The following is a 143,672-nucleotide window of genomic DNA, read 5'->3' on the forward strand; positions in this document are numbered from 1 at the left end:
GTCAGGAGGACCTGAGTTCAAATCCAGCCTCAGACACCAATTACCTAGCTGTGTGACCTTGAACAAGTCACTTAACCCCATATGCCTTGCAAAAACTAAAAAAAAAAGGAATCTGAGAGCAAAATTCTATATTCAGTTCATATAAATAAAGCAATTTGCTTTCGTTTTTAAATCTTTGTAACAAGGGATGGTTGGATATAAGCTTAGAGCTAGAGATAGACTGCTATATAGACATATACAGATGTGTGTTGTAATATACCATATATGTTATATGATTACAAAACTTAATTATAATGATGATATTTGCCCTTCAGTTCTCAAAGAAGACCATGACATCAGGGAGGGGATGCTATGACAAGCACATGAATTGAATTTGAGTGAGGGGAGGCTGTGCTATGTCCACAGCCTCACTTTCTTTTCCACAGCCATATGGGTCTAGTGGTCAGATAGGAATCAGGACAGCCAGAGCTGTCAGGGTTAAGTGACTCGTCCAAGGTCACACAGAAAAAGTAAAGTGTCTGAAGCTGAATTCAAACTCCTATCCTGATTCCAAGGTCAGTGCTCTACCCATTGTGCCACCTAGCTGTTATCTCATTTTATCTTCATAACAATCTTGAGGAGTAGGTGCTATTATTAATAATCCCCATTTAATAGATGTGGAAACTGAGACTGAAGGTAGTCATATATGAGATGCAACATAGTTATATTATATATATATATGTTATGTGATAGATATTATATATGCATATGTGCAAATATATTCCACTCCCATAATCTCCTGCAATTGCAAAGAAAGGAGGAAAGTGAATCTTCTTTAACTCTCCTTCTTGTCAAAACTTGCTCATTATAATAACACGACCTTCATTTTCATTATTCTATATTTTCAGTGAAATGTGGTAGAGCATACAGTTAATTGTTTTCCTGATCACTCTGAATCAGTTCACATGAGCCTCCCCGTGCTTCTCTGAATTTTTTAGAGTGATCAATTCTTACAGCATGACATTCATGTACCACAATTTGTTTAGCTTCTTTTCCAAATGATGGTCTCCTTCTTTATTAAGAGTTCTACCCTAGAAAAATGTGAAACTCTATAAACTTGTAAATGTATGAATGTTGAAAACTACCATTGCATGTAATTGGAAAAATAAAATAAAATTTCAATAAAGAGGAGGGGAAAGAGTTCTACCTTATCACAAAAAAGTTTTGTATGAATGAAGGACCTTTTGGTTTTTTTATGTCTATTTGATTGATGCCTAGCATTGAAATTTCTGGGTCAAAAGGCATAGACAGTCTAGTAACTTTATTTGCAAAATTCCATATTGCTTTCCAGAATGGAAAACCTTGAATTAGTGTAATTGGCTTTCTTTTGATCCCCAGCTCTTATGCCTAGAAAATGCTTGATGAAAACTTGACTCCTTCGTAACTCCTCCATCACTGATTATTCCTATCATCTATCATATTTGCCACTTTGCAGGATGGGAGACAAATTGGCAGGGTAGTTTTTCTTATTAATGATCTGGAGCATTCTTTCATGTGGTTGTTAATAGTTTGCAAGGGAAGTGGTAATGTTTTATAAATTTTAATGTGATTGTTAAAACATGCTAACTTCTATGATGACTGTAGAAGAAACACCAGAATCATAACTAGAGTTTCTGTGCCTGGGATAAAATTCCTAATCTAAGCACCGTGAAATAAGGAGATCTCACGACTTTTTAAGACAAAATCAGGTTTGGAAGTGGAGAGAACTTCAGGCCCTGGACACCAGGCACTGTTTGGGAAAAAGGACCCTGGGCAGTTTTCCCAGAGAGATCTAGGACACAGAGAAGTTGCAGCCCTGGAGGCAGCTGACCAGGGAGTACAGGGTGGGGTTGGGCTGGGAGGAAGCTCCCTTTCTTGTAGCTTCCTTTTTAACTCATTATTCTTGCTTCCCAGACACTTAAACCTTGTTATTCCTATCTACAGAAGAAATACAAGTGCTGGCAGTGTCCTCTAAATTTTGGTGTGCTCGGACATAGTTTTAGCCACTCTATCCTTGTTAAAGTTCTAACAAACCCCCAAGAGACAAATCTCCTCCCATAAAACTATAACCATTTGAGAAAAGTCCTTGAACAAGCAGAAAGACATTTGATGTGCAGAGAAACAGTGCTGAGACAGTGAAGGCTTTGGTTTGCATAATAACCTATAGTTAACCTATTTTTCTTCATACTCTCTGCTTAAGCATTCTCTGGACTCTCCAGGCTCCAGGAGTCAAGGATATAGCTCTTGTAATTCCTAAGGGGAAACCCAGGTTTAGTGGTTCATTTTAAATATTTAAGTTCCATTAGCCTGTGCCCTAGTTACACTCTGCCACTAATCTAATAACTATTTTCCTATTTCCTGATGTAACTTCCTCCGAACAAGGATTTGTTGACAGAATAATTCACTAGCTAGTCTGGAGAAGGACAAAGGAGAATGTTTCTGGAAGGGTTTTTTGCAATGGAAAGAACACTTTGTTTTGAAGGTAGAAGAACTGGCTTTCCCATTTTTTATGTGGCCTTGTGCAAGTCATTTAACTTTACTGGACCTCAGTTTCCTCATGAATCAATCAATCAATAAACATTTATTAAGTATCAGTAGCTTAAAAGAAACATGAAATACAAGACACCCTTAGAGACATCTCCAGTCAGCCAGTACCTTGACTCTAAGACAGACCATTTTGGTCCTCTTTGAGAACAAGAACAACTAACCAAGTGTCAGGAACTTTCCTGAGCACTGATAAGTCAGTAAACATTGAGCCCCTACTGTGTGTCAGCACTGTACCAAGCTCTGAAGATACAAAGAAGTCAACAGACACGAAGTACCTCCTGCATCAGACACTATGCTAAGCACCGGATACAAAGAAAGGCAAAAGCCAGTTCCTGTCCTCAAGGAGCTCACAGTCTAATGGGGGAGACAACATGTAAACAGCTAGAAGTTAGCCAGAGGATAAACGAACTAACAGAGAAAAGGGACTTGAATAAGGTGGCTCCAGTAAGATTTTTTTTTGTCTTTTTTTTTTTTTTTAGGTTTTTGCAAGGCAAATGGGGTTAAGTGGCTTGCCCAAGGCCACACAGCTAGGTCATTATTAAGTGTCTGAGACTGGATTTGAACCCAGGTACTCCTGACTCCAGGGCCGGTGCTTTATCCACTACGCCACCTAGCTGCCCCAAGATTTCTTTTTAAAAAAGAATTTATTATTATTATTTTTTAAGTTTTTGCAAGGCAATGTGGTTAAGTGACTTGCCCAAGGTCACACAGCTAGGTAATTAGTAAGTATCTGAGGCCCATTGAACTCAGGACCTCCTGACCCCAGGGCTGGTGCTCTGTTCACTGCACCACCTAGCTGCCCCCTCCAGCAAGATTTCTTAAAGATAATGCAGTTTTCACTGGGATTTGGAGGAGGTTATAGGAAAACAGGAGACTGAGATGAGGAGGAAGAGAATGTCATGCCTGGGATCAGCCATGGAGGGTCTTGTACAAGATAAAGAGCAAGTTTTCCAGAATCTTTACCAGAGGACTGGAAAAGACTGGGGGTGGAGCAGCTTACGAGGGTTTGGAGACCGAACAGACCATTTTGTATTTGCTCCTGGAGATGATGAGACACTGAAGTTCATTTAGTAGGGGTGGCATGATCAGACCAGCGCTTTAGGAAAATCCCTTTGATGACTGAATGGAGGATAGACTGTGACTGGAAGGGACTTGAAGCAGGCCGACCTACCTGGAGGTATTGCAGTCATCCAAGAGTAAGCTGATGATAGCAGCAGAGGGAGGTGCTAGAGAGGGAAGTCAAGAGGGATGGAAGAGGCCACATGGACCAGGGAAAAAGGCGAAATCGACCAGGGAAAGAGGTGAAATCGACCAGGGAAAAAGGCGAAATCGACCAGGGAAAGAGGTGAAATCGACCAGGGAAAGAGGGGAAATCAGCCAGGGAAAGAAGTGAAATCAGCCAGGGATGCCGCAGAGGTGAAATGGACAAGAGATGTTGGGAGGTGAAAGTGAGAGGCTTTGGCACCAGTTTGGCTGTAGGAGCTGAGAGATTGGCAAGGTGCAAAGCTCTGAGACAGGGACTAAAGGCAGTGTTTTTTTTCCTTAACCAAATAATTTTTTTGATGCCTTGACATCTAGGGGTGCCATAGTACATAGAACCCTGGACTTAGAACCAGACCAATTCATCTTCCTAAGTTTACATCTGATCCTTACCAGCTATGTGACCCCAGACAATGCACTTAATATGAGCTGGAGAAGGAAATGGCAAACCACTCCAATCAATATCTCTGCTAAGAAAACTCCAAATGGGATCACAAAGAGTTGGATACATCTAAAATAACTGAATATCAAAAATTTGTTTTCACATCATAGTAATTTCCAAATATATAGCTTTCTTCTATGTCCTTCTTCCTGATTCTTAGGGATCTCCCTTTGTAATAAAGGCAAACAGTTAAAAAAAACCCCAAGAAATAGTATATGCCATGGTGCTGTGGATAAAGTGTCAGATGTGGAATCAGGAAGACTTGAATACAAATCTTACCTTGCACATTTTCTACCTGTGTAATCAGCACAAGTCATTGTGCCTTGGTTTCCTCATATGTAAAATGGTGATAATATCTATCCCTTAGAATGGGCATGAAGATCAAATGATAAAATGTGCTAATGGGCAAGGCTCAGATATCACTCAGGGTGACAGTATTGAGTCAAAAGAAGGACAGCTCTTTACATTATTTTTTGATGATTTTATTTTTTCACATAACTACAATAGTTTTGGGGCAGCCAGGTGGTGTGGTGGATAGAACACTGGCCCTGGAGTCAGGAGGACCTGAGTTCAAATTTGACCTCAGACACTTAATAATTACCTAGCTGTATGGCCTTGGGCAAGCCACTTAACCCCATTGCCTTGCAAAAAATAAAAAATAAACCTAAAAAAATAACAATAGTTTTGTTGTAAAAGTATACATAATACCCTGCCCTCCACACACACAAAGAATGAGAACCCTCAAGAAAAATAAAGTGAAAGGAACAAAAGTGTGCTTCACTCTGTCTTCAGATACCATCAGCTCTGTCTTTGGGATGGATTGCATTCTTTATCATAAGTCCATCAGAGAAGTTGCTTCAATATTTTTTCCCATAGTTGCTATTGCTAGCTGTATTTCCCTCCATCCAATTCCTCCTCACTCCAATTTATTCTATTATCTCTTCTTTCACCCTGTCCCTTCTCAAAAGTGTGCTGTATCTGACTAAGCTCTCCCATGATCTTCCTTTTATCAGTTTCAACCCCCTTGTCTCTCCTCCCCTGCTCCCTTTCTCCCATCCCTTTCCTCTCCCTTTTCCCTCAAGGGTAAGATAGATTTCTATACCCTATTGAGTGTGTATCTTATTTCCTCTCTGAACCACTTCCAATGAGCATGAACGCCCACTCATTCTCCCTCACCTCCCCCTGCCCTTATACTCCATTGCAAAAGCCTTTTCTTGCCTCTTTTATGTGAAATATCTTAGCCCATTCTACTTCTCCTTTCCCTTTCTCCCAGTATATTCCTTTCTCACCCATTAATTCCATTTTTATAATAATATATTCCTTCATATTCAACTCCCTCTTGTGCCTTGTCTAAATATACTCCTTTTAACTGCCCTAAGGAGAAGGTTATATGAGTTATCAATATCATCTTCCCAAGCAGGAATACATGCAGTTCACCATCATTAAATTTGCCCTTTCCTTCCTTTCCTTCTTTATGCTTCATCTGAGTCCTGTACTTGAAGATCAAACTTTCTGTTCAGCTCTGATCGTTTCAATAGGAAAGTCTGGAAGTCCTCTATTTCACTGAATATTCATCTTTTAATCTGAAAGAGTATGTTCAATTTTGCTGGGGAGTTGATTCTTGGTTGTAATCTGCCTAACAATATCACATTCCAAACCCTACAAGCCCTTAATGTAGATGCTGCTAAATCATGTATAATCCTATCAGCTTCACTATATTTGAATTGTTTCTTCCTGGCTACTTGTAATATTTTCTCCTTGACTTGGGAGTTCTGGAATTTGGTTATAATATTCCTGAGAATTTTTATTTTGGAATCACATGAGGTGATTTGGAGATTTCCTTAATTTCTATTTTACCCTCTGCTTCTAGGATATCAGAGCAATTTTCCTAGAGAATTTCTTGAAAAATGAGGTTGAGGCTCTTTCCTGTTCATGACTTTCAGGTAGCCCAATAATTTTAAAATTATCTCTCCTGGTTCTGTTTTCCAGGTCAGTTGTTTTTCCAATGAGTTATTTCACATTTTCTTCCAGTTCTTCAATCTTTTGGGTTTTTTTTTATTGTTTCTTGATTTCTCACAAAGTCATCAGCTTCCCTTAGTTCCATTCTACATTTGAAGGAATTATTTTCTTCAAAGAGCTTATTTGTCTCTGTTTCCATCTGGTCAATTCTAGTTTTTAAGGCATTCTTCTTCTCATTAACTTTTTGGACTGCTTTTTCTGTTTGACCTAAACTGATATTTTTTTTTAGTTTTTGCAAGGCAATGGGGTTAAGTGGCTTGCCCAAGGCCACACAGCTAGGTAATTAGTAAGTGTCTGAGGCCGGATTTGAATTCAGGTAATCCTGACTCCAGGGCCAGTATTCTATCCACTGTGCCACCTAGCTGCCCCTAAACTGATTTTTAAGATGTTATTTTCTTCAATATTTTTTGGATCTCCTTCACCAAGTGTTGACTTGGTTTTCATGATTTTCCTACATCACTCTCATTTCTCTTCACAATTTTTCCTCTACCTCCCTCACTTGATTTTCAAAATCTTTGCTGAGATCTTCCAAAACCTGGGACCAATTCATATTTTTCTTGGAGGCTTTGGATACAGAAGTTTTGATTTTGTCATCTTCTGAATGTGTATCCTCCATGGGACCAAAGTAATTGTCTATGGTCAGATTCTTTTTTTCTGTTGTTTATTTCTCCAGCCTGTGACTTGATTTTTAACTCTTTGTTGAGGTGGGGCTCTGCTTCCAAGGTGTTTGATGGCACTTTCCCAAGCTTTTGAGGGTTTTTGCAGCTGTTTTCAGTTCTGTCAGGGTCCTCAGTTCCTTTAAGGTCTTATGAGAGGCTCTGATTGTTTGTCTCACCTGTGGATAAACACAAGCATTCCCTCTGCCCTGAAATTTTAAGGAGGGTCCCTGCTTCTCTATAGCAGTATGGAGCTCCAGACTGTGACCTGGGTCTGAATATGTCCCAGGGATAGCAGAGAGGCCTCTGCAATCTCCTGCGACCCTTTTACCTTCTGTGGGTTGAGCACTCTGGAAGCAACTGTTGGGTGGCTCCGCAGGCTTGCTTCTGGTTCCTGGGCTCCAGTCTGCACCAAGACCTGTGCTGGCCTGGGCTCTGCACTCATTCTGATACAGCAGAGTCTTCCTGCTGAGCTTCCAAGTTGTCTCTGGCACTTCCTGGGCTGAGAGGTCTGGAAACTGCCACTACTGCTACAGACAATACTGCCCACTGGTTGATCCTGGATGGCTGGAGCTACTTTGGTGACCAGGGCAGCCTGAGCTGAACTGTGGCCCTTTCCAACCATGGTGGAACAGATACTTCCTGAAGATCTTTCAAGTTGTCTTGGGTTGGAAAATTGTTTCACTCAGTCTTTCTGTGGATTTCACTACTAGAATTTGGGTAGTCATAATTTAAAGGTATTTGAAATGGTCTGGAAGAGAGCTGGGATTTCCTGCCTTCACTTCACCATCTTGGCTCTGCCTCTTAATAGACTATTTTTATGAATTGCTATGGCTGAAAGAAAGTCACCCAGCTCTTTACATTATTGAGGTCATCAGAGGTAGTGTACTAGGAGTCAAAGAGCCAGGTGGACCTGAGTTCAAGTTCTATTTCTAAACAAGTCACAGACTTTCACTGCTCTAGGTAATTCTAAAATTATAAAGTGCAAAAAAAAGGTGCCAACCTACATTGGTAGAAGTCTCCTCCACCTCTGATATCACCATCCCTGTTTTACTGAAGTCATCTCCAGGTAGGACTGTCCCCATTTCATTAGGGAGGCTCATGCCTTGCCCAGGGTCACACCACTAGTATCAGAGATGGGATTTGAACTCAGCTCCTCCTATCTCCAAGCACTGCAATTTCCATAATGCTACATTACTGTTGGGAGGGAACAGAAAAGGACATCTTGTCCTATTTCTATATTTTGTCAAATGTAAATTTTATTTCTTGTATCCACTGAAATTGAGAAAAAATGAGTTTGGGAGCTGACTAAACTCTGTGTGTGTGTGTGTGTCTGTCCCTTCTACCACATAGCTATTGTCCATTTCACTTCACCCCAGGGTACATAAGATAATCCTGTTCATCCCTGCATCATTCTTGGTTCCTTATTCCTTTTTGGCCTTTGTATCTGGATGGAACCCATGAACTTTTGGCTGTTCATGCCATCTTTTCATGGTTTTAGGGCACACCAATATTTCTTTAGTTATCTTCTTCCCTTGAGTATCACTTCATGTAGGGCTTCCCATGTTACTTGGAATTGTCATGCTCGGCCTTTCAGACACTTGGTCTATCAATAAGCAGTTATTAAGTGCCTACAATATAATAAAGAAGTCTGCAAGCATTTATTAAGCATCTACTATGTTCCAGGTGCTGGGGATGCAAAGAAGTGAGCAAGTATTTATTAAGTGCCTACTGTGTGCTAAGAGCTGTGCTTGATAAAGGCTGGGGATATTTCTTCATCTGAGAACAGATAGTAATCGCTTTACAAACGTCTTGTTTAATCCTCTTAACAACCTTAAGGGGTAGGTATTCTTATGATCCCCATTTTATAGATAAGGAAACTTGAACAAACAGAGGTTAAGTGATTTGCCAAGGGTCACATGGCTACAAAGATTCTGAGACTGAACTGGAACTCAAGTCTTTCTGAGTATAAGTTCCATCCATTGTATCATCTAACTGCCTCAAATGAGGCAGGAAAAATTTAGGGCACTAATGAATGGGGAAATCCATCTCAAGTCTCCCACAGAGTCCTCTCAGGGAATCTTCCCTTGTGTTTTTCAAATTTATTTTATTTTTTCTATTTTTCTTTTTAGTTTTTGCAAGGCAATGGGGTTAAGTGGCTTGCCCAAGGCCACGCAGCTAGGGAATTACGAAGTGTCTGAGGCTGGATTTGAACTCCCTCTTGACTCCAGGGCCAGTGCTCTATCCACTGCACCAGCTAGCTGCCCCTGCAGATTTGTTTTTAAAAATATTTTGATAATTGTATTTCTTTGTAATTTTACATGTTTTATACATTTAAAAATATTTTGGAAAGGAACCCAAACACAAAAAAGGTGAAAAATCTCTGCTTCAGATACCTCCCACAAGATCCCCAAAAGAGAAGGCAAGCTCTGGAAGGGCAAAGATGGTTTCCTTTGTTTGTCCTTCCAACTTTAGAGATACACAGTAGTTGCTTAATAAATGCATATTGCTTGCTCACTCTTGTTTTTGATTAATCATTGCCTTTATTATTATCATTAACCATTATTAGTTTTTTGTTTTAGTCATTAGATCCATTGATTCTAAGAGATTGTAAACTCCTTGAGAGGAGACAGTTTCCTTTCTTGTTCTTGCAGGCCCAAAGCCTAGAGAGTAGTTAGGATATTGTAAACACTTAGTAATGCATATTGATTATAAGGGGGAAAGGCCTGTTATTCACTTTTTTTGGAGGGGAAATAGATCCCTCTGCCAATTTGAGGAGACCTGTGTATCTTTTCTCAGAATCATATAATTAATTAAATGCATAAAACAAAATAGGGATTACAAGAGACATCGACTAAAATGAAATGCAGATATTCAGAAAGCCAAAAACTGAAACAAGGTTACAGACCCTAGATTAGGAACCCCTTTTGTAAGAAGATACTCAGAAAGAAGAGAAATTGAGAGAGCTTTTCAGGGGCTGGAGTTGATTAAATAGCAAGAGGAAGAAATTTGGGTAACTGTGAGAGGGTCTGAAGAAATGTAGAACCTAGAAAATGGGGTTTGACAGTGAGAGAGGCCGTGGGCTCTGAGAAAGAAAGATGCAAGAGCTATTGCAAAGAAGAGAGAAGTTACATATAGTGAGAAGGGCAGAAAGTCATGAGACTTAGAGGAAAGCATTTGGGAACAATCTGTCAGCAAGAATTTATTAAGAAACTACCATGTGCCGACACTATGTTAATCACTGGGAACACAAGGAAAGGCAAAATCAATTCTTGCCCTCAGGGAGCCTACATGCTAATGGAGGAGACAACATTATTATATTATATTATATTATATTATATTATATTATATTATATTATATTATATTATATCATATTTTATTAGATTAGATTATTAGGTTAGATTATATTAGATTATATAAATTTATTGTATATTATAATAGTTGATATAATAGTTGATCTAACACACACATATATTTAGAACAGTGTTTGTTCTTCATTCTTGAAGAAGACCAGGACATCAGGGAGGGGATGCCATGAGAGGCACAAGAATTAGACTTGAGTGAGGGGGACTGTGCTGAGTCACTAGCCTCACTTTCTCCTCCCGAGCCATTTGGGTCAGTGGCCAGATATAGATCAGGATGACCAGAGATGATTCCGGATATGAAGCAATCAGGGTTACATGACTTGCCCAAGTCACATAGCTAGTAGGGGTCTAAGCCCACATTTGAACTCAGGTCCTCCAAACTTTAGGGCTGGTACTCTTAACTACTGCACCATGTAGCTGCTATGAACTAGATTAGCCTTAGAGGGAAAGAGATTAGCAGCTACGGAGACTAGGAAAGGCCTCCAAGAGAAAGTGATGCTTAAGTTGAGTCTTAAAGCCAGAATTCTAAGTAATATGGTGGACATGGGGCACAGCCAATCCAAAGGTGCAGAGATGGGAGATGGAACTTTATGCACAAAGAATAATCCAGTATGGCTGGATCATGGAATAGAGAGGGTAGAGGGGAGCAATGTAGTAAAAATAGAGATGGGAAGGGGCCAGGTTGTGAAGTGCATTAATTTCCAACATGAGGAGTTTGCTTTGGAGGTTAGAGTTCATCATTAGTTTATTGAGTCAGACGTCACTTTTTTTGAATGGAGTGTGGATTGCTGTGGACAAAGAGAGGAGGAAGAGAATCCAATTTGGAGACCATTGGAATAATCTAGGTGAGAGGTCACAAGGTTTTTGAGCAAAAAGGGACTCTGAAAAGCCTTAAAGAGACAAAGGAAATGACAATCATGGGTTAAGAGAGAGGAGCCAAGAACTGAGACCAGGGTTTAGTACACTACACGACTAGAAGGATGGTAGCACCCTGGACTATTAGTGACAGGAAAATTTGGAAGAAGGGCAGGATATGTTCCATTTGGGACATGTTGAGTTTGAGATGTCTATGGAATATCTAGTTGAAAATATCCAAAAGGCAGTTGGCGACTGTAACTCAGGAAAGATGGGACAAATAGATCTGGGAATCACAGGATTGTAGATTTTGAGCTATAATGAACCTTAGAGATTGTCTAATCTAACCCCTTCATTTCATAGGTGAGAAAACCAAGACCACATAAGTAGTAGAATCAGAGGTGCATTTGAACACATTCTTCTCTCTTTACAATCTCATTTCTCTGGACCATCTCCCTTAACCATCTTTTTCCTGACCATGGCTTCCTTTTGTATGCAGATATCTCCCAAGTCTCTAATTTTGGTTTTGAACTCTCTTCAGTCCCTCATCTTCAGGATGCCCACTGCACATCCTACCCAGCATCTATAACAATAAATCCCAAGGAGTTTCTTTCCCTCTAAATCTGCTCCTCATGATTTAACATTTAACAACAGAATTGAAAGGGACCTTATTGGTCCTCTAATCTAGCTCCCTTATTTTAGAAACGAGGTCCATAGCAATTGACTTGCCCAGAGCTTCTCACACAGGTGGTGTCAAAGCCAGGATATAATCCAGTTCTCTGACCCTCATTCACTCAAACTCTCCTTTTTCTAAATACAAGGCTGAAGTTGATTCTTCCCTTTTATCCTTACCACTGATCAAGTACCAAGTTCTGCTAGTTCCATTTCCATTTGCCTTCTTGTACCTGTTGGCACCTTATATCTTCTGTGCAACTCCTCACTTCTGTGAGGCACCATCTTTGTTCTTTGTAATCTGTAATCTCCAACATTCAGTGGGCACAGTGCTGCATGGGAAAATTGTTCTTGGGGCAGCTAGATGGCGTAGTGGCTAAAGCATTGGCCCTGGAATCAAGAGGATCCGAGTTCAAATCCAGCCTGACACTTAATAATTACCTGTGACCTTGGGCAAGTCACTTAACCCCATTGCCTTGCAAAAAAACAAAATTTTAAAACTTTAAAAAGAGAAAAGTTTCTTTCCCTCCTTCTAGCCATATTGCTTTCCCTAGTTTTCTATCTTCCCAGCATCCATCAGGGCAATGATTGCTTCCTGCTACAAATTCCAATGCTTGACCTCTTCCTCACCCATACTTTTTCCCTAGTTCCTATGGATCTAACTTCATTATATCACAGAGCCTTCAGAGTTACCCCTAATTTTAGAAGGCAGTTGCATGTCTAAGTGAGGGAACTAACAAGAGGCAACTTATTTTGCCTGATTGACATTAATCTGATAGATGAAAATCCATCCTTGCCTTCATGATTATTCACATAGGATGATAGAGAACTGAAAGGATAGAAGGCATCTAATCAAGGCCCCAAGATGTAAACGGATTTTTTCCAAGGTCACACAGGTAAAATAAAAGAACTAGAGGCAGCTAGGTGGATAAAGCGGATAAAGCACCAGCCTTGGAGTCAGGAGTACCTGGGTTCAAATTCGGTCTCAGACACTTAATAATGACCTAGCTGTGTGGCCTTGGGCAAGCCGCTTAACCCCATTGCCTTGCAAAAAAAAAAAAGTTACCACTAGGATAATACATTATGATCAAGTAGGATTTATCCCAGGAATGCAGGGTTGGTTCAATATTAGGAAAACTGCTGGTATAATCAATTACATCAACAACAAACCTATCAGAAATTAGATGATCATATCAATAGATGCTGAAAAAGCTTTTGACAAAATACAGCATCCATTCTTACTAAAAACACTAGAGAGTGTAGGAATAAATGGACTGTTCCTTAGAATAATTAGCAGTATCTGTCTGAAACCATCAACAAGCATTATATTCAATGGGGAGAGGCTAGAGGCATTCCCAATAAGATCAGGGGTGAAACAAGGATGGCCATTATCACCACTACTCTTCAATATTGTATTAGAAATGCTAGCTTAGCAACTAGAGAAGAAAAAGAAATTGAGAGAATTAGAATTGAGAAGGAGACACAACTCTCACTCTCTGCTGATGACATGATGGTATGTATACCTAGAGAATCCCAAGAAATCATCCAAAAAACTACTGGAAACAATTAGCAATTTTGGCAAAGTTTCAGGATATTAACTAAACCCTCATAAATCTTCAACTTATATATATATGACTAGCAAGATACAGCAGGAAGAGCTAGAAAGAGACATCCCATTCAAAGTAACTTCAGACAATATGAAATACCTGGGAGTCTATTTGCCAAGGCAGACTCTGAACTTTTTGAAAAAAATAAAACACTTCTCACACAAATTAAATCAGATTTAAATAACTGGGCAAACATCAATTGCTCATGGATAGGTAGAGCTAATATAATAAAAATGACAATTCTACCAAAACTAAACTACCTGTTTAGTGCCCTACCAGTCAAAATTCCAAAAAAAAAAATACTTTAATGAGTTAGAAAAAGTTGTAAGTAAATTCATATGGAGAAATAAAAAGTCAAGAATTTCCAGGGATTTAATGAAAAAAAAAGTGCAAAAGAAGGGAGCTTAGCCTACCTGATCTAAAATTATAAAGCATCAGTCATCAAAACTGTGTGGTATTGGCTAAGAAATAGAGTGGTGGACCAGTGGAATAGACTAGGTGCAATAGCAGGAAATGATTATAGTAATCTGCTGTTTGATAAACCCAGAGTTCAGGTATTGGGATAAAAACTCTCTTTGATAAAAACTGTTGGGAAAATTGGAAGTTAGTATAGAAGACACTTGGACTAGACCAGCATCTCATACCCCATACCAAGATAAGCTCCAAATGGATACAGGATTTAGACATAAAAAAAAGAACAATAGTATAAGTAAATTAGAAGATCAAGGACTAGTCTACCTGTCAGATCTATGGAAAGGGGAGCAGTTTATGACTAAGGAAGAGATAGAAAACAAATAAAAAAAACAAACAAGGAAGAGATAGAGAACATCATCAAAAACAAACTAGATGATTTTGATTACATTAAATTTAAAAGCTTTTGCACAGATAAAACCACTGTAACCAAGATCAAAAGAAATGTAGTAAACTGGGAAACAATCTTTACAACTAATGTTTCTGACAAAGGACTCATTTCTAAAATATACTGAGAACTGAGTCTTATTAAAAAAAAAGGCATTTCCCAATTGACAAATTGTCAAAGGATATGCAAAGACAATTTACAGATGAGATCAAAGCAATCTAGTCATATGAAAAATTGCTCTAAATTATTATTAGAGAAATGTAAATTAAAGCTTCTCGGAGGTACCACCTCACACCTCTCAGACTGGCCAATATGACTAGAAAGGATAATGATCGTTGTTGGAAGGGTTGTGGGAAATCTGGGACACTATTACATTGTGGGTGGAGCTGTGAACTCATCCAACCTTTCTGGAGAGAAATTTGGAACTACGCCCAAAGGGCAACAAAAATGAGCATACTCTTTGATCCAGCAATACCACTACTGGGTCTATACCTGAAGAGATGATGGAAAAGGGTAAAAATATCACTTGTACAAAAATATTCATAGCAGCCCTGTTTGTGGTGGCAAAGAATTGGAAATCAGATAAATGTCCTTCAATTGGGGAATGGCTTAGCAAACTGGTATATGTATGTCATGGAACACTACTGTTCTATTAGAAATTAGGAGGGACAGGATTTCAGGGAAGCATGGAGGGATCTGCATGAACTGATGCTGAGTGAGATGAGTAGAACAAGAAAAACATCGTACACCCTAACTGCAACATGGGGGTGATCATCAAGCTTGATGGACTTGCTCATTCCATCAGTGCAACAATCAGGGACAATTTTGGGCTGTCTGCAATGAAGAATACCATCTGTATCCAGATAAAGAATCATGGAGTTTGAACAAAGTACAAAGACTATTCCCTTTAATTTAGAGAAAAAAAAACTGATATCTTGTCTGATTTTGCTATCTCTTATACTTTATGTTTCTTCCTTAAGGATATGATTTCCCTCTCATCACAATCAATTTAGATCAATGTATACCATGGAAACAATGTAAATACTGATAAATTGCTTTCTTTTTTACTTATTTATTTTTTGGTTTTTGCAAGGCAAATGGGGTTAAGTGAATTGCCCAAGGCCACACAGCTAGATAATTATTGTCTGAGGCCGCATTTGAACTCAGGTACTCCTGACTCTAGGGCCAGTGCTCTATCTACTATGCCAACTAGCCTCCCTGATAAATTGCTTTCTGTGGGGGGTGGGGGGAGGGAAGTAAGATTGATGGGAAAATTGTAAAACTCAAAATAAAATCTTTAATAACAATTTTTTTTTTTTGCTTTTTGCCATTGTACCTTGCAAAATGTAGGCATTTGATAAATGTCAGATATCAAATTTGAAGTGATTTACCTACCCAAGGTCACACAGCCAGTTAGTGGTCAAGTTTTAAGTCAGGCTCTCTCAAATCCCCTCTTCATTTTCTGTCATTCCACCATGCTCATCATGACGAGGCCAGATTCATTATCCCAGCAGCAAATGGATGGACAGAAGGGTAGAAGGGTGGATGAGTGAGTGGATATATGATGGCTGGAGGAATGGCATGAATGATGTGTGGGTGGAGTACTTTGAATCTCTTTGGATTTAGAACCAAGGGGGAATGTCAGATTTATATAGAAAAGTCCATTCCTTGGTTGAGGAGAACACTGAGACCGGCCAGACACATTTGAAAAGCCTGTTTATTGCATAACTAGCAGGCACATTAATGCAGAACAATTTTACAACACTTAAAAGGTTGTACAATAATGACAATAATAGAATGTACAACAAAAGCGAAATCCTAAGGACAGAATGATGGGTGACACTGATAAATACAATTTTCAATAAAAAAAGGCATTTTTTGTTTTTCCTATGCAGCATTTTTGAAGAGAAAAGGATTTCACTTCACCCAGGACAAGGAAAGAAACATGAGATGAACTTGCTGGAAGCTCACTGATGTACCTGCAGAAAGAATGAAGGGTTTCTCCTCTGAGTTCCTGCAATCCAAGTCACATCAGCAATTGTGTCCCAGATCCTGAGCTGGACCCCAAGGGCCCAATTTCCCCTTTTTGGCAACTCGACAGGCAGGACAGGATCGTCAGCTGAGGGGCCTTGAGGGGAAAAGCCTTTGTAATGTCTGCTTCTAAAGTGCCGCTGTTCATAAAGTGCACCTCTGTCCTCTTGTCTTCTGAGAAGAAAAACAGACATCACAAAGAGGGCTCTTTGGTGCCCTCTGACCCCGACACATGTGCAAAAGGGGACCAAAAACAACCACCTGGGTGAGGGGTCCTTGGCCAACAGAACAGAAAGCCTCTAGAATGGACCACTGGCGACCATTTCCATTCCTGCAAGTTGTGCTATTTAAGGATTTCTCTGTGTGGTCTGGCTCTGCCCAGGTACAGAGAGCATGCTCACACCGCAATGTCTTGCCTCCAGGGCATCACAATGCCTTTCTGAGGCATCATCACAATGTCTTGGGACATTATTTACCATGTAGGAATAAAGTGGTCACTTGAGATGAGCTCATCCATATACTGAAAATAGCTTAGCTTTCCACATACTTGAGACATTCTCTCTTCTATCGGTCAATTCATCAATGGCACCAATTCAGAATTGTCTTCTGCATTTCCATAGGACTGACAAAGCTAAGGTCTAGGGGCTAAACCAAACAGGAGGAGTAAATATTTACAGATGAGAAGGTCAAAGAGAGGGCACCAAATACAAAGAGAGTTACCGAGTATTTTTTTTAAACAAAAATACAGTGACCCTTCCACTCCCAGCTGCTCTGTCTAAGGCAGTGACAGCGATGGCTCCACATGAGCATCCAACAAGGTCATGGCACTTGGTGGTGATGCAAACGAGGGGATGAGAGTGACAAGGGGTGAGTCTTCTCCCCAACACACACCCACACACATCCACGCACACTTTTTCTTCAAGACAGCAAATCTGGGGAGAAAACCCAATCTGCAATGCAGTGGAAATGCTACCATTGAGCTGATTCCACGACAGGTAGTCAAAGCTACAAACACATTTCTGCATCAAACAATTTTGTGAAAAGAGAAATCCATTTAGCCCACGGACAAGCTTAGACAAAATGTGAAGTGGCAGACCACATTTTACTATAATTTTTCCAATGGGTTCATCTGCAAAATTACAGGCTGCTTATTACAGACGTAATTTTTAAAAAAAGAGAACCCACTAATACCTAACAAAGGGCACTGATGGGTCTGTCCTATGGGTCCACAGTCCTGGGAGCCCTGGTGTCTGAACCACACCCATACATAGACTTCTACAATCTGGGGAAATGGACCATTTTTCTATGAAGGAAGAAAATCCCCAGGGCCCGGAAGTCCTGGCCCACAGTCTGTCAAGCTTTGGGACATTTGGCAGTCAAGTAAGGAGTCTTTTCTAAGCAGTGGCTCCTTTTCAGGAAGGGCAAACTCCAGCTTGGGCAGTGTGAAAACTCATTCCACAGGGAATTGTTGAAGGACAAAGACGACCTGCCTGGAGGCTGACCGAGGCTGAAGGAATACTGAGTTCTGGGGCAGAGGTGACTTGGCAGCAGCATCTGAGCAGGCTTGAGAGACCCAGTCCTGCCTTTCTCTTGAGCCTGGCTTCTCTGTCAGTTCTCATAAAAAACTTCTGCTCTACAATCCCCAGGCAAAATGCCTTCACCAGACAGAAAGCCTCCAGCTGGTGGTCCTGGCCCAACATAACCAACGACGAAGACAGACCCCAGTGGCTCCTTCCATGGGTGCTTCAGGGTGACAGGGAAGGCCCAGCCGGTAGATAAGTCTCCCCTCCCCCCCCCCCCCCCCCCCGTTTCCTTCCAAGGCAGGCGATCAGAAAAGGGCCAGAACTTCTCCCTGCATGGGCTCGGACACTCAAATTTCCTGGGAGTTGCAGGACCCTGGTGAGATTCTAGGAATTGCACAACACATATATGGGACAGAGACTGAGGAGTTTGAATCCAATTGTCTTGAGGATGCTTTTTCCTATAGCTCTTTTCATAGCTTTAACCAGAGACGAAGGGCAATTGCTGGAGATGACAAACATCAAGATATTTTTTGCATGTAATGACAAATCAATCCAAGAGTTGTTTACAACATACTAGGATCAGTAATGAAACTGGCAAAACAGGCACAAAATAAGGCAAGTGGGTTAAATTAATAGTGGAAAATTTGTTAGAAAACATGCAAAAATAATACTGAGTTTTATTTTAAAAAGTTTACTCTGCCACTAAATTTTTCTTTTGTAAAAATCTGTAAAGTTCCATGTGTAACATTGAAATCGGATCTTACAAAGACTAAAAAAACCGAAGAGGCGTCTCAGTGGTTGTTCTCTTTGGTGGTGATGGTCACCAGCTGCTTTGCTGCCTTGGCGATGTCATATGCACACTGAATGACCTGCTGGGTGACCAGTTGGATGTCTGTGGGACAACTGGTCTCCCCTGGCAGGGTTTTCTTGCACTCCGACTGGAGTCTGTAGGCACTGGATGTCAAAAGACGCAGGGAAGTCCTCACCATATCAGATTTGGGTTTCTAAACAAAAAAAAACACAGAGAAAATTCAACACCACCATTTCCTTGAATAGACAGAGACACTAAACACACTCAAAAGTTGGCTTATCTGATATGTTATCAACTGGAATACTCTATTAACTAACAGTTTCATGATTGGGCCAGGACCAACTCCTGGGAATCATTAATCCCACTTCCAAGATCCAGAAGTTGCTTTCTCTGAGTTCTTATCATGGGTCACAGAATCTTTGTGAGATCAGGGATTTATAATGGACCTCTGAGATCATCCAAGATGACCCTTTCGATTTACAGATTGGGGGGGGGGGAGTCTAATCTAAGGTCACAAAGCAAACAGGTCTCAGATTCCAGTTCCCAGGTTCTGAGGATCTCTTTGCACTGACCCTTCAATAGGACTCCAGACTCATGACTTACTTTGGGGAAGAGGGCTGCCATTTCAGTCACGGCCACGTGTATCCTCTCTGAGCACGGAATATAACTGTAAGATGAAGCAATGGATTACTCAAAAGCAACAACCTTATTCAGAGCGTGTGATGGGTTGGCCACCACTGGCCTTCCTGTCAACCTTCCCCTTTGCCGGAGGGCTGGGGGCTCTCAGGGGCCTTGGGCCCTTAGGAGGGTACTGGCTTCACATAGAGCCAGGAAATGAGTGACAAGGGTCCACAGCCCACTGCTGGCAGGGATGCCAGGCTCCCTGAGGGCCCGGTGAGTTTTGGTATCTGTCTGTCTTTGCATGCTCAGCAAAGGGCCAGCCTGCCTGCAGCAGCTACTTCAACCCAGTCCAGCTGGACAGTTCCTCCTCCCAGGTCAAGTCCCTTGGTTCCTGATGCAGAAGAAAGATTTCTTAGCAAAAGGCCTCAGAAGTCATAGGATGAAAAATGGGAACCTGAGAACCATGTATGGCCAAATTTTATTTTCCACAATGTTCAGTGAATTAAACTGCCTATAAAGGTAGATGAATATGTACAGGAACATCAATGCAGGCTCACTTCCCCGAAAGAATTTCATTAAAAATAAACAAAGGACCTCGAGACCTCCCCATGCTCCTTTTACCAACACAACTGTTTCAGGATTATTTGACATCTCAGTCCAGCAGCCAGTGAATTCAACATTGCCCCCCACCTTGTGCCCCCCTCACTCCCCTGGTCAAAGTCTCAGCCCCCTCATATGTGGACCCCCAGGGGGGCTGCTGGGGGGCTGCCTACCTCCAGGACATCAGCTGACTGATTTTCTTAAAGCACAAATGGGAGCCCCCCTGCCCCATTCAATCATTTCTATGGCCTTTCTTTTGCCTCCAGGATTAAAGAGAAAACCCTCTGGCTTTTAAAGCTCCTCACAACTTGGCACCCTCCCCACCTCCCATAGACATGGTGACCTGTTCTGCCTCCAGCCTCCAGGCCTTTGCCCTGGCCATCCTTCTTGTCTGGAATGCTCTCCCTCTTTTGGTCTCAGTCGGAGCTGCCCCTCCTCTGACCCCGCTTCTGCGGGGGCCTTCACTCAGCTGGCTTCTCTGCCTATCACAGCTCACTGGCTCCTTTCTATCATCTGTGCTCTGCAGGTCCCCTGATGTATGTTCAATAAGTGATAGACAAAAACGGTATGAGGAAAGGATCGCTCAGAGAGGAGGCTTGAAAAAGGCCTCTCAGAGAAGGAGGGATCCTGGCTAGACCTGGAGAGGCCAGGGAGGGCAGCCCAGGGACAGCAGGGTCTCATGAAGGGATAGCAAGGGACCAGCAATCACTGGACCTCTGTGGACATGGAAAGGCGGAAGGAGGCCAGATAGTCAACTCCTTAAATAGCTTAAACATTTGTTTTCCCACATTTTTTCTTTGTAAAGTACAAAAGTTGTCTTCCTTGTTTATTCTGTAAGTCACTTGTTCACTTCAGTACTTGGAGAGGTCACATGAAATGCTGGGACTTGGGAGGATCCGGGTCAGAATCCACCTCAGGCATGTCCTAGCTCTAACCCTAAACTTCTGCCTGTTTCAGTTTCCTCATCTGTAAAGTAAGGGTTGAATTTCTTGACCCCTAAGGTCTCTGCCAGCTCTAAGCCCATGATTCTACTGGTTCCCTATACCAAGAAGAAGAAGAGTTAGCCCCCCACCTATGATAAGCCCTGGAAGGGGCATGCACAGAGGAAGCACAGAGAAGCAGAGAGGGAAGTAGAGACAGAGAAATGAGGGTAGAGATAGAAGAGAGACTTGAAGGGAAAGTGAGACAGAGATGAGATGAGACACAAAGACATGGGAGAGAAGAGAGAACTGAAGGGGAAGAGAGAGACAGAGATGACATCAGAGACAGAGATGTGATACATAGACATGAGAGAAAAAGAAGAGATACTTGAAGGGAAAGAGAGAGATGTGATGAAAGAAGATGAGATGAGAAATAAAGACATGGGAGAGGAAGAAGAAATCTGAAGGGGAAGAGAGATGAGATGAGAAACTTGGAGAAGAGAGAAGACAGAGCCCACCACTGCAGTCTATGGCTTTGGAGGACAGTAAGAGTGAGCAGGAAGGGAGGAAACACGCTGGGGACAGGGCATGTGCTGACTGCCCCCATGCAGGCGGGGAGGGCTGGCGGTGATGGAGGTCACCTCACAGCTTCTGGCCCCTCCTCCCCAGGGGACCCTGCCATGAGTGACCCAAAGCTGAGGCATGGGTCCTGAACCTCAGGGAATTGTTTCTTTAGAGGAGCCACAATCCTGGAGCTGGCCCCTGTGGTTTTTCTGCGTCCTCCTCCATTTTCCTTTGCCTCAAGCTTACAAAGACAGAGGACAGACCACCAGACAAGTGCTGCCCCACCCCATCTGGAAGCAGGACGGGCACCAGTAGGACGCATCAGCTTTGAACAAGTGCAGGAGAAAACAAAAAAAGCAGATTTCTGGTGCATGTGAACCAGGAGGGACAAGGTCAAAGAAAGGAGAGTGTTCCTGAGAAGAGGCTTGGCTGCGTCACTTTGCATCAGCAAAGGAGGCCAAAAGCCTAGACCGGGCAGAGTGGAGGATGGCAGCCATGGAGCCAATAGGGTGAACCTTTAGCGTGGCACTGGGGCAGTGAAGCAGAGGAAACCAGGGAGAACCTGAGGCCCAGTGGAGCTGAGGCAGCCACTTATGGACCTGGCCCTGATGAGACACAAAGGCACACAAGCCCCCACAGAGAGAAGTGGGTGTATGTGTGGGGAGTGTGTGCAAGTCAGGTGCACGAGAATGGCCTTTAGCTGCTGGAGCTGCACTAGTGAATGAGCCTCTCGATCACCATCCACCACCACATCCAACCTCTCCTCCTCCTCCTCACTAATGCTACCAACAGCTTTATCCAGTGCTCTGAGATGACAACACTTAACAAAGATCATCATGTTATCTCAGAGCCCTGAGAGATAAGTGTTTTTCTTATCCCCATTTTATAGATGATGAACCAAGAGACAGGTCCAGGGTCACATATCTTTTAACTGTCAGGGGTCAAATTTGAACTCAGGTCTTCCTGACTTCAGGTGGGAGGATATTTATGATATACCACAGTATGTATTGCCACCTTCTTTTCTTTTTAACCTTTTTGAAAGATTTTAAAAAACAAACATTTCTAAAATCTCAATAAATAATACAACTTCATAGATTCTGAGAATCTCAAAATAGGACGGGCCCAGAGACGACCTAGTTCAGCCACGCCCTCCCGAGCCATCCAAGGAGGGGAGGCTCACTCCCTTCAGGTCACCTGCTGAGATCTACCGTCACTCAGCATTCTTAGTGTCCCCCTTCCACCCTGGATTGAATCCAAACAAACATGTCACCAACATCCTTTTTTCACAGAATAGGACTTCAAGTCACTGGCACAGAGAAGTAAACATCACTTTTTAATTCACAAATTGCCTGTAGCCCCTGAACTGCTGCTGACACAAACTGTCACCTCTCCTCCAATTCCCACTGCTCCCCCAGAAGGTCCTGGATCCCAATGCCCTGTCTTACCTGTCATGCTTATTTTCTTGGGCCGCTCGCAAGAGCTCCTGGATATTCTTGGTTATTTGTTCTGTTTTTCGAATGACGTCTTCTGTGCTTGGAAGGGTGGAACTTGACATGCTGTGAGGGTCTCCCAGCTCGGGGATGGCCCCCTCCCCAGGCCAGATGACACTCCGCTGTCTTGTCTTTCTGCTTGACCTAGGAAAGGAGGGGAAGAAATACGGGGCTGCTGATAGGCTGCGTCTCACTGTCCCATGGCATGCAAAGTGGGATTCTGGCTTGTCTGGGGGGGGATCCGTGGGTATGCAATCTTTCTGTGCCCAGTGGGATGTGACTAAGGAGGTCCCATGGTGCCAGGCATTGGAAGTCAAAGGACCTCGAGGCAAAGTTGGGCAAGCATTTTTGGCCTCAATGACCCTTATGGTCCTCTCCACCTCTAAAGCCTTAGATTTTAGATTTCTTTCTGCAGAAACAGTAGAATGAAGAAGACTAACAACGGGATAAGGGAGGGGATCCTGGTGTCCCCCCACCAGAAAAGGCAGTTCCATAAGCATAAATGGAGTGCTAGAAGAGAAACTGCAGGTCCTTTTTATAGTGAACAAGATCCTTGAGGAAATTCATGTAGAAATATTGTGGCAAGAGACAGGAAGACTTAAGATAGAGAAAAGAAGGAAAGAGCAGGGACAGAGGGAGAAAGAAGAAAAAGGCGGAAGGGTCTCTCCAGCCCTGACCTTGGAATCCGAGGCAGTTGATTTGTGAGTGGGCTATCAACGGCTGTCTAAGACAGGGCCCGCTGACAGGGAGGCCGCCCACCAGCCCCCACCCCCATGTTCCCCACCTACCCTGTGTCGTCCAGCTCAGAGTCAGGGGTGGTATTATCATAGTCGCTCTCAGGAACACTGTTCTGCTTCTCTAACTTGGATGCCTAAAACAAACAGCAGAAGCACCAGTTACAAAAGCCAGGACACTCTCTACGGTGTCCTCCCTCGGGCATCTGGGTGAGACTTGGCTTTGCTTCCATATGTGTCTGAGGCTTGGCACCAACCTTCTATTGGAAACACAAGCTGCAGGATGAGGGGGGTGGTCCACAATTCTCCCCCCGATCCCAAAAGTTAACTCCAGTCAGGCAAGAAGCCAAGAGGCTGCTCCCCAGTGGCTGAAAGGCCCTGTAAGCCTCCCTAAAAAAGACGCTGGGTAACCAGGAAAACATATCCCAATTTAGACATCTGTGGAAGGAGGTGGAACGGACCTCAGGGGGCATCTTGTATGCCTGCTCATTTTAATGGAGAGTTAACAGAGGTCCCCAGAGCTTACGGGGCTTGCCCAAGATCACCTGGCTAATAGGTAGCTCCCCCTTCAGAACTCCCGAAGTTCCTGGGCCTAACAGTGAGAACTGGAACTGAAGCAGGAGACGCTGAAATCTTTGTCAGCCTCGGGTCACTTCCAGATGAGGGTGAGAACTCACATCCTACTCCTCTGGGTGCTGTTAGGACCATATCCACTGAACCTGTGAACTATTCTGGGACAAAACCAAAAGGCTTCTCCTTGCTCAAGACATTTTAAGATAAGAGTTCTCCTCTGGAGTTGCTAAGCCACAGAAAAGAACCTTCAACACAGCTCTGGGGCAGGGGACTTGAAAGGCCAGAACAGGCAGTTCCCAAAAGGATCTGAGCAGGAGAGATGGTAGATGCCTGCTTTGGAAGGGACTACATTTACCTGGCTAGACAGATTCTGCTAAGTCACAAGCTCAAGTGTCTGAGACCACAATCGAACTCAGGTCCTCCTGACCCCAGGGCCGGTGCTCTGTCCACTGCACCACCCAGCTGTCCTGCCATGTCAATTCTTAAGAAGGAATGAAATGTACTGGTCTTCTACTTACACCCTGTCTGGAGCGCTAAAGGCTAAGGGTCATTTGATGTTTGTTGTCCATTTTAGAAGACTATGACATCAGGCAGGTGATGCCATGACAAAAACATGAATTAGATTTGTGTGAGGGGCTGTCCTAAGTCCCCAGCCTCCCTTTCTCCTCCAGAGCCATCTGATTCCAGTGAAATCAGGACAAATGGAGGTGTGAGGCAAACAGGGTGAAGTGACTAGCCCAAGGTCACACAGCTAGGTAATTATTAAATGTCTGAGTCTGGATTCAAACTCCTGTCCTCCTGACTGCAGGGCCAGTGCTCTATCTACTGCACCACCTAGCTGCCCTGCCATAATGATTTTTTTTAACTTTTTTTAGGTTTTGTGCAAGGTGAAGTGACTAGCCCAAGGCTACAGAGCTAGGTAATTATTAAGTGTCTGAGGCCGGATTTGAACTCAGGCACTCCTGACTCCAAGGCCGGTGCTTTATCCACTGCACCACCTAGCTGCCCCTCCCCATGTTGATTCTTAAAGATTCTTAAAGAAACGAAATGTTCTGGTCTTCTTCTTACATATTGTCCGTAGTGATATAGGCTAATGGTCATACAATAGAAATCAATATCTAGGGATTTTTCTGGGAATCCCAACTTGAAATTAAGCAGAGATATCCAAGCTTTTATTAGGAAAAACAGGTGGCCAGGCACTGTCAATGATGTAGAGAGAAAGTCCTGCCCCTGTAGGGACACCTAGGGGGCCATATTTCTTATTAATCAGAGCTGCTCAGCATTTTAAACAGACAGGCTGCTGATTACTATGGGAGGGGGTCGAGTGACCCATCCCTCCAACCCACCTGTTCTGTCCAATTCTCTGGGATCCCTTTTCTTCTCTCCTCTACTCTGGCTGCTGCTCCAAACCCAGGATCCCCAAACCAGCCTATTCAACCAATCTCTTCAAATGCAACTCAAAAATGATTCCTTAAGAGGGAATGGCTTATTTAGATTAAATATAATGTTCTGAAAAATCTAACATGACTGTCAAAATAAACTTCAGTGAGAATTATCACAGGGCCAAACTCTTACTTTTGGGAAGATTTGAAGGAGTGAGTGAATGGGCTATTAGAAATTTAGTTTTAAGAGCAAATAGTAAACCATTGTGATCAGTGCAATATGGGAGCCCAACCCAATGTGTTTCCCTTAAAGAATTCAGATTTTTTTCAAAAAAGTAACAACACTTTTTTGCCTACTTCTCCAAAATTCCAATGGCCTTCCGCTAATTTCCAGTCTCCCCTCCAAACCATAAATGGAATGCAAACAAAAAGAATTTAAATTCTATTCCTGGGTTTGCTGCAGTGATCTATTTCTATTCAAATAACACTGGGAAATAGGATTACATAAAAAAAATTATAGGATCAGTTCCATCTCCTTCTTTTCTATGAATTTTACAATGAACCAAATAAATGATTACCCCAGTGAGCTCAAAGGAGGGTAAACCCTCCACCCAGATGCATCAATATTCCAAACACAATGAAAGGTGCCCCTCCCCTAGGACCCCAGATCCTCACGCACTCAGGAGGTCAGATTCCTTTATCTCCCTCAGTGGGAAGGACAATATGCAAACAGGGGCTTAAATTATTCAGCATTGAATTTTATGAACAATTATTACAAGCATGCAGAGCCAAGATCTATTGGTTAAAAGTGTTGCTTTTCCAAAGCTGTTAATAGAAAAGTTACCTGGAAGCTGGTGCTGGTTTGGTTATGAAGGAGCCTCAGTTTTCCATTAAACTAACCCCACAAGGTCACAGAACACTCAGGGATATCGGGGTGCTTTAGGGACCTAGAGACTAACTGTAGCATTGCCTGGGTGAGTGGCTCCTCTCCTTAGGCTGGGCACCCCCTGCAGTCTCCAGGAGCTGCTGGGGCTAAACGTGTGCATGCCCAGTAGACAAGCTCCTGGCAAAGAGCACCTGAAGGCAGGTGGGGGAACACTGTAAACAAGCAGCCTGCCATAGGTCCCCAAGGGCTTCATCACTAATGAAGCTGCACCTCTCTACCAGGGTTTGGGGAAAGGGTACAAACTAGATTTCTCTTGACAAGTCCCATTCCTCCCCCATCCCCTCTTGAACCAATCACAGAGCAACTCGCATCTTTTCTAGTGTCATGACACTTCACCCACAGTCATCATTAACATGTGGAGACCACCCAAGAGAAGCTGGGCCTCTGTTTCCAAGTCTCTGTAAGGTTGCCAAATGAAGGACAGGGAGATGATCCTGTCAGACTAGGCGGACCCCTCTGGTGGCTCTCTGAGGAGCTCGCTATCTGGGCCCTGGCCCCTGGGCCCAGACGGGCTTTCATCAATGTCGCAGCGACTTGAGGCCCGTCATGCTTCTATCATTCTCTGCTCTTGGTGTGTGTGTGACTGCCCCGACAGTCCCCGAGGGCACAGCTGCGTCAAATGTCCTCCCTGGTGACTGGTCATTCCAAGGCGCTCTTGTCTGGAATCCTTTATGGACTGACTGCTCTTAACAAGTTGGAACCCAAGTAAAGCTGCAATCGGTCTAATGACTGACCCCAGACCTGCAAGTAGCTCCTATGCCACCGGGGGGCCCTGAGACCCACTTGGGAATATAGAATGTGTGGCTCTGCCACCCAAAAGGGAGGTGCCATCTCTCCTCAAAGCTCATCCAGAATCAACTCTTTTCTATTTCCTTGGAATCCCAAGACTTGGGCTCTTCTAAGAAGAGAATTAACCAGCAGCCAGCTAATTTCTTTGTGATTATTTTGAAAAGACAGTGATGCTGCAGAATCAGTGATCCGAGGATGATTTTTGCATGTTGGTTAAGTACCAAATGGAATTCAGCCACGTGAAGTTAGAGAAGTGAGGCAGGGTCTCTGTCTGTCGGCCGGCGTAGGTGCACTGTGAGAAGTCAGAAGGGTAGGGCTGGGACATGCAAGAGGGAAGGTGGTTAGCAGAGGGAGAGGAGGGGCCCGTAGCACCAAGCCCCCGGCCCGGCCAGTGCAGCGTCCTCCAGAGAACAGACCAAGTCAGAAGGTACTTAACCCTTCGGGCGCTTTCATCCCTTGACCAGGAAAGTGTGGAGGGGAAGGAAGGCAGAGACGAAGAGGAGGTCACAAACGCACTCCTCCCGATCTAAAAAAGGGGAGAGAGAAACACACTCGGGAAAACAACAAACAAACAAACACGGGATACAAATCACCCACAAAACCAGACCCCCTGAGCTCCAGCCTCTAGGGGGTTACTGGACAGAGGAAGACGACCTGCCCCATACGGTCTGGGACATGACACCAGATGGGACCTCTGGTAACATATAATTGGTTGCTATGGACAATCCAAGGATCCAAATCCATGTTAAATCCCATAGTGAAATGCCAGCTTTTATCAAAACAATCCACAGAAGAGTCTTTTAAGTAGGGAAAAATGTGGAATGGATGTATTTTGAGATTCAGTAATTCCAAACAGGAACAACAAAAAAGTCCATTTCAGATTAAGAACTGAAAATGCAATCATTACACCAAGACATTAAAATGAGAAATTATAGGAATTTTAAAAATTCCTACCTAAGTGTATTCTCTCTTTTTACAAAGACATCACGCGGTAACACAAAAGTCTAATTTTGGTCTAGTCTCTTATTAGTGATCACCAAATTCCAAAGTTGACAGATAAAAAAAGAAATGGTTAAGTACCTACTTATTAGTTAATAAAATCTGGTCTCTCAAAGTCTTTTCCTACCTGAGCCTAATCAATAGCTGGGCTGAAAGAAAGTGGCTCCAAATTCATAATCACATGCTTTTCTCCCATGGAATTAAATTCCTAAAATTAAATACAAACTCAGTGGGAGATTTTAAAAAACAACTGGCTCAGTTTAACTTCCTAGCAACAGACACACCTTAAGTCACTGGATGTGTGATCACTTTGTTTTGGTTTCATAGCCACTCTACGGTGTGGTATGGCATTTATCACGGGAGGCCCGGCTGAATTTGTAACCCACAACTCAAGAGACAACAAGGGAGACAATGGAAACCACTTCCCATGATAGTTACTGATGAGAGGTCATCTCCAAGTCTCCACATATCAGAGGTCATGGATCAGGAACCAGAAAGGATTACAAAGGTTGAGTGTAACACTCGTGACACAAGGTTTGTTATGGGATAATCCCCAAGAAATACCATGTAGCCGGATCCTTAGGCCATCTTACATGAGGGTGGCAGACATGGTGCCAGAGGCACACAGTTTGCTTTGACCCAGTCACCTTTAAGCTATGTGCAGACTGTTTTTCATGCTTATTGTGTCCAATATGACAAAATACACCTTCGCCAAAACCAAAAGGAGTCTGGAAGCCAGTTGGGTAGGCTCCCACCACAGCTCCTTGGACTGGGCCTCCTGAGTCTATTGGGCCAAGCCTCAGCAGTTGGATGAATACTTACCGGTCTGATTCCAGGTATCTGTCTGTACCCTGGCTAGTTCAACAAATATGGGTGAAAGAGGGGGAAAAGAAAGGCTTGTGCACAAGCTAGAAGCCTCAATGGGCCTTGATAAGCTCCCCCAGCAGACCAGGTGACCAGCAATCCACTGACCGAGAGAGCTTGGTGGGCAAAGAAGCACAGAATGAGGTTAGAGAATCAGCTGGGCCGTGCCGGGCAATGGCAGGCAAGTCCGAGGACACGGAGGGAGCGTCTGTGGTCAGGTCTACTTACGTGAGGGGGGAAGGGCTGCAGTCTGGCCACGCTCTCTTCTGGGTAGGCGACTTCCCCCAGGGGGAGGTAAGGTTTCTGGCCAGATCCAGTCTCGTACATGGACATGGGTCTACTGCCCCGGGCAGATGGACGCCGTTTTAAGGAGGAAGGGCTGGAGGGGTCTGGGTACTCAGAGCCAGGTGGCCCCTGACAGAGATGGGTGGTGGCCTGCCTCCTGAGGGTCGAATTCTCGCTCTGGAGGCTCAGAAGCTGAAAGAGAGTGGAGCAGTGGGACTCTGTTTGTCCACGGCAAGCAGGTAGGCAAACACAGAACAGACAAAGACAAAGGACCACCAGCTCTGGCCACCAGCAACGGGCAACCACACCAGGTCCTCCACAATCATGGCAACCTCATTAAGCGGTGCAGTGTAGAGCTGTGTGTGATCAAGTCAGCTGAGCCTGCAGATGGGCAGTAGGCCTAGGGGTCAGGGGCCTGGCCTTCGGGGACGGCCTCCAGGGCAGCTGGACCTATGTCAGACAGGCAGGTCCTGCGACACTTCCATTCACACTACTGAAAAGTCACTAAAACCTAAAATTTTTTGAGGAGGGAGGGTAATGAGCCTTTATTAATTTGTAAATGGAAAAAATCAGAGCATAGATGTGGGTAAGCAACAGAATGAAAAATGGAGGTGCCTGGCAAAGCAAGACAGACAGAAGTGAAGTTGGTGGAAAGGAAGATTGGTTGTTTCCTCAAAAGTCAAGAAATATTATATGAATAGATTTTTATTCTATAATAATCTTGATAATTCACATAATGTCTGCTCAAATAAGAACATTCCCTTAACAAGAGGAAGAAAATTGCAGGTCTCTGGAGGGTAGCCGGCCACCTTCATGGGGGAAGGGGGGGTTCATGTGGCCTGCTGCCCCTCCAGGGGACTGAAGACCTCTGAACCAAAACTGCCTTGTGGGCCCTGACCTTCCCTTGGCTTGGCAGGGCAGGCTTCACTTAAGTCCTCTTTCTCAGTTGTGACCCTGACCCCATCCACAATCAGAGAACCTGAGTTCCTCTCAGCATGGCCCCTTGCCCACTTTTTGGGCTCTGGGGATAGTCTTTAAACACAGTTGATGTTTAAACACAATGAACCAAGTCCATCGTGCCCAGTTTCAGGCCCTAATCTTCCAGGGCATCTTTATAAGCTAAGTAGGGTGTAATTTCAGACTTCTAGACAGAGCCTATAAAATCTGACCAGATTTCCCAATACCACCAAGCGCTATGTCCACAAGCCAACATATTTGCATCAGGAGGCCAGTATTTTCCTCTTAATCAAACCCATTCCATTTTGGGTCTAATTTTCACTCTTCGCTCCAGGAGGACTGATCTGTGAGATAGACATCAATAGGAGGGTGCCTTGTCTTATCCGATTAGCATCTTTTCCAAGCAAATGCAAAGTGTGAAAGATCAGACACAAATCTCACAACTGTGCTAGAACTATGAAGTTTTGGTAGTTTACAAATTAAAAAGGTTTTAGCTAGACCTTGAAATAAAACTTAAAAAAACCTCAATCTTCTACCAAAGAAGCAAAATTCAAAAATTCTGTAATATATTAGATTGCTAAAACAAATCTTTTCTTTGTAGCAATTTCTTTAAAATGAGTTATCAAAAGCTGACCCTCATATTCCTTCTTCAACCTCCCCTCTCTAAAAAAAAAAACAAACCCAACAAAACCTTGAAAGCATAAGATTGCTTACAAAGAATGCAGAAAAAGCTGCATAGAGAAGTAGGTCCTGGTACGTGTGCATACATTCACTCTGAGTTCACTGAGTTCAAAGCCTTAATTAATGAACCATTTCTGAACACAAATGAAGGGATGGGAAGGGTTTGCTTGTGTCTCCACTAAAAGCAAAAAGCTGTGGGTTTTCTTTTTTGTGGTTTTTTTTTTTTTGCAAGGCAATGGGGTTAAGGGACTTGCCCAAGTCTACACAGCTAGGTCGTTATGAAGAGTCTGAGGCCACATCTGAACTCAGGTCCTCCTGCTCCACCCACTGCGCCACCTAGCTGCCCCATGTGGGTTTTCTTAATGACAGAGAACATAACTCGCCCTCACAGAGACAGGACAACCTGACCCAAACTGATCATCTCCAAAGATGATGATGATTTCCACCAAAGATGAGCGGTTCTGCTGCTGCCCTCCCCCCCCATATTGAATGAACATGATGCACTTGGGTAACCTTTAATGCTGTTCAACTTATTGATTCTCCAATTTCATCACTTTTTCAAAACTTGTGCCAGGAAAAACAATCCAGCTAGCTCAAAAGGCAAAGATACCAAGAGACTCTCTCTCTAAATGGAAGACCCATAATGAGCGAATGCTGGGAAATGGAGCTTTTGCCCTCTATCTTTCCTAAGGGAGGACATAAAAGATTGGCCAATGAGGTGATTTCTGGTGACATGTGTTAAATTTAAAATGACCATTACAAGAAGAGCAAGCTGGACCCTGGAAGTCAGCATAATGGTAAATGGTGCAACACACTTCAGCAAAGTCACCTGCCTCAGGCAAAAGTATGTCCCTATGGAGACCACTTACCTGAAACCTTTCTGGCAAGACAGAGACATGGAAGCCAAAGTAGCTCACAAAGGAGAAGGGGAATAGACACCACCGGCTCCAGTGTGCCACAGAGGGCCAGTCCACAGAGAACCCCGGCTCTGGGTGGTGACCGGCTTGAAGTCCATTACCTCCCCTCCTACCATGGCCTCAGCTCTGTCGCTCAGAGAGCCTCACAAAGTTGCTCTGGCCCCTTTACTGAGCTGCCACCCAGTCCCCATGAAAGGCATTCACTCTCCTGAAAGGCCCCCTGACTGAAGACATTTCTACTCCTGGGTCTATTTTCTCCAGGTTCCGATTCCTATACTATGGAATAATCAAGGAACAGTGTCTTCTCTGGTTACAGGATAGAGAATGACTACAAAGACCCATAAGAACAGAGAAGAAATAGCTCTCTTCCTCCTTTAACATTTATTCTTGGAAATAGCAAAAGAAAACAATATAAACTAACATTAAATTCTAGTTCTCAAAAACAGGAATAACAGAAAAAATGTGAGGACTTATATGGGGTCAACTCTGTGGCAGGCTAAGCACTGACAATTACTAACTCATTTGATCCTCCCAACAACCCTGGGATGTACAGTTAAGGAAATGGAGGCAGATGCAGACGGAAGGGAAGTGACTTGCTCAAGGTCACACAGTCAGTGAGCTAGCATCAAGGGATAAACTGGAACTTGGGTCTTCCTTACTCCAGGCCCTTGCCCCTGAGCCACCTTGCTCCCTGAATTCATTGAAAGGTTTAATGATAATTAGATGATGAGATCCTTTACTTGGGAAGTCTCCCCTAGAAAGAGATCTCAGAGCAACCAATCCCACTCGCCAATCCTATTCAACAGCACTTTTCAGTATTCTGAAACATTTCCCTCAAATCATGAAATGTCCTTCGAACAGAAGCCTCAACCCTGCACGGACGCTGACTGCAACCACCACTTACTAAGGACAGTACAGCTGATGGGAAAAGGGAAGCAGCCCCTAACGCTGAGACATCAGATAATCTGTGGGGCCATCCGGCCCTTGAGACCTATGACCTTTGTGACCTTGGGCAAGTCATCTCCCATCTGGATGGATCCAAATCGAACTGCAGAGATTTAGAAAGGAGAGGGACTTTAGTGCAATGATTAGAGAGGCCTCAAGGTCACAAGGCTAGGCAGGATTGGAACCTAGGTCTTCCTGATTCCAGTCCATTGATTTCCACAAAGCTGGGAAGCCAAGTACTTGTGGAAGAAAAAGCTTTGCCCACTCCCTCGAGTACCATCTGCTGCCCTGGCACTGGAATGACTCATTGGTGACCCACTACGACTGCTGAGGGACCATGAAGGCCTAAGACCAGCCAGACTCTCTTGGCTACCCAGGACCACCACCTGCCTTCCCAAGACTCCTGAGAAGGAGACTCTGGAGCCTTCTTTGGAAGGATCTACCCTCTCATCAGTTTTCTGAAGAGATAAGCCACAAACTGGCTCTTATCTCCTGTCTGTGAGATTCGCTCTAGGAAGGAGACACTAAATGTCATCCATCAAAGTTCTAAAAAGTCTTTGGGTCACCTGGGAGGCAGCATGATGAGGCAGAAAGATGTTGGGTCAGACATCAGGAAGACCTGGGTTCAAATCTGGACTCCACCACTCTGTGTCTTTGCCTCAAACTCAGTTAAGGCCCAGCCTCTCTAAAGGTCCCTCTGGGCTGCCCCCATCATTTGGAGCATAAGGCAGCGGGGCATGGTGGGCCCTGGGGACCAGAGGGTTCAAGTCCTGCCTCAGACAATTTGCTGCATACTCTAAGACGGGTTGCTCCTCCACCTCTCAGTTTCTCCATCTCTACACTAAGTTTGACCTAGGTGGCTTCTAAGGTCCCTGACAACACTACCTCCATTACTGGTAATGGGCAGCTCCTCTGGCCAGGCCAGGCAGCAGGCTCTGCCACGGTCACTCAGCCACTCTCCCCTCACTCCACGTGTCCTCAGCAGACGCCACGGCAGATCAGAGCAAACTGGGCTTTCCACAGTACGACTGTTACCTTTTTCTGCATCACTCTCAGCTCGTCACTCAGGCTGTTATTCACCTTCATGAGCTGCTGAATCTTCGCCTCAGAAGCCACCAGAGCATTTTTGACGTCCATGAACTCTTGGATAGGGACTGGTCCATCCGACAAGTCAGAGTCCAGGCTCTAAAGAGAAACCAAGAGGAAAATTCAGCAGGACACAGAGGTCGCTCAAGGTCCTGAGCGGACGTCACTCCACTCCTGAAGGTGGGCTGTGGGAGCCTCCACAATGATGGTCTCCCAGAGGCCTCTGCCTTCCTCCAATGGGGAGGGGGAGATGCCCGAGCATCCTACACCTTGTCAAGCTAAACCTCCCCCCAGGGCAACTAGCAGACAGAAAGCTGACCTCTGCCACCAGCGTTTCCTCCAAGCTCCTGGTTCCTGACTAAGGGAACACGTTCTGGACGAGGTCTGATAATCTGAGTCTGATAATGTCACACTCCACCTCCTTTAAGATGGAACCCAGGGACACTGATGCATTGTTGGTGGAGTTGTGAACTGACCCAATCTTTCTGGAGAACAGTCTAGAATGATGCCCAAAGGGCAATGAAATAGGCACACCCTTTGACTCAGCAAAGTCACTACTGGGTCTGGGTCCTGAAGAGACCATGAAAAGGGTAGAAATGCCACATGTACAAAACTGTTCAGAGCAGCTCTCTGCTTGTGGTGGCCAAGAATTGGAAATTAAGGGGATGCCCATTAACTGGGGAATAGCCAAGCAAATTGTGGTCTATGTATGTGAAGGAACAGTATTATTCTGTAAGGAATCATGAGGGATGGGATTTCAGGGAAGACTGGAAAGACTGGCATGAACTGATGCTGAGCGAGATGAACAGAACCAGAAGAATGCTGTATACCCTAACAGCAACATGGGGTGATGAACAAACTTGATAGAATTGCTCATTCCATCACAGCAATAATCAGGGACAATTTTAGGGGATCTGTAGTGGAGAATACCATCTGTATCCAGAGAAAGTACTACGGAGTTTGAACAAAGACCAAAGATTATTAGCTTCAATTTTTAAAAAGTCATCATATGTATTATGTAATTTTGCTCTAATATTTTTCTTCCTAAAGGATATGTTCTTTCTCTCAACATATTCAATTTTGATCTATCATGGAAAATGTAAAGCCTATCAGACTGCTTTCTCTTAGGGGGACAGGGAGGGAAAGGAGGGAGAGGGAAAAATTGCAAAATTCAAAACCCTGCAAAAAAAAGATTGGTAGAACCTACTATTGTATATAATTGGAAAACAAATAAGACATTTATATAAAAAATGTAATCAGGGAATGCTGAACATAAATAAAATTACATCACAACACAACACAGACAGTGCTCATTTAGGGTTTCTGACTCTCTGAGTCTGACCCCCCACCACGCCACAGGCAAAGAACGAATGGGAAGGAATCTGGCCAAGGGGGCTGCCCTCCTTGGGAGCCCACCTTCTGCCGGCTGGCTTTACTTGTCACTGTGTCTAAATCTGGATCTTCATCGGACGCCACGCTGTCATAGTCTGGCTGGTCGTTATCTTGGCTCTCCACACTGGGCTGGCTGCCAATTGCTTTCAGGATGAGTTCCACATTGTCTACCAACAAAAGCAAACAGTGACTTCAGAAGGAAAAATGAGGACAGGATGGGACCCAGAAAAGCTGCTCTGAGCATCCTCTGGCACAGGAGAGAGGCGACCCCCAAGATCAAACAGCAGAACTCATTCCAGAAAACCTCAGCAACAGAGGCAAGGCAACAGGGACTTCTGCCAGGCTCTCTGTCAGCAGCCATAGAAAGGCACACTCCAGGGAGGGGAGAACTTCAGAATTTGGGGAGAAGGGTGGAAAAAGAGGAAGTTCCTGTTTTTGAAATGAGGTGTGATGAGACTGCTGAATCTCCTCAGTCTCCCTCAGTTACCTCTCAGCCCTAAGGAAAGGTCAGATATATGAGTACTGTCTCCTCATAGGAAATACTTAATGGTTGTTTGCTAAGTCGAAGGAAGTAGTAAGAAATCTAGATCAGTCATCATTTAATCACTCATGTCTGAGGTGCTTTGCCGGGAACCTAGGACAAGGATGTTGATGCATGTGCTTCCTCAGCACTCAGGGAGACAGAGGTGGTGATGGGAGCATTGGGGAGAATTTGAGAGTACAGTAAAAAGTCTCCTGCAGATTGGCCAATATGACAAAAAAAGGAAAACGATCAATATTGGAGGGGATGCAGGAAAACTGCAACACTCCTGTCCTATTGGTGGAGTTGTGACCTGATCCAACTATTCTGAAGAGCAATTTGGAATAAAACCACCCAAAGGACTATAAAACTGTACAAACCCTTTGATTCAGCAATACCATGACTTAGGTGTGTACCCCAAAGAGATGATAACAAAGGGGAAGAGACCCATATGGACACTAGTATTTACAGCAGCTCTTTTTGTAGTGGAAATTGAGGGAATGCTCATCCATTGGGGAATGGCTGAACAAATGGTATTTGAATGTGATGGAGTACTATCATTTTGTAAGAACTGCCAGCAAGTGGCCAGACTTTTTAAAAAAAGGGTCAGTCCCTGCCCTTGGATCTGTCAGGTGAGATCTCTGGGCTGAACTTAATTGGGAGGCCCAAACAGGAACTCACAGATATGGGGCTTTAGCAAGCTGCTGCAGGTTCAGTGGGAGCCCATTGGATCTCTCCATCCTGTGACTCTCCATCCAGCCCATCACATACAACAATTCTCTCAACACCAAGAGTTGAAACATTCTCTGGTCTGAATAGACTGAAAATGGAGTAACGGACTCTGGTGCCCAGAGACAATTTCAAATAAAATATTCCTTTTTAACCAAATTTAAGTTACGCTCCTAGGCTATTAGAAAATATCAACTCTGGGGGTGGCTAGGTGGTGCAATGGATATAGCACCGGCCCTGGAGTCAGGAGTACCTGAGTTCAAATCCAGCCTCAGACACTTAACAATGACCTAGCTGTGTGGCCTTGGGCAAGCCACTTAACCCCATTGCCTTGCAAAAATAAAAAAAAAATCAACTCTGAAAAGGAAGCTACTTGGGTTCTAAGAAGACAAATCTCAGAGGCAGAAAATGATTTTGAAGGGAGCTGAATCTGTCACACAAAGGGTCAATTCTGGGGGACTTCTCCATAATGTGATGTCTGCTAATGGTCAAATTTCCAGGACTATGGAATACCTATATTGCTGACATGAGACTGCTTTAAGCAGCATGTATCTTAAACTTGATGCTGGCTACTGTTGGGGCTAATCGGGGAGAGGTGGAGACAAGGTGAGCAGGCAAGAAAGGAAAGCACGAAAAGGGGAGAGGGTTCATCTAGTCACCTTTGGAAACAGTGCCGGGGTTCCCCTGCTGTCTCCTTTTGGCGTCACTCAGAATGTCGATGACCAGTGTAGCAAACTCATGGGCATTAAACCGGGCTAATTTCTGCCTGCCCTGAGGAACAGAAAATGACGAAAAGGATTTCCAGCTGTTTCAAAGGTTCACATGTCATTTGTCATTGGTCAGGATATTATTTGGGTGGTCTGTCTCCAAGCAGTGGGGTGTGAGTCCTCCTTCCATCAAGGCAGAGGTTGACCTGACCACTCTGCCCTAATGGGAGGCTCAAGTAGGCTGCCAGGGTAATCGGCCTCTCCACCTATGCTGTCTGGCCCTTGCCAGCCTGGTAAGAGCTGAGCCCCACTGACAGAACTTGCAAGAAGCCAGTTTCGACTTTCAACATGGCAATAGGAGGGAGGTCTTTAGAGGTCAGACAGCTTTAAGCACAGTGATCCACAGTTAGCATAGAACCCAACAGTTTCCTTCCTCCCAGGTTTATAGATATTTAGATGGATTTCACAAAACTTGTCACTCTTACACTGCCCATTGACTTTTGCATGCAAAATCAAATGATACCATCTAATGTTTTCTTTTTAATATTTATCCAGAGTTTAATCAAAACCAATGATGAAAAACTGGTCTGAACTAAAATTAATTTCTGAGGAGATGGGGGGGGGGGGCTAACACATGCTTATACAAAGTCAACATAGGCTTCCAGGGTGCCAACTCTCAGGACCTGCTTCTTATTCTTGCCTATTACAAGCACCCAGACAAAGACTACAACATACCACATTACCAAGGAAGAGCATCCAGAATTTACTTGCCTGGTTTCTTGTAGAAGAGTATTCTGGATTCACTGGAAGGAAGGGGACAGCTGTTGTTTCAGTCACCAAAGTGCTATGGTTCTGAGTCGCAAGCCACACTAATGAAGGAGAAGGAAAAGGCCAGAGGCAGGCTCTCATTACATCGTGGAATAATGAAGAACCCCAATGGACACCAGAGACTTGAGCTGTTTTTTTTTATACTACGTTGCTAACTGGACTTCAATTTAATGGACTTCCTTTATAATGCTGAGCATTCTGTTTTATTCATTTAAAAGCCTCATTCTGAGGTGGAGGAGTCCTCAGACTTCCCCAGACTGGTGAACCTGGAGAGCTTCTGCACCACACCCAAGAATGGAAAATGACTTGGTCCAGTCAATCTAGTCAAAATGAAAGATGGCTTTGGTAAAGATGCTACCTAGAAATAACATTCACCATGAAAAATGGTACAAATAATGCTTTTAGTTCATAAGCCTATGATCCCTTCCAAACAACAAACTGAGGGGAAAACAATCCATTCTATACCCATCCTATCCAGTCACCTGCATCAGTTTCTCGTCTGTCAACTTCATCATACACATCCATGGCGAGTTCTTCAAACAAGTGGTTACTTAGCTGAAACAAAAAATAAGAAACACAAGGAACAAGGATTATTACCATGAAAAGGGAGAACACAAGAAATTCCCCATGTCCTCTCTGTCCCCCATAGGATACATACATGCCTTATCAACACAGAAAGGAGGGAACAACTATTCTTGATCAGTCTTAAAATGGCACCTGGCAAATGTCCTCTATTCATCCACCCATTGACGTGACCTTGCTGGGGCACCTTGGCACACAGGTCTCTCACTTCCTCAATCCTGGACCTCTATAACTCGCCCAACAAGGTCCAAAGCTCTGTTGCTGCAACGTCATGTTGTTGCCATTTAGAGGGCCAATGGCCAATATCAAAACACCTGTATTGTTCTCAAACTTCTGTTTAGCCCTGGTCTCTCTCTACATCTGAGCCTTGGGAAGTTGTTTAGAATTTATATTTATCCATATTAAATTTGACTGTGCTGAACAATGTTCTAGGGAAGATCCTGTAGCCTGTTTTACTGTCTGACTCTGTGTCCTATGAACATTTAGTCAACATGTACCTCTGCCTTTGTCAGAGCCATTCCTGAGAATGGGAGACAGCCCCAGGTCAAGCATGCACCCCTGGGGCACCCTTCCCTCAATGGGGACCTCACACCACTTGTGACACTCAGGTTCTAGCCATTTAAGCAGCAGTCGAACCCACTGGGTAGGCCACAATGGAATTCCACATCTCTTGGTATTTGACAGGATTCCCACACTACCATTATTAATACTAGATGGATACTCACAGATTGAAGCTTCTTCTTAGCAGCTTTTGCTAATTCAGACAAATCCAGGCTGCTAAGAAAATTCACAAAATTAATACAAATTTCAATAAGAAAAACAATGAAGAAAACCATTTTTCACAAGCTCTATAAAACTTTAAACATTCCAAGTTTCCAACATTATAACTAATTATGATACAATTCATAGTGATATTCTAACCCTACCAACACAATCTCATATTATACTTAAATTATAACCCTGGGATATAATTGTGAAAGAAAACACAACAGTTACAGAATATCCCAGATGAGCACAGTGGTGAATTCTGAGAAAAATTAGTTAATCATATTAATTTTTTCCTTTCTGAAATATTAAATGCTGGGGATATCTTAAGGTCAAGATCCTCCTACGAATTAAAAGACGAAGCAGATTCTCAAGCTGATACCTCTTAAGAGAGAAGTTACAGTTGGTGAAATAAAAACTGAAAGCACCATCTGCTTCTATTGGGGGATGTGGGGGGGAGGCCCTCTGCTAGGAACCTGTGTAATAGCTTCAGGATCTGGGGGGCTAAAGAAGGGCTCTGAAGAAGTTCCTGCTACAGTTATTTAGGGTGAGAAATGGATCAAGAAGCAAAAGGATATTCCTTCTAAGAGGTGAGACACAGACTCTGATCAACTGATTAAAACAATGATGTTAGCTCAGAAGAGCCTTTTTTTCTTAAGTAAATCTGTTACTGCTATTTTTTGAGTAAACTTGTATTTTATAAATAACTAAAATCTACAGTGGTTTACTTACAGCTGTCTTATTTCCAATTGCAAAGCCATAAAAGAAAAAATGTATGGACTTTGTTATGATGTATTATTCACAATGCCACAAGACACTTACAGGCCACAAGACACTTATCATCAGTGATGGGTAAAATCTATCTTAGAATGCAGGCGATCCTACCTGTCTGCCATCTGAGGTATAATAAAGTGCTGTCCATTTAGGTGATCTGAAATAGAAACCAACCTAAGGTTTGTTTTTATGCTTTGGAAACCCTGTAAAAGAAGAAGTATTCAGCTTCAAATCAATTCACATTCTCCACTCCCTCTTTGTTTATCTGCTTCAGATGGCCAGGCCACCATTTTGAATTTCTGAAGCCTCATCAGTGGCAGTGGTATGACTCAGGTAAGGTCTCTGGGGGATGGCCAAGGCCCAGATGGTGGAGACGAAGAAGGTCAGGAGCCCACCTCCTCTTAATCCTTCTCAATATAGTCAAGGAACAGGCTGTGGATATGCTGGGATTCACCTCTGAATTAAAGGCCCTTCCACAGTCTAGACTTTCCTACTGACTCAGTCCAACATGAGCTTTTTAAATAATTCTCTGGCTTAGGGTCAAATGCCTTTCTACATGCAAGTGAATTACATGCTATTAACCATTGTTCTTTGGGTTTCTATGATACCAAAAGAGACTATAATAAGAGAGCAGGGGCCAGAAATATCTCTTCCAGGATAATCCTTATTGGTAAAAACCATTTTGGAAATTATTACAATTGCGAACCAGGAAAGAATTTATAGTATTTTAGTAAATAAAAAGGCCCATCTTTTATAGCTGAAATCTTTAGAGCAAAGCCTGGTTGGCAAACTAATTCTAAGAAAATGAGTCCTGTTTCCAGAGCGTTCTTTATAGAGACCCCCTCCTCTCCTCCATACCTGGGAGATGTCTATAAACAGAAGGCTGACTCTTCCCCCCAACATATGATCCATTAAGTATGGCAGGAAGCTTCAAGTTATGGTGTTGCCCCCTTCAACCATACTAATCTTGGTTATGCTGTAAAGCTCTGACCCCTTTCAAACAAATCTCTCCCTGCCCCATGATAAAATGTAGAGAGGGCAAAAATTAAATTGTTCTGGCCTCAGATTTTCACCCAATAGAGGGCCTCAAGGAAATTTCCAATGACTTTTCCAAGCTACACATGCAAAGTCCCTTCATCTGACCCATGTCGACCTTGGTCTGCCACTTGTGCCTGGCCAGGCAAGCTGCAGTCACTCACCTGGCCTCCTGCCACACAGGTAGAATGCGAGTCTGTCTGTGAGCTCATACTGCACCTCGACCAGACGCTCTGCCAGCTCTCGGTGCCCTCCTTGTCTGCCAAGAGAAAACAAAGCAACGTCTGTGTCACACATGGCTCCCTGGCATAAAAACAACCAAGGACAAAGATGCTTCTGAGGACACCTCTGAAGTCTGCCCCAAACTGCCTCCTTCTATCAGGTGAAGGGCTCAGACATCCTCATCACCTCTATCAGAGCAGGACTCCACAAAAACAGAGCCATCCTTTTTCACTTGCAAAAATGGCCAAGAATTCAATCCAATTCAGTTAGAAACATTTCTTAATCACCTACAGTCTACAATTCTAACTGCTGAAGATAACCAACTAAACTCAGCATTTCCATTCTATCAGAAGGATGGATCAGAGAGGAGCATACACAAGAGCAGTAGTTGAAGAAAAGCTTGTAACCCCAATGGGCTGGAAGAGAGACTAGCATTTCCAGAGAGTTTTAAGGTTGGCAAAGAGTTATATTTGTGACACCTCACAACAGGGATTGAACTTCAGTCTTTCTGACCCCACATACAGCACTACCTAACTGCCTCAATAGACAGTAAGTCTGAGAAGGGAGCTGGAAGGCAGTCTGTGAGAAGCCCACAGCCCAGGCTGAGGTGTTATTATTTTGTTCTAAAGACAACAGATAGCCACCAAAAGCTTCTGAGCAGGAGAATGTTATGGTTCATTCAGCATGTCATTCTAGAAGACTGTTCTGGGAACTCTGTGCACTAGCAGGGAGGGAAACTAGAAGCAACAGGGAGATAAATTTTATTTTTTAGGTTTTTGCAAGGCAAATGGGGTTAAGTGGCTTGCCCAAGGCCACACAGCTAGGTCATTATTAAGTGTCTGAGGCCAGATTTGAACCCAGGTACTCCTGACTCCAGGGCTGCTGCTCTATCCACTGCGCCACCTAGCTGCCCCAACAGGGGGATAATTAAGAAGCCATGCTAATGGTCCAGGTACGAGATGCCCAGGCAGGGCCTGAATGGGGATGGGCTGGGGCACTGAGGGTGAGATAACCCAAAGGGAACACTGAGAATACCTGGCCAATGATGATGATGGACTTGGAGGGCTCAGGGAGAAGAAAGGACAAACAACAACAAGCTCAAAGGGCACTGGGCACTTTGGGGAAAGTGAAGATTCACTTCAGGCATTTTCTTCTTGATGGGACAGCCAAAGAGAGATATCCAGATGATAAGGAAAGAGGTTCCCTTAGATTAAGGTTGGATCGGGGCAGCTAGGTGGTGCAGTGGATAGAGCACCGGCCTTGGAGTCAGAAGTACCTGGGTTCAAATCTGACCTCAGACACTGCAAGCCACTTAACCCCATTGCCTTGAAAAGAAAATCTAAAAAAAAAGATTAAGGCTGGATCTCTAGAGGTGGAAGTCTCCTGTATAGAGATGAGATCCCAGGGGGTGGGGGAATGGAAAAATGGAGATGGCAGAAGTGGCCTCAGGAGAGAGTTCTGGGGGACCCTCCTTTACTTGGTGAGGCTGGGTTTGAGGAGAAGCAGGAAAGAGAAGTCGAAGGAAGAGTCCTGCCAAGGAGGCGGGGTGGTGGTTAGGGAAGAGGAAAACTGAGAAAAGGCCAAGGGATTTAGCAGCTCCAAAGGTCCTCAGGAATCTTGGAGAGGAGACTCTTCCAGCCGAGTGGTAGGATCAAATGCCAGATTAAGAAGTAAATGGGGAAAAGGAGGAAGTGGTGGCAATGTGTACAGAAGGCTACTTCGAGGAATTTTCAAGAATTCAGAGAATTTGAGGTTTCAGTTTAATAGAACAAATAAGAAAATTTGCTATAAGAGCAGAGAATGGCATCTAACCAAATATTTTTCCAGTGAAATGAGAAGAGGGAAAAAAACAATGGTAGGATTTAGCCATTTGTACCAATTCGGCAGAACCAATACCTAATTTTATGTTGAGTTCAGCAAACTGCTTGTTAAAAGGCACTTGTAAGCAGGGCATCTGGGCAGTTACCCAACATGGAAATCACAAATTTACATTCCTTATTCTTTTTTAACATTCATCTGTGCAATGGTGTTTTCTAAGCACCTATAAGTAATACTCGTTCCTTCCACAGGTGAAAAAAAAATCGATGGAAATGTCTGTACTATTTGTTTATTCATTTTTAAAAACTCATTATACCTTTGATGAGTATTACATTTTAATTCTCTCATTTTTGTTACTTCAGTAAACAAACAGAAAAAGTGCCAAATAACCAGGGGGTGACAAGCTGTCACTTGTTTTCACTTTATGTTATACCCCAAATCCCACCATGATATTGAGTGCGTGGTGTTCCCTGAATGGTGAAACCAATAGGAGGCTGGGACACAAAGAACCAACAGAAATACAGATTTCAAGGGCTGTCTTATCACTCACTTCAGAAGTCATAGAAGTAGAAGAAAAAAAGTTAGAATAGGTAGAATGAGTTTCGGTTCTGCATATATTCCAATATGGGCTGCTGTGGTCACATGCTTTTGCTCCATGAGATACATTTGCTTACTAGGAGTAATATAACATGATCTAGTTTTGTGTATTTCTTTTATTGTTCTTATGAGTATTAAATGCATGAATTATTAAACTACCTTTCAGTGTAACTTTTTGTATACTTAAAATGGTCATTAGGCCAGAGAACCAGTTGGTAATTTATTTGAATCCCACCACTGAAAAAACCCCAACACCCCCAGGCACCAATTACCTATAGCACATGGATTTGTTACACTGTCATCATTAGCATCATCAAGCTGGTTCACATGCTATTGTCTCATCTTTTCTTTTTTTTAGGTTTTTGCTAGGTAATGGGGTTAAGTGGCTTGCCCAAGGCCACACAGCCAGGTAATTATTACGTGTCTGAGACTGGATTTGAACTCAGGTCCTCCTGAATCCAGGGCCAGTGCTCTATCCACTGTGTCACCTAGCTGCCCCTATTGTCTCATCTTTTCAGAGAGACTCTAAACTCCCTGCTCTCCAGCCTCACCTATGCTAGGAGCTCAGTCAATGTTTCTTGACTTCAATGGGAGAACCTTTGCAATGATTTCTCCAGTCCTCGATGGTTACGAGTCAGCTTTCAAATTTAGGAAAGGAGCCTCCAGTACAGTTGGACACGACAGCCTCTCAGTTCAGAGCCGTGGCACCATTCCATAGACTGAGAACCCACAGACATGTGACTTCTATCCCAACATTAAGCTTGGGAGCAATTCATTCCTGTTTCAAACATCTTCATCTTCAAAATGAAATGACAGTGTGTGTGTGTGTGTGTGTGTGTGTGTGTGTGTGTGTGTGTATGTGTGTGTGTGTGTGTCTAAGGTTATCTCTGAGGGTTGCTAGTGCTAACTACAAGCATTTTAATTCTGAGGTAGTGGAATTCCTCAAACACAAAGCATTCCCAGTCGCTAATAAAGAGGGGCGAGAGGAAGAATCTGGGCCTCTTACCTTGCATAATCAATGGGGGTTTTCCCACTTGAGTCCTGGGTGCCTGGATCAGCCCCATACACCGCCAACAACTCAGCCTGTAAAATCTGACCTGCTTTGGCAGCAACATGGAGTGGGGTGTTTCCCTTCTCCTAAGTCATTAATAAGAAGCAGACCTGACATTAGAGAATCTTTACAAATAAATGTTTTTTTAAAAAACACAACTAAACAACTAGATCATCAGTTGCATAAATAAAACATACTTAGTACTAATTTAATGCTAATATGAAAAAATATTTTCATACAGGGTGAAAAAAGTTGGCTTGGGCTCCTAAAGACAGTAGCCTTAAACACGTTTCGAGATTTCCCGTCCTCACACTTGAATGGAGTTGCTGAAAAACAGAAAGAAAAAATATGTATTATAGGAAGGAAGGGAAGGAGCAGAAGAACCCAGAGTCCCCTGGTCCACGATGACTAGGGAGACTCTCTGACTATCCCATGCCATGGATGGGATACAAGATGGGTCATCATTATACCAAATTCTGGAACTCAACAAGTTGTGCTATGCTGAAGCAGAGATATTTTTGGATAGCAATGACCTGTGTCTTCCTCCTAGGTCAAACTGGGGGCATGTAGGAATCTACAGCAGTCTCCAAAACTTGAAGAGCTAATCAGCACAGCAATGATCACAGAAGCTTGTATAAAAAAATCTGAATAAGGACAACACTGTCAATGAGTTGGAGAGAAGACACCAGGCCTACTTATACTCCTGGCTCTATGCTAAGGGATGAGAACACCAAGGCAAAAGGTCGACCCTGCCTTCAAGAAGCTTACAGTCTAATGGGGAAGACATCAAGCAAATAACTATGATCAGGATAAATTGGAAATAATACACAGAATTAAGGGACATTGAGAAAGACTTCCTACAGAGGTGGGGTCTGAACTGAGCCCTGAAAGAAACAAAGAGAAGCCAGGAGCCAGAGGATGAGGAAGCACAGAGTCCCAGTCATGAGAGAAATCAGGTGATGCTGAGGCAGTCAGGAGGTAGGGGTGGGGTGCAGCAGAGGGGAAGGGAGGAACAGTGGAAGGAATGAGTTTGGAAAGGCCGCAGAGGAAGCTTTTATAAAGGGTTTTAAAAGTAAACTGGAGGATTTTATATTTGATCCCAAAGGGAACTCTGGTGTGTGTGTGTGTTACTTTTTTTTATTTTTTGCTCCTTAATTTGTGTGTGTGTGTGTGTGTGTGTGTGTGTGTGTGTGTGTGTGTGTTATGATCTGATCTATATTTTCGAAAAATCACTTTACTGGCTGAATAGAGAATAGACAGAAATGCAGCAGTCAGAACCCCTAACAGGCTCTTGGCAATGGTTCCTGTCTGAAGTGATCAGGGCCTAGACAGAAGGGGTGACAGTGTCAGAGGACAGAAGGAGATATGTTCACAAAGTCACACTGATGGGCTTTAGCATCATATTGGATCTGGGGGGACAAGAGGAAAGGGTGAGAGATAGTGAGGAATCTGGAGGATGGTGACGCCCTCAACAGAAATGGGTAGTAGAGGAAGGTTCAGGGGGAAAGATAATGAGCTCAGTTTTGGATAGAACGAATTCATGAAGTCTACTGAACAGCCAGTTTCAATGTCCAAAGACAGATGAAGACTAGGGCAGGATGGGTAGGTCTAAGACTCATCAGCAGAGACAGTAATTAAATCCCTGGGAGCTGAGCTCCCCAAGCGACGTCATATAGAGGGAGAAGAGGGCCCAGAATCTCTAGCTGGCATGCCTATAGGTATGAGAAGGTTCAGTCACTCCAAGAGAAGACCCAGCTCAGGAGCTTGGTCACAAAGTCCTCCAACCCACATTCAGGACCATCACCCACAGGCCTGAAAAGATTCACCTTCCTCCATTGGCTTTTATCTGTTCACTATTAATGGCAGAGATAGAAATGAAATGAAATATTTCCATTCATTAATATTCACAAGCCTTTAGAAACAAAAAATTTCCTCCTATTTTATATACTTTGCAAGAGCAGGAAAAAATTTTTGTTTTAAAATATCTATAATAAAGGCCAATTCTGCTTTTAGGGGCATGAGCATTTCCTTTTTTTGGTCAATCATGGCTTTTGTGAACTGGAGAGGCAGCAGGGTGCTGTCCTCAGAGGAGTCAGAAAAACCTGGGTTCCAATCCTGCCTCTGACTTTTCCCATCTCCAAGCCTCAGTTTCCTCTTTTGTAAAATCGGGGTGGGAGGGAAGGCTTGTATTTGATGGTCTCTAAGGTCCTTTTTGGCTTTAACTCTACAATCCCATGATTTTGCAGCCCTCAAGCTTCTAGGACTACAGAGGGGAGAGGCCTATTGTGCATTGTCCTGGTCCCACTACACCTGGAATACTAAATTCAATCATATCTGACAAAGAATCTGGTACTTGATCAGGGTTCTGGGGAGGCTGCAGAGAAAGGTAACTGGGAGTGCAGGCTCTCAAGTTCTCACAAGGGATTGTGTCAAAGGAACTGGAGATGGTTGGTACAAGGGGAAGAGATGGCTGGGAAGTTGGCAGATGAGATGGATAATAATAGCAATCTTTAAGGGTTTAAAGTTTTGTAACATGAAAGGTGGCCATAGAGGGCAAAAGAATAAATTTAAATTTGAAGAGGAGGTGGGGGTGGGGAGAAGATAGAATGAACAATTAAAATTATCCAAAAGTAATCATTAGATTTATTCAAAAGTAGGACCTCCACACCACTACAGACCTTTACACAATGCCTGAATGATGGGCTGTTTTGAGGTGTATAAAGTAAATTAGAGGGGGTGGCTCGGTGGCGCAGTGGATAAAGCACCGGCCCTGGAGTCAGGAGTACCTGAGTTCAAATCCTGCCTCAGACACTTATTACCTAGCTGTGTGGCCTTGGGCAAGCCACTTAACCCCATTTGCCTTGCAAAGACCTAAAAAAAATAAATAAATAAAAAATAAACTAGAAAGTGCTGAGATTCTGTTCATTTCAAATGCAGCAGCTGTCATATAATAGAATTATCCATGACCCAGACTCTACAAATAATGAGAGGTTTCGACCAAATTAATTTTTCTGACAAAATAAAAATGGTTTTAAAAAACCCACCTGTTTGTTTTCCTAGAATTGCAGTGATTTTTAGAAGGAAAAAGTCATGGGCTTACCTTACTAAGGTCTTTGGCAGTAACACTATCATCATCCCGACAAGGTAAACGATGAACAAATGCTAGCATCTGGTACTTGGCTCTGATGAATTCTGCTTTATTGGGACTAAAGAAAAATCAAACTGAAAGTTATTCATTTGCAATTCAGATATATTATTCCCTAATCTTTTTGTTTTTTGTAAAGCAACGGGGTTTAGTGAATTGCCCAAGGTCACAAAGCTAGGTAATTACTAAGGTCTGAGACTGAATTTGAACTTAGATCCTCCCAACTCTAGGACTGATGCTCTATCCATTGAGCCACCTAGCTGCCCCTATTATTCCCTAAACTTTATACCTGTGGAGACCCACAAACACTACAAAATGTTGAAATACTTTAAAGTTTCAAATTTATAGGGTTAATAGGGGCCTGAAAATGTCTACCATAGAAAAACAGAAGCAAATACATTAGTCCTTTGGCTTTATAGAAAACATCTCTCTCTTATTTCTGAATCTCAATATTTATTTATTTTCATAATACTACCATGGAACTACAGGCACAGGTAGCTTCACAAGATCAATAGCCAAGACAGAGCAGTACAGAGAACCTAGGGCTCTTGATAGTTAAGTCCAGGTTTTTTCAACTAAAGGATACTGCAATAATCTGTTTAGCTTCCTAAATTTGTTTATTATAATCATTGTCTTGGTAACTTGGGGTAAAAATGGAAAATCAACAAAGGTGTACAATAAAAATGATTGTATTTGCATAACCAACATTCTTAATCTATTTGGGGGGTATTTTTTCTTGCAAGGCAATGGGGTTAAGTGACTTGCCTAAGGTCACACAGCTATTAAGTATCTGAGGCTAGACTGAACTCAGGTCCTGCTGATTCCAGGGCCAGTGCTCTATTCACTGTGCCACCTGGCTACTCCACATCCAGTGTTCTTAATACTGGTGCCTACTTTGAGATCAGGTTCACCTCTTCTCTTTTGCTGCCTTGTGAGACAAAACAAAAATAACTGTACTGTAAATGGACCCCCTAGTTACAAAGAAAAAAATTATTTATAAACTTTTCACTCACTGTACTTTATCCTGTGGATTAGCTTTTCGTCTCCCACTCATAATGGAAGCAGGGTCCAGCAAAGAATGTTCCCAGATTGAATTAGCACCATTATTATACAGAGTTTCAACCATCTAAAAACAAAGGTTTAAAAAAAAGAGGATACTTTACCAAGGTCAGGAATATGAAGGAAGTCTAGGGTTCTAGGTCTCAGGGTCAGAAAATGGTGTGCTTGAGGAGCAGAACAAAATACACAATGCTCTGTAAGAGATTCACTGCCCTGTCATCACAGGCTACAACTGAGGAAAAATTCTTCCCAACTCATCAGAATGGAAGGACTCACACTTTATATCTATCATCTCTATATCTCATACAAATTAATAATACCACACTGACTGTAAAAAACACAGACTACAATTTTCTGTAGCAGAATGGACAAGAAGTTCTGTTGTGAACTCGAGAGTTCAGTATTACTGATATGCCCTCTACCCCAATTCCATGTTACAGTAGAAAGGATGACACAGCAACTAAGGAGCCTGCTTTCACATCAGTGCGTGACAATTTTATGGAAGGGATCACATACCATTTGTTTTGGGCTTAGGGCACAGAGGCCAAGCTTGATGGCTTAGGCAAGTATATGGCCACAGAGCCAGTAAAACGTATATTCAAGACAAATATAGGAAGAGAAACACATGCCTCACTTTGGGTGCCTCTTGCTTGCAAAATACGTCTAACCAAAATAGAAGCGTATGAAATTACAATGGGCCTCAAGCGAAAGGCACAAGCCGAGCCAGGACTTCTCTCGGCACTGGGCAGAAGGAAGACTAAATACAACCTGGAGGACCTAGCACGACTCCAACCAGTACCGACTTTCAAAAACTTAATTAAGGTCACGTTGGGAAAAAAAAAATCAAACGTGTCTTAAGACATGCAGTCTTGATAACTGTAGAAATAAAGTTCAATAATGTCATCAGGTTGCAGGAATCTATGGACAATGATGACCACTTTGCATGGCAAGAGCTTTGGGAAATGTGAACGATGATAATGATTGTGAACATCTGTCTATCTAGCTCTCTCCCCATCTCTGAGGAAGGGCTGCATTTGAGCCTCCAAGTCATCCTAGGAAGGAATCATCAGAGTTCTATTATCTCCATTTAAAGAAAAGGAAACAGAGAGATTAAGGCTAGTATGAAGGCAGAATCTGAACCCAGGTGTGGACCTCCTTCCATTATGTCATCACAAGGCATCACCACATGAAAAGAATGGTGCTGATCACTGGAAGGAGTCAAGGTGAACACAAAAGCTACTCTGTCCTGTCCCAAAGAGAGCAGATTGAGTGAGTGTCACACCACTAGGGCTCTCCAGAGCTAAAAATCATGAGATGGGAACCAGGTCAGGTCACATGGGACAGATCAGATAAGGGCTCAAAAATTGGATAAGTTTCATGATCTATCCAAATGAAAAAAGAAAGGAAAGTCCTATGTAATTTCTTTCACAAACCATCAGAAATACAATTAAAACCATTACCTGGAGCAGTGTGGGAGGCCACGGCGTGTGCTTCAGATGCCTCACTTGAGAGATGTGACGTCCCAGGCTCCGGTGTACACTGCAGCACTCATCACATATTAAAATCCCCCTATTTACTGATGCCCAGGAAGGATCTAAGACAGGAAGACAAAGTATTGTATTATAAAAATGACAAAGGAATACAGTAGAGGCAAAAATAACAAACATATTATGAAATGAATTCAGTTTTTCCAAAAAAACCATAAAGCACACATACATACTCTCTTAGTTTTTAGTATTCTCTTTCTCATAAAATTATTTTATATAAACCTGTCTCTTTACATGTTAAATCTCTCAGTAGAACCTAAGTTCCTCGGGGCAAGGCTGATTTATCACTTGTCTTTGCAGCCTGTACACCTAGCATTAAGGATTATTTGCTGATTTCAACTGATGGGGAGTCAATCTGATGGGCTGAGGCCTGGCCCTGAGCAGAGTACTGATGATACTCAGGTCACATGTCCAATCTCTACACAGGTGAGTTACACTCAGACATTAGCCTAACATAAATTCACATGTGGACCCCCAATACACAGATGTTTTAAATAGGAATTTAAACAAAATTAAATGATATTTAAACTAAATTAAACTTTAGAACTAAAGGGAATAGTCTAAAGCACGAGTCCTCCAAAGAGAAGACTGGTTCCAGCACCTTATTCAATGGAGCAGAGGAAGAATGGTATTCTTTGAAATTTTAACCCTGAATTTTTGCTTCAGGCTATATAATGCAGCTAAGAGCCAGAGGCTTTTCAAAGTAAATCATAAAACTAGTGCTAGGACCCCAGAATGACATATTAGAGGAGGCGCAAACCCTGAGGAACCTCTTCATACCAAAGTTACATCCCAAAGCTGGGGATGTCAAACTTCCTTATCAGTCTGCATCTGGATCCAATAACAATTCCAATTAAACTGTCTCAATTAATCTTAAAAAGACTATGTGTGGATCTTCACTTACAGCAGCAGTAAATACTACGCCAAACAAGAGCTTCAATCATCCCAAACCATAGTCCCCATCCCAGACCAACGCCAGAACTGACTGGAACTAACAAATCATTCCAATGGTCATGTTTTGATGGCATATGTAGAGCCGACCTTTGCTGAGAACTGGCTACAAAGATGCATCATTCCTGATTTTACATTAAATATGGTAAAAATGCAAACTACAGGTCAATGAAGCTGACATCAAGTCCTGGAGAAATTCTGAAACTGATACTCAAGAGAAGGCTAATGAACATTTTGAAAAGGAAGCAGTGATTACAAATGGTCAATGTGACTCATCAAAGTATGACATACTAAACTTTTTTTGACAGCATAACTAAGCTGAACACAGATTTTGTTGTTCAATTGTTTTTCAGTCTTATCCAACTCTCCATGACCCACTTTGGGGTTTTCTTGGCAGACACCAGAGAGGTTTGTCATCTCCTTCTCCAGTTCAGTTTACAGATGAGTAAATTGAGGAAAACAGGATTAAAAGACTTGCCTAGGGTCATACAGCTAGGAAGTATGTGAGGTCAAATTTGAACACATGAAGATGAGTCTTTCTAATTCCCGGCACAATACTCTGCACACTATGGTGACACCTTGCTGCTTCACCTGGATTTTTAACAAAGCAGTTTTCTTGTAAAAAAAGATGAAGAGATGTAGGCTAGACAATGATACAATCAGCTAAATCTGGACCTAGCTGAATCTTGGTCATTAATGCTTCAATGTTATCATGCCAGGAGGGCCCCAAGGACCTGTGTCTAGCTGTCTTGAATCAAGGGGAATACCCAGTACATGGGCAGCAGACACACAAATGGGAAAGACCATTAAATGGATGACCAAGTCAGGATCCAAACAGCCATAGACAGTCAACAGCACTGCACTGAGGCTAACAAGATGCATTAAATCAAGTTCATTAAGGATAAATGCTGGGGCGGCTAGGTGGCGCAGTGGATAGAGCACCAGCCCTGGAGTCAGGAGTCCTTGAGTTCAAATCCAGCCTCAGACATTTAATAATTACCTAGCTGTGTGGCCTTGGGCAAGCCACTTAACCCCACTGCCTTGCAAAAAAAAAAAAAAAAAACTAAAAAGAAAAAAAAAGGACAAATGCCACTTGGTTTCAAAAAAATCCATTTCACAAGTAGAAAGTGAGGAAGTCATGGTGTGATAGCAGTTAATTTAAAAAGAATCTGAAGTTTCTAGTGAAATACAAACTCAATGAATCAGCAGTGGGTTGGCTGTCAAAAAAATGAATGTGACCTTAGGGTAACGTTAAGAGAGGGAGGGAGGACTCCCAGAAATAAAGAGGTTAATATTAATAGTCCCTTGGGGCAGCTAGGTGGTGCAGTGGATAAAGCACCGGCCCTGGAGTCAGAAGTACCTGGGTTCAAATCTGGTCTCAGACACTTAATAATTACCTAGCTGTGTGGTCTTGGGCAAGCCACTTAACCCCATTTGCCTTGCAAAAAAAAAAAAACAACAAACGAATATTAATAGTCCCTCTGTCCTATGGCCCTACTTGAATCACTTCTAAAGGACTGAGTAGGGTTCTGGTCATTAATATGTAGGAAGAACATGGGCAAGATGCAGACCAAGCAAGATGCCCAGGATTGGGTGGCTGTGGGGAGGGAATCTTTATCCTGGAGAAAGATGAGACTTTTTCTGTTTTGTTCCAGAAGGTGGAACCAAGAGCAGTGGGTCAAAATTGAAAGGAGAATAATTTAGGATGGAAATATAGGAAATGTAGCTTTCTGTCACTGGTTGTCTTTTCTTCTCAGGTGTCCCCTCTTTAAACAGGGAGTTGTCCAGAGGATACCAATGTTCCTTCTAATTCAAATTCTAAAATATGTGACAATGAATAGCACTTCAAAGTTTTCCAAATGGGATTTCAGGTACATGAACTGTTTATTATATTAACTTCATATTCTGAATAAAACAGATCTCAGAAAATGTAGTGACTTGGCCAGGGAAATACACATCAGAGGGAGAATCTGAAGCCGGTTCTCTTGGCTCCATGTTGAGGATAGAAAGGAAACCAGGAGACCAATTTGAAGGCAGGTAGGAGATGGTGAAGGTCTGTGGCTATGTGAAACAAAGGACAGAATCCATGAAGAGAAAAGTCTGGAAGGTAGGAGAACTTGAGTTCCATTTGGGACTTGGTGAGTTTAAGATGTCACCAGACATCCTGTTGGAGATGTCTAAAAGGTAGTTAGAGTAGCAAGACCAGTCATCAGGGAGAGATTTGATCTGGGAATCAGGTGCAAGACATTTAAGCTGGTGGGATCAACAAGCAAGAAGGCACGAAGGCCCAGACAGAGCCAAGGAGACTGGACAAACCAGGGCAGGAGATGGAGAAGGAGCAAATGGACAGTTGGGTGGAGAGCAAGAGAGAACAGTATCACCAGAACCTAGAGAGGAGAGAGTATCCTAAAGAGCAAAGGGATCGACTGGGACAAAGGCTGCAGAAAGACAAAGGAGAAGCCGTCTGGGAGGAGGCCAGTGGACTTGGCACTTGAGAGATGAATGGTAACTCTGGAGAGGGGAGTTTCAAGTGAATGGGGGAGAACCAGACTGCAGAGAAGAGAGGAAGTGGAGGAACCAACTGTAGGTGGTTTTCTCAAGGAGATGAGCTAAGAAGGGGAGGAGAGAGATAGAGACTGGAGATCGCTGACTGGCTAGTGGGGATGATTAGATCAAGAGAGGTTTGGAGGAAGGAGAGAGACAAGTAAGGAAGAAGGCAAGGAAGGGACCGAAGATAAAAGAGAGAGTAGGGTGTGAATGGAGGCAATTTGCTCCCCAAATCAGAAGGGAATAAATTTAAACCTTCCAATAAGAGTAGAAAACCAGGGATCAAAGGAGGACAAAGATCTCAATGGAGAAAGCTGTATTGTAAATGTTTATATTTGTGCTCTATAAAAGTCCATAGAACTTAGTCCCAAAGCTTTCAAAACAAATGAGATTTCAACTCAGCAAATAGCCTAATTTGAATAAAGTCCACCAAATATTAAAAAAAGAATGAAGACCTACCCTTTCTTTTAATTGACAGTTTGAAAAAGGTACACCATTCAAGTGACCTTAAGGATATAATTTTATCCTCTGACATCAGAAGGTCCAGAATTGAAAAATACTTCAAAAGATCAAACTGCAAAACTCGATGCTGTTCATTTTAAAATCCATAATGAAAATGGAAAAAAATTGTTATTTCAAAAGTAAAAATTATATTAAGATTCTTGTATCAACTCAGTCCTTTCAGCATTAAAAAAAATTCTGCAAGTGTCCCTACGTAGTCCCAAATCATTAGAAAATATAAATGATGTTCACGTTGGTTTTTAACTACCAAACTCAGACCCTTCATATGAAAAATTAATAGGATTTTTTTTGAGTTGAGTACTGCAACTGATAAATTTTCTTTTTGAACATGGAACAGACTTACAAGCAAGTAGAAGGTGTAAATCTTCTATATACCTAATAAAATCTGAAGAAAAACAAACCAATGACAAATCTGTGAAATTATTTTTCCAAGTATCATATCTGATATCTTCTGAAACTCACTCAATTTCACTATTGCTAGAAAAAGCCCCCAGATTGGAAGTAATTAAAAATTTAGTGATAATATGAAAGTTCTAAAGGACAGAAGCCAGGACAGAAAGTCAACATTTATCTTCATCAAAAACAGGGAAGCATTTATCACAGCTCTCTGCAAGTAATCTAAATATCAACCAAAAATTGTGAGTTGTGAGAAACTGATTTTCCCTGCACCTGTTGACAGTTATCAACTAGCATCTGATCTAAAAGGAATAATAGCCAACTGTTAAAAATTATTTTTTTCCAGTTAAAAGCTACCTCTTCTCTCTTCCACCATTACCTCCCAATGAAAAACAAACAATAACAACCAAAAAAACCCCCCAAAAAGCCAAAGCCTTGTAACAAATTTGTAGTCAAGCAAGAATCTGGAATTAATTACAGCCAAAAATACATCCGTTGTCTTCATCTGCATGTTCGGATGTAAAGACTGTTTTCTGAGTCCTCTGGAATCACTGCAGGTCCTGAGTCAATGAGAGTATTGAACTCTTTAGAAGCTGTTTGTCTTTACAACATTGATATTAATGAATAAGCCATTCTCCTCACTGCATCAGTTCATTCAAATCTTCTAGGGCTTCTCTGAAATTGTCCCCTTCCTCGCCAGAATTCTATCACTTTTACCTTCACAGCCATTCCCCAAAGGAGGGGCATCCTCTCAGTTTCCAATTCTTTGTCACCACAAAAAGAGCTGATCTCAATAGTTTTGTACTTTTTCCCTTTTCTGTTGATCTCTTTAGGGTATAGATGTGGTAGTGCCATTATTTGGGGGGGGGGCACAGCTCCAAACTACTCTTCAGAACGGTCAGATTAATTCATAACAGCGGCTGACTTACAAAGGATCATTTTTTCTTTTCTTTTTTTTTTTAGGTTTTTGCAAGGCAAATGGGGTTAAGTGACTTGCCCAAGGCCACATAGCTAGGTCATTATTAAGTGTCTTGAGGTCACATTTGAACTCAGGTCCTCCTGACTCCAGGGCCGGTGCTTTATCCACTGCACCACCTAGCTGCCCCAAGGATCATTCTTTTCTAACAGAATGTGCTAATGCACAACATCGGTACCTCTTCCAGGGGTCCACGAAGGGAGTAGGAAAATAAGGAAGAGCAACAAAGAATTGCAATCTTTGTTTCATTCCACTTTAGAAAAGAGCTCCATCTATAGGAATGTTGTAAATCAAAGGCACTTGTGTCTGTTTAGCACATGCAGGTGTGTGATGAAAATTCAGTTACCCACAAGCCAGAGGCAGGAAACCAAATCAAGTTTGTCCCATTAGATGTAAGAGTATAAATCTCAGAGGGGTCATCCAGTAACTGAACTAAATAAGAACTCTGGAGGGTAACTAGAACATGCCTTCCCCATCCCCTCCTCATTTCTCCTCTATAGAGGTATTTGTTTGCATGCTGTCTCCCCCATTAGACTGTAAGCTCCTTGAGGCAGGGAGGGTCTTTTGCCTCTTTCTCTATTCACAGCCCTTAGCACAGGGCATGGCAACAGTAGGTGCTTAACAAATGTTTGAGGATTGATCAGAATTTCAAAATACTATCCAAAGATAAATGTGCCCCCCCACCATCTCTTGGCTTCACGCCAAGGCTGTTACAGCTGCCAAGTGCAGGAGGGGAGAAGGAGGCTCAAGATCCAGCAGCTGTAGTCAAAGACATCTGCAGCAGGTCGGCCACAGGCAGGGATCACACAGACCATGCTTCAACATGGAGAGCTTGAAGATGGCAAGACCACCTACCAACAAGTATTAGAAAACATTAACTGGGAAAGAATGGGCAATCAAGGGGCTGAGCTAGTGGCAGGCAGGAGCTCCAGAGAACTTCTTTCAGTGGGTGAAGCCTGAATTACTCCTTCAAAATAAGATTAAATTGAAGCCACCCAAAGTCTTCGGTTTGGGTGAAGGTCCCATCGGCAGGAAAAGAAACCCAAATCTCCAGGTCTGCAAGTTCACTTCACATCTCAAGGTATTCTAAGTATACTCAAAACAGGAAGGAAGTGACTCAAGGCCCTGCAGATCAGGCCCACAGCAACAATGACAATGAGATCCTGGATGTGAGGAGGTTTTGAAAAGCAGAAAATTCCCCAGAAGGACAAGGCCATGTCTGCACTGATCCTGGGACGGGGAAGCAATTTTTCTTTGGCCAAAAAATATCTTTTGGGAAGTCAAAAAAGACTGATCCAAATAAAGGGGAGAGTGGGGTCCAAGACATATCTGAATCACACATCTAATTCAATCCAAACGAAAGGAGAGCCAAGCAATGGGGAAAGTTGAACTCAGAATTGTAATTTCAGTGCATAAAGATATTTTCGATCAGATGCACTTCCTGAACCCAAACTCACTTAGTTCTTGAAACAGCCATTTTCAAAACTTGGCCTCTCTTTCCCTCCCTCTTTTCAAAGTGCATGTCTTATACATGCACTCAAACATGAGGTTTCAGTTAACTCAATACCAATTTAAAGCTCATGCCAAGCTTCAGAATGACAAGAATGGCATTCAAATATGGGTGGAGAAATACTGATGTCCCAGGATTTCACAGAAGATCTTCTGTCTCAGGAACAAAATAAAGAGTACAAATGACGCACAAAGATCTGATTGCAAAGGCAGGTGAGCCACCTCCTCATGCATAGGAGTGTTCCAGTCCTCTCCAAAGGACTGCAGGGCTGACAAGAGAAGCCAACCAGGAGGCCTCAAGGTAGAATTAAATGAGGGTTCAAATGCTGGCTTGACCTATCCCGTGAAATGTCCATCAAATTATTTAGCCTCTTGGGGCCCTTTTTCTAGCTCTGAAATAGTCCCTTAAACTCCCTTCAAATTCAAATCCTATTATTGTGACAATTCCGTTTCGCTGCATTCATCACTGAGGTCAATGAATCAATCAGCAGGCCCCTATGAAGAAGCACCTACTAGAAGTCAGGCCAGGAGTCCCCTGCTCTGTGAACTTACAGTCTCTTGGGGGAGATGGTGTGTACACACAGATGTGCATAGACTTTACCTATATAAACACATGTGTGTATATGGGTGACTATATACAGAATGAGCAAAAATGAAATCAAACCAACAGAGAAGGTGGCATCTAAAGCGAGTGTTGAAATCCAGGATTCTCTGGGCCCAGGTAAGGAGAGAACCCGTCCCGGGCAAGGGGAACCACAGGGAATGGTGTACTCTGGCAGGCTGGGTGGTGGGCCGAGGCTGGTGGGAGGAGAGTCTTCAAAGCCAAACAGGGTTGATCTTTGATCCCCATGGCAGTCGAGTCCCTGGAGCTTAAGGAGCAGGGAATTGGAGTTCAACCTGCACCTTAGGGTTGGAGAGCCAGAGCTGGCAAGACTTGGTCACCTACTGGATGCAAGAAGGGCAGGGGAAGAGGGTGGAACCTGGAGAATGGAACGCTACCTTTGAAAGCAACAGGAATGTTCTCCTAAGAGAGGGGTTCCAGGCTGAAGACTGAGTGTTTGAGATGCCCAAAGAGCTAGAGGGAGCGGTGGCCGGGGGCTTACCGGGGTCTGGGGACCCCTGGCTACATCTGAAGCCGTGGGGGAGGAGAGGATCATGGGAGTGGGTGAGGTCACCTGTCAGAAGCACAGGCTGACAGGGGAGAGGCACCTGAGGGTGGCCGGGGCGGGGAGGGCGGGGGTCTCGGATGCTGCGGCCATTCGGGGGCAGCGGACGGCCGATGAGGGCAGGAGCCCGGCCTCGGGCGGGAGATGGAGCTGGCAATGCCAGGGGCCGTGTCCCTGGGAGTCTGGCTGAGAAGCGCGGAGGGCACACCTGGCCCAGCGGCGGAGGGCGCGGGGTGCACTGAGTGCGCTGCGGGGCGGCTGGGGGTCAGGAGGGCGCGGGGTGCACTGAGTGCGCTGCGGGGCGGCTGGGGGTCAGGAGGGCGCGGGGTGCACTGAGTGCGCTGCGGGGCGGCTGGGGGTCAGGAGGGCGCGGGGTGCACTGAGTGCGCTGCGGGGCGGCTGGGGGTCAGGAGGGCGCCCCCGGACCCGCCCCCGCCCCCGGACAGTCGCCCAGCCCCCCGGCCTCAGTGTCCTCGCTTGTAAGACGAGCCAGAGAAGGGAACGGCCCACTGGAGGGAACCCACACGGGGCCGCGAGGGTCCAGACGAGGAGCCCGGGCCCGGAGCGCTCACAGGCACGGCCGGCCGTGCCAGCTGGGCAGCGCCCTGGCACGGGCGGCCCCGGCCCCGCCGCCGTGCGCGCCCGCAGCGAGGCCGGGCCGGGCTGCCGATCCGCCGGCGGGCGCGGCCCCGCTCTCCCCGCACGCCGGGGGCCGGCCGGGCCTGGGGAGCCGCTCCCGGGCCCCCCGGGGGTTTCCCGCCTCCCCGCGGCCGCCCCCCGCGCACTCACCGGGGCCGCTGCAGTCGGCGCACACCTCGCTGCTCCGCAGCCGCTTCGACATGGCGGCGGCCTCGGGCGCCCCGGCGGCGGCGGCGCTTCCGCTCCGAGCTCCGCTCCGGTAGCGCTGGCCCCCGCGGCGGCGGCGGCGGCGGCGGCGGCGCGGCGGCACCTCCCCCCCGGCGGCGCGCAGGCGCGGCGCGCAGGCGCCCCCGCTCCCTCGCCTCGCCCGGGGGCGGGGCGCCGGTCACGCGGCCGGAAGCGGCGCCCGGCCGCCCGGCGCCATCTCGGGTAAGGGCAGGACGCCCGCCACGCCCTTTGCCGGCTCTTGCACGCGGATGCCGAGAATGTCCAGAAGCCCCGAAACAGGGAGGGGGCAGCGGCCTGGGGCACCCGAGAAACGCCCGGGGGCCGAGTCCGCGGAAATAATACATGGAATGGAAAGAGGTGCAAATCCTGCCCCACGGCTTCGCGACTGACTGAAAGGGCCCCCGGGGCCCCCCGGGCCTACATCTGGGAGCTCCTAAAGACCCATTCCCCTCGTGAGAATCATCCGCTTTAGTAAACATTTATTAATTGCCTGCTGTATATTTGTGCGTAAGGGCTGGGGGTACCAAGGGAGGCAAGAGAAGAACCTGCCCCGGAGGGGCCCCCGGCCTGAGGGGGGACCCCGGCAAGCGGAGAAGGGAGCCAGCTCCAACGGACCGGGCAGCTAGTCACTGAGGGAAGGCTTTCTGTAGGAGGGGTGGTGAAGCCACTTTCCCTCCCCCGCCTCACTTTTCTCACTCTTGAGGGTTCAGCGGAGAGGGCACCAGCCTGGAGTAGGGACCTGAGTTCAAGCCCAGCGGTGTGACCTTGGCCAAGTCACTTCACTCCGATCGCCCGGATTCCAGGTCCATCTCCAGGCCTCCTGATGCACGCCTGGCCGCTGGACCCAGATGGCCCTGGAGGAGGAAGTGAAGCCGGGGACTTTGGAAAGTCACCCCATTGGCTTGCAAAAAACAACAACGAAAGAACAAAGTACAAACGTCAAAATGAAAGCACTGGAGTCAATGACTCTGGAGGGTCCTTCCAGCCTAAACCTATGATCTCATGAACACTTTCTATCCATACGAACTCAAGCGAGTCACTTCTCCTTTGTGGCTTCAGTTTCCTGTGAAATGAAGAGAATGGACCTGATGACCTTTAAGCTTCTCCACTTAGAGAGTTCTAGGAGAATTAGGTTCCATATAGTGAAAGGATGGGGTTCGACTGAATGTTTCCTCAGGTCCCTTGTAACTTGAAAACTCTGGCCCCATGAGTCTTGGTAGCAAACACAGTTATGGTTTTCACAGTGGGGGCCATCAATAAGTGCCCTGCCGGTGAAGAAGGAGGAGAAGGACTAAGAGAATGGGGAGAAAGAGAAGAAAGAATAAGTGGAGGGGAAGAAGGAGGAGAAAGAGAAGGAAGAGGAGAAGGAGAAAGAAGGAGGAGGAGGAGAAAGAGAAGGAAGAGGAGAAGGAGAAAGAAGGAGGAGGAGGAGAAAGAGAAGGAAGAGAATGAGGAGAAAGAAGGAAGAGGTGGAGGGGAAGAAGGAGGAAGAGAATGAGGAGAAAGAGAAAGAAGGAGGTAGAGGAGAAGGAAGAGGATAGAAGCGGAGGAAGAGAAGAAGAAGAAGAAGGAAAAGGAGAAGTAAATTCTTATTTTACTGATTTGACAGGCAAGTCAATTTAATTCAAAAAACATTTATCAAGGATTGTACTAAGCTCTGGGAATACAAAAAGAGGCAAAAAACTTTTCCTGGAAGTAAGAAGAGAAAGGACTTGGCCTACAGCAGCTCCTCCTGGCTCCTTTGCTGAGCAGAGTCCAGACCTCACAGCAGTGGTCCAGTGGCAGATGTTTCTCTCACCTCAGAGGAGAGCTGGTGGGGTCTGGAGGTTGGGTGCTCCAAGGTCCTTCCTGCAGAAGACACAGTGACCACCACAAAGAGGATGAAACCAAGCTGGCCTGGTTTCTCATAGACCTTGGACCTTCAGGGAACTATGCAGAGCCAAAGGGAAGGATGAAGGCCCACTCACCTGTCTGACCAGATGTCCATTGTTTAAAGTATCACTTTCCTAGGAGAGTCAAAAAGGAAGAATACATTACTGTGGCATGTTTTAAGTCTTTGCAAACATGTGCTTAGATAATTGGGTCTTTTAAACATCCCTTTTGTAGTGGATGAAATAAAAAGCTGTCCTGGAAACCTGATCTATTTTGTAAATCAAGAACCTTTCTAGAAGGGGCCCTTTCTGACCATTTTGGGGAGTGTCTAGGCATGATATAAACCTCAGCTTCAATGACTCTTCCCCAAGGCTATGGAGAACAGGGTCTGAATGGGCAGTAAAGGAGGGAAAAGCATCTGACCCTTCTCTTTAGAGGAGAAACTCCATCAGGACTGAAGCCTGGGGTTCAGCCCTTAGTTGGAGAAGTTGAACATCCTACCCCTGGTGCCTTGTATGACTTACTTAGGATATAAGTCTCAGGGAGATGGTTACTCAGTGCTACACAGCTAGTATGATAGCCAGAGTTTCAACTTAGATCTTCCTGATTTCATCACTAGCTCTGTATCTGGTCTAATAATAATCATAATAACAATAAAAACAACATAGCATAGTTATAAAGTACAGATAATAGAGCTTGGTATTCTATAATGCTTATAACTAGTATTTATAGTTTTCCCTTAGAGTAATAACATATGGTACTAACCATATACTTAAATTATGTATTATTTTATAATTTATATTTACGTTTACTTTAGAATAATAAAGTACTTGCCATATATTTATAATATATGTAGTATCTACAGTAGAATAGTTAGTATTTACATAGTGGTCACTATGTAGTATATATTGTTCTATAACATATATTGATAATGTTGCCTATAGAATAATGATAATAATAATAATAATAATAACTAACATTCATATAGTGGTTACCCTGTGCCAGTCACTACAATTGTTATATCATTTGATCCTTACAACAACCCTAGAAGTGGGTGCTGTTATCTTCATTATACAGATGAGGAAACTTGAGACAAACTGAGGTTAAGTGACTGACCCTGGGTCATATAGGAACATAACAAGGAATTTTTTTTCTTTTGTTTCAATTGCTCCTTTGATTTTATTTCTTATGTATTACCGAATCTATTCAAGAATACATTTTAGTATTATTTGCTCCGGGCACCAAAATTACTAGGTCTCAACCATTTTATGTAAGAGGAAGTTGAAACCTAGAGAGGGGAAGTGATTTTACTAAGGACATATTATGTTAGAATCTTAGAAGAGTTGTTCATCACTCTCTTTTTGTGGGTTCTGTGGCTTTGGAGTCTGTTTAGAGACTTCATTTCAAGTTGTTTCAGAGGGAAACAGGAAAAGCTTAGGGAGCTTCCTACCTATTCACTACCATCTTGCTCTGCCCAGGAAGTCTAGATATAATGATGTCAGGAACCTCATAATTCATTTAATCCAACCTCTTTTACAGAAGAGAATATAGAGGCCTGAAAATCATGAAGTCATGAACCCAGGAAGTCATGAACCCAAGATCAAGAACTGGGAAGGGGAGGTAAGATCCCTAAAATTCTGATTCTCCATTTCCTGAGAGAATTAGAGACTATCTTATTGAAAGGGACCATAAAGATGTCCTCTCCTAAGTCCTTCATTTTGTCAGAAGCTGAGGGCTAGAGGGAGATTGGTGAGCCCAAGGTCATTGAAGAAAGTGAGAGAATAGATGAAAGGAATAAGTTTTCTTACAGTACCTACTCTGTCAGGCACTGTGTGAAGTGCTTTTTACAAATCACATTACCTTATTTGATCCTCAAACAAACCTGAAGGAGAGATATTTATTATTATTATTATTATTATTATTATTATTATCCCCATTTTACAGTTGGAGAAACTGAGGCAGACAGGCAAAATGACTTGTCCAGGGTGATGCAGTTAGTATGTATCTGAGTTCAAATTTGAACTCCAGTCTTTTTTGATTACACCCAATGGCCTCTGTGAATCAGGGCCTTCTGTTTCCTTGTCATCCTGATACAAAACTGGCATTCAGCTAGTTTGTTGTTCTTGGAGGAAGTTGTTACCCAGATCAGTCATTATGGTGGTTATCCCCAGCTCAGAATCTGGAGGAGACCCCAGGAGTCATCCAAGGCCAGCCAGATATGATTGGAATCTCCATTACAGCATCTATTTGGGTAGATGGACTATACAGAAAACAGCAAAATCTAATGAATGACACTTGCTTAGGAGAAGTCCTTTACCTCAACTGAAGGATAGCTTTTGAGGCTTTGTACAGGTCACTTCTCTTTACATAAGGGTGGTCCTGTGTCCAACTCTATGATTCCATTTGGGGTTTTCTTGGCAAAGATACTGAAGTAGTTTCCTGGTTCCTTCTTCAGTTCGTTTTGTAGATGATGAAACAGAGGCAGAGTAAAGTGACTAACCCAGGGTCTCATAGTGTCTGAGGTCACATTTTAATTCAGGGTCTTCCTGACTACAACCTGGTATTCTTATCTAGAGCCATGGATCTGCCTCACATTAGGGTGGTATTTTCTACCTTACAGTTAGGTGGCACAAGCTGGAGTCAGGAAGACTTGTAGCCCTGGACAAGTCACTTGACTTCTGCCTTCCTTAGTTTCCTCAATTATAAAATGTGAATAATAACAGTACTTACCTTATAGGGTTTCCTCAACTGTAAAAGAGATATAAAATAATACTTCTCATATAGGGGCAGCTAGGTGGTATAGTGGATGGAGCATTGAATTTAGAATCATTAAGACTCATCTTCATGAATTCAAATCTGACCTTGGATATTCACTAGCTGTATCATCCTGGGCAAGTCATTTCACCTTGCTTGCCTTAGTACTTCATCTGTAAAATGAACTGGAAAAGGAAATGGCAAACTACTCCAGAATCTTTGTCAAGAAAGCCACAAAAGGGATAATGGAGAGATGGACAAGATTGAAAAAGAACCCAATTAACTATAGGATTGTTGTGAGGATGAAATCATATTTGTGAAACTCTAAGCATAGTGCTTGAAATATCCCTTCCTTTTTCTTCCCTTTCTTCCTCTTTTCATCCTTTCTTCTTCCCTTCTTTCTTCCTCCCTTCCTCCCTTCCCTCTTCCTTTCTTCTTTCCTTCCTTCTTCCCCACAGATTGTTATGAGGATCACTGCTAGTCACAGGAAAATAAGATGGTCAGTGGGAAAGCTGGGAATTGCAATCTTTAACAGTAACTAACAAGCCTTTATATAAGACCAAAATGACTGAATATTTCTTACATCAATACAAATCTCCAAGGTCAAGTGGAAAGGGCCCTGGTTTTGCAGGCAGAGGACCTGGGTTCAGATCTACCACTTCATGATCTTTGGCAAATCATTGAGTCCTTTAGTTTTCTTCTCTGTGCCTTGATGGAACACAGATGGCCTTTGAACTTCAGAGATGTGTGATTTTGTCCTGTGGAGTGACGATTCCTCTGAGACTGAGGAGGATCCTGCATTCTTTCCATTGGTCCAAGCTGCCTCTTTCTCTAATCTAAAAATTTACCTTTTGCTGGACCCAAGGAGAAGGAACATTGTACTTTCTCCCTCTTCACTAAGGGGCCCCATTTATTCTAGATCCAACTACAGGCAGAGTCTGAAGTGGATTTAATTTGGTGGGGGGAGGATAGTCTGACTCTAGAACAGAAAAATCAAGTATTTCCTTTCTCAGATGCTTTGGTTCATTTTGTCTCTCCCCCAATCCCCTGCTTGGCAGCTCCCTAGGGGAAAAATTACCTAATAATGATTTTTAGGTAAAGAGTCTCCCCAAAGGGTAAAGTAGAACGGTACTCAATGCACAATGTAGATCAGATATGGAAGGGTATTTATTTCCTTTAGTCAAAAGAAATGCTATGGGTTGACAGAAACTTAATGTTCTACTCTCTCAAGAAACTGAGACTTAAATGTCAAAAGAAACCATTGAAAAGGTTTTATTAGATTTCACCTTGGTTCTGTACTGTTCAAACAGTTCCCTTCAGGTTCATTTCTTCTGGTAAACTAGGCCAATGGTTGAGTTCTGTCTCCTGTCAGTGATGGTTTTTCTGATGCAGAACCTCCTGCTGCCAATCAGACTGGGGACCCAGGAGGTCCCAGCCTGTGGAAGTCACAAACCTGCCTGTATCATTTTCATCCCAAGATCATTGTTCAGTCTCCTCTGTCTGGGAAACAATAATCACCACCACCTCTCCCTAGGTGAAATGTGTCCTTAGGTGACTTGTGCTCAAAGTTTGATGGGAGAAAGAAATAAAGCTAGCCACACAGGAAATGAACAAATGGACTCCTCCTTTTAGAGGTCCCCAATGGAGGGGGTTACAGTGGTTAGAGCCCTGGGCCTGGAATCAGGAAGACTTGATTTAAAATTTAGCCTCAGTGACTTGTTAGCTGTATTAGATTCATTATTATTCATCAGTTCTTCTTGATTTATGGCCAAGAAGGGAATGCTTCATCATCTCCAGAGTGCTCAAGTCTTCCAGCATTGATTGAGTCATACTTGGCCAGTTCAAAAGCTGTTTCTTTGTCCCCAAAGATCTGGAGCACTGAAAACAGTACACGTGCTTGGCAAAGAGCAGACCAGGCATTTCAGTGAAGTCACTATTGCAGTTGGAATCCCAACATTTCAGAGCTGAATGGGATCTCAGGGATCCAACTAGTTTACCCTATGTCTGATTAAGGGTTCCTTTTGCTAATTCCCAAGTGAATTTATTGGTGGAATTCTTTCAGTAGGACCTGATACATTCTGGTTAGCAACAGAAAGAGTAAAAAAAAAAAGACACCCCAGAGGGAAGGGGGGTGGTAGAGGAAGAAGAAATCTGAGCCCCTAAGTGGCCTTTCATAGGGAGGAAATGAGAAAAGAATCAAGACATTTGGCTTCTCATCTTCCAAAGCACTTGGCAGGTATTAATTCTGGTTTCTCTGACCCAGGACTGAAGGCTGTTTGCATCTGCTCACTGATGAGAGGGGACAGGGTAGAGATGGGACTGGGAACTTGGGATGCTTACCTGTGATGCAACTTCTCCTACCAGATTCATTCAGAGGACCTGTCTTTTAGTTTTGAAGTCTCAGTGTTAGAGTATGGTCATCCATTCACTTAAAAATATTTATTAAATACCTACTGTGTACAAAGCACTAGCCACAAACTTTAAGCATCTACTTCAAATCAGTAAGAGCTTATTATGTCATGGTCTTTGCGGCTTGGTGCCAAGGGCAGAGGATACAAAAAAGACAGATCCTGTCCTCAGGGAGCTTACCTTCTAATGGGGGAAATTACTATATGATGATGATGGAGTATTTGTTCTTGAAGAAGACCATGACATCAGGAGAGGTGATGTTATGACTTGAATTGAATCTGAATGAGGGGGGCTGGGCTAAGTTACCTGCTCACTTTCTCCTCCAGGGTCATCTGGGTCCAGTGGACATATATGGATCCAGAGAACTGGAGATGGTCTTGCATGTGAGGCAATCAGGGTTAAGTGACTTGCCCAGGTCACATAGCTACTAAATCTGAACTCAGATCCTTCTGACTCCCACTGCTACCCAGCTGGCCTTATTCCTATTGACTGATTTTTGAGATATTCCTAGTGTAGGTTTTCTCTATTATTACCACCAAAACATTGAAAGAGGATTTGAATGTAAACCAACCTTTACAATTGTATGCATATTTAATGCTAGTCCGTGGTCTTCCCTCCGGCCTCTATGCATGTGTATTGTGATAAGTCAAGCTTAATATCTCTGAGAAAGACTCAAAGCCTTCAGACCTTGGCTTACAACCATCCCCTCCAGGCTCTGTGTTCGTTAATGCAATATTGCATCCCATTATGCTTGCCAAGGAGTTAGTTAACCAGGTGTAATCTTGATAACCAGCAAGTGGGGAGAAAGATAAGGTTCTGGATTTGGAGCTTAAATCTTACTTTTGACATAGGCTGCCTGTGTTAGAGGATGCAGTTTCCTCAGCTGTGAAATGGAGATAATATGTAAACTACTCACTTCTTCTGGTTGTTGTGAGACTCAAATGAGATCATGTGTAGAGGATGCTTCACAGGTTTTAAGGGGCTGTATAAATGTCAGTTCTTAGGATTGGTTTCCAAGCATCAAGGCAGCTCTGCTCATAGAAATAAAATGGTTTCCTGGATCTGTTGTGTGGAGAATGGATTAGAGCAAGCTTTCCAACCAGCTGTTGTGTGTAGAACTGAAGTAGGGAAGGCAGAAGGAATGCTTCATGAATACAACTGAGAACAGCAGCAAAGACCATAGTTCCTTGGGGGCAGCTGGGAATCAGCAATGACAGGCTAGTCCAATGAGCAGCTGCAATTTATTTCAGAACGATTTTCTGTCAAAGAAGGTCAGATGTGGTCTCCAAAGTGGCTGAATTAGAAAGGCTAAGGAAGAGGGGAAGCATTCATGATAGCTTGTCATTTTTGGAGTTCAAGATCTGGGTTCAAAGAAAGGATTTTCTAATTCTACATGTTATGATCTTGTGTGTTAACCTTGAAGACAAAATCTTTAAAATACAGGGTTAATAAAACACAGAAAATATAGTTAGATATGAAGTTTTATTCTCTGGGATTTACCATTAATTTATAGGTGGAGGCCATTCTAGTAATGACCACCCCAAGCTGAGGGGGATCAGAAAATTTATATAAGAGCAAAGGGAGAGGAACAGAATGTCCATAACAAGTGTAGACAAAACCTTAAATATCCCTGGAAAGCATTCCATAATTTGATATTAAAGAGAACATCTTTGTAAGATACTGTCTTGTTTGAGAAAAGTTAACATTTTTTATGAGTTTAAGTACCAAGAAGGCAGGGCAATATTTCTTTGTAAGTCTAAAGGAGAATACAATTTTTTCCTGGATTAAGTCTTCCTTTCAAAGTCTGAAGGAGGATATATTCCATTCCTTACAATAGCTAAGAAAACAACCTTTGACCAAGAATGTAAAATCTTCTAGTAACTATTACTGTTATTACATCAATGGTGGGATTCCATTGGTTTGCACTGCTTGGGTTGGGCAGAACTGATACCTAATTTTATGTTGAGTCTGGCAAACCAGTGGTTAAAATGGCACTAGTAATCATGGTTCTTTCTAAGTTGAGCACCTGCCCAATGTGGAAATCACAAATTTACATTTCTTACACTTTTTTAACATTCATCTGTGCAATAGCGCTTTCTAAGCACCCATAATAATGTTCATTCTGTCCACAGGTGAAAAAAAATTGATGGGACTATACTAATAATATTTATTTACTCATTTCTTAAAATTTCTCATACCTTTGATGAAATACTACATTTTAATTCCTTCATTTTTGTTACTTCAGTAAACAAACATATAGTATAAAGAGAAAAAGTGCCAGCCAACGAGGGGGTAACAAGCTGTCATTTGTTTCTGCTTTGTGTTATGCCCCAAATTCCCCCAAGATATTATGAGTGCATTATGTTCCCTGAATGGTGAGACCAATAGGAAGTTGAGACACAAAGAACCAATAGAAATATAGATTTCAAGGTTATCTTATAGCCCATTTCGGAAGAAAAAAAGTTAGAAGAGGTAGAATGAGTTTTAGCATATGTTCTAACATTGGTTGTGATGGTCCCGTGGCTGCTTTTGCTCCATAAAGATGTTTGCTTACTGTAAGCACTATAACATTATCTAGTTTTGTGTACCTCTTTTTATTATTCTTAAGTATTAAATGCATGGAATATCAAACTGTCTTTTGATATGTCTTTCTGTATATTTAAAATGATCATTAGGGCAGAGAACCAATTGTTAATTTATTTAAATACTACCACTGTGGTGGCAAAGAATTAGAAATCCAGTAAATGTCCTTCAATTGGGGAATGGCTTAGCCAACTGTGGTATATTTATGTCATAGAACACTATTGTTCTATTAGAAACCAGGAGGGATGGGATTTCAGGGAAACCTGGAGGGATTTGCATGAAATGATGCTGAGTGAGATGAGCAGAACCAGAAAAACACTGTACACCCTAACAGCAACATGGGAGTGATGTTCAACCTTGAAGGGCTTGCTCATTCCATCAGTGCAACAATCGGGAACAATTTTGGGCTGTCTGCAAAGGAGAGTGCCAGCTGTATCCAGATAAGGAGCTGTGGAGTTTGAACAAAGTACAAGGACTATTCCCTTTAATTTGGGAAAAAAACCCAGATATCTTATTGTCTGATCTTGTTACCTCTGAGAATTCTGTTCTCTTTAAGGATATGATTTCTTTCTCATCATACCCAATTTGGATCAAGGTACAACATGGAAACAAAGTAAAGACTGACAGAGTGCTTTCTGTGGGGTGGGGGTGGGGGGAGGGAAGCAAGATTGGGGGGAAAATTGTAAAACTCAAATATCTTTAATAAAAATAAATTTAAAAAATGCCACCACTGTATTACACTTTGACATTTTCCCCATTTTGATCAAAGATGATGTCATTATATCAGCTATAACCCAACTAAAAAAAAAACCATGAGGGGCATATTGGAAGGAAAGATGGCAACTCTAGGAGACCTAGGGTAGCTAGAAGAATGGGCAGGCAATAAACATAAAGTCTGCCTATGAGGCAGGGCACAAGGATGGACAAAGCCTTTAGAGAGTCAAGTTACAAAAATCAAAAGGGAGCAGTCCCCTTTGATTGAATCACTTATACAAATAAAGGCAAAAAAGAGAGAAGAGAACTTCTGGTTCATTTCTTTTTTCTTTTGGAGACATCTGAAGTCCTTTTATATCTCTGGAGTCTGTCAATGACTAGGTTTTTCTAAGTACATTCAGCTTACTTGTAGATATCTTCCTTTCTGGTAAAAGAAAGGTCTCAACAGAAATTTTAAACAGGTCAAAACTCATTACTTTGAAATATCTTTGATTTACCAATTATCACACAAGGATCTTACAAATAGAAATCAGCCTAGTTTTGCTTTAAACAGTCTTATTCCTTTTTAATCACTTATACCCCAATTTGGAGAATTCTATTCCACTTAACAAAATAAACTGCCTTAAAAATGAGGATTCCACTGCAAAAATAAATTCTTTTTAAAGATCTACTACATTAATTTTGAGCTTTTTTTTTTGGCAGGGCAATGGGGTTAAGTGAGTTGCCCAAAGGTCACAAAGCTAAGTAAGGATTAAGTGTCATATTTGAACTCAGCTCCTTCTGATTCCAGGGCTGGTACTCACTCTATCCTCTGTGCCACCTAGTTGTCCCATAACATATTCGTTTGAAAATCACTTTGGAAGAGATAGTATCCAAGTAATTTTACAAATAAAAAGTTGTAACCTTTTTCCAAATATTTAAAATGAATCAAAAAATCCTTAACTGAATAATGTATTTTTTCTTTTAAATATTTTTTTAAAAAATAGACTAAGGGGTGGCTAGGTGGCGCAGTGGATAGAGCACCGGCCCTGGAGTCAGGAGTACCTGAGTTTAAATCCGACCTCAGACACTTAATAATTACCTGTGTGGCCTTGGGCAAGCCACTTGACCCCATTTGCCTTGCGAAAACCTAAAAAAAAAAATAGACTACAACAACATGAGGTTGACACCAGATGCCAAAGCTATATATATAAACTCTCTCTCTCTCTCTCTCTCTCTCTATATATATATATATATATATATATGTGTGTGTGTGTGTGTGTGTGTGTATACACACATATATGTATATATATGTACATATACACACACACACATATATATATATATATATATATATATAATACATGGTATAAATATAAATGTAGGCCAAATGATGTCGATTTCTATACCTGATCTTAATAAAGATCACCTGACTTGATTATACCAATTTACTGTAAAGATCAGGGACATCAGAAAAGGAAATTTCTTTATTTATTTGGATGTTCATTTCTAGACAGAGGTCATGTGGATAGCCAAATTCCTTAAGTCAAACTTTAAATCTGCCAGGTAAGACATTTTCCAAATGTTACATCTGGGAAACCAAGTCAAAAAGAGTCCAGCCTCAGATTGTGCTTAACAGCCCCTCTTTAATCTTGTCCCAATGAATCTGTCCAATGCCCATTGTGTTATTGGCATCAATAGATTTTGTACCCAAACAGTATTTCCTTGATAACTGGATGTCAGACTCAAGATCAAAAGTCAATTTCAGTACCAAGAAGTTTTTAATAGCATTTTGCACTGGTATACTGTGTTGGGATTTAGGGGTTAGCCACCAAACCCCACAAAAGCCCAGTGACCTCTTAGTTCTCCGGGCCAGAACTGCTGAGGGAAGGAACACATAGAGACCTCTGATTTAAAATATTATTTGCTAATTAAGACAGGTCAGAAAATAATTCTAGGGCTGAAAGCAGTTTCTTTAGGTACTCATATGTTAAGGTTTTAAATAGTCAATCCATAATTAAACATTTAAACTTTTCTATCACACTACAGTTTTTTTATAATAATATTCCTTTAGACAAAAAAATCAGCAAAATTCTTTAAAGTATGTATTTAACCCTTTAAACTATTCACAAACTAGCATTTTCAAGTTACTATCAATTTATGGAGAAGAATAAGACATTTCTTTTAAAATTCAAAATGCAGATTTTAAAAAATATATTTGAGTTCAATATAATATACTTTCAAATTTTAAATTTTCACAATATGTAGCTTTCAGATCAACAGACTATTTTACATAAAATAATCCTAAATCAATCAAAATCTAAATCCAATGCTTATCCAATCAAAATATAACTACTTCTCTATTAAGTCCTATTTTCTTTTTTTTTTTTTTTAGGATTTTGCAAGGCAAATGGGGTCAAGTGGCTTGTCCAAGGCCACTCACAGCTAGGTAATTATTAAATGTCTAAGGCTGAACTCAGGTCCTCCTGACTGCAGGGCTCTATCCACTGCACCACCTAGCCACCCGGAGTTCTATTTTCTTAAAACAAACTTAGTCTGTGCTATCTTTTTTTTTCCATTTTCAGAGAAACAATGAGGGATCCTAGAGAAAAATCTTCTAATGTGAATGAAATTAAATTAGAGAGAGAGAGAGAGAGAGAGAGAGAGAGAGAGAGATGGACCTACAGAGGAGGAGAGTACATTATCAGAGCAAAGTTTAAGAATTGAATGGGGGGCAGCTAGGTGGTGCAGTGGATAGAGCACTGGCCCTGGAGTCAGAAGGACCTGAGTTCAAATTCCCTCTCAGACACCTAATAATGGCCTAGCTGTGTGGCCCTGGGCAAGCCACCTTAACCCCACTGCCTTACCAAAAAAAAAAAAAAAAAAAAAAGCTGAATGGGCCAGTTTTACCCAAGCAGGGACTGTCTTTTCTTATTCATAGAATTTTATTTTTTCCCCCATTTTGCAGCTGAAGAAAAAAATCAAACAAGTAGACACACACCACTCTAACTTAAGAGAGTGATAGACAGGAGGCTACAGGCAGCCACTTCAAACAATTGAGCACTTGGCTGGGAAATTCACTTTTCTTAACTAGAAAGGGGAAGGGGACAACTGGCCAATCCAAACAACCGTTTTTACACTTTGATGCGGGTTAGCCGATTTCTGGGGCAGCTGGGTGGCACAGCGGATACAGCGCCTGGCTTGGGGTTCAGATCTGGCTTCGGGCACTTCGTAGCCCTGTGACCCTGGGCAAGGCTCAGTTTCAGGAGCTGTAAAATGGCCTGGAGAAGGAAATGGCAAAGCACTCCAGGATCTGCCAAGAAAATCCCTATGAGGGGCGGCGAAGGCGGCAGTGGATAGAGCACCGGCCCTGGAGTCAGGAGGACCCGAATTCCAATCTGACCTGAGACGCTGCATGATGACCTAGCTGTGTGGCCTTGGGCAAGCCACTGAACCCCACTGCCTTGCAAAAAAAAAATTAAAAAAACCCCAAAGACCAAACGAAAATCCCTCAGGGTCAGACAAGACTTAAAAAAAAAAAAGAGAAACAGCGGCAGAACGTCAATTTCTCACTAACAACAGGTCAATTTCCATCCTGGGAACTAAACAGCAACAAAGTGTCCATTTTCCGCCCCTGCCCCCCCCCCCCCCTACCGGAACGCGAGTCAGTCCCGCCTCTCCGCACCCAACAGCCCCAAGTCCCCCACTGCCCGGGATTCTGGGGGCCCCGCCTCAAATCTCTCCCACCTGCACTTTCACTAAAGCCATCTTCCTCAAATACAAGTTCATTCAGGTCCCGCGCAGCCCCGTGCACCTACTCACTCACCCCGTAGACGCCGGGGCTCTCCCATTGCCTTCAGGACCTAACACGAGATGCATTTCCTCTGCCTGTGCCCCTCCTGCCTTCAAGTCCCAACTAAAATTCCACCTTCTAGGGAAAGCCTTTAGAACCCCTCTCAAGGCCCGATCTCCTTTTAATGGTTTATTTGTACCTACTAAGTCTGTTTGGCGTTGTTTGTTTGTAGGTATTCTCCCTCATTAGAGCGTAAACTCCTCGAGGGCAGGCACTGCCTTTGGCTTCTCCTTCCCCACCCCCCCACTTAAAAATGTTTATTCACTGATTATCTCGTCAGAGGAGTTAACCACCCCGGTCCCTAATGGAGTGGTAGAAGCGACTTCCTCTTTTAATTTAAAAATTTCCCCCTGTTCTTAGGCAAAAAGACTCCCAGCCAATCACAGAAGAATCCGCCCTTGCCTAATATGGCCGCCGCGGCGTCAGGCGCCGGGGCGGGGCCAAAGGTTACTTGAATGGCTTTATCTGTTTCCTTCTTCCCCCGGCCCCTCCGAAGCCGAGCCAATGGAAAAGCCCGAGGGGTGGACGAGACCAATAGGGGCGCTCGGGACGGGGGCGCTCCGGAGGCTCGCGGCGAGCCGGGGTAGGGCCTCGGGCCGGAGAGCGCCCCGGGCGCCGTTGGGCGGCTTCCTCGGGCCCCGGAGCGCCGGGCCGCCCGGGCCGCCCTCGCTCCGCGCCTCCGCGGGCCGGGCCGCCTCCCCTCCGCCCCGGCCCCGGGTGGTTCGGCCCGGCCCTTCCCCGTTTGGGACAGGTCGGGCGGAGAAGCCGCGGGCGGAGCGCGCCGGCGTCGGGCGGAGGCGGGCGGCGGGCCGGAGCAGCGCCTGTCCCGGGCCGGGTCTCGTCCCAGGGCCGGGGCCGGGTCGGGCCCGGGGGCGCCGCAGCATGTCCTGCGAGGGCGACGGCCCCAGCGGCCGCTTCCCCCTGCACGCCCTGGTCTGGAACAACGACTACCGGCAGCTGGAGAAGCGGCTGGACGGCCAGGTGGGCGGCGCGGCCCGGCCCGGCCCCCGCGGATGGGGCGGTGCGGGGCGGCGGGGGCCGAGCGGGGCCGGGCCGGGGCCGGGGCCGCGGAGGCCGAGAACGGGCCGCCCGGGCCGGGCTGGGGCCGGGGCCCCCGACCAGAAGGGCAGCGGCGGCCCTGCCCCCGATGAGCGCATAATCCAGCGGCCTCGCAGCCCCCCGAGGACCGGGTGGAGGGGCGCTGGCGAGCCGAGGGCAGGCGCTGGCACCGGGAGCAATGAGGAAAGGCTCGGGGGGCAGACGTGCCCGCGTGGGGGAGCGCAAGGAAGGGCTTTGACCTCCAGAGGACTTGGGTGATGGGGAGCCCCGCAGCCTGCGTAGGGGATGGTAGCATGGGTCCTATGGTTTGGGAAAATGCCTGCGGTGGGGGCAGGCGGACCCTTCCCCTCTCCGGCCACCGTCTAGGGTGAGGCGAGGCCAAGCATTTGTGGTAGGAAGGTGTTAAAGACGCCCAGAGGGGTCCTGGGGAGGATGTCAAACTGGAAAGCAAGCTGGCCAAAAGGGGGATGAGCCCCTGGAGATGGCACAGGGTGGGCGCGGGGAAGCTTGGACCGGCCCTCTTCCATCCCCTTCCTGTGGCTCCGGACCTCGGACATCGATGAGGTTTGCCTGCTTCTTAAAGGCCCTTGAGCTCGTCCACATTTTCAGATGAGGAAGCGGCCTAGCAGACCCTCGGGAGGCTTGCCAGCGTCCGACCCCACATGGCTCTCGGTTCTGTCTCTCCCGCACCCCAGTGCCGTCTTTGGGGTTCACTGGCCGACTTACTGTGAGGTCAGGATCTGGCTCTTACGTTTTTGTCCTCTACTTAGGAAGTGATAAAAAGCTACATTGGTGTAGCCCTTATTTCCCTATGCGAATGAGATAGGTAGGGCAATGTTACTGTCATCCCCATTTTACCTAGATGGAAATTGAGATTCAGTGACGGGAATTAACTTTTCCATAGTTACGTAGCTCCCACAACCCATATTCTTGGGACTTGTGTTTGATTCCAGGATTTTCTTTGTAGTGTGCCAGGCTGTCTGTCAGTGAGTGTTAATGAATGTTTGTTGTTTTGTATTGTGTTGTCCAATTCTATAGTGCCAGCCTGGCACCACTCCAGGAGTGAGCGGTTTAGAGCAGGCTAGGTCATTTAGCAGAACCTCTTACTGTTGGGGTGGTCACTCTGGGTTTGAGGTAGGTATGCTAGGGCAGTAGGTGACTCCAAGGCAGCCCTCAGGTCCTCAGTCAAATGCAATGGGGAAGCACAAATGATTTTCCTTTGGTTGGCTGAAAAAATCCGCAGGCTAAGCATCACCCAGTTGAGTGAAAAGTTGCTGCCAAGCATGGGCCTTCACCCTTGCCAAGAATCTGCCTGCTGCAGTTCTCTTAAGACAGCCCTCTGTCCAAACAGCCAGAAACCCATGGAAAACCAGGTGCCTTTTTCTCCCCAGTAACAATGGTTAGTATTTGTTTTTTTAATCTTCTCTGCCCAGACTGGTTGAATTTTCTTTGTGAGGTTCATCCCTTTTAATTAGAAGACACTGTTCCTGCAGAACAGTTGAGGAGATACTTTGACACACTCCCTGTCCAAATGATTCACCGGCCCTGACCTAGCCAGCCTGGTCCTAACTGACCTGTTCCCCTCTCCATTTCCTGCCCAAAACAGTACGTTTTCCACTTGGCTATTTCTATTAGGCTTTCTGTTTCTAGGGCTGAACGAGGGCAAACATTGATGGCTTTTTCAGGTGGGAGGTGGTATACGTTCTGCTATGGGATCTTTTCTGGGTTAAGTAGCTTAGCTGCTGGTTATTTCTGACTCCATGTGTTTGTGTGTTTGCTTCTGTGTGCGTATGAAAGATGGGTGGTGTGTAATGGGGGCATGTCAGTCATCGTGATCACCTCCACATCCATGTGCACACATATAAAATGAAAGTAATCTCAGATCTAAAAACAACTTGGAAGAAACAGGGAAACATGGTCCCCTTGTCTGTCCCTCTCCCTTTCCTTGCCTTGGTCTCTGGTCTCTTCTTTCAAGCACTGTTCTGATGCCCCCTCCTCCTTACAGTACTCTTTTTCTCTCAAAATGATTTCGTCCACTGTTGTGTGTGTGTGTGTGTGTGTGTGTATTTTTTTTCCTGAACTTCAATACCAATTGAATGGGCATTTATTTGCCTGGTAAAACAGAGAAGGAAAAGCAAATCTCTTTTATGTACTTCTGGTTTTTCTTTTTCAGTCTTATCCTTAGATCAGCTTGTGCCTATACTCTGTTAGCTACTCATCTACTTAGGTTTGGCATCATCTCAAATGATTCAGAGGGTCGGCACCCTGAGAAAAGGGACTCTTTCATTTTATTTTGTCTTTGTGTCTATCCCCAGGGGCCCAAGAGCTTTTGGAATAGACTGCATTAAAGTGTAACTTGGACCTATTTTAGTGCTTGCCATGTTAAAGTAAGCAAGTATCTTCTCAGGGGTCTGTATAGTCCTAGAGTTCACTTTGGGTAAACAGTGGAATTAAGATTTATTATAGTTCTTTGTTAAATCATAAATGAGTCAAATGAGCTGGGTCTTAATTTGTAATGGAAAATGTAGTTTAAATGAAAAATCATTTTGTTTTCTTTCTGTTGACGGCAGTAAAATGAACTTTGTACATTAATAGTTCTCGGAGCCTTGACTTCAGATAGTCAGGCCGTATGGCTGACTTTTCAGGATTTAGACTTTTCCATAAGATCCAGTCTCTGCCAGATGCTGTGCTGAGGGCTGGGGCTACAAAGAGAAGGGAAAGGCAGCCCTGGCTCCCCAGGGGCATGTCCCTGCCCACTGGGGGAAATAACATGCAAACCACTATGTACAAATAAGCCACGATCAGGATAAATTGAAGGAACAGTAGACACGCTTGTGAACAAGTCTTTGAACTGTAAGTGGTGAAGCTGTCAGCAGTTCTGAAAACACTTTGTAACCCTTCATCATGGTTGGTCTTTCTAGTCTAAGATTGCTGAGATATCTGGTGATAGAGGCACGGTGGTTCAGAGAGGAGGCTCACTGAGGAAAATGGGCATAGAGAAGAATGACACATGGCTGGGGATGGGGGCAGAGAAGTTCTGTTTGGCCCAGGAGGCAGGAAGGGGGGCACTTGGGAATTACGAGATGGGTGGATGTAGACTGGAGGTTTCCCAGCTCTTCACTTGTGCAGAGCAACCTTGATGGCTTCCCCTAAGGTTTTCTGGCTCAGGTTGGATGACTGCTGGTTCTAGAGAAGAGAGTTGGGGTGTCCTCCAACTCTGGAGTGTTCGGATGAGCGGCACAAGGTGTGAGACTTCCCTGTGTGTATGCCAGGACACTTGGACCATTTACCCAAAGTTGAAGGTGTAGTAATGGCTAGTTTGGAGGAGCTTTGGAGATAGTGATGGTGAATTAGAGTTTGATGCTTTTCCTGGGTAAAGATGGCCTCGGGGGGAAAAGGACATGCCTGGGTCTTAGCCCAGATAACTGCTAACTGGCAGTTGACAGTGGCCTTCTCTTTTCAGTCCAGGCTTAGCTGGGTGAACCTTAGACTCTCTCTGTAGAATGGAGCTAATGATAGCTGTGGCACCTTTCTCCTCTTGTGGACATGAAAGACTGGGAATCCTCATCGATTTAGAGCCGGAGAGACTTTAGAGAGCTTCCCAACCTCATAGTCTGGAGTACTTGGCCTAAGCAATTACCTCCCTTGGCTTCTCCTCATGTAAAATGAGAGCCTTGGCTGAGGTTCTCCCAGAGTTCACTTCTGCGTCTAGATCCGTGGAGTTGAATTGTTTCTGGAGGTGAACTTTCTGAATTTCAAGGGCTTGGAAGAGCTGGATTCAGATCCGGGCTCCCCTTCTTTCTTTGCTGATCTTGAATAAGTCATTTAACCTCTGAGACTCAGTTTTCTAATTTATAAAAGGATTTTACCTGGGAAGGAAGCACCCATTTGTTAAACATCTGCTGTATGTGAGTCAGTGTATCATACCTGATGATGATTTGATCCTCCATATGATCACATTTGATCCTCACAGCTACCCTGGGAGCTAAGTGCTGTTAGGATCTCTGTCTTCCTCAGACAGAGGTGAAGTGACTTGTCCAGAGTCACAGCTGGTAAGTGTCTGAGGCTGGAGTTGTACTCTGTGGACCTTCGGGCCACCTACACATGATGATTTCCAAGGTCAAACCTAAGTAATAACATACTTGAGATACCTGAGCAACTGCTCTGACTCCAACTCCTCCTAGGAGCTTGTCATGACAGGCTACTGGTTCCTGAATTATATTAGGTAATGGGTATAAACTAATGTATGTATGACTTGGGTCCTGCCTTTATAAACTCAGATTATAATGAAGTCAAATCCTTTGTTGAGGACCAGTCATGGCTTGTACTGTTTGGATTAGCCCTTTTGGAAAAGTAGAGAAAAATAAATTATTTAAGAGTTAGAGAAACAGAGAAAACAAAACCAGAGAGGCCCAGAGAAAGAGAGAAACACAGAAACAGGAAGAGAGAGAGAGAAAAAATCACTAGCCTCTGTTCCATGGACATTCTGAAGGTACTAGAACCTGGTTTGGGTTTCAGCTGTAATCCATATGACTGGGGATTGGAGAGCCCAAATAGATCTTGCCTGGGAAGAATGGGCATTCAGAAATGTAATCTGAGCTTTCTCCATACTTGGGGCTCCATGGCTTCTCAGTTGGAAGGACAGGCAGATTTTTGTTGACTTCACAATAAGACCGGATATCATATTTTAACAGAATTCCTGCTTCCCTTTCCTTTGCTCCTTCCATCACCTGATTGGGAATATTCCCAAATATGTCTGTAAGTGACTGAAAGTTGACTTTACTTTGTTTCAGAAACAACACCACTGAAAAGTAAAAGTTTATCTAGCTGAAGAGGATAAACACATTTCTGAATCTTGGCCATGTTTCCAGAGAACAACTCAAGGCCAATAGTGAAGTATTGGAAGCTCAGTGTTTGACAGAAAGAGAAAGTGATGGACTGCATCTGCCTCGACTGTCCTCCAGTCTTCATGTGGCCTAAAGCTTAGTTGTCACAGTGAAAGCCATTTGTTTTCTGATCCGTTGCTAAGAGCCTCTGGTGAATAGGAAGTCATCCCCTAGGTCACTTAGCTCTTGTTTGGACTGGGTTGACTTTTTTTTTTGTTTCAAACATATCACGACATTCCATAATTTGTTATGGAAACAAACAGAAATCTGAGCTTTTCCTCCAAGATAGCTGTTGGCAGGGTGGTTGTTGCTTTACAGCCACTGCCAATGACATTTTTGTTCCCTCTAAATTGATGTATCCAGGAGATAGAACCCTGGACTTGGTGGAAAATTCATTAGTTAATTAATTATTAATAAACCTCACTTATCAGTTGTATGACCCTGGGTTTGTCATATCACTCAGTTCCTCATCTGTAAAAAGAGCCAGAGAAGAAAATAGCAAGCTACTGCAGTATCTTTGCCAAGAAAACCCGATTGAAATGACTAAACAACAGATTCCAGAGGCCTTTGCCTGAAAATAAGACTTTGTTCTATTTCTTATCTCCCAAGGAAATCACTTGTGACGTTAAAACCTGTGGAAATTTCAATAGTCTAGTGACTACAGACCTGCTCAGGGGGCCATTGTGGAAGAGGGAAAACGAAAGGCCCGAGAACTTTAGACATGAAGGGGGTAGTTAGCCAAAGGAATAAGATTGTCCATGTGAGAACTGCAAGTTCAGTTTATTTGACCTTCCAATTTTTTTTTTTTTAGTTTTTGTAAGGCAAATGGGGTTAAGTGGCTTGCCCAAGGCCACACAGCTAGGTCATTATTAAGTGTTTGAGATCAGATTTGAACCCAGGTACTCCTGACTCCAGGGCCAGTGCTTTATCCACTGCACCACCTAGCCGCCCCAGATTTCTTTAGGAAGAGGAATGCTCTTTGTGCGCAGCCTGAGGCTGGAAATAACCAACCGGGAAGACTGATGATGATGAAGATCATGTACTCTGGGCCCTCAGGTTTCTCCCTGAGGGTTGAATTTAAGATTATTAAGTATGGGGACTCTTGTGCCCTTAGGTAAAGTATCCCCTTGGCATTCACTGAACTTAATCTGTTAGTGGGATTGAAATTTGAACTGAGCCCTTTTCATCTGGGAAGTGAAAAAAAAGAAAATTCAGTGCCTTCCCTAGGATAGCCTCATTATCCCAAATTGGCTGCATATACTCATGTGTCTCTATGGACAATCGAGATGGCCAGTTGATCAAATAGCTAGTTAGGAGGCAGAAAATAGATTCTTTCTTTTGGCATTTAATACATTCTTCTCATCTGTCTATGGGTATGTGTTGGTTTAATTTGAATTCTTTGACTATTTAGAATTTCTCTACCCTCTTCATCCTCTGGAATAGAAATTGGCACATCAGCAGTAATATATAATTCTCTATATTACATATATGCCATATATTCATGGAAATCTTTGGGCAAATGCTGGAAGGAGGCCCAGCCAGCTGATCCCAGTCACTGTTTTGCAACACCAAAGACTCCATTCCTTGTCTGTCCTAGAACTTGGGAGCCTTCCTGCCTTTTAGGTAATGCTTCCTTTGGTTTCCAGTTTCATTTCTTGGGAATTTGATAAGATTGAGAGGCAATTGAAATTCTTGTAGTGTGTCCATTTGTTGGTCCCTCGACAAGGATTTCCTATTTGGACAACCTGTAGTTAAGTTAATATTTATTGACAGTCTACAAAGAGTGGGGCTCTTTGCGCTGTCTTTTCAGGGACCATTTTCAATATAGAAATAGTTGGTGTAGGCCCATTTTGTATTTAGCTTTCTTATCAGGAGGTAATACATGACTTCTAACTGGAAGGATTCAGGAGTGGCTAAAGAGGTAATATTTTGAGTTGGGTCTTGAACCATGGTAAGATTGGACCAAAATGAGGGGAAAAGATATAACAGTTTGAGTTAGAAAATCTCATGACAAGTCTGGGCAATGACAGTTGCCCAGTAGCAGTTAAGATTTGAAAACTGTAGGAGATCTATCTAGCAACAGTGTTGAGAGGACAGATTAGAGGGAGAAGAATCTCCCTGTTAGGAGATTATTACTAAAGAGTCTAGGTGAGAATATCAATGTCATATGTTGGAAGGGACCTCTCTGCATCACAACCATCAGCCCCTCTACCTCGGACTTTCATGGAGTCATTTAGGAAGACTTTGAAGTAACTGGTAACTCTATACTTTCTGGGACACCCCACTGTGCTTGGGGACAGCACCCCCCAACCAACCCCACCATTTCAATTAAGCCTGAACTGCCCCTTTCCAGTTTGTGCCCATCATTCCTATCTCAGCTCCTCAGAGGTCAGATCGAACAAGTTGAATCTATTTTCCAAATGTCAGCCCTTCAAATTCGTGAAGACACGGCGGCCTGGAGTAGAGAGGAGGGGAACAGATGGACTAGAGATGTAGAGGTGGCTGGGCTCACTTCGGATGAGATGGTGGCAAGGGACCTCTCAAGTAAAGAGGTCACAGTTGAGAGGAACAGAGCTGATGTTTAGATGGGCCTTGAAAGTTTGCACGGCCCCTTGCTGATATTGCGTGAGCGGGCAGTGTTGACTCTGAGGCTGCTTACATGCTTCAGAGGAGTTGGCTACTCTCGGGGGTGGTGGAGGAGCTTTGGACCTCTGGCCTGGAGCAGCTCCTTTTTTATAGGTCCTGCCCTTTATCCCATGGGCTCAGTCTCAGGGGCATTTAATTTCTCTTTTATTCTAGCTGCTGGTATCTTGTTGGCTTTACTTTCTTTCTGGGCCTTCCAACTCATTCTCACCCCAAGAATTGTCTTAGGGCAGCTGGGTGACACAGTGGACAGAGCCCTGGACCCAGAGACAGGAAGACCTAAATTCAGACCCACTGCTAGATAGTTATTATAGTCATTTGACTCCAGGCAAGTCGATTCCCATCTGTTTTCCTTAGTTTCTTCATCTGTGAAGTGGAGAGAATAATGTCACCCATCAGAGTTGTTGTGAGCATCAACTGAGAGTATTGACAACAACGCCTGCCACATTTTATTATGGCTAGTGATGGTGTGGTCTAGGGAAAAGAGTCAGGAGCTGGTTCAGACCTTGCCCCTCAGGGGCACTCGCTGTGTGACCCTGGGCACGTCACATCTTGATACTGGGCTTGAAGATGAGGACATTGAGCTGGACGGCTCCGTTCAGTAGCCTGGACTTTTCCTTGTCTTGACTTGAGATGCTGCCCCAGTTTACTCCATCTTTAGGGCCACAATTGTCCGCCCCCCCACAATGCTCTGGGCTGAGGATTGTGGAGTGTCAACTGGGGCATCCATGGAGAGACCTGTACTGGCCTTCCTGTGCCACTGCCCCCCCCCCATTTTACAGAATGTTCTTATGACCCTCCGGGCCTGTTTCCTGCTCCATAAAAGGAGGACACTGGAGATGACGACTGAGGTCTCCAGTCCCTCTGTCCACCCTCTGAATCCAGAGCTGAGAAGAGGGACCAGGGAGAGTGAGGGAAAGCCCATTGAGGTGTATCCTGAGGCAGGCAGGAGGCCCAGGGGCCTGTATTTCATGGCTTGTCTGTCTCTTCCCAAGTCACTCTCTCGTCCTTGGGGCTCATCAGTCTGGTTTGGTGGTTTGGGTGCTGACACTCAAGAGGTTTGGTGAAAGTCCAGCTGGCGTGTAGCCTTCAGATTCATACCGAAATTGTCTTCTGTACTTTCAGTTTGATTAAAATCTGGTACTTCCTGTTCTCCATCAAACATGGAAATACTTCAAAAGCTGTCCCCTGGGCCATGACATAGCTTGTGGTTGCCCATCAGCAAAAGTCCCTCGTCCCACAGACTGAACTTAAGTGCAGTCATGGGTGCAAGGCTTCTCCACTTCGGTTTGAGGTTCTCAGGGTCATGTTTGTCAATTTTATGGAAAAGGTCTTTCTGGTTATTTAACAGAATGTGGAAGCCCTGGACCCCCGAGGCCGGACCTTACTGCACCTGGCTGTTTCTTTGGGACACTTGGAATCGGCTAGAGTCTTGCTCCGACATAAAGCAGATGTCACAAAAGAAAATCGCCAGGGATGGACAGGTAAGTACATATTTAAAAAAAAAAAAGACCTTTTGTTTTTCTTTCAGCACAAAGCCAGTCCTGAATCACAATTTTATTCAAAAACGTCATCAGCTTTTTCTTCCCCTTGGGACAAAAAGAAAAGGGGAGGGGGGTGAGATACAAGGGGAAGCTGCTAGCTGGGCTCACTGCCTCTGGCTTCCATGGGGGAGGGAGGGGGACTGGTCTTGTTGACAGGGGCAGCTGCTGGCGTGTGGCAGGCACTCGGGCAGCTGTGTAGGAAATTCCCATGTTAGGACCAGGTGGAGCAGAAGTGAGGCCGACAGGAGGTCATTCCTGAGGCCTATTCTTAGCCATTGTGTTACCAGATGCCTTCCTGAACCTTGAGCTCTGCTACATACGTTCCAATTATAAGATCACAGCATTGCTGCCACTCCCAAAAAGGGAACTCGGATGGCAGAAGCGGTTTGTTGGTTCAGGCCGGGTGCACATGAGGAAGGAAGGTGGCCCCTCAACTTGGTCCTTCCTTCTTTGTTGAGTGAGTTTGTCCCTAGTGATAGAGGGGGACCTGCTGTCTTCTGTCTTCTCAAAGAGTGGGTTGCCCTCCTCAGGCAGAACTGGTTCTGTTAAGACAGGCCTTGAGGGCAGCTAGGTGGCAAGTGGATAGAGCAGTGGATGAAGCACCGGCCCTGGAGTCAGGAGTACCTGAGTTCAAATCCAGCTTCAGACACTTAATAATTACCTATTTGTGTGGCCTTGGGCAAGCCACTTAACCCCATTGCCTTGAAAAAATAAAAAAATTAAAAAGACAGGTCTTGGGAGCTATGTGGGCTCAGTGGTCTCTGAAGCCTTATTGAGGGTGTGGGGCTGACTCTGGGACCTTGAAAGTGGTACCCTGGCAAACCCCCATGGAAGGAGGGACCCTAAGGACAAAGGCACAGAGCTTCCTTACCAGATTGGCCCAGGTGATTTTCTAGGACTGTTTGCCAAGTTGCAGAGGGGTTCTAATCTGTATTGATTGAAGGTAGCATATGGTGCTGCCCCTTGTTGGCATTTTAATGGACTTTGTTCTTTGGGAATTTTAGTTTTACACGAGGCAGTGAGTACTGGAGACCCAGAGATGGTATATACCATTCTTCAGCATCGCGATTACCACAACACATCAATGGCTCTGGAAGGTGTTCCTGAACTGCTCCAGAAGATCCTGGAGGTATGTGAAGCAAGGGACATGCGAGTTGGGTTGTGGCAGGGCTGGGCCAGACCCAGCTTGTGCTTGTGGGGGGGTTGTCTCTGGGAAGCTGCCAAGATAAGATGAGGCTGGATGTTGGTCATCCGTTGGGGAGTTCTTTCTTGGTACAGAAACTCCTCCATATTGTATGTGGTCTTAGAGGTACCAGAGGCAGCCACAGACCCCAAGAATGGTCCCAGTCTTCCTAGCTATTCTGTCAGTTTGACCTTGAACTCCTTCCTATTAGGCCCTGTACCAACGAAGAGGAATTTCATAGATAGTAAAAGATTTAGTGTCTCATTACACCTTCCACTATTTACCCTCAATGAATATTTTATACCAATTTTTTCTAGATACTCCGTAGTGTTGGCTTAGCCAGCAGACTCATTTATTTTCTCGGTTTTTGTGGAGATGGTTGGATTTTTTTTTATATATATATTTTTGTTTTTAGGTTTTTGCAAGGCAAATGGGGTTAAGTGGCTTGCCCAAGGCCACACAGCTAGGTAATTATTAAATGTCTGAGACTGGATTTGAACCCAGGTACTCCTGACTCCAAGGCTGGTACTTTATCCACTGTGCCACCTAGCTGCCCCAGATGGATGGGTTTTTTTAAGGGCAACTTTTCTCTAGTTAGCTTTGGTGGGATCCTTTCAGGTGGTCCATCTTTTTGTGGGTAATACTAAGCCCTTATTTGCCAATTAAAATACTCTTCTTTTTCCAGCTGTATTTCTGAGTGAGGATGGATTTTCTTTCTATACTTCACCCAAAAGAACATGTCACAATAGATTGATTGGAGGAGCAGTTCTGTGGATCTGACTCTCTTCTCTTAAGTTGGAAATTCAAGAGATTTCAAAAATAGAGAAGTCACTTCTCACTAAATTTTGTTCCATTTTGAAAAATGAGGTTCATTTTTTTTATAATGTCTTAGAAAATTAGTTGTAATCATAATCACTAGCATTTATATAGAGCCTGCTAAGTGCTGTTGTTATACCCATTGTATAGATGAGGAAACCAAGGGTCACTTAGCTAGGAAGTACTTGAGGCAGGATTTGAACTCAGGTCTTCTTGATTTCAGTGCTCTCTTCACTGTATTACCTGGGGTGAGGGTCCCAGGTTTGCCATGTGATCAATGTTTCTTGCATGTAATATTGACTTTGGACCTTAGATTTTTTATTGTTTTGAGAAAGAATCCCTCTGCATGTTGGGTTTTTTTCCAGGAATTTATATAGTTATTTTGTCACAGACTTTTTCCTGCATAATCATAGTTAATCGATTTTCTTGCTAATCATAGACTCATAGATTTAGAGATCCAAGGGCCCTTAGAGTATCCAGGCCAGGGTGTCAAACTCAAAATGAAATGGGAGTCACTAATGTGTATTTAATAAGCATCCTTGTTGGTACAAACATTCTATTGTCTCTATTTTATGGTACTTTTGTGTTGTTATTAAATATTTCCCAATTTTGACCTGGTTGGAGATGTGCTTGGGAATGTTGTGGGCTGCATGTTGGAGACCTCTGATCTGGTCTAGACCATCCCCCTCATTTTTCATAATAAAAAACCCGAGTTGTGGAGAAGTGAATACTTGCCTAAGCTGAGACATGAAAGTGACAGCCCCAGGATTAGAATTCGAGTCCATCCTTGGCTTGCAAATCTTAGATTCTTTCTGCTGTGGCACACGGCCAGGATATGATGGGATTGGTTCTGGGCAGCACAGTTGATGAAGCTGTCCGGAGGAGGCAGCCAGGTTGGAGAAAGACTTGGAGGATCAGGTGGGAATGTGGGGAAGAGAAAGCCCTGGGGATCTGAGAGCTTTCTATTTCTACTGGATGGGCTGACAATGGGAAGCAAATCAGTGAAAGCCAGGAGCCACAGACCAGGGGATTGTGGAGAGGCCAGTGTGGGTCCCAGGTCAGGTAGTGTTTCCTATCTTTTTTGTTTTGTTTTGTTTTGTTTTTGTTTTTTTGCAAAGCAGTGGGATAACAAGGCCACACAACTAGGTTAATTATTAAGTGTCTGAGGCCGGATTTGAAGTCAAGTCCTCCTGACTCCAGGGCCGGTGCTCTATTCACTGCACCACCTAGCTGTGTCCGTCCCCCCCCCCCCCCCCCCCCGGCAGTGTTTCCTAATGAGGAGAATGTCCCGACTGGAATGAGTGACCTCAGGAGGGCTCAGCTTCCCCAGAGGAATTCTTCAAGCTAAGGCTTGATGACCTTAGGGGCATGAGCTTCTGGCTCTGGTTTGGGTGATGGATACCCCTTCCAAAGTGGTCGAACCCATCAGCCACTTCCTAAGGTGAAACTTTGCTGATATTCAAGGAATCAATCTTGTTGCAACACATCTTTGTTTACACTTTTGCTCTAGTGACAGTGCACTGTTTTTTTATTGTCTTTATAAAAGTCATATATTTCAAAGTTCGTTCTTACCTACATGATAGTTTTTATTTGTTATAAATGAGATTTCTTTTTAAAAAATGATGTTTTCCACATTCTTTTTATTACAGGTAAATTATTTTTGTGACTTTAACGTGAATCTGGGAATTGTACTAAACTCATGTATTTTCTCCCAATAACTGAAAATTTTTTCACAATAACTAATTTGCTTGGTATTTCTGAGGATGCATTAACGATTCTAATTTGTAGTGAATTTGGCATTTTTGTTTGTCCCATCTAGGCACCTGATTTTTATGTGCAGATGAAATGGGAATTCACTAGTTGGGGTAAGTGGTCAGTTGGTTTGAATTTATTACCATTTTAAAATTTAAGCTCCAGCCTTTGAAATTTATTGCAGCAGCTAGGAAAGAAATTGCTCAATGTCTGAATAAACTGGCTTTAGGAAATGGATGCTTCTCCAAACTGGGTTTGTTAGGCAGATTGTTGTAAAACAAATCATGCTTACTCATGAATAAAAACATGCTTCTGGAACTGTGATGGTAGTTGTCATTCAGAGATGTTTTCTTTCTATTTCTGATGATCTGCTCACTCTTCAGCTTTGTTCTGATCTTTTAACCATTCATCCCTTCTGTCTTCTCCCATAGGAAGAATTGATAAAGCCTTAAAAATAGTAGGAGCTAGGCTTGGGATGCTGCACCACATCCTTTCACAAAGAAAATATTATTTTTACATTATGAGCAATTCTTTTTTGTTTTTTGTGAACAAAATCTTTAGTGTCTGGAACTGTGGGCATTGCAGGAAGGTTTGGGTTAGTGTAGGTAGATGGCTGGGGTGGGTCTTAGGGTAAGAAGGTTGGAAAGTCACCTTGTGTCTTGGCTGTAGGACATCAGGATATGGGATTGGGACAGGTGATCTGAAGATGACTGATGGCTCCCTTGGGGTAGGGAAACACAGCTCTCCTTGTACAGCTGTCTCTTGTTGGTCCTTAATGCTGTCCTGCCAGATTAGCCTGCTTAGAGACCCCAGGACTAGTCATGTGACCTTGGGCAAGTCACTTCAAATGCTGTCTGCCTCCGTTTCCTCATCTGTAAAGTGGGGATGATAGCATGTACCTTGAAGTTAAAATGAGATCATATTTGTAAAGCTCTTAACACAATGGCTGGCATATTAGAAATGCTTATTTTCTTCTTCCTTTCCTTATTTATCCCCTTTCCTCCTCATGTTGTGATGGACCTCTCTGTGGTCTCCACTCTCCTCTACTTCCTTAACACTTTGCATAGGTGACAGTTCCTGCCTGAGGTGCGTGTGTGTGTGTGTGTGTGTGTGTGTGTATGTATGTGAGATATCTGTGTACAAGACCCTTAGGTACAAGGACCCTAAGTATTTGTACTCCTAACTCCTAACCCTCCAGGGCGAGGACATCTTACGAACTTAAGGAATGCTTGTTGATGGCTAGAAGATGGTTCTCTGGTCTTGGCCCAGCACTAGATTGCTTCTTTTTATTATTAAAATGTGATTTCTTTCCATTTTCTTTTATCTTTGGGTTTTATTTGTTGCAAATATTTTCTTTTGCAGTGCCATTAGTTTCTAGGATATGTCCCAATGATGTCTGTCGCATTTGGAAAAGTGGGGCCAAACTGCGTGTGGATATCACATTGTTGGGCTTTGAAAACATGAGCTGGATAAGAGGAAGACGCAGTTTTATTTTTAAGGGAGAGGGTAAGTGATTCGCTATTTCAAATATTTACTGAATATATGGATTTTAGCCTTAGAAACTCTTTTCAAAAGAATGGTGAAGTTCATCTGAACATAGGCAGGACTTTTGTTCTTCATAACATTCAAACCAAAAGAGAGCATCATCTTGTAATTGTGAAGTTGATGTATCTGATTTGTCTCTCTAACCAGACTATAATTCCTGGAGGGCAGAAAGGGTCTCTTTGATCTCCCCTCATCTTTAGCATAGTACCTGGGATGGCAGGCTCAAATAATATCCATAGCAGAAAATCCAAAGCCATGGGAAAATTAATCTTTTTAAAGATTAGATTCTGGGGCGGCTAGGTGGCACAGTGGATAAAGCACCGGCCCTGGAGTCAGGAGTACCTGGGTTCAAATCTGGTCTCAGACACTTAATAATTACCTAGCTGTGTGGCCTTGGGCAAGCCACTTAACCCCATTTGCCTTGCAAAAACCTAAAAAAAAAAAAGATTAGATTGTAAGTTGGGCAGCTAGATGGTAGAAGGGATAGAGTACTGGCCCTGAGTCAGGAGGACCTGAGTTCAAATCTGGCCTCAGATACTAAACAATTGCCTGGCTGTGTGACCTTGGGTAAGTCACTTGCCTTAAAGCCATTGCCTTGAATAAATTAAAAAAAAAGATTAGATTGTGAGCTGACTTAACTATCATTCCAAGCATACTTTCTTTTTTTTTTCCTAGGGAATTTCCTCTTTTGTAAAATGAGGGAAGGGGGTGTGTGTGAACATCTACATTGGTTTCATCTTCAAGGTCTCATGATTCTGTGATTTTTTTAAGTGGCCCAGAAGCTTTTGGGCATGAGAGGCAAAGAGAACCTGTGTCCATGTCCTTTAAAACTGATGTGCTTCAGGGGCAGCTAGGTAGCACAGTGGATAGAGCACTGACCCTGGAGTCAGGAGTACCTAAGTTCAAATCTGGCCTCAGACACTTGATAATTACCTAGCTGTGTGACCTTGGGCAAGTCATTTCATCCCATTGCCTTGCAAAAACCAAAACATTAAAAAAAACCCAACCTGACGTGCTTCATTTGATAAAGTAGGATCTGGCAGGAGTAATCCAAAGGAGAACGAATCTTAACACATAACAGGCTTTTCTTCTATTTCTTCCCATCTTTGGGTCACATTTCGTTTCCCTTCTGTCGCATGTTAACAGATAGCTGGGCAGAGTTGATGGAAGTTAACCATGATGACAAAGTGGTCACAACTGAACATTTTGACCTCTCTCAAGAAATGGAACGCCTCACGCTAGATTCCATGAAACCCAAAGGGAGGGAGGTGGAGAGGCGCCTCACATCACCGGTCATCAATACCAGCCTTGACACTAAAAACATTGCTTTTGAAAGGTACTCATTTAAGCTCTCTCCCTCTACAGCCACTTAGGCATTATGGAAAGTGGTGACTGCGCTGGGACATGGATAATGGGGCATGATGACTGCCAATGGGTCTAAAGCCAGGCTTGACTCCAAGCATAAATCACAGAGAACTCCCCGTCTGGCACTTGATTTGTTTAGTTCATTAGTTAGAAGTCTTTGGGGGGGGATGTCTCCTCCTGTGTGCCCCCTCCTCACTGATCTTTCTGGAGGCCAGATACATTTTAATTCCCATCTTTACACACATCTTTCTCTTTCTGAATTGGACCAGTGTGGTGTTGAATGTAATTACAGGTTACCATTTAACAGTGATAGGTTTGTGTTTCTTTTTACAAAGCTTAATGGCTTAGCAGAAGTATCTGGGAGTTGTTTTTATTCTTTGTCCTATAGAAAGAGCCATTTTAAGAGCTTTTTGCTTCCCTTTCCCAAAATAACCATTTCGCTTATTCACTTTTTGGGTTTCCTTTGTCTATATGCTAGGAGGGTCTCATGAAAGGTCTTATGAGGAGGAGCCTTACTTGGTCTCATGATTATTTCTCATGCTCCCTTTGGTGTGAGTTTTGAGCACAGATCTCATTCAAGGGAGCTCAGGAGAACCTTGTTTATCTAGGACATAACACCCTATAAATCAGATTCACACATTTGGTGGCAGTTTATGAAAGCATGTTTTAATTTGTTCAGATTTTTCTTTTACTATTTCTTTTCTTTTTAATGTACTTTCTTAGCTCTTCTACCTTTATTCTATAAAGATTTTTTTTACGATATAAGTTGAACAAATGAGGAATTTCCTAGGATCACAACAGGCTTCAAAATTAAAGGGGCCTCAGAGGTTATCTTGTCTGTCCCTTGATCCAAGAGAACAGCCCCCAGAACCCAGGCAGTAAACAGCAGGGCCTGGACTTGGCCCCTGGTCTTTTGGCCCCAGGTCATCTAAAGCTATCTTAGAAAGAAAGTGCCAGGGAAATCAATCTTACTCCTGATCCTGCTGTTCAGGAAAATGGGACCCATTGCTCTCATCACGTTAACCATAGCTACCTCAGGACCAGATTCCATTTTCTTCTCTGTCCTGGAACCCCTCATTTTTAATGTCTGTGAAGCTTGGGGATCAGCCCAGCCAGAAGCCAAGCCCCTGTGAAATGTGGGGGAAAGTCCCTGATGTCCCAGCATCCCCTTTCCAAGTGCCAGGTCAAAAGCAGGGGCCTCCTGGGCTGGAAAAGCAGTGATGGGGTTGACCTTGGCCTTGCAGGGAGGCTGGCCAGTTTCTTCTGAGGGTTCTGGGGAGGAAGTCCTCAAGGCCAGGGCTCTTTTTATTTCCTAATGCAGTGGTTGGTCCCAGGTGAAGATGGACTAAAAAGGCCATACAGTCCAGTTCAACTGAGAGTCAGGAATGCTTTCTGTTGATAGTCAACAAAATTTGCTTAAAATGTGTCCCTCCTCCAAGGGGCCACTAGGTGGCGCAGTGGCTAGAGCACCAGCCCCAGAGTCTCAGGAGAACCTGAGTTCAAATGTGACCTCAGACATTTAACAATTACCTAACTGCGAGGCCTTGGGCAAGTCACTTAACCCCATTTGCCTTGCAAAAAAAAAAACTTAAAAAATGTATCCCTCCAACCTGCACACAAACTGATAAAATTGATTAAATACATAATTCAGACGGTAGTTAAGCCCCTCCTTTGTGTTGAGCACTGCTAAATAAAAGATAAAAAAGCCATCATTCCTCTGATATCTTACCTGCCCTCAGGAAGCTTACTATCAATCCAACTTTCTCTGTGGGTGGATTGTGCCTGCTGGGGCAGTATTGATAAAGACAGAGTTGGAATCAATTGATCCAGTGGTTGGTGTTATATGATGTAAGGCCCATTACTGGCACGACCTTTCAATTCCCTCGCTCCCCCCATCCCAGACCTCTTCTGAGTCATGGGGTAACCAGTGCTTCACTGAACTGGTGATGATGAGGGCTGACTCATCTCGCGGGTCTCTTGTGGTGGTCCCAGGGGCCTGTGTCCAAGAATTCCCACAGTCCTTGTGGTCATCTGGAGAGAGAATCCTAGCAGGATGCACTTCGCACTTATTTTCCGAACTCATTGAGGGAGAGGGTGAGCGACAGCCTGAGACGAGAGAAGTCACTTGTCTGGGGTCACCTCATTAATAAGCGCCAGAACCAAGACAGTTCCCCAGGCTCCTCCCCAGCTCTTGGACTGGGGAGGCATTACTTGTGCTCCTGTGGAAGAATTATCCCTGCCAGGACTGGGGCCTGCTGATTAGAAAGTGTGGGGGGAAAGGGGTTGTGTGACCTTTGCCCTCTCCTTACTTTAAGGCAGACAAGAGGACTGTAGTTTCCAAGATATTTAATCCTGTGTCCTTTGCTAAATTCAGTAGAAAAATTGAAGACTAGACTAGGGGTGAATCTGAATGGCATATTGTACATGTAGCAATTTGTGGTGTTCACTTTTTATCAGAACTAAATCCGGATTCTGGGGATGGAGGACAGATAAAGCAGAAGTTGTTAATGGTTACGAAGCAAAGGTAAAATGAAACTCTTCAAATAAGATTTCATATGGCTTTTGAGCTCCTATGCAAATGAAGGCCTTATCCAGGCCCTTCTGGGCACTTCAACCCTCAAGATGATTGGGGTCTGGGGGAATGGCTTACTGGGTCTCTTACTTGGGAAGACTTAACTTGTATAAAAGGGAAACTCTTCTGAAAGAGAGTGAAAACAGACGTGTGAAACAGAACCCAGGTCAGCCCTTAAAAAAAAAGGTTCCAAATTTAACAGTTGTTTTGCTAATGAATTTCCTTTTTAAATAGTAAAAATTGACTTTTTTGAAAAATTCAAATCATAATGGAAGAGTTTCTACCACTCTCATTATCATATCATGGAGTGAGTTTTTAAGTTTTTTTTTAATCATAAAATAAAATTTATTTACCTGAGATTCTGTATACACCACAGCTCTGTTATTTTTTGTTTTTTCTCAGTTGTAGCCTGATAATGAAATGAAAGGCACAAGAGTAACCCCAAATGCCTTCTGAATTCAAAGAGCTGTGTGGTATGGTGACTTTATTTGAAAACTGACAACCATTCAGGCTGTTGTTGACAGAAATTCTGTAAACCAAAATATTAGGTTAAGCAGAACATCCCATTCCCCAACCATATTGGTGTTGGTTAAGTGCCATCCAAATAGTTAAAAAACAAGAAACAATCCACTGTCCTCTGCTCATTTCCCATAGTCCTCTAGGCTTAGAGCACCTTCTGTTCACTATTTCTCTTTGTCCAGCAGATGGCTACTGATGCCAGGTACTCTTAGAACCTGATTCGGTTAAGTCCAACAGAGGTGATGGGTATTTTAAGACAGTAGAAAGAAACTCAACCAGGAAACCTCAGTCACCGTTGATTTGAAATGAGGGAAATGTTCCAATGATAGAACAGAAGGGAGAAACCAGTACCAGGATGGTGAATCGACCTATCAGGACATCACTGCTCATTTTTGATTGAGTGATTTTTTTTTTTTATTGTAGTTCCAAGACTGTAGCTTTGTAGGCTTGATCATAGCCAGGGTTCCCCAGAAGTGGAATTTGTTCTCACCATTTCCTGTTTTTTTTCTATGCTTCAGAATTTTTGCTCTTGGTTCATTTTTTTGAAGTTCTGGCATTACGGTTATGGTTTTTTGTGAGTAACTTTTCTTTCTTTGGAAATTCTCCCAAGGTATATACAGTAAACAATGTAAGTGTGATAACCAAAATACGGACAGAACATTTGACAGAGGAAGAAAAAAAGAGATATAAAGGTAACTTTGTGGGGCGGGGGGAGAGGTTAGACCTAGCCTGTTGTTTCATGATGTGATCTGTTGAGTTGTTGAGCAAAGAGAATAGGAAATATATTCATTTTAAAAAAATCATTCATCTTAAGGATCATTATTGGCTCTAGTCCTTCTTCAGACCAGCCATAGGACCTTAGTTATGTTTTATTAAAGATGGTTTTCAGGATAGACTAACTTAAAAAGAAGATAAAAGCATATGTTTATCATCAGAAAACCTCATTTATCTGAGAAGTGATAATGAAAGAATCCCAAGTCAAACCACGGCTGTGGAGGAGAGCTGTTTCTCGCATTGTTGAATTGGATGCCAGTTTTTAATTTATAATCTTAAAATTCTCTGGTGGGGAGTTGGCCCTGCCCTGTTGGGAATACCTTGAAAGGCCAAGGAGCCAACCCCTCATGCTCTCATTTTCCTTTGACTGCTTAGCCCCAACCCAGTCAGACACAATGACTTTTTTTACTGGGTGAATGCTACAGCCATGGGCCATCTGAGTGACCATATCTATTTTTCTCTCCGTAGCTGATAGGAACCCACTGGAATCCTTGCTGGGGACCGTAGAACACCAGTTTGGTGCTCAAGGGGTAAGTGCGATGGATGTTGTAAGCCCCAAGTCCATCCGGGAGCTCCCCTTGGAAGCACTTGGGGACATTGACTCTGCCCCCAGAGGAGGCATTGGGCTCTTCCTAAGCCAAGAGGGAGAAGATGTTTCTATTTTTCCTTTTCACAGGTGTTCAGGTGTTCAGAAATAGAGGTGTTCAGAAATAGAGCATGAAGTGGGAGGAGGGAGGACCGTAAGCAGGTGCTGGGGATTTGGGCTTTTATCTGCTTCAGACCATGGACTGTAACCTCTGTCAGGGCAGTTTTCATTTTTGGTAAAGGATTGCCATAAGAAAGCATTCTTGGAATGGAGAGACATATGAAGCATATTTTATTTAATTACCAGCAAAGGAATCCCTCAGACTCATTAGGGTGAGTGGTGGATCCCCATGGTTTATGCAGTGGCTCACAGCACTTGCATATTTAAAAACACGAATGCCGGTGGGCCTCTCCACAAAGCTTCAGTTTCAGTGGGTAGAATTGGCTGGTTGAGGGTGAGTAATGGGTATGTGTAATGCTCTCCTGGGTCACTTTGCAGGACCTCACCACTGAGTGTGCAACAGCAAATAACCCCACGGCTATCACGCCCGAGGAGTATTTCAATGAAGAGTTTGATTTGAAGGACCGGGACATAGGACGACCAAAGGAACTTACCATCAGAACCCAAAAGTAAGAGTCTGGGCCCTTGGGGCCTGAACTGTTGTTTGGCCGCATGTTTTTCAGTTTTAGTGCAGGTTATTATTGGATTTTTCTTCTTTTCACTCCTTAATAAAGAACTCCCCAATTCTTCCAGCTTTGACATTTTCTAGTTCTAGAGTGTAACCGAAAAAAGTTGTGACTTAGACCCTGCCTGCTCCTTGGCCATGTTCCTTTCTCCTGCCCTGTAAAATGGAGGGAGGTTCTTGCTTGTGTTCCTGGTCATACTGGTGAGCTTTGGTCTGTTGATGGAGGGAGGTCTCTTGATCCCTCTGGCTAACTGAATTTGGTCCACTGTCCTGGGTCCCTGAAATGGAGGTTTCTTTCACCACTTCTACTCACAGGACCAGGTTCAGATTGGGGCTGTGAAAGGGAGGACCCATATGACTCAGGGCAGGGATTTGGAGATATTCATCCAAGTTTTGTTTTTGAAACAGCTTTTCTGATGGAGATGCTTTGAATATAGTGGGCATTTAATAAATGTGTTGTAATTTGAATCCCTAACAGTGTTTGTGAAGAAGTGAGGTGGCATCCAGCCTGCTGTGTTTGAGGAATCTGATTATCTTGTTAGCCAATGAATGAAGGAGTGCAAAAAGCTTTTATAAGCTATTACTGCCTGCAAATAAGGGTTGAAGATGCTAGGGAGGGCGTCCCTGACCTCCCAGAGCTCCCTTTCTAAGACAGTGGCAGGCAGCCCAGGTGGCTGGGGGGGCTCCTAAGCCATGGTGGTGGGTCCAACATTGTCTCTCTTGACCTCACAGGTTTAAAGCTATGCTTTGGATGTGTGAAGAGTTCCCCTTGTCTTTGGTGGAGCAGGTCATTCCCATCATTGACCTCATGGCCAGAACCAGTGCCCATTTTGCTAGACTGAGAGATTTCATCACTCTCGAGTTCCCACCTGGATTTCCTGTTAAAATCGGTACGTCTGCCTCTCCAGGTCTTTTTGTAAACTAAAGTAAGCACAAGTTCAGGATTCAGGCTTTTTCCTAAGGATGCCTCCTGTGGGAAGTCAGAAGGGTCCAGGAATGAAGAGGGGGCCCCTTCTCCTGGGGATGGCCTTTGTAGACTGATAAACTCGATGTTGTGGGCCTAATGTTCCTACCCTGGTGGCCTTGACCTGAACACAGCTCTTCTGCCTCTGCCCAAGGTTGGACCAGAATGATCATGTGCCGGCTTCTTCCTTACCTTCTTGTGTTGGTCCCTGGTAGACTCCCACCCACCTGACCATCTGGTAGTTTGTTATTTTAAATCCTTTGAATTTACACCATATTCTCTGGTTCTGGGATTCTTTGTAGAGGGAGTCTTATGTGGAAATGAAGGTTGTTTTGTTGAGGAAGGTAAACAATTTTAAGGTTCAAGGACAATTGGTTTGTGCTGTCCGTTCAATTCCTTGGTTGTCTTCATGGGAACACTACTAAGTTCAAACCTCACCATGCGATACTCCATGAAAGGGGCCAGGTTCACAAGGGGAGATTCTGATCTAGGTTTCTTACACTGGGCCTCAGCTCAGGACCAGGACTGGAGTCGGCTGGTCCAGTTCTTCTCGTTTGTCCTGGGACATCCTGATAGAGCTGTTCCATTTAGGCCTTGTCTGTGGCGGGGCCTGGGTGGCCCCAGCTCTGTGTTGGGACCAATGGGATCAGGATGCAGGACATGTCTCTTTGAATCTAAACAAGTCACTTTACAAGGGGAAGTAGACATTATGGATTCTAATGAAAATGCTTTTTTCCCCCTTAGAAATTCCATTGTTTCATGTCTTAAATGCTCGGATTACATTTGGAAATGTCAATGGCTGCAGTACTGCTGACGAGCCCACCTCACAGAGCACAGACGGGGGCCACGCTGACCCAGGTGAGCCGGGCCAGAGTGACTTACCCATGAGGACGCTGCCATGAAGCATCTGAGTAGGATTGGAACCCAGATCCTGGGGATCTGGCCCACACTCACAGCCTTGTTGCCTCAACAAATGAAGTACTGAAAATGAATGGAAATTGTTTTTACTTTTTTCATGAATGTGGAGCTTCTAAAAGAAACCATTGGAATTTAGTTAGATGATCGGATTTCTGCTCTGCTCCATTCCAAACTGTGGATGAATTCTTACACTGCGGGGAAAAGGCGTGAGAGCCGAGTCTATGACTCAGCAGCCCCCTCCACCCGCCTTCCCATCCTCTCTGCCACCTCCCAGCTCTGTGTATCTGCTCAGAACAGCCTTTGTATCTGGAATGCTCTCCCTTCCCATCTCTGTCTGTCAGGATCCCGTCTTCCTTCAAGGCTCAGCCCTCCCACTGTGTCCCCCTAAAGCCTTTCCCGATTCTTCCTCCCTTCAAGAGTGTTTCCTTCCTCAGGGTTTCTGGAGCAGTCTGGCTTTCTCCTGCCCATCATGGATGCACTTCTTTGGAGGTGTGTCCTGTCCTGACTCTGAGGGCAGGGACTCCCTTGATGTTCATCCATCGGCCTGACTTGTCTGCCTGGGCCATTCACTGGCTTGCTTTCGGGGGTTCCTACCAGTTTAACTGAGATGTGGTTTCTACTGTTAGAACCACTTTCCTTTTAAAAACCAACAAACTAGGGTGGCTAGGTGGCTCAGTCGATAGAGCACCGGCCCTGGAGTCAGGAGGACCTGAGTTCAAATGCAACCTCAGACACTTAATAATTACTTAGCTGTGGGACCTTGGGCAAGTCACTTAACCCCATTGCCTTGCAAAAAAAGAGCACCTAAAAAAAAACCCCCAACCGACCAGGGTAACTAGGTGGCACAGTGGATAGAGCATGGGCCCTGGAGTCAGGAGGACCTGAGTTCAAATCCAGCCTCCGACACTTAATAATTACCTGGCTGTGGGACCTTGGGCAAGCCACTTAACCCCACTACCTTGCAAAAAACCCCAAAAAATCCAACCAACCATCAGAGACTTGGTTATTGAATTTGAAATAGACCATGGGTCATGTTGAGCACATGTGACTCCCATAGGAGAAGCGATTGGGACGTGGCAGTCAAGGCTCCCGACCTCCATCCACCTGGCTCTGCTTGCAGTTGGACTCTTCCTCCGAAGGGCCTTTGGGTGGGCAAGTGTTTTCCAAGGAGCCTTCCTCTGTCCCTGGGCAGCTTGGAACGCCTGTTCACAGGCTGGGTCGGAGAAGTGAAGAGTCCAGCCAGCTCCTGATGATTCCTCTTTCAGCTTCCGTTTCCATTCGACACATCCATTCAACACTGATTCTCTGAGTGGGCCAGAGACATCCACCTGGCAGTCTCCCCACTGACTCAGTGACCTTTGTCTTCTTTTATGTTCTAGCCTCCCTGGTCTCGAACTTTGAGGTGGATCAGTCTGTGTTTGAAATCCCTGAGTCTTATCACATCCAAGATAACGGCAGAAACATGCACCTGCAGGATGAGGATTATGAAATCATGCAGTTTGCCATTCAGCAGAGCTTGTTGGAATCTAGCCGGAGTCAGGTGAGTGAGTTGGGCCACGGTCGCGCAGGGCTGGGCCCCGTCTGTCAGGCAGAGGTCCAGGCCTCAGCGCCCTTGCAGAGCTCTATTCAGCTGCTGGACACTTAGCATAGTTTAGTTGCTATGTTGGGGATGTGGGGCCGTCTCTCCCCCTCCTCTGTCCTCTTGTGGGAAGGGGGTGGGAGCCTCCCTCTCCTTGTCACCCCTTGCCCTGAGTGTTAGCTGGCACTTTTGGCAGCCAGGTGTCACAAATAGGTGCTAAGCAGTTTGCCTGGGATCGCTGGCGAGGCCGGGGCACAGAGGGGATTTCAGGAGGTGTCCCCCAGCCATCTCAAACTCATCTTGTCCAAAACTGAATTTGTCTTCCAAACTCTCCTGCTGTCCAGACTTATTTATATTGTCCTCCTGTCCTCAGACCCCTCCTTGTGCTCAGAGTCCTTCCCAGTATCCTCCCTCTCATCCCGCATCTCTGCCATCATAGCGTCTCCACACAGATGGCCGGTCTGCCCTGAACAGGAGTTTCTGGGGGTACCCTGCCAATCTGGAGCCCCTCCCCACTGCAGACCTGACCCCATCACTGCTTTCCAGTGTGATGAGCTCCAGCTCCTATAGAAAGGCCTCTGGGACCTCTTCTGCATCCCCTCTAGCTCCACCTGCCCACCAGCAGCACCTCAAACACGTCCCTCCAATCTCTCATCTCTCTGCCTTTTGTCCAGGCTGTATCCCATTCTCACGGCCCAGAATGCCTTCCTCCCACTCTCACTTTCTGCAGGAGGCCTTCGCCCTGCCAAGCTGCTGGCGCTTCACTCTTCAGACAACCTTCCATTTTCACTGGATCTGTGTGTCTCTGTATGTTCCAACGGCAGGTTGTCTGTTCTTCTGCAGCAGGCTCTGCGGTTTTTGTGTCTTTGTAGCTTTGACCCTTCAAAGTGCCTGGTATCCAGTAGGCCTTTAATGAGTGCCTGTTGACTGACAAATCCTACCTGACTGAGAACTTAACACTCCCCACCACTAGCTTGTGGTTTATTCTTATTCTTCATTCAATTATTCATCTGTTAAGCTTAAAAAGATGCTTTTAAGAGTGTGCTTGGAGGGGCAGCCCGGTGGCGCAGTGGATAGAGCACCAGCCCTGGAGTCAGGGGTACCTGAGTTCAAATCCAGCCTCAGACACTTAATAATGACCTAGCTGTGTGGCCTTGGGCAAGCCACTTAACCCCAATGCCTTGCAACCCCCCCCCCCCAAAAAAAAGCATGCTTGGCAAGGGTGAAGGGGGTTTGTGTGTGTGTGTGTGTGTGTGTGTGTGTGTGTGTGTGTGTGTAAACAGTATACTGTTGTAAGACTGATGTAAAAAACTGAGGGGAAACTCGGTCTCAGAGGCAAATCACTTTATTGTTCAGGAATTATAAAACTAGTGAGGTTTTTGTTTCACTTTGCTTTGTTTTTGCTTCAGATAAAGGTCTTCTCCCATCAGTTACAAATTCACCTAATTTTATTATCATCTAGTAAGAGTGTTATTTTTGTTTTAAATGGGAGTAGCATGAGCTCCATGCTTGGTCAGTGTTTCAGATAACAATCCCCCGATCTATTGACTTAGTGATAATAACCCTTAACCAAGATAGGATAAGGTGAGTTGGGCAGGACTTCTTTGAGAATCCTTGCTGGCTCTTGGTCACCATTCCTTTCTTTTCTCCATATTCATTGATGATGATGATGATGATGATGATGATGATGATGCTTGTCCTTTGTTCTCGAAGAACAAAGGACATCATGGAGAGGATTCCATGACAAGCACATGAATTGGATTTGAGTGAGGGGGCACGGGTGCTGTGCTAAGTCACCAGCCTCACTTTCTTCTCCAGAGCCATCTGGGACTAGTGACTAGATAGGAATCAACAAAGAGACCTCTAGAGGGCCACTATTTGACCATCAGAGGAGGATTTCTAGGGGCCTCTTGCAGAAGGTTAGACTTGGAAGCCAGGGAAGTGGGGAGGGAGTGATGAGGAAGGGGAGCGTTCCAGGCCTGAGTGATGGTCTTTGTATTTATTGGGGATTCACACTCTTCCCTCTTTCCAAAAGGACCCATGAAGTCAAATCATACATCTAAGTATGAAGCCAGAACCAAGAGCATATGAAAGGGACCAATCTTGGAGGGGACCAAGCAGCTTGAACAGGACCTTGCCCTTGGCCTCACTTTTTTACTGCTCTGGAATAAAGGGGAATCATAGTACATTGTAAAATTTTTCATTTTTCTGATGAGGAAAAAGAAAACTCATGTAGGACTTGTCTGATGAGTCCGTGTGTCAATGCCATCGTGTCATGTCTTAGACAGTATTTTCATTGGCTCTTTCACAGAAGAGATAAAAATGGTGTTGGAATGAATGCTTCTTGCACCAACCTTTCCTGTGAATTGGCAGCAGAAAGTGATGACATGTTTTAGAGGGGCTGGTGGGGCCAGAAGGACAGGCAGCTCAAGGGCTGGAGGCCGGCTGGGGCACTTTCAACATGCTGTACTTCCCCTCTGTCCATCAGGTCATGGTTGGCTTTCACAAGTCTCAGCATTGCCAGTAGTTTGGGGTATAGATCCTCTCACCAGATAGGAGAGATACAACTATTTCCCCCTCATGAAAGTCTGAAGACCCTGACATGTGTTCTTACCCAGGGAAATCACTAGTGCAGGCTGGGTACAGGCAGCAGACAAACCTAGTAAGTCTTTTTTTCAGAAAAACCTTTGGTAGTGGTAAGTTCCCAGTAAAAAAGAAATTAAGAAAAATACTCTCACCCCTCTCAACATTTGCCACAGACCATGGTTGAGACTGGGGGAGTCAACAGGTTTCAAATGCAGAGAAGATGCACAGGATTGGAGGCCAGGTGTGGTGGACACACTAAAACATGCAAGGGGCCTGGCATGAACCTAGGCCTGAGTAGGATCCTCTCTGTTGTCTTTGAGAAGTCATCCCCAGGCTTTTCTTAGAGAGCTTCAGCAATGAGGAACATCTCCCCCCACCACCACATGCCTTCTGGTTGCTTCTCTCCCTTCTCCCTCCTGTCTTCCTTTTGTTCCTTCCCTCCTTTCTCTGCTCTTCCTTCCCTCCCCTGCCTAGGGGAGCAGCCACCCCACTCCAGTCCTCACCAGCTTTAATCATTAGCAAGTGTTTCTTATTGGGCCAAAAGTCTGTATCTTTGCAACTTCTACCTAGTGTTCCTAGTTCTGCCCACTTGGGTCACCTAGAACAAGCCTGATAGTCCTTCCCGGTGAGTCTTTCAAATGTTCTCCCCCTGCTCCAGGTCCACAGAATTCTCTTCTCCATTTTAAAGTTTTATTTGGGATAATGAGGGACCCAGAACATTTGGGGTTAGACCTCTGAGCACTTGATGCAAAGTCCAGGATCCTCTGCCTCGAAGCAGGCCCATAGCATCCTGCTCCCTCTCTGAGGAGCTTCAAATGGAGCAGCAAACTCAGTTTCTCAACCCTTGCAGGCAGAACGCGTATCAGCCTTGGGAGACACGGTGCTAGAGTCAGTTAGGATGTCTCAATAAATATTGTTCAAGCGATGCTTTTCTCTAGTAATTCGTGACAGAGGGAGGAAATGTGCTGATTTCCTTGCTCCTAAGGGCGTCAGTTGATGCTTTCTTTTGTTTTTGTCTTCCCAGGATGTTCCAGGGCTGTCTTCAAATGGGGGACTCATCAATCCACATGTCTATGACTCGCAGTATGAAAGGTAATGTCTTTGGACTCCCTCTAAATGGTGGAACATAATTTCAGCAGATTTCTCATTAGCCTTTTCTTTTTTAAAGAAATATGAATCGAGACATCCGCTATTGGTATCTTATTGGTATCTTTTGTTTTATATCATCTTCGCCTCCTCACTCGTACTGAGTGAATCATTGCCTTATAACAAAGATCAGAGAAGGAAAAAAGAAGCAGTTCAGTTCAGCTGTTCAGTCACAGCCACTCTGTCTGACAGTGTCTGCACCATTCTATGCCTGGAGACCCCCACCTCTGCAAAGGAGCTCTTGTTAGCCCTGCTCTTCTCTGGGGCCCACCTTAGTCATGCTCCTGGCGCAGCACTCAGCTCTTCCTGATTCCACTGTTATCATTACACATGTTTTCTTGATTCTCTTTTCTTCACACCCTCAGTTCACATGTTTGTCTCCTATGAATTTTTCTTATGATGTGATAATGTTCTGTTCATTGATGATCTTCTGTTGTCTTGCCATGAGTCTTTCCTTTGTGATGGATTTTTTGGGTAATTCTGACTTCTTTGTTCCTAAGTTTGTAAGGACAGGGAGCTTTGTGGGGAAAGCTACCCCTCCTTGGTACAGCCCCTGGGCTGGCTTCACTTTGTGGGAACCATCTATGTTTTCATGGCATGACTTTAGAGACTTTGCTTAGGCCATCTGCCTCATTCTCCCTCTCTCTCTGCCCCGTGCCCTTCCTCCTTATGTTGACCTCAGATGGTGGGTTGTGGCATTCAGACTGTCCTGCCCTGCTCACCCCTGGTTGTCCTTTGGGTTACTTGAAGCTTGGAAGCTTGTGAGATGGTGGCTTCCCATGGGTCCTGGCTGTGGGACATCACAGGAGACTCGGGCGTCTTGGGGCCATTGTCAGCCTGGGAGAGCTCCTGCCTGGGAGGCCCACAATAGGAGCTCTGGATTGACCATGAGGGAGAGTTGGGATAAGGAAAAGAAGGGGGGAGGCCTGGGTGGAGAAGGGTGCTTGTCTGACACCTTGTTTTTTCCAGGGCTATTCAGGAGAGTCTGCTTACTAGCTCCAATGGGCTCCAATCCAGTGCCATGGAGGTGAGGAGTTTTGACACTGATTTGCAGCTTGCCATGGAATTATCTGCCAAAGAGCTGGAGGAGCGGGAGCTTCGGCTCCAGGAGGAGGAGGCTGAGCTGCAGCAAGTCTTACAGCTGTCTCTTACTGAGAAGTAGACCCCTCCTCCCCCAGCCGGCAGCAGGGGCGTCTGGGCCCAGCACCCTGGGAAGCCGGCCGCCACGGTTGCCTTCTTGCTGCGGTGCAGCTTCCGTGGGCCATCGTCTGAGAGGGTGGTGGGCCAGAGCTGCTGCACGTCTGGGCTGCGGCATCTCCAGGCTCGCACCCTAGGCCCCTGTGGGCCGGTGCTGGCTCTTGGGTCACCTCTGCTCAAACCGAACCCAACCAAAAAACTTCGCCAAGGTTTGTTGGAACCTGTCTTTCAAGGAATGATGAAAAAAATGCTCCTGCAGTCAAGGTGCTTTATATAAGTGTGCGTGTGTGTCTGTGTGTGCATGTTCATGTTACATGCGCACACACACGCAACATTGATGTGAGAACAGCATGTGGTTTGTGAGGAGTTGGATGAACCTTCTCCTGGCTCACCAAAGAAACGGGTCTGTTCAGATCGCCTTGCTTTCACTGGTGTCCCAAACCATCCGGAAGGAGGATTTCTGGTCTCGTGGACACTTCACTCTGATCACACTCCCTGACAATGTTCAAGAGGAGAAGGTGCAGCCTCTCAGACTGATGAAGGCCGGACCAGATGGCGGCCTACTCCTTTCCACGTTCTGCCACTCTGATGTTGGGGGTGGAAGGGTCCAGCAGAGTGTGTCCTTCAGGCCATTGGCCAAGAAGGCTCCTCCAGCTTGAGGGGGGTCATCTGGTCATCCGGTTCCCTAACCCTCTGCCTCCAAGGGATCCCCTGTGAATCCTGAGCTATGGCAGGTTACCTGTTGTGTATGGAGGATTAGGGCAGCCCAAAACCAAAATAAGAAAGCTTCCGTACAAGCCATTGTCTCCAGGGATGGAAACTTACACCAAAGTATGTTGAGAAGTCCCAACGAGGCTGCATTCTGGAGGGAAAAGAGTGGAATTAGAATTAGGTCAGCTTGTTGTTGACGAATGACTTGAGCAGCCCAGAGGGAAAGTTCCAATTGCTTTTTACAGTTCAAATCAACATCTTTCTGGATATATATTTTTTTAACAGACTTTCTCTTTTTATTACTTTTGAAAAAAAAAATAAAAGAAATCTACTCCCACCAGTAGCAATACAAGTATATATTTTAACCAGGTTTTCTCAGGCCTTTTTTTAATACCTTTAGCTATTTAACTATTTTGTCTAATGCTTCTGTAAATACCCACCTTGCCATCTGAGAGCACTGTGGAATATAAACGACCACACTCTACACCGTAGGTCCCGTATTTGTTCCTGTAGGAATTTTTTTCAGCATTGAAAGAACTTGATGGGTCATCTCAGCCCCTGTGTACTCAGCCACCATTCTAGGAGTGGCCTGGATGATAGAGGGCAGGTGGTGGTTTGGGATCGGTTCAGGATCATCCCTTTCGGCTTGTCGGGAAAATGTTTCTAGTCATATAGGACGATGTTTTTAATGCCTTATAATTACTTACCTTTTGTGTAACTGTCCAATTAAAATTCCTTCTATGCACAAGGCCAGTAGAGTCTACATTGCATTTATCTCAAACTATGCAGCTTATCAGCATTTTGTAGATCTGACTTTTAACTTCAATGGAGTAGCTCCTTCAGAATTGTGGGCCATTGGATCGCTGCCACCTGACCCATTGCAGAAGGACTGCCCAGCCTGCGTCATTCACGTTCTCTGTGTACCAGAGACGGATTCCTATCTGTGTACAGAGCCCACAAAATACTGCTTCCTTGGGGGCTGGGCTCACAGTATTTCAGTTATCCTCTCAAGGTGAATTTTTGGGGAGGAGCTGGGTCTCATAATTTGAGAACAGTCCTCTATGCACCCTGCTAAGTAGAAGAAAAGGAGAGTTGGCATGACGTAATATAACTTATTTTAGTCTTTGAATGTACTTTGCTTTTCTATGTGGATAGTTCTTCTTCCCTTCATCCTTTCCCCCTTTTCTTCTTTCTCTTCTCTCTTTTCCTTCCTTCCCTTTTTCTTCCATCCCTTCCTTCTTTCCTTCCTCTCACTGATGCCATGGTTACAGATCATGAAGAGTTGTAGACAGAGCCCCAAGCCTGTCTTGCAAGCAAGCCTTTTCCAGGCCTAATAGGTTCTGCCAGAGTGGAGTAGACCCTCCAGTGACAGCATTTCTGGGTCACCATAAGGCAGGACTGTAAGGTACCATGTTACCACCTTGATTAAATTCCTACATAAACTCAAGGTCGCTTTGCAAGCCTTCTGAAGGCCTTTGGTATAAAGCAGGACGGGGTGTGCCGTTCTTTAGAAAGGGAGGTGTTTGCTGGCTCTGCATAAAAGATGGCAGGGGGAGGATCACTGCTGGGTTGACATCTTCTAGGCTGGGGAGAAGTCCTTTTGGAATAAGGAAAAGAGAATCAGGGTTCAAACATTTCTTTAATGGGACTTAATCTATAGCCTTTTTACTCCCTACTTAAGGGGATCTATAGTTTCCTTGGCATGGGTTTTCTGTCTACCATGGCAAAACAGAACCTATGAATAGCCTCATAGAGCACTTGTCCTCATCTAGTCTTTTTATAGAGCAGGACTATGTCATCTTATTTTTTAATAAATATTTTGATAATTATATTTCAACACAATTGACTTCCTTTGTAATCTTCTGTTTTATTTTGTGCATTTTAAAAACATGTTTCTGAAAATGGGTCCACAAGTTTCATCAGGCTGCCTAAGAGTCTCTGCCATAGAAGAGCTAACCGTCGTGGGGGGCCTTCACCTGGTTTTGTTCCAGTTTTGTGTCCCAACATTCGAGCCATCTAGCTCCTGTTTTTTTAATTTTTAAATTTTGGTTTTCTTGTTCATTAAGCATCATTAGCCACAAACATTTCAACATACAAAGAACAAATGGGGGTTGTATGTGAAATTGTAGATGGCTTGTGTATAACTCATTTGAAAAAGTTTATAATAAAATAACACAGTAAGAATATTTTTTAAAAATGCTTTATTGATGTCTGACTGGGGGGGAGGGTGTCTTTATTTCATTATTAACTTTCCTTTCTTCACTGCAGCCTCTTCCCCCCCTCCCAACCCCTTATATTAAGTAGTGAAGGAAAACATAATTACCATGTTGCAGAGTCTGTCTTCTACACCTAATTTATCACTTCTACTAAGTTACAAGAGGTTTTGTTACTACATTGATCAGAATCGTAGTCTTTCAAAGATATTTTCATTTACAGTATTTAGTGTATGTATGGATGAATTGAATGACAGAATGAATGAAAAAACAATTAGATCACATGAAATGTGCAAAAGTGAAATGGTGATACAAATTGAAAAGGAAGACAGTTTCCTGGCCTCAAGGAGCTCCCATTCTTAATGAAGGGAGGCAGCTTGTCCGGGCAGTCAGGTGGCATCATAGTGGATGGTGCTATAGACCTGGAGTCAGGCAGACTCACCTTCATGAGTTCCAGTCTGACCCCAGACACTTAGCAGCTATGTGACCTGGATAAATCACTTCACCCTGTTTGTCTCAGTTTCCTCAACTATAAAATGAGCTGGAGGAGGAAGTGGCAAACCACTCCAATATCTTTGCCAAGAAAATCCCAAATGGAATCACAAAGATGGACTGAAATGACCTAATACCACCACCACATATAGAAGCTTTCAGCTTTTTAAGTCAGAAAAGGATGCTCACTGGTCCTTTGGGGGTAGCAACAAGGCTTCTTTAGTGACCTTTCCATGAGAAAAACTTTGTTTATTATGTTGTTATTATCATAGATTATTTTTCTGATTCTTCTAAGTTCATTGCAAATCTCTGGCTTCTTCAAATACTTCATTTATCATCTTATGATAATGTTCCATTCACTTATCACAAAGAGTTTCCATATCATGGGTACCCTTTATTTTCATTTTTTTACTGCAATGAAGAGGGCTTTTTTTAAAGTTTTTTTTTTTTTTTTTGCAAGGCAGTGGGGTTAAGTAGCTTGCCCAAGGCCACACAGCTAGGTAATTATTAAGTGTCTGAGGTTGGATTTGAACTCAGGTCCTCCTGACTCCAGGGCCAGTGCTCTATCCACTGCACCACATAGCTACCCCTGAAGAGGGCTTTTTGAGTCTTTTTGCATACATATATATATATATATATTTTTTTTTTCCCATTGTTTAGACTCATCCGCAATTCTACCAACAAAGCTATCCATCTAGAAACCCTTTCTCTTTGATAGGTGACTAAGCTACCTCTTTTTCTAGGAATACTTGATCTTAATGGTATCTTACTCTTATTTTTGGAGGGGGAACCAAAGTTATAGTGATAGATACTAGACAGAATGTTTCTAAAGACTATTCATGAAAGTCTAGGTAGTTATGCCAGCTAGTTGAATATCTAAGCATTTATTACAAAATGAACAGGTTATTCTAGACATTAACATTGAACCTTGAGAAGACTGAAAAATTCATTGCACTAGGAGCAGGGAATGGAAGGTTTACTTTGAAAGGATTTTCCAGACCTATGAAGATATTATGGAAAAACTGTTCATTATCTCAGGCTCCTGAGGTAGAAAATAAGCCCTCAGGATGAAGATGTGGAAACGTATAGGAAGAATGACTGATATTCTATTGCCTGGAAAAATCTTTAGAAAGCATCTAATCCAATGCCTTTCATTTTGCATGCGAGGAAATGGAACAATTAACCACAAAAAACCTGGAGAGGATGGTGAGTGCAGGATCTTAGATCTAGAACCCAAAGGGGCCTTATAGCTGGAGGACATGGAGATTAGGGAGAATAAGTGTGGAAGGATTTCTTCCCAGGGCTTTTGACTCCAGAACCAATGCCTGGCGTTTTCAGTTACCATTTTAGTGGATTAACCTGGATTAGAACTCACATGTTTTGATCTCTCCATATTTCTACTTAACCACAGACCCCACTTTATGGGGTAGACAGGGAGATGTCCCAAGTCTTACCTTCCAAGAGCATTTGGCTAAGAGTGGAATCAGATCTGTATTGAGTCTTATTTTTTTTGTGGTCACAATTCACCATTGTAATGTGCATCACCATCTTTCTGTCAGAAGCATTTTCTATAAAGGCTTGCCAGTTTAATCTTAAATATTCCGACTTCATGGAAATAGTAGCTTCTAAGATGAATCAGATTCAAAAGAGGATTTGAACTCATTAACTTTAAACTGTTCCGGAAAAATCTTATCTAACAATAGTGCTTTCATTCATTTAAAATAAATTTATTTAGCACCCGCTGTTTGTAGCATCAATACTGCCAACTGGTATCTTTGTTGAAACTGTTCTGAACCTGCAAATAAGTAACTTATTCTCCACTTCTGGCATTAACTAAAGAAATACTTTTAAGCAATTAGCTTCATAACAAACAGTTTTACTCTGCTAGATAAGCTCCTTGGAAAACAAAAATCTAGTTCTTTTAAATTCCTGAATCTCAAGAAGTTTGTCCAGGAAGCAAACTTTCACCTACAGATTCTGTCTCGTTTTTAATCACTTTAAAAAGAGTTCATGTGATAGCCTTCACATTCCCATGTGTTGTAGAGAATGGATCGATAAAAGAAAATAGTCTTACTGTGTACAGTATAAAAAAAACAGCCTGAACAAGACTACAATGGTTTGAAGGATGAAGTTTTCATAGTCACATTTTTCAACTGGTATTGGAAATCCAGTTTTTATTAATAAAATATTAGTCATATTATGTGGTGGCTCTTGTTAGAGGACCAAAGGTTCAAAAGTTCGTGTCATTTTCTTTGAGACATGTTTTAAAAGTTTAGGAAATTGTATTGAGACAGCTGGTGGTTCATTGGAAAGAGCTCTGGGCCTGGAATCAGGAAGACCTGAGTTCAGATTTGGGCTTAGACACTTAACTAGTTGTATAACCCCAGGCAAGTTACCTAATCTCTGATTGCCTCAGAACAAACTGTAAAATAGTGATAATAGTCATTGTGAAGTGTAAATGAGATATTTATGTAAGCATTTTAAAAATGTTTATTTCCTTGTGGGCATTTTGATTTGGACTCTCAACACTCTTGGGCAAGTTGGTGCAATGGTCATAGCACACGGGGAATTTGGAGTTAGGCATAGCTGGCTTCCAACCCTGGCTGGACGACTTCCACGATGATGGACAAGAACATTTCTCAGGATTCTAGTTTTCTAAGGGGTTTGGATAAGATCTGAGACATCCAAGGTTCCTTTTAAATTCAACTCCTGATATTAGTCACTTTGCTTTTCCCATGAGTCCATTTTCTCATGAATAAGGATTGTTATGAGGAAAATGCTTTGTTAAGATGCTCCAGCAGTGCTCCAATGGTTTCACTTGCATCCTTGTGAGCATCTTCCTGGTTTTGAGGGCATCCTATTCTTAACTTCCTTGGAAACTATGCTATGCTCATAGTGTAAGAGAGCAGCATTTGTGAATCTATCATAGGGAGTTCTCATGAAATTAGTCATCTCTCCACAACTTCATGTCTTAAGTTACTGTGACTTAAAAGCTTCATTCTGGGATCACCCATTCTCCACTCTTGGAATAGGTCCTTGGATGATGGCCTGGCACTGAACCTATGTTCAAATATAGAGAATGCAGGGGAAATGTAGGAAACTGCCACATCATTTTGAGGGAAGTTCAGATAGACTTTGGTTTAATATTTTGTAACTTTTTTTGTTGTTGTTTTTGGAAGGCAATGGGGTTAAATGACTTGCCCAAGGTCACACAGCTAGGTAATAAGTGTCTCAGGCTGGATTTGAACTTGGGTCCTCCTGATTCCAGGGTCAGTACTCGGTCCACTGTGCCACCTAGCTGTCCCTGGTTTAGTATTTTTAATAGCCTCTCAAAATTTATGACTTATTAAAAAAATACCAGTCAGGATGGCAGCTGATCCTAAAGCCATAGAATTCGTACTGGAGTTTGCTAGCTGTCCTCAGAGAAAATTGTTAAGAAAACTAGTGTGTTCTAATGGGTTTTTGCACTTGAACATCTTGCTTTTTCCAAAGGCTTTTACAGTAGCATTTTAGATTTCCCTAGATGATGTTTGACCTTTCTACTTGAAGACAACCACATGCTATGATATGCATATGAATCTTTGTCCTTCAGAGCCGGCAAGATCCAATGGCCAGATTTGTATCAGGACAATTGGAAATAGAAATCAGGGTTAAGTGACTTGCTCAAGGTCCCACAACTAGTTAGTATTTGAGGTCAGATTTGAATTCTGGTCCTCCTGTCTTCAAGGTACGTACTTTACTCATTGCACCATTTAGCTGCCCCAAATTTTCATAGAAGTTGAAATATGGTTGACAGCTTAATGGAAAATGTGAGACATACATATTCATAAGTTGTTTTCAATTCTTTTGTAAATTTGTTTTAGGTTGATTCAGTTTTAGTAGTAGGCTGCCACAAACAGCTTGTGCATACAGCAAAAGAACAATTCAATAAAAACATAGGTTTCTCCTATTTTCTTTAAAAAAAAAAATTGGTTTTTATGCCATTAAAATTTCCAAACATATCCCTCCTCTTTTCCCTCTGCCCAGAAAACCATTCCTTATAAGAATTTAAAAAAGGAAAGAAAAATTCCATGAAACTAAACAAGGCAGGATATCAGCCAAGTCTGGCATGTTCTTCAACGTTCCATACTTTTGTTCCCTACCTCCAAGAAAGAGTATTTCCCTATCAGTTAAAGGATATGCCTGGAGATAGGCAATGGCAACATTCAATTTTAACTCTTTTCTTTTAGTGGTTGTTAATGATTGTGTATTTTGTTCACCTGGTTTGGCTTACCTCTTGCCATACAGGTCTTGCCATATTGCTCAGTAGTTTTCAGTCTCACTTTGTTGTTCAGTGTTTTCTTGATAAAGATATTAGAGCAGTTTGCCATTTTCTTCTAGAGCTTATTTTGCAGATGAGGAAACTGAGGCAAAGACGGTGAAGTGACTTGCCCTAGAACATATAGCTAAGTGTCTTGAGGTCAATTTGTATGCAGGTCTGCCCGACTCCAAACCTAGCACTTACCTACCTATCTTATGGCTCAACAATCTTCCATCATATTCAGATAATTTAGATCCCATTCAGTTCGTTTAACTATATTATTGTAATAATTGTTGGGAGTCAATCATTATGGATTGTAGTACCAAACCATAAGGTGGAGCAAACTATCAGGTCAGGATAAGGAGGGAATTTTGATTCATGTTTTTCATATTGAAATTGCACTGAACTTAATGTCCAGTTCCAGGTCTCACTCTTAGCTGTGTGACCCTTACTTTGTAAGAGGGATTCAATTCAACAAGATTAGGCTTCCTGTGTGACAGGTATGGGCTTCCCACTCCTAAATCCTATGATCCAATTATTGTCTGACATTAGCTTTTGTGGTAGATTTGCCTATTTCAAAACTCTTCCCCCCCACACCTAATGCGCAATTCTAAAATGATAGGGCTAAAAGAATGTGAGTGTGGTGTGGGGATGTGATGAGATTCCATTACTTAGGGATCATCTGGCTTGATTTTATAAGGAATGGAAGGTTCTGGAACTATTATGGTTGCAGTATATTATTTGAAAAGAATCCCCATGAGAAAATGAGACAGAGGGCACTGCTAATTCCCCTTAGGCTTAAGTCAAATATGTTTTATCCTGGCCTTTCAACTAAAGCTCTCAGACCCAACTGGCAACAAAGTTGAGAAAAAAATAGACTGAGGTGAATTATGTGAACTACAATGATTTTTGTTTTTAAGTGCAGAGGTTCCTCATCCTATGTCTCAAAAGGCAAACTCTAGTCATCCCCAGTTCACTTAGATTATTTAGGGTTCATTCATTAACAACTTTTTACACTGTTAACTGGATTACAGATACAGCAGAATTAGGTAAATCAAATCCAATAATTTGATTAGTTTAGTATGTTGGGTCTCCTTCCCCTGAATCAATACATGGCTTTCTCCCATTTGTTCCCACCCATATTCACAAAGCTCTTGGAGAAAACAGGTTTGTAGGAAATTGGTTTAAAAGATTTTTGGGGGGGCGGCTAGGTGGCACAGTGGATAGAGCACTGGCCCTGGAGTCAGGAGTACCTGAGTTCAAATCCAGCTTCAGACACTTAATAATTACCTAGCTGTGTGGCCTTGGGCAAGCCACTTAACCCCATTGCCTTGCAAAAAAATACTAAAAAAAAAAGATTTTTTTTAAAGGTTAGATAAATAAAGACAAAAATCTTTAGTATGTTATAATGTAGGATTTCAGTTTAATTCAAATTTTGCTTGGAAACATAAAATTGGCCACCTAAATTAATTGCTATTATGGATAACAATGTATCAAGTGATACATTACCAAGGCTTAATGCACAAATGTATGTGTGGGCACACACCACACACACACATACAGAAAAACCATTTCACCAGACCCTGGTTACACAAAACCAGTGTTATATTTGAATGGAACATAAAGGAAACATTTGGACAAACCAAATAATTAAATCTAGCACTTCTAAAATAAATACTAGTGATACTTCTGTACTTGAAAAACAGAAAACAAAAAAACCTTCCAGTTTATTCCAACAGTGCAAAATAATAGCAGCATTTACTAGTCAAGATTTAGTTTGTGTAAACACTCAGGTCCACCATACACAGTGGATATGCAAAGCTGCCCTTGAGAAGCCTTGATTTACCCTTTCAACTCAGGACTGGTCATGGCTGGAGCTCCAGTTTTGTTTTTTTTTTTAAAGTATAGGATTTGTTTGGGCACAGTTTGTAATGAGTCTCTGGGCTTCAGCTTTTACATTTACATTTACATTTACATTTTAAAGCTAGATAGCCGATTTTAAGATAAAACTTTCCAGATGCAAAGTGTTGCCCTTCCTTTTGGAGCATCACCAGGGTGCCTGCCTGAGCACCTTTTTCTAAGTGGGACTTTGGCTTGTTCAGATAGTTATTAAATATAGCTCAGTGTTTTAAGCTGAATCAAGCATACACAAAAAATACACAACATTTCCAGTTAAACAACAGTGCTTTTTTAGGCATATGGGACATGCCTTGCTAAGATATTTTTAGGCATATGGGACATGCCTTGCTAAGATATTGATTTTAAGGGGCAGAGCTATGTTGAGAATGAAAAGCTGAAGCAATAGTTAAGCGTGCACAGTTGTACCAGCTCCCTGAAAAAGGCTTTGCACTCTTAGGTTTTCTCAGGTCAACCATGAACTTTGCCATTGAAAAGAAATTTTCTCTTCTCATTTTTCATTTCCATCTGACAGAACATGAAACCTAACAAAGTTATGTTTGAATTCTTATTAACATCTATAAAAATTAAGGATTAATACCTTCCAAGAAGGCTTGTACATACACTATGCCAAAAGTAAACTTGCTGTCTTCACAGTACACACCTGAATAATTCAAGTCTGTCTTCTGTTAGTTACACCAAAGCAAAAATCTCTCAAGTATCTGATTATTTACATACTATAGAATAAGAGGGGAAAAAAAGCAAAAATCTCTCAAGTATCTGATTATTTACATACTACAGAATGAGGGGAAAAAATACTTTGTTAGTGGTTGGTCTATTTGATTATAAACAGAAGCTCTTCTCTATCTTCCTTTTGTCTCCTTCAGAGAATGTGTGGGTTTCAAGTACTTGGGTTTTGATCCCAGCTACCTCAGTGGTCCCCATGTACCACTGCTTGTCGTGTTCCCATTGACACAGGAGTCTGTAGAGTTCAGCTGTTTTCCAGTTAGCGACGGCGAAGGGGCTTGTACACACAAATGGCCATAAGGATCATAGTGACCAACAGGATACTGAAGATGCTTCCCATGAGCACTGCAAAAATGAAAAAAAAAAATGAAAGATGCAAATACTGTAGACATCCTAGAAGCTTTAACAGAAACCAGAGAGTTCTTAACTGGTCCATGGATAGCTTTCCAGGGTTCTGTGAATTTGGGATGGGGGGAAAAATGACATCTTTATTTTCATCGATCTCAATAAAATGTAGTCATTTTGTTTGATTATTTTTGGCCGAAGGCGGCGTAAGTAATTTACGACACCAAAAAATGTCATAGCTGAATGCTATTTCTCAGAAGGTATGAATTTAGCCTAAAAATCTGGCACTTGTAGCTCATATTTGCATTGCACTCTATACTTTTGAAGGCACTTTTCTCCTATCAGCTCTTGGTACTTTGTGATTTACTGAACTCAACCAACATGACTGCCTTGCAAACACAAGGAATTGTCATCCTTCCATATTACAGCACCACATTTTTTTTTTTTGGCAAGGAAATGAGGTTAAGTGGCTTGCCCGAGGCCACACAGTAGGTAATTAAGTGTCTAAGGATGCATTTGAACTCAGGTCCTGCTGACTCCAGGGCAGTGCTCTGTTCATCAACACCTAGCCAGTCCCACATTTATTCTTAATGGCTCATTTTATAACAAAACTCATGCTCAGATAAGAAAGTGAAGTGACATCTGAGTCAAGAGCACCGGCTTCTAGGAACTCATAATTTCAATAGTGTTCTTAAACCTTTCTAACTTGGAAGCCTGCCAGCACCTGACCATCTACTTACCGTCCTGGCATTCTTTAGTGACTCATCCCTTTTTTTTTTTTTAGGTTTTTGCAAGGCAAATGGGGTTAAGTGGCTTGCCCAAGGCCACACAGCTAGGTCATTATTGAGTGTCTGAGATCAGAATTGAACCCAGGGACTCCCGACTCCAGGGCCGGTGCGTTATCCACTATGCCACCTAGCCGCCCTCATCTTTTCTTTTTCTAAGACAGCCCAGGGGAATGTTGCAGGTTCCCTTGGGGAAAAATAGTTAACAAAAACTTTAATTAAAAAAAAAATTAAGAAATTTAATTAAGAAAAACCAATACCACCACTATGACGGCAAGGGGCTTATACAGGGTTTTTTGTGGCTAAGTCAACGAGGTCACTCAGCTAAGCAGTAAGGGGCCGAGGCTGCATTAGAACTCGGGTCCCCGACTCCAGGGCCCCTGCACGGCTTTAACAAGGCGGGTCTGTTGTCCTCCTCCTCCTCCCCCCAGGCTTTCCCTGGGCCACTCGGGCCCCGGCCCCGGGCCAGCATCCCCCTGAGAGGCGGCTCTTTTCGCTTCCGGGTGGGGGAAGCCCCCCAGGGGACAAGTCCCCCGCTCCCCCCACGGACCGAGGCCTGGGCTCTCCATCTGCCCAGCGGGCACGAGAAGCGCCGGCCCCCGGGGGAGGGAGCCTTCGAGAGCCCCGCGTCCAGGCCCGGCCCCGGCGCCGCCCTCACCTAGGTTCTGCCCGCGCAGCACGGCGTACGGCCGGCTCCGCTCCGGAGGCGTCCCGGCGGGGCTCGGGGCCTCCGCCGGCCCCGGGAGGAGCCCGCCCAGGCCGAGGCCCAGCAGCAGCAGCCCGCACCGCCCCAGCCGCATCGCCGCCGTCCCCGCCGTCCCCGCTCGCGCCTCCGGACGCTCTGGGGCGGGACTTCCGCCCAGCGCCCTCCCTCGCCCATTGGCTCTTCGTCGCCGCGCTCCCCCTCCGCCCCGCCCTCCGGCCGCGGCGCGCGTCGGGTACGTTAAGTCGCGGCCACGCCTCCCCGAATACCCCCCTGTGATTGGCTTCCTTGAGACCCGCCCTACAGGAGGCTTTCCCACGCGCCCCGGCGGCGGCCGTTGGGCCGGAAGAAGGAAGCGCCGGGCCCGCCCATCTCCCTATCTGGCCCTTGGATTGGCCCCTGCTCGCCGCGCTCCGCCACTAACAGCCCGGCTCCCAGCCTCGAGTCAACCCTCGCGGGCTCTTTCCGCCTGCCCCAACGCCCGCGCGTGCGCCGTGACGCCACGCGCCGGGCCACGCCCCCAGAGTTCTCCCCCGGGGCCCCGGAGCCGCCTCTCCCGGGCCTGGGCCCGGAGGCCGTTCATGGGAAGCCACGCTCGGCGCCCGCCCTCTTATGAGCCTCCCGGCGCCCGGGGGAGCCCCGCTGCCGGGGCCGCTCCCAGCGTGCTCGTGTTCTACGTGAGGACCCTGCGGCGCCGCCCCCCACCCCGAGTGAACTCTGACCCCAGCCGGGCTGCACCCTCATTTTACAGAGGGTGAAAGGGAAGCCCGGTCCCCGGGGAAGGGGGGCGTCCCGCTGCCGCAGAGGGCAAGGGGCCCGGGGGGCCCGGGGGGCTGGGGTGCTTTTCTTTAGCGCGTTCTGATGGCAGCTTGGCGAGCAGGGCGACGGATCCCGGCCACAGCGGGGGCTCGGGTCTCTTCGGGCCTGCCCAGATGGGCCCTGGCATTCGGGCCCTCCATCAGCCCGGGGCCCCTGGACCACCCAGGCCCCCTCAGCTTCTGGGACCAAGGACAGCACCCGCCAGTCCTGCTTAGCGAGTGGCCGGGAAGATGGAGTTGGGGTTGTGCAGAAGAGGAGGCGTCGGTGACAGGCCTCCCGAGTTCTGACAGAGCCAGGTGGCCGGGAGGGAGAGGAGGCGGCTAAGCAGGGGTCTGAAAAAGCTGGAGCATGTAGTGCATTGCCTTCAGTATGAGGAGCCAGGAGCACGCCTGACCTTGGATATCTATGGAAAGAGACACGGACAGATTGCAGAAATAAAGATGGTCGGGTCTGGTTAATTCTCCTCTGGAGGAACCTGTTAAGTTTAAGGACATTGAGAAGCTGGAAAGTATCCTGAATCCCGAGGGAAGGCCAATCAGGATGGTCAAGGGCCTTGAATCCTGTCAAGCATTTTTGGTAGAATGATGAATCTGGAGACGTTCATCCAGAGCTGTGTGCAGCTTGACACTGGAAGGAGGGACAGGGCCTCAGGGTAGATCCAAAAGCAATGAGGGCATGGCGGTGTGGTACATTTTGTTTGAATCATTAGAACATGGTGGGTTCCCTTCTCCTTGGAGGTCTTAAAGCAAAAAACAATATGATTGGGTTTGTTGTAGTGGGCATTCCTTTTAAGACTCGGTTGTACTACTAGATGGCTAAGGACGTCTCACATTTCTAAGACTTCAAATTCTATGAAGGGGATGTTGGGTGGGGCTGGGGAGCAGAGACAGGACTTGGATTTGGCTCTTGGTTCTGCCAATACCTGTGTGACCTTGGGCAAATCTCTTCACTTGGGTCTCAGTTTCTTCAAAAATGAATGTGGTGGGATGATGGGCTTTATATTCTGTCTCGGCTCTAAATCTGTGACTCATGGTTTCTTCCTTAGCCTTTGCAAATCCTCTCCATATGGAATGACAAAATCTGGAATTGAATCAAAGAAGCCTCCTTGGGCACACTCTTCCAAAAGTTTTTCTGGAGCACAGTTGACGATGCTACCGCAGTGTGGACTCTGGTTGGATGGGAGTCTTTGGTGAGACAGGAAAGTGCCCTGCAGCTACTACCAGTGAGAGTCTCTGAGCAGAAGCCCAAGAGATGGATCTTTGGGCAAATTGCTAAGAATGTAATAAAACCCCTTCTTCCAGGTTCATTCGGGTCACAAAGTTAGTTATTTTTGGAGTACAGAAGAGAGAACATGTCCAAAGCCCTCTTAATTTCTCTGTTCACTTGGAGGCTGATGAGCCACCTAGGGAGCAAAGCCAAGCAGACAAACAACCTATCTTCTTTAGAGGTTGTAGTTTGGGACATATGAGGTCAAAAGTGTTCACTGTGAGATTTGTTTTCGTTTTATCGTCCTTACATTCTATTTTAAGTAAATAGCCTTGTTCCTGCCTTACTATGATGACTGGTCAAGAGAGGTTCAGAGGAACAATGGGGGTTCATGAGTAATGGTTGACTGGATGTCAGGGAACCCAGAGCAGTTTTGGGGGAGACCGGAATGTAACCATGCAAGTGCTTCACATCTGGTGGCTGTGGCTTTGTAATGGCCTGATCCAGGGCATTTCTGTCAGCCAACATTTAACCAGTATATCCAGATTTTCTGAGGCCTCACTTTTTGTCTTTCCCTAACTAACCATACAAAGGAATCAACTGGAGAGGAATGAGGTGGTGAGAAGGTGGTCACTTGATCCTGTTACAAAAAAAAAAACCTTTTAAGTCATGCACATGACAGCCTTTAGAATAATTAGCAGCCCCTCCTTTTGGTATAGGAATGGGGATATATATGTCAACAGATTGGATGGCAATCCAGTCAGTAGCTGTTTTTCTTTGTTAAAAAGACTTCTACTTGGGGTGGGACATACTGGGAAATAAGTAAGATTTTAAAAACAAACGGCATATCAGTAAAACTTAAAAAAATTGGCATTGGCCTATTATGTTACAATTTGAATGATGGCCAAAATCCGTCCCCAAAGCCCATCATCCAGCAGGTAGCCCATCATTCTGCCATTATAGCTTTATTCTTGTAGGTTTTGAAAGGTTGGATTAATAGAATGAGGAAAAGAAGGGATAGTGGGAGAGGGGGAGAGAGAATGACCACCATTGTTCTCCTTGCAAAGCTATATTTTTCTAAGACTAAATATCTTGTCCTTTGAGGGCTACTAAAAAAAATGTTAAGCCCCTTTCATTCTGTTGTTGGCACCTCGTCATTTAAATGTTTTAGGACAGTTAGGTGCACCATAGTGCCCAGTGTTGACCTAGAGTCAGGAAGATTTACTTCATGATTTTTGAGGTTATCTTGATAACCTTGCACTCATAGGCAAGTCACTTCACCCTGTTTCCTCATCAGTCTCACCTGTAAAATGAGCTGGAGAAGGAAATGGGAAATCACTACAGAAAAGCCCAAATGGAGCCACCAAGAGTTGGACGTGACTGAAAACTAAGACTTTATCTAAATCTATATTCATTACCCAAACAGTTAATTTTGCCAGTTTTGCTCCTTTTTGGTGTAAACCTCAAAAAGATTGAAAATAAATGAAGTCAGTCTTATTTTCCTGTGATAGTAGAATGTAAGCTCCTTGAGGGCAGGGACTTTTTGTAATGTGTATCTAGCTTCTAGCACGATACTATCCCTGGCACACATTAGGTGTAGATTGAGAAGTTTTATTCATAGTACTGTTAATTCTTAATAAAGAATCAGTGTCTATAACTGAGAATTAAGAAATAGTTGAGCAGATTTTGATATATGAATATAATGGAAAGGTTTAATGGAATGCTGTTGCACCTTAAATGACAAATACAAATGCAACTAATGCAAATCTTGATGGAATCTGGAAAATAAGTTTGAATCTTAAAAATTGAGAAGTTTGTGGTTTCATGTATAATTTTTACATTTGTGAATTTATGATTTCACTTAAATGGTTGCTACAATAATAAAATGAACATCCATATAACTCATATTCACATCACTGTGTATAAAATTTTGGACAAAGGCAAAAGGAGCAGTTGTAATTAAAGAAATTTTAAAAATCTTGGATCTGAAAAACTGAATAGATTTAACAGAAAAATCCTCTAGCACCATGATCCGGAAGCATCATCTTTCTAAAAGCAAAAGACCCTGCATTTGTGACTAGCCTGTAAAAGCCTTTGAATGAATGAACCATATGTCCCCAGGTAAATTCCGCCCCCCCCCCCCAGCTACACGTTAAAAAGCAAGATTCAACATTTACTTCCAAAACTTTTCCAAAATTCTCTCCCTTCCACCCCACTCCCTCTCATTGAGAAAGCAAGTTACTTGGTGTAGGTTAAAAATGTGTAGCCATGGGGTGGCTAGGTGGCACAGTGGATAAAGCACAGGCGCTGGAGTCAGGAGTACCTGGGTTCAAATCTGGTCTCAGACACTTAATAATTACCTAGCTGTGTGGCCTTGGGCAAGCCACTTAACCCCATTCGCCTTGCAAAAACCTTAAAAAAAATGTGTAGCCATGAAAAATACTAAGTTATAAAATGTAAAATGTTGTAAAAGTAAACCCCTTCCCTGACAAAGAAGTAAAAGTGGAATAGTATGCTTGTATGTATGCTCTTTTTGGGGGATGGATAGCACTTTTGTGTTTTAATTTTTTTGGTTTTGAATTATATTTATTTTGAGTTTTACAATTTTCCCCTAATCTTACTTCCCTTCCCCCACCCCCACAGAAGGCAATTTGCCAGTCTTTACGTTGTTTCGATGGTATACATTGATCCAAATTGAATGTGATGAGAGAGAAATCATATCCTTAAGGAAGAAACAAAGTATAAGATAGCAAGATCAGAAAATAAGATAGCAGTTTTTTTTTTCTAAATTAAAGATAATAGTCCTTGGTCTTTGTTCAAACTCCACAATTCCTTCTGTGGATACAGATGGTATTCTCCATTGCAGATACTTCAGAACTGTCCCTGGTTGTTGCACTGATGGAATGAGCAAGTCCATCAAGGTTGATCATCACCCCCATGTTGCTGTTAGGGTGTACAGTGTTTTTCTGGTTCTGCTCATCTCACTCAGCATCAGTTCATACAAATCCCTCCAGGCTTCCCTGAATTCCCCTCCCTCCTGGTTACTAATAGAACAACTGTGTTCCATGACATACATTTACCACAGTTTGCTAAGCCATTCCCCAACTGAAGGACATTTACTTGATTTCCAATTCTTGGCCACTACAAACAGGGCTGCTATGAATATTTTTGTACAAGAGATGTTTTTGCCCTTTTTCATCTCTTCAGGGTATAGACCCAGTAGAGGTATTGTTGGATCAAAGGATATGCAAATTTTTGTTGCCCTTTGGGCATAGTCTGGATAGCACTTTTAACCATAAATTCATCAGAGAAATTGCTTACAATATTTTTCCCCCAAGTTGCTATTACTAGCTGTATTTCTCTCAATCCCCACCCTCATTCTATTTTTAGCCTGTCCCTCATGTGCTGCATCTGATTCCCTCTCCCACAATCTTTCCTCCTATTGCATACACTCCCTCTCCCTTCCCCCAACCCTTCTACCATCCCTTTATCTTTTCCTTTAGAGTAAGATAGATTTCTATACCCAATAGAGTCTGTAATATTCTTAGAGCCACTTAATGACATTAAGGCTCACTCCTCACCTTTCCCCTCTTCCACTCCACAAAAGCTTTTTCTTGCCCCTTTAACTCCCATCTTTTTAATATACCTTCACATTCAGCTCTCTTCCTGTTCTTTGTCTATATATATATATATATATATATTCCTAATTACCCTAATAAGAAGGTTCATATGAGTAATCAGTATCTTTCCATGCAGCAATAGAAGCAGTTCAACATCAAATCCATCATGATTTGTCCTTCTGTCCATCTTATGTTTCACCCAAGTCCTGTTCTGTTCTGATTGTTCAGGAAAGTTCAAAAGTCCCCTATTGAATATTTTTTTTTTTCTCCTGAAAGAGTATGTTCAGTTTTGCTGGGTAGTTTTCAGTTGCAATCTAAGCTCTTTTACCTTCTGGAATATTTCAAGCCCTATAATCCCTTAATGTAGAAGTTGCTAAATATCCTGACTGTAGTTCCACAATATCTGAATTGTTTCCTTCTGGCTTGTAATAGTTTCCCCTAAACTTGGGAGTTGTGGAATTTGACTATAATATTTCTGAGAGTTTTCATTTTGGGATTTCTTTCAGGAGCTGATCAGTGAATTTTTTCAATTTTTATTTTACCCTCTGCTTCTAGAATATCAGGGCAGTTTTCCTGGAGAATTTCTTGAAAGATGATGTGTAGACTCTTTTTGATTATGACTTTCAGGTAGTACAATAATTTTTAAATTATATTTTCTGGATCTGGTTTCCAGGTCAATTTTTCCAGTGAGACAATTTACATTTTCTATTAGTTTTTCATTTTTTGGTTTTGTTTTATTGATTTCTCTGTCATTGGTTTCCTTTAGCTCCATTCTACATTTTAAGGAATTATTTTCTTCAGAGAGCTTTTGATCTGGCCAATTCTGCTATTTAAGGCATTCTCCTCATTGACCTTTGGGACTGCTTTTTCCATTTGATCCAAACTAGTTTTTAAGATGTTATTTTCTTCAGTATTTTTTTGGTACTTCCTTCAAGTTGACTTGGTTTTCATGATTTTCCCATTTCACACTCATATCTCTTTCCAATTTTTCCTCTACCTCCCTTATTTGATTTTCAGAAATCTTTTTTGAGCTCTTCCATAGCCCAATGCCTATATTTCTTGGGGGCTTTGTATACAGAAGCTTTGACTTTGTGTACTTCGATCCTTCATAGGGCCAAAGTAATTGTATGTGATTGGAATTTTCTTTTTCTTTTGTTTGCTTATTGATTTCTTAAGGTAGGGCATTGCTTCCAGGATGGAGGACACACTGTGCCAAGGTTTTGAGGGTTTTTGCAGTTGTTTTTCAGGGGCACCTCCTGGGACCTGCAAATTCTTAATTCCTCCTAGGTCTTATGAGAGGTTCTGACTGCTCTCCTGGCCTGTGCTCTAGTCTGTGGATGACCACAGGCACTCCCCTCTGCCCTGGAACTGTGAGGAGGATCCCTGCTCTGCTATGGCAGTAAGCTCGGTTGTGCTTTTGCTCCTTTTTCTGAGACTGGGACCCAGGCTGTGACCTGGATCTGAGTATGGGTGAAGCAGCAGAATTCTGCCTCAGAGATAGGGGAGAGTCCTCTGCAGTCTCCCTCCACCCCCTCCTTGCCCTCTGTGGGCTAAGTGCTCTGGAAGCAGCTGCCGGGTGGCTCCCCAGGCCTGCTGGTCCCTGGGAGCCGGGGCTGCTCTGAGGCCTGAGCTGGACTGGCTTCTGCTCTCCCTCTGGTGTGGTAGAATTTTCCTACTGACCTTTCAAGTTGTCCTTGGTAATCCCTGGGCTGAGAGGTCTGGAAACTGCCACTGATGCCACAGACCTAGGTGCTCCATGATCTATTTCTGTGTGAGTGGGGCCAGTTTGCTCTTGTGCTATGGGCCCTTTCTTTTTTTTCTTTTATTAAAGATTTTATTTGAGTTTTACAATTTTTCCCCCAATCTTACTCCCACCCCTTCATGGAAAGCAATCTGTCAGTCTTTACTTGTTTCCATGTTCTACATTGATCCAAATGGAATGTGATGAGAGAGAAATCATATCCTTGAGGAAGAAAAATAAAGCATAAGAGATAACAAGATCAGACTGTTTTTTTTCCTAAATTAAAGGGAATAGTCCTTGAACTTTGTTCAAACTCCATGGCTCTTTCTCTGGATACAGATGGTATTTTCCATTGCAGACAGCCCCAAATTGTCCCTGAGTGTTGCACTGATGGAATGAGCAAGTTCATCAAGGTTGATCATCACCCCCCATGTTGCTGTTAGGGTGGACAGTGTTTTTCTGGTTCTGCTCATCTCAGCATCAGTTCATGCAAATTCCCGGCCCTTTCTAACCCTGGTGTAACAGACCCTTCAAGCAGATCATCCAAGTTGTCTTGGGCTGAAAATTGTTTCACTCAATCTTTTTGTGAGTTCTGCCTCTCTAGAATTTGGTTGTCATTATTTAAAAAAATATGGAGTGGTTTGGGGGAGTCTCTGCCTTTATTCCACCTTCTTGGCTCTGCCCTCCACCACCCAGGTAGTAAAATTTTAGCTTAGCTACTGTCATTAGTTCTGCAGCCATTAGAAATTGTGTAACCACTTTCTTGGACTAGGCTAGGTTTCCTAGGGAGGAAATAACGCATATAACCATTTTTTGGGGGTTTTTTGTAAGGCAATGTCCTTGCCCAAGGACACACAGCAAGGTAATTATTGTCTGAGGCTGGATTTGAACTCAAGTCCTTTGGACTCCAGGCCTGTGCGTTATCCACTGCACCCCCTAGCTGTCCCTTAACCATTTTTTAAAATGTCAAAATATTAAGGACCAAAGTTAATGTACTTTAGGTTATCATTGCAATAGATTGAAAATATCTCTGGCATTCAGTTCCGAATATTAAGCATAAGACACTGATGGGATAGGAAGACTACATGGATAAGTGAATCTAAAGTTAGTACAAGGTGATTTCAAAAAGAAAACGGTAACAACTGGGTGATCAGGTGGCAACTCCTGAGAAGAGCCTTTCCAGTTTTCAGAGGACGAACTTAAGTGAGAAACTTAATATTCCCAGCAAGAGAACAATGTATATTTATGGACCTGGACTTGGCCTGTGATTTCATAGTCACTGGAGACTACCAACAACACTTGTGGGAAACCCAGGCAATCCCCTCCCCAGAAGTAGAACTGACTTCAAGGGCAGCAAAGTATCCATCATACACCTCAGTTTGTCTGTAAAATGAATTTTAAAAATTGGTGATTATATGATTATATCTCAGCAAAGGAAAAGATCAAAACTGGTATTCAACCCAGCTCTTAAATTCTCATATGCAATCTCAAAATAGAACTTTTCTGCTATATGCCTGGTGACTCCTCAGGAACATAGCAGTTTGGGGAAATTTAGGAGGGGCGGGGAATGCAGGTTTAGGTCCTGTCATAAGAAAAGTGGAGGTGACTTAGGTCTTGGTTTTCATGACATGGTGGTGAACTAGTATAGATTAAGGGAGATCTGGAATTAGATGATTCTCCTGCAACTACTGTGCAGGTGATGTTTGTCCTTCATTCTCATCAAGGAGGTGATGCCATGACAAGCATGTGATTTGGATTTGATTGAAGGGGGCTGGGCTAAATCATCAGCCTCACACTCTCCTCCAGAGCCATCTGGATCCAGTGGCCATATGTGAATCAGGATGACTGGAGCTGGCCCTGGATGCCAGGCAATCAGGGTCAAGTGACTTGCCCAAGGTCACACAGTATCTTGAGGTCCTCCTGTCTTTAGGACCAGTGCTCTATTCATTGTACCACCTACTGCTTTGATTCTTCAGGTAAAGTTGACCAAATTCTTTAGGAATTTAATTTTTGTTCCAGGGATAAAAATATAAATTCTTTAGCCTGCCCCAATAAGGCTTCCCACAATTTGGCTCCTACCAACTTTTCTAGACTTGTCTCAAACTATTCTACAAATGCTTCAGATCAATAAAATTTGACCACTAAGTTTGAATCTTGTTCCTCAAACTTTTTTTTGGCAAGGCAATGGGATTAAGTGACTTGCCCAAGGTCACACAGCTAGTTGTCTGAAGCTGGATTTGAACTCAGGTCCTCCTGACTCTAGGGTCAGTGCTCTATCCTCTGCACCACCTAGCTGTCTACTGTTCCTCAAACTTGACTCTTATGGATTTCCTGTGTTTAAGATCATCCCTCCTCATCTCTGCCTCTTTGAATTCTTATTTTCCTTTATGGCTTAAACTCAGGCATCTCCTCTTCCATGAAGTCTGTCCCAAGTTGTTAGTGGTTCCCTTCTCTACAATAGTTGTTTTACTCCTAATCATTTGTATGACATTGTTTTAAGAAGTGATAAGAGATACAAGGAAAAATGAATACCCACTACCAAGTAAATTAGTGGCTTTTGAAGGAAAAAGAATCTCCTGTGAATATTGCACCCTCATTTGAATTGTCCCTTCTAAGGGGCAATGGAGAAGTCACTTGGTCTCTTGCTTGCCTTCAGGCCAAAGTACAGCTGGTTCAGCCTTCCCTCCCAGTTTAGAGAATAATAAACCTCAAAATACAGTAATATATGGCTATTCAGATAGTTATGCTAGGAATTAATATATAATTATAATTGTGACAAATTAGTGATTTTAAAAACCCAATTCTCAAAAGTTTTTATATATGTCACGCAATAAGGTTACCTCCTTTTAACCATAGGAATAAGTGCAGTCATGTTCATATCCACTATGAAGCCTAGATCATTTTTTAGTGACTATGAAATCTTTCCCCATTTCATGCAGCCAATTAGGCAACAAACATTTCATCACCTCATAATTGAACTTTTATAATACTTTCCTAATGCAACTCCCAGCTTTTTTCCACACTCCACAAAGATCTGAGGCTGACCTTCGGTGTATATCTTTTCCCTCCTCCCTAATATATATATATATATATATATATATATATATATATATATATATATATGCATATATATATATATGTATATGTATATGCATATATATATATTCAAGTGATTTTCTGGATATCTCTTGTTCAATTATTTTATGTCCTACTTTCCATTGGTCATGTCCCTTTAGGGTTTTCTTGTCAAAGATACTGGAGTAGTGTGCCATTTTCTTCTCCAGTTTTTACAAACGAAGAAACTAGGCAATAGGGTGAAGTGACTTGTCCAGGGTCACACAGAAAATAAGTGTCTGAAACTGGATTTGAACTCCTGAAGATGATTCTTCATTTAAATGTTCTTGAGACATTTAAGTTCTTCCAGACCTGGGTCCCTCAATTATTGTCTGAGGCTGATTTGACCTATCCACTGCACCATCTACCTGCCTTCCCAGTCTTTCTTTACTTGATTCTCCTTGCTATAATTTACATCTTGGGCAGATTTGCCTTGACTATCATCAGCTTGACATTGCTGAGTTTTCTTTCTTCACATGCTCTACCAAAATTCTTTCAATCCCCATGAAAGACCACTATCCTCAGAGTATTTTAATATTCACCACACTTAGAGTGTGACTTTGCTGCATCACAGTACCAAATAGCCAGGGATTGTGACAAACAGTACCAAATAGCCAGGGATTGTGACAAACAGTACCAAACATCCAGGGATTGTGACAAACAGTACCAAATAGCCAGGGATTGTGACAAACAGTACCAAATAGCCAGGGATTGTGACAAACAGTACCAAATAGCCAGGGATTGTGACAAACAGTACCAAACAGCCAGGGATTGTGACAAACAGTACCAAATAGAGGACTCCAATAATTGCAGCAGTAAGTTGCCATGGAGATGTCATAGCAGGAAACACATGGAGATCATGAAATTAGTGGGCAAAGGAAAATTCTCAGTCTAATGACCAGACAGTCTCAACTTCCTGCTCAAGTTATTCAGGCCTGGTCTCCCTTCTCTGAAGAGAGTGGGAGAATTAACATTGAAATCAGAGCAAGTGAAAATGTCAGGGATAGATCCCAACAGGGTGCATCTGATGTTCATGAATTTTGTCTAGAAGGCTATGATCAGATTTCAGCCCCAGGTGCTGGTCTGAGAATGGCAGAGTGTAGAGAACCTGGGGCTTTAAATCAGGAAAAAAATTTTTTGTTACTTTTTTGAAAGATTTTATTTTGAATTTTATAATTTTCCCCCTATTCTTGCTTCCCTCCCCCACACCCCACAGAAGGCAGTCTGTTAGCCTTTATATCATTTCCATAGTATGCATTGATCTAAGTTGAATGTGATGAGAGAGAAATCATATCTTTAAGGAAGAAACATAAAGTATGAGATATAGCAGAATTACATAATAAGATAACATTTTTTTTTTAAAAAAATTAAGGGTCTTTGGTCTTTGTTCAAACTCCACAATTTTTTCTCTGGATAAAGATGGCATTCTCCATTGAAGATACCCCAAAATTGTCCCTGATTGTTACACTGATGGAATGAGCAACTCCATTAAGATTGTTCATCACCCCTATGTTGCTGTTAGGGTGTACAATGGTTCACCTAGAATCAGTTAATGCAGATCTTTTCAGGCTTTTCTGAATTCCCATCCCTCCTGGTTTCTAATAGAACAATAGTGTTCCATGACGTACATATACCAGTTTGTTCAGCCATTCCCCAATTGATGAGCATTCACTCAATTTCCAATTCTTTGCCACCACAAACAGGGCTGCTATTAATATTTTTGTACAAGTGATGTTTTTACCCTTTTTCACGATCTCTTCAGGGTATAGACCCAGTAGTGGTACTGCTGGGTCAAAGGATATGCACACTAAATCAGGAAGATTTGAGGTCTAATCTTGCTTTGGACACATTCTGACCATGTGACTTTTGGGCAAAACCTCCCAGGGTTGTGGAGGATTAAATGAAATATTGTGTGTAAATGAGTTTGCAGATTTTAGCTAGCTAGCACAGTAGATAGAGCGCTGGGTCTGGGGTCAGAAGGACCTGAGTTCAAATCTGCCCTCAAACATTTACTGGCTGTGTAACTCTAGGCATCACCCTGTTTACCTCACTTTTCTTATCTGTAAAATGAGCTGGAGAAAGAAGTGACAAATCACTCTAATATCTTTGTCAAGAAAACTTCAAATAGGGTCACAAACAGTCTGACATGATAGAAAATCAACTAAACAAATTTTGAAGTATCATCATCATCATTAGAAACTTGAACCAGTAGTTTATCTTGATTTGCTTTATCATTTTTTGCAAAATCTATATTAGGAGGTGAGGACCTTCCTCAGCTATCCATAGTCAGGAGAATTGGAACAATAAAAAAATAGCAACTTATAGAATGACTGCTGAACTTAATTTTGCAATTTTCATCTGAATGTTAGTGCTGCAAAAGAGCAATGAGCCTGAGTGTCTAGTGCTGACTCAATGAATATCTATTAATAGCAGATCCATGACATGGGTCCTATTGAATCCTTTCTCAGTTGCCATTACAAGTTGCCATTACATTCCATTAAATGGCAGAGAGACCCTCAGTCTAAATGCCATTGCTGTTTAGGAATGCCACTTCAAGCATTATCCCCTTGAAACATCTCTATGAGTCTTCTCTTTGGCCATAAAAAGGGCCCCTGACTGTTTTTTCTTGTTGTTGTTTTAGTTTTTGCAAGGCAATGGGGTTAAGTGGCTTGCCCAAGGCCACACAGCTAGGTCATTATTAAGTGTCTGGGGCCGGATTTGAACTCAGGTTCTCCTGAGGGCTGGTGCTCTATCTACTGCGCCACCTAGCCCCCCCCCCACCTGTTTTTCTAAGGTCTTGTTATACTTGCAAATTTAGCTCTACTTCAAAAATGAGTTCATTGGCTGACACACTTGATCTTGAGTGAGATTACCTCCAATGGCACTCTGCATTCTGAAGAGAAAATGAGAATCTTTTTCCTTTTCTGGTCTCTCTCTCTCTCTCTCTCTCTCTCTCTCTCTCTCTCTCTCTCTCTCTCTCTCTCTCTCTCTCTGTCTTTTCCTCCAAAGCCAAAAAATATGTCATACCAGTACATTGCTCTATATGGAATAAAGTGAAACCTGTGCAAGTCAATTAATCCTTTTTGCCTCAGTTTCCTCATGTATAGAATGAGCTGGAGAAGGAAATGATATTCCATTATCTTTGCCAGGAAAACCTAAACGGGACTGTGAAAAGTCAGATGTGACTGAAAAATGAACAACAAATGGGAAAAATTGGGGAAAATGAAACTATGAAAGAAAATTATGAAAAGAGAATTAATAACTTAGTAAATGAGGTACGAAAATCTGATGAAAATAACTCCTTAAAAATCAGAATAGGAGAGTGAAGTCAGGGGCAAGGTGTGTGTATGTGTATGTGTGTGTTGGCAGGGATTATAGCAATGGTGAAAGCATCCCAAGATTGTTGGGAAGATTAAATGAGCTTATGCTTATAAAGCTCTTAGCACCCCAACTAATACATAATAGGCACTTAATAAATGTTTGTTTCCTTACTTGTAAGCAATAAATTGTGGAGTTTTGATTTCTTATCTAATCTATCACTCATTTTATTAGATTTTTTTAATCTCACAATTAAAGTTATAAAACTTTTTTGTTTTCTTCAATTTATCTTTAACATTGTTTTTAATGATATTTTATTTTATTTTTCCAATTGCTCGTGAAAGTTTGTCAACATTCATCTACTTGCATATTTATGTTGCACAATTTTCTTCCACCCTCCCTTCTCATCCCACTCCCACCAATGAAAAACAATCTAGTGAACATTGTACATATACATTTGTGTTTAACTTGTTTACATGTTAGTCATTTTCTGTATGAGGAATTAGGACTAAGGAAAAAGAAAGAAAACCTGGGGATAGGAAGGAAAAAACATAAGAGAAATTTTGAAAAAAAGTGATAATAGTGTTCATTCAGATATTTTTTTTATTGGTTTGGATGTGAATGACATCCATAACACATCTCCTAGGGTTGTCCTTGATCTATGAACTGCTGAGAGGAGCTGAATCCATCGTGGTGGCTCAACTCACAGTGTTGTTCATGTGTGTAATGGTTTCTTAGTTTTGCTCTCTTTGCTCAGCATTAGTTTGTGGAATTTGTTTTCATGCTTCTCTAGGGTCCTACCACTCATGGTTTTTTCCCCCTTTGCAAGGCAGTGGGGTTAAGTGGCTTGTCCAAGGCCACACAGCTAGGTCATTATTAAGTGTCTGAGGTCATATTTGAACTCAGGTACTCCTGACTCCAGGGCTGGGGCTCTATCCACTGAGCAACCCAGCCACCCCCATGGTTTTGTTTTTTTTTTAACAAAACAATAGTTCTCCATAACATTTAACCACTATAACTATAACTCAATTGATGGGCATCCCCTCAATTTCCAATTCTTTGCCATCACAAAAACAGCTGCTACAAATGTTTTTGAACATTTGGGATTTTCCCCTTTTTTTATGATTTCTTGGTATTGCTAGGTCAAAGAGAATGATCAGTTTTATTGTTCTTTAGGCATAATTCCAATTTTTAAAGATGACTTAGTATCCCCCCCCTTAAAGATAATACTTTCTTTCATCATTTCTTTTTGCTTAATCTATTGTAAGGCAACCCTATTCCCACAAATTCTCTTTTCCTAGTTCTCAAACCCCTTCCTCTTATTTTTTTTAATATCACTTCCCCAAGTTTTGAAGTTTGACCTATTAATTCCATTTTATTCATTACTTTTATCTATCTCTAATGCTACCTTTTTTCCCCTTCTTTTTTTTTGCCCAAGTTAATTTCCCTTTTTTTCCCCCTCCCCTTCATTTCTTTTGTTTTTAGTTTTTAAAAAATTTCCTGGACCTTGTTTTCTTCATCTTTCTGTCTATTCTAAATGTTTAATCTTTGTTTCAGACTTCTTATACTTCCTTATTGCTTTCTTTTGTTTCTGTGTTCCTAATCAATTTATTGCTTCTTTTTTTTTGGCAAGGCAATAGGGTTAAGTGACTTGCCCAAGGTCACACAACTAGGTAATTATTAAGTGTCTGAGGCAAGATTCGAACTCAGGTCCTCCTCCTGACTCCAGAGCTGGTGCTCTATCCACTATGCCACCTAGGTGCCCCTAATTTATTGCTTCTATAGAGCTGACAACTTTATGAGTTTGGCCCTAATAAAGAATTAAACTACCTGTGTTAACAACCAGAGTTTGCCCTAGTTAGGAAAAGACAAAATAAGGTCAACATTTTGGTCTTTGGAAAGAAGAAGCAGAGTTAGATTAACATACATTTTTAAGGTTCTTTAAGTTTGTTGTTTATGCATATGCATGGGGCCAGGAATCAGATCTCAAAGTGAGACTTTTGGGTCATATATTTAAAGGAACTAGACAAAGATCTATAAAATTAAAGGGGGCATCTAATGAAATTCCATATTTTATCATAAAGAGGTCACAGCATATATTATAGTTTCCTTCCCCAATTCAGGATATTTCATTCATGTCACAACTGTTAGGAATGCCACTGAGGAAGGGGGGAAGGAATGCCTCCTTCTGACTCTGGAGAATGATCAGCTATATAACAGACTTCCATAAAACAAGGCAATCTCCACCTCCAGGATGTCAGCATCTTCCTGTGACTTTTGATACAATGGGGGATGGGGGTGGTTTAGAGTTGTTATTAGAGAGAGAGAGAGAAGCAGACCAAAATTTATATTTCGTCAGCTCCAATTTTGAGTTTACAACAAGTTTCCAACTTGTATGTTATGGCTTTGTTGATCTTCCCTTCTTCCCTTTTTAAATTTTCTTTCTATTGTGCTTGACTTTTAAAAGAGTTTATTCTTTCCGGAAAAAGAGAAAAGAATAGAAATTTTTGATAAAAATTTTTCTCTGTTTCTGATCATTAATTTTCCCATTTTTCTTAAAATCTCCTCTCTGTAACCATGTCCTCCCAACCTTCTGTAGTCCAGTTACCTTCAGAAATTATTATTTCTCTTTTCCTGAGATAAGCTGTTATTCACATCCTCTCTGTGAGGTAGAGGTCTCACTGAGCACCAAACAGCTGGAGAAAATACTCTTTCTTTTGCCCATATCCCATTACAGAATCTCTACTCACATGAGAATGTTCTTCAATGGGACCCCCTTCTACCACTAAACTGAGTAACTTTATTTTTTTTCCTCATTTTTCCTCATTTTTCACCTCACTCATTATAAATCCACTTTTTCCTAATAGATAAATGATTTCCTTTTCCTTTTCTAATAGTGTTTTGCTTAGAATAAGTCTCTTTCCCCTCTGTCTTCCCTCCTTCACCCTTTTTGTGCACTCTCTCATTTCACAGTTTAACCCCTAATAAAAGCACTGATTCATCTGGAGGTATTGGTTCATACCTGGAAGTATTGGTTCATACTTGATCATCACCTCTTCTGTTCAGGCTCTAATTTCATTATGTCCTTGTGTACTTGTAGAAAAAAATCTCTCAATAGTTCCTCTTTTGTTATTTTCTTGTTTTTCTAAACTCGATCTATCTCGTTCTAGGTTATTTTTTCCTTCCCCTCCAACTTATTTCTTCACTTTCATTTTTTGCTGTGGCTTTACCTTCCTTATATTTCCTTTGCTGAGGTGTTTGAAAAGCAAATAATCTGCTACATATTTTTTTAATACGTCAAATACCCCTCTTTTATGGAATGTATGATTCTATGATTTGGCTCAGGTTTGCAGGATGTGTTATCTGGTATTTCCTGGAGTTCCTTTCTTCTGAACACATAATTCTATTCCCTTCAGTAGGTCCTGTTCCAGTCAGAGGGGACAGAATAGTCTTGTGTTATTCAATTTCCTTTAGGTCTTCATTCTGGCAAAATGTTGAATTTGTTATTTGTCACTGGAAACATTAAGTTTAATGGTTAGAAAAAATAACCCACTCTAGGTGTTTGATTCTCTGTGTATTATTTCATCTGGCACTCCCCCCCCCCCCAGTATATGATAGTGCTGGACAGTTTTCTTAGATTATTTCTTGGATTATATCACTCACGTAGTTTGATTTACTTTCTTCTGGGAGGATTCTTAACGTATCTCTACACATCCTGCCTATGAGATCACTATGTTTTGTTTCTACAGTGATCATATCTTTTAAAATCTTGCTTCTCTTCCAGATTGTACTTCACTTCTGTATGTTTGTATTCCCAACCAGTTGTTCCATCTTGCTTGCTTCTTTGGAGTAAAAACTCTGTGGATTCAAATTTTTTTCTGCCAATTATTTCTGCTTTTATTATATTTATTTCTGTTTTGAACCATTCATAAACATCCTCTTATTGTTCAATGTACTCTTGGGAATCCACTGACTAGCAGGTCATTTCAATTTTTTCCCCCTTATACTTCCATAGCATTCACTTTCTGCCCTTTTCTAGTTTGATGGTGGATCTTCTCAGGGTACTGGACTTCAAAAACTATACTAACCTTCTCCCTTGTTGGGGAATTCACTTTTAACCGGCCTCTGACCTTTCCCTAAGTGACTTGTTGATACTGGATGACAGCTGGATAGCAGTTCCCCTTCCTTCAGGACTGGTGGAGCCTGGCTGGCTTCTGACTGCTCTTTAGTTCTCTGGGTGAGTGTTACCATAGCATTGCACATTCCCTCTGATCCATCTTTCCTGTCCCTCCACCTCTTCCACAGAGGGAAGCTAGTTGAGCTTGGCTGTTTATTGCTATGGAATGGTGACTTTAGAGAATGGTCTGTTAATCTTACTTTTTGACCTCTTTCTCTTACACATAATAGAATATACACCCTGATCATTTACAAGGAAACAGAGGGCAGCTACCTATAAATACAGATGTATATTTACTATTTGTAGCAAAACTTGGAAATGAAGTGAGTACCCATCCATTTAAGAATGGCTGAACTGATTGTGTTAAATGAATGTAATGCAATCTTATAGATTCTGAGATCAGCTCTCTATCCAGTACCTCAAACTGGTTCTTTGCGTTCTTATCGGACTGGGGCAGTATTCTCAGTTTTTTAAGAGGAAATGGGACCATCCTCCAAATGAAGCCACAAATTACACAAATAACTACAGCAGGGCGCAGCTAAGTGACGTAGTGGATAGAGCACCGGTCCTGGAGTCAGGAGGACCTGAGTTCAAATTCGGCCTCAGACACCTAATAATGACCTAGTTGTGTGGCCTTGGGCAAGTCACCCTTAAATCTCATTGCCTTAAATAAATAAATAAATAAACAATAGCTAGGGAATGAGTCTGTGGCTAAAGAGAAGGCTCAGGTTGGTTGCAAAGCTATGCTTCTTGAGATGGATCATATCCCTTTGCAAGCAGGATATATTTTATTTAAACTTTTTTTCTCTCAATGTCTAGCACAATGTTTTGCAGTCTACTAAGTATTTAAATCGCAATTTGTCATAGAATTCTCACGGCCAATTCTTCATTTATTAACTCAGCCAAAATGAGTGAACCAATTCTCAGGCAGGAAGGAAGAAATACTAGGTTTAGATATAAACAGATGACCTGAGTTCAAATCCTCATTTTGTGACTTAATCTTGTGTGACTTTAGGCAAATCATTTCACCTTTTTGAAACTCAGTTTCATCACTTATGATATAGTGTCTAAGCACCCTTCCAGCTCCCAATCTCATGATCTATAATCACTTAATTAAAAAAAGTGGTTGCGACACAATTAAACCAAATAGCTTGCAAATATGGAGGGTAGGGTATGGCTGGACAAAGAAAAGGAGCACTATATTCTATGGTCATTCTCTCCAAACCTTACCCACAATACCATTGACATTTTCTTTGTGGTTGTTACAAGGAAGATGACGTTGCTCAGATCAGTCAAGTTCATTGATTTGTCTGGTTTTGGCTTCAAACCTAGATTAGGAAAGGGATTCCTAGATTCTCATCAGAACACTGAGCATTCTTAGTCCACAGTCTTGCACAAGTCCAGATACTGTTTTTTTTGAAGTGGAAATAGGATCATCCTCCAAAATGGAGCCACAAACTACTCAAGGAACTAGGGACTGAGTCTGTGACTGAAGAGAAGACTCGGGGAAGTTGCATTTGTTTGAATGTCATTAGCAGATGGAGGAGGGTCAGGAAAACCTTCATGTGGAAGGGATCACTTGGGCAGAGACTGAAGGAAATGAGAGATCTGAAGAGGCAGGGATGAGTACTCATGTCTACCAGTACAACTGGGCCAAAACTGTGAAGACAGGAGATGGAGCATTATGTTTGAGAAACCACAAGGAGACCAGTTGACTGGACCAGGGAATTCAGAAAGTGGAGTAGCATGATTGATGGAAAAGATTGCTAGGTAGATGAAGTCAAGGCTGTGGAGGACTTTAAAACCCAAACAAAGGATCTTAACAGTTGATCCTTGGGGTGATAGGGACTCATTGGAGTGAGGGAGTGAACTACTCAGGCCCAGACTTTCGGAAAATAATTTTGTTAGCTGTGCATATGATGGATTGGAGAAGAGATGGGCTTGAGACAAGGGGATCAATTAGGGATATTTCAGGTGAGAGGTAATGAGAACTTGAGATTAGATGGTAGTGGCAAGAATAGGAAAGAGAATGGAAACAAAATACGTGAAGGTGAAAATGGCAAGCTTTCACAGCTGAATACTTCTATGGTATAATGGAAATAGCTAGATTATAAATCTGAGTATCTAAAAGAATGGTAGTATTCTCAACAGAAGTAGGGGAAGAGTTCAGGGAGAAGGTTTGGGATATGTTTGGCTTCAGATGTCTACAAGATATCTTATTTGAAATACATAATAAACCATTGCTGATATGGGACTGAACCTGGGGGAAAAATGGGGATAGTCATACATATTCAGGATTCATCAGCATGGTGATCATAATGAATCTTATCCAATCAACTTTTATTTTATTTTATTTTTTTATTAAAGATATTATTTGAGTTTTACAATTTCCCCCCCATCTTACTTCCCTCCCCCCACCCCCCCCAGAAACCAATCTGTCAGTCTTTACTTTGTTTTCATGTTGTACACTGATCCAAATTAAGTGCAATGAGAGAGAAATCATATCCTTAAGGAAGAGACAAAAATTTTAAGAGATAACAAGATCAGACAATAAGATATGTTTTTTTCCCCCTAAATTAGAGGGAATAGTCCTTGAACTTTGTTCAAACTCCACGGCTCTTTCCCTGGATACAGATAGTATTCTCCATCGCAGACAGCCCAAAATTGTTCCTAATTGTTGCATTGATGGAATGAGCAAGTCCTTCAAGGTTGAACATCACCCCCATGTTGCTATTAGGGTATACAGTGTTTTTCTGATTCTGCTCATCTCACTCAGCATCAGTTCATGCAAATCCCTCCAGGCTTCCCTGAAATCCCATCCCTCCTGGTTTCTAATAGAACAATAGTGTTCCATGACATACATATACCACAGTTTGCTAAACCATTCCCCAGTTGAAGGACATTTACTTGATTTGCAATTCTTTGCCACCACAAACAGGGCTGCTATGAATATTTTTGTACAAGTGATGTTTTTACCCTTTTTCATCACCTCTTCAGGGTATAGACCCTGTAGTGGTATTGCTGGGTCAAAGGGTATGCTCATTTTTGTTGCCCTTTGGGCATAGTTCTAAATTTCTCTCCAGAAAGGTTGGATGAGTTCACAGCTCCACCAACAGTGTAATAGTGTCCCAGATTTCCCACAACCCTTCCAACAATGATCATTATCCTTTCTGTTCATACTGGCCGTCTGAGAGGCATGAGATGGTACCTCAGATTTGCTTTAATTTGCATTTCTCTAATAATTAATGATTTAGAGCAATTTTTATATGACTATGGATTGCTTCATCTGTAAATTGCCTTTGCATATCCTTTGACCATTTGTCAATTGGGGAATGGCTTTTTTTAAAAAATTTTTTTAAAACTATGACTCAGTTCTCTGTATATTTTGGAAATGAGTCCTTTGTCAGAATCATTAGTTGTAAAGATTGTTTCCCAATTTACTATATTTCTTTTGATTTTGGTTACAGTGGGTTTTATCTGTGCAAAAGGTTTTTAATTTAATGTAATTAAAATCATCTAGTTTGTTTTTGGTGATGTTCTCCAACTTTCCCTTAGTCATAAACTGCCCCCCTTTCCTCAGATCTGACAGGTAAACTAGTCCTTGATCTTCTAATTTGCTTATAGTATTGTTTTTTATGTACAAATCCTGTATCCATTTGGATCTTATCTTGGTAAAGGGTGTGAGGTATTGGTCTAATCTAAGTTTCTTCCATACTAACTTCCAATTTTCCCAGCAGTTTTTGTCAAAGAGAGAGTTTTTATCCCAATAGCTGGACTCTTTGGGTTTATCAAACAGCAGATTACTATAATCATCTCCTGCTTTTGCACCTAGTCTATTCCACTGATCCACCACTCTATTTCTTAGCCAATAACACACAGTTTTGATGACTGATGCTTTATAATATAATTTTAGATCAGGTAGGGTTAAGCCCCTTTCTTTTGTACTTTTTTTCATTAAAATTTTTCATTAATTTCATCTTTTCATTAAATCCCTGGCAATTCTTGACTTTTTCTTTCTCCATCTGAATTTACTTACAATTTTTTCTAATTCATTAAAGTAATTTTTTGGAATTTTGATTGGTAGGGCACTAAACAGGTAGTTTAGTTTTGGTAGAATTGTCATTTCTATTATAGTAGCTCTACCTATCCATGAGCAGTTGATATTTGTCCAGTTATTTAGATCTGATTTAATTTGTGTGAGAAGTGTTTTTATAATTGTTTTCAAAAAGTTTCTGAGTCTGTCTTGGCAAATAGACTCCAAGGTATTTTATATTGTCTGAGTTTACTTTGAATGGGATTTCTCTTTCTAGCTCTTCCTGCTGTATCTTGCTAGACATATATAGAAAAGTTGGGGATTTATGGGGGTTTATTTTATAACCTGCAACTTTGCTAAAATTGCTAATTGTTTCCAGTAGGTTTTTGGATGATTTCTTGGGATTCTCTAGGTAGACCATCATGTCATCTGCAAAGAGTGAGAGTTTTATCTCTTCCTTCCCAATGCTAATTCCTTCAATTTCTTTTTTCTTCTCTAATTGCTGAAGCTAACATTTCTAATACGATATTTAATAGCAGTGGTGATAATGGACACTCTTGTTTCACCCCTGCCAATCAACCTTTATTAAGAGCAAACTAAGTTTAAGGCAACTTGATGGATAATGGGGAGACGAAGAAAAAATGAAGTAGTTCTTGCCTCCTTAGAACTTACAATCTTTCATGGAGATACAACATATACACAGGTAAGTATCTAGCTAATTATAGAGGATGAAGGAGAGAGTGCTAAGGGCTCAGCAGATCAAGAAAAGTTTCTTTTGGAAAATGGGGAATGGGTTGAGCCTTGAAGGAGCTTACATTTCCATCTCAATACAGAGGGATCAGAAGATGAGCTCTCACCTTTAGTATCATTTAATTATTGATAACCATGCATTTTATAAATGGGAAACACCCAGTCTCAAAGTAATTAAGTATTTTGTCACCAGCCAAATTTGTCTTTTACTTTCCTAGAAAAGAATCATGTCCCTGGAAACAATAATTTGGGGTTCGATATATTTAGTTCAATTTTTTTGATTCCATTAATGATTGGCAGGAAAGTTTTGACCTGATTTTTGTTTGTTTATTTGTTTAGGACTAGTTCACATCTCTTTAGGCAGCCTGCTGTCCCTCTGTTCTCTGGGGACCACCATATTGGTGCAGTTTAGGACATTTCATTCCAGTACTCCCCAAGCTCAACAATCCATCAGCCTCGGGTTTCTAGTAGTTGGGATTACACATATGCACCACCTTGTGCAACTATTTCCATTAAAATAACAACAGCAGCAGCAACAACTATAACCATGCAATTTTGGAATTTTGGAGAATTTTATTTTATTTGGTCCATATCTGGGATGCCATTTATGTAGGAAATGCCCAACACAGACACTTCTTTTAAAAATATGAGTTACTTGAAGGACCATGGGGTAGTGACTTGTCCAAAGTCATACAACCAATTTGGACCAAAGATAGGACTCAAATCTTCTCACTCCAAGATGGGCTTACTTTGCACTGTCCCTCACTACCTTTTAAATTGTGCTCAGCATATTTAAAAACACCAACTGCAAATAAATTTTTTTAGATTTTTGCAAGGCAAATGGGGTTAAGTGGCTTGCCCAAGGCCACACAGCTAAGTGTTTGAGACCAGATTTGAACCCAGGTACTCCTGACTCCAAGGCCAATGCTTTATCCACTACGCCACCTAGCCTTCCCTGCAAATATTTTTAAGATCATATTTTCCTGAGGCATACTATCAAAATCATAACCTTGCTCCTATTATGTTCTTATATCCAGTGTGAGTTCTCTTCTACATACAAACAGGATGGTGTAATGGAATTAGTGGAATTTGAAATCAAATGCCTGTTCAGGCATTTTCAAATTGTATCCAACTTGGCCAGCTAGGTGGTACAGTGGATAGAGCACCGGCCCTGGAGTCAGGAGGACCTGAGTTCAAATCCAGACTCAGACACTTAATGATTACCTAGCTGTGTGACTGTGGGCAAGTCACTTAACCCCATTGCCTTGTAAAAAAACTAAAAAAAATTGTATTCAATTCTTTGCGTCTTCATTTGAGGTTTTCTTGGCAGAAATGCTGGAATGATTTGACATTTCCTTCTCTAGATCATTTTACAGGTGAGGAAACTGAGATAAACAGGTAAAATGACTTGCCTAGGGTCACACAGCTAGTAGGTATCTGGGATTGACACTGAACTCAAGTCTTCCTATGAATTCTCTTCTACTCCTTACAATCATTATGACTGGATAAGTCACTTTATTTCAATGGGTCTCCATTTCTTTACCTATAAAATAATGGGGTTGGATTGAATTTCCTTTCCTAGCCTTGAACCTATGATTCTAAGAAGCTCTAGAAGGAATGTTGGATTTATGTTTTGTGGATCTCAGTTTCCTTTTCTGTAAAATAAAGGGGCTAAGCTAGATGACCTTCCTTCTAGCTCTAAATATATATATATATCTTTGGTTTCATTTAAATGCAGTTAGAACTACAGACTCATTTTTGATGACCTCACTGTGAAACTGGTCTCATATATCAATAATTACATAGGACTGGGATTTTTACATCAAATTATTCAGTCAGAAGTGAGAAGCCCCATTGACTTGAATCAATCAAGAGTCTTAGAGAAGTGAGTTAATCAAGTTTGGAAGAAGTGAAAATGGTGGGAAGTGATACTACTAAGAAAATCTATTGAGATTCCTTGAGGGGGGGCAGCTAGGTGGCGTAGTGGATAAAGCACAGGCCTTGGAGTCAGGAGTACCTGGGTTCAAATACGGTCTCAGACACTTAATAATGACCTAGCTGTGTGGCCTTGGGCAAGCCACTTAACCCCATTTGCCTTGCAAAAAAAAAAAAATCTATAAAAAAAAAAGGAGATTCCTTGAGGACACTTATGGTTTTTGCATGAAATAGCAGTGGGCCACTAGGTGGCTCCATATTGCATAGGGAGCTGGGCCAGAAGTCTGGAAGACTCACTTTCTTGAGTTCAAATCTAGCCTCAGACTCTTTCTATCTGTGTGACCCTGGGCAAATCATTTCACCCTGCTTGACTCAGTTTCTCATCTGTAAAATGAGCTATAGAAGGAAATGGTGAAACATTCCAGTGTTTCCAACAACAAAATCCCAACTAGAGTCCCAAAAAGTTGAACACAACTGAAACAAAATGATAAATAAATCAGTTTGGAAGTGAGCATTTGAGTGTCTGGAAGCTAGAGGAGAAAACCATTTGGGGCTTATATGGGGAGAAAGTGAGGGGAAGAGCCTATGTCCCCTCTCTTCCTATTGGAAGTCTTTCCTGATCCCCACAGAAGGCAGACCTCTCCCTGCTCTAATTATAAAATGCTTTGGGGTAGATAGGTGGCTGAGTGTATAGAGTGCCAGCCCTAGAGTCAGGAGGACCTGAGTTCAAATATGATCCTCAGATACTTAATAATAATTGCCTAGCTGTGTGACCCTGGGCAAGTCACTTAACCCTACTGCCTTGCAAAAAAAAATTGCTTTACAAACCTTAAAACTCTATGGACTTAGGGGCAGTTAGGTGGTGCAGTGGATAGAACACCAGCCCTGGAGTCAGGAGTACCAGAGTTTAAATCTGGCCTCAAACACTTAATAATGACCTAGCTATGTAGCCTTGGGCAAGTCATTTAACCCCATTGCCTTGCCAAAAAAAAAGAAAAACTAAAAAAAACCCCAAAACTCTATGGACTTGTTAGCTATCTTTATTATAAGTAAATAAGGTATTAGATTGTCCCCAAAACTTACCTTGTGTTTACTCTATATACATGTTGTATTTACTTATCTTTGTATATCTTGAATCTCTCTTGTAAAATGAGAGGGACCTTGAGGCGAGAGACATCTGCCATTTTTGTCTTTGGTTCCCCAGTGCCTAGCAGTGTTGGAATGTTGTTGAAGCTTAATCAATATTTATTGAACCAAATGAAAGACAATTAGCATAAGGAGAAAGATGATTTCTGAAGGATCCCCAAAAGTTCCCAGGAGCTTTCCCCAAACTCTTAGAGTTCTTCAAGCTTTGATAGTTTTAACAAGTTTGAAGTTTTGGTGTTGAAAAGCTTTGTGTAACTTTGTATAACACTTTGTATAACTCCTGAGCATATGAAAAGAAGCAGGAAGGCTTGATACTAATTTCTCTCTTTTTTTCTTTTTTTTTCTTTTGGTTTTTGCAAGGCAGTGGGGTTTAGTGACTTGCCAAAGGTCACACAGCTAGGGAAGTATTAAGTGTCTGAGGCTGGATTTGAACTCAGTCCCCCTGACTCCAGGGCCGGTGCTCTATCCACTGGGTCACCTAGCTTCCTGATACTAATTTCTCTTAAGACTATCCAAAGATAAATATAGAAAATCTTTTCTAACAGTGTTTAAGGAAACAATCACTTCTGTCAAGGTTTGGAAAATGTTTTCCTCTCTAGAAGTCTAAGAGGAGGAGAATACCAAATTTGCCATTCACATTCTACCAATAAAAGAAACTGAGGCTGAGTCCAAAGTCATGCCCTAATCATTGTCAGAACCAGGTCTCCAAAGGAGCTCTCCTGATTTGAAGTCCAACTCTTCTTCCCATCCATCACCTTGTCCTGAGAGTCAAGGAGTTCTTTGGCCAATAGGCCTTCCTTGGCTTAATCTGTGTCTCTTTTGCCATAGTAGCCACAAGTCCTGCTCAGGGGTATGACAGACCATGTGACCCACCGCCAAGTTGTGCCCTGTGCCCTTCCACCAGGACTGGGCCCTGACCTCCAAGAAATAGGCATCAATAAGACAATCAGACGATTTTATCCTTTGACCTTCAAGAAAGGAAGGCAGCCCTCCCTGCTATTCCTGATCATGGAAGTATCAGAATTCTCATAAAAAAATGTGGAATCTAGAGCAGTCTGCAGGATTCCAATGATTCACTAAGGGTGTCTGTGAGATCTGAGTGAGCACGTGAGGAGTTACAGAGGAAACAGTATTGACTTTGGAGTCAGAGGAACTGGGTTCAAATCCCACCTCTAACAGTTACTTGCCTTGTGACCTTAGCTAAGTCATTCTCTGGGTTTTGATTTCTTTATAAGATGACATCATTGGACTCTGGGAAGTTTCTTTGCAGTTCTGGATTTGTGGTCTGATAGCAAATGACTTAGAGTTAGGAAGATCCAAGTTCAAATCTTGACTCAGACACACACAAGCCTTACGACTAGGGCAAGTCACCTCACTTTTGTCTTTCTCAGACTCCTCATCTATAAAATAGGTT

General features: G+C 43.1%; 3 protein-coding genes across 14 annotated transcripts; 1 reads left to right on the top strand and 2 right to left on the bottom strand.

The window, feature by feature from the left end:
- Nucleotides 1-18,514: 18,514 nt before the first annotated feature.
- On the bottom strand, nucleotides 18,515-59,776 carry GIT2 (GIT ArfGAP 2). 11 transcript variants are annotated; one of them, XM_074206134.1, is made up of 20 exons: nucleotides 59,647-59,776; nucleotides 50,704-50,837; nucleotides 49,198-49,310; nucleotides 48,140-48,245; nucleotides 45,279-45,365; nucleotides 44,995-45,125; nucleotides 41,516-41,610; nucleotides 40,428-40,473; nucleotides 39,503-39,551; nucleotides 38,678-38,750; nucleotides 38,139-38,236; nucleotides 37,320-37,431; nucleotides 35,436-35,578; nucleotides 34,014-34,118; nucleotides 29,377-29,625; nucleotides 27,722-27,811; nucleotides 23,650-23,732; nucleotides 22,817-23,005; nucleotides 19,270-19,333; nucleotides 18,515-18,859 (listed from the first exon to the last, which is right to left on the bottom strand). In XM_074206134.1, the coding sequence occupies exons 1-20, from the start codon at nucleotides 59,696-59,698 to the stop codon at nucleotides 18,647-18,649; spliced, it is 2,232 nt and encodes a 743-aa protein (XP_074062235.1). In that variant the 5' UTR covers nucleotides 59,699-59,776; the 3' UTR covers nucleotides 18,515-18,646. The 11 variants fall into 11 exon arrangements, with proteins under 11 accessions (XP_074062235.1, XP_074062234.1, XP_074062233.1 ...); XM_074206133.1 differs by having other exon boundaries at nucleotides 39,503-39,554; XM_074206132.1 differs by having other exon boundaries at nucleotides 33,969-34,118; nucleotides 59,647-59,775.
- Nucleotides 59,777-74,540: 14,764 nt separating this feature from the next.
- Nucleotides 74,541-118,522, top strand: ANKRD13A (ankyrin repeat domain 13A). 2 transcript variants are annotated; one of them, XM_074206143.1, is made up of 15 exons: nucleotides 74,541-74,869; nucleotides 83,828-83,960; nucleotides 85,025-85,149; nucleotides 87,839-87,884; nucleotides 89,134-89,277; nucleotides 90,463-90,652; nucleotides 93,139-93,205; nucleotides 94,383-94,464; nucleotides 95,015-95,076; nucleotides 95,631-95,761; nucleotides 96,550-96,707; nucleotides 97,526-97,639; nucleotides 99,079-99,239; nucleotides 102,889-102,956; nucleotides 118,264-118,522. In XM_074206143.1, exons 1-15 carry the CDS (start codon nucleotides 74,771-74,773, stop codon nucleotides 118,409-118,411), a joined length of 1,728 nt encoding a protein of 575 aa, XP_074062244.1. In that variant the 5' UTR covers nucleotides 74,541-74,770; the 3' UTR covers nucleotides 118,412-118,522. The 2 variants fall into 2 exon arrangements, with proteins under 2 accessions (XP_074062244.1, XP_074062243.1); XM_074206142.1 differs by lacking the exon at nucleotides 118,264-118,522 and adding an exon at nucleotides 103,980-107,104 and having other exon boundaries at nucleotides 74,543-74,869.
- CXH12orf76 (chromosome X C12orf76 homolog) lies at nucleotides 114,047-116,542 on the bottom strand. The gene is made up of 2 exons (XM_074200944.1): nucleotides 116,355-116,542; nucleotides 114,047-114,911 (listed from the first exon to the last, which is right to left on the bottom strand). Exons 1-2 carry the CDS (start codon nucleotides 116,494-116,496, stop codon nucleotides 114,826-114,828), a joined length of 228 nt encoding a protein of 75 aa, XP_074057045.1. The 5' UTR covers nucleotides 116,497-116,542; the 3' UTR covers nucleotides 114,047-114,825.
- Nucleotides 118,523-143,672: the final 25,150 nt, after the last annotated feature.

Source organism: Macrotis lagotis, chromosome X (genome assembly GCF_037893015.1).
Source record: "Macrotis lagotis isolate mMagLag1 chromosome X, bilby.v1.9.chrom.fasta, whole genome shotgun sequence".
Lineage (NCBI taxonomy): Eukaryota > Metazoa > Chordata > Mammalia > Peramelemorphia > Peramelidae > Macrotis > Macrotis lagotis.

What these genes read in the sequence shown, in the direction of transcription:
- GIT2 (XM_074206131.1), bottom strand. Translation starts at nt 59,698, where the DNA reads ATGTCGAAGCGGCTGCGGAGCAGCGAGGTGTGCGCCGACTGCAGCGGC. An exon ending in CAAGAAAATAAGCATGACAG is followed by an intron (nt 19,334 to 22,816) that starts GTAAGACAGGGC and finishes TTCATCTTACAG; the next exon opens with TTATATTCCGTGCTCAGAGA. An exon ending in TGGCAGCCCTCTTCCCCAAA is followed by an intron (nt 18,860 to 19,269) that starts GTAAGTCATGAG and finishes TTTTTTGTTTAG; the next exon opens with AAACCCAAATCTGATATGGT.
- ANKRD13A (XM_074206142.1), top strand. Translation starts at nt 74,771, where the DNA reads ATGTCCTGCGAGGGCGACGGCCCCAGCGGCCGCTTCCCCCTGCACGCC. An exon ending in AAAAACATTGCTTTTGAAAG is followed by an intron (nt 90,653 to 93,138) that starts GTACTCATTTAA and finishes ACTTTTTATCAG; the next exon opens with AACTAAATCCGGATTCTGGG. An exon ending in TGGAATCTAGCCGGAGTCAG is followed by an intron (nt 99,240 to 102,888) that starts GTGAGTGAGTTG and finishes TTGTCTTCCCAG; the next exon opens with GATGTTCCAGGGCTGTCTTC.
- CXH12orf76 (XM_074200944.1), bottom strand. Translation starts at nt 116,496, where the DNA reads ATGCGGCTGGGGCGGTGCGGGCTGCTGCTGCTGGGCCTCGGCCTGGGC. An exon ending in GCTGCGCGGGCAGAACCTAG is followed by an intron (nt 114,912 to 116,354) that starts GTGAGGGCGGCG and finishes TCATTTTTGCAG; the next exon opens with TGCTCATGGGAAGCATCTTC.